We start from the raw sequence: 107,794 nt of genomic DNA on the forward strand, positions 1-107,794 counted from the left end.
CATATTATTTCAAAATATGTTTAAAATGGTCTTTATCATTTTTGAACACTCACATTTTAACTCGATTTTTTTAAAGAAGAAGAATATACAAAGACCATTCAGAGATCACTGAACAGTTTGTAACTTATATAGCCTAATATTTTCCATCCGATCAAATAAAAAAAGAAAAGGCTTTTCATCTTTTCATCAGACAAGATCTTCACGTACATTCCAGGGGAAGGCTTACAGCTAAGTAGGCTATTTCTTGATTGAAAAATATCAGTTTTCTTGTTTTAACTAAAATAAAGAGATTTGAGAAGTGACAGTGTTTCAATTAAAAACTGGGTAATTTCATCACTACAAGCTACTTCACACTCTTGTGTCATCACACATGTGTGTGTTTTTAATTAAATATTCAGTAGGAAAAAATAACTTGGACTGCAAATCATTTAGCTACGTACCCTTATGTCGTTTCAAACCTGTATGACTTTGTTTCTTCTGTGGAATATAAAATAATATATTTTGCTAAATGTTTTACTTTTTTAAATAATATAATATTAATAAAGTTAATAGTAACCAAAACTGTTTGGTTACCAACATTCTTCAGAATATCATGTTATATTCCACAGAAGAAACAAAATCATTGGCTATAGGGTTAAAACGAAATGAGGGGGAGTGTAAATGACACTTCATTTTTGGGTGAACTGTCGCTTTAAGCAAATCTTTCAAATCTATATTTCACGTCCATTCGTTTATTTAAGTAGCCGCATAATAAGCTTGCTATATTGCAGTGTATACTTCACTGGGGTCTTTCCCGATCCAGCCCTTTCCACAATCGTCACACATTTACTGAAATCACACGTCAGACCACACGCAGCGGAGTCCGGTAGGCAGGAAAAGCATTTAAACTTGGCTTGCGCATGAGGTGCACAGTTCATTGCGTGACAGCTGCGCTAACATCTGTATGATCCACAGCGGAATGAGAGAAATGCGTTTGTTAACTGCCTTATTCGCCGTTATATTTGTCCTGGAGGAGGCTGAAGCTTGGGGTTACAAGGATGGGATACTGCACAACTCTATCTGGCTGGGTAATTTCATTTCTGATGTGTTGATTCAAACTGTGTTAAGCAGAATCAGTGATACATGACTTATAAATATTTTAAAATTACTCATTTCTTTTTATTGTTGTTGTTTCTTTATGATTTGTCCCTCATAGACTGTATAATGGTTTTAACTGTTCAACAGGGTTTACATGTTATACTATTATATTGCATGTCATGATTGCATGTGTATTGTGTGCATTTCGCTTTGGACCCAAAGACAAGAGCGGCATATATATGGCTCTGTGAAGGCTGATGTGTGGCCAATCTCAAGGGACCTTGTAAACACAGGAAAATGACTTCATTCTGTTTCGGTGTACTGCAGCTTACCCCACGGCACCCCACAACCCTTTCAACCTGGTCCAAGAAACCCACGGGCATTTATCTGAAGAACTGGGCTGTTTGATAATAATAAGACACATGCAATATAAATATAAACTAAAAACAAAATCCTACAACAAAAAACATCTACAAAAAACATATACTAATCCTTCAGCTGTACCCTTCAAAACTCTTAAAAAAACATTAAAATAATTTATTAGTGTGCAAATTATAGGGCAAAATAATATGGTTTGAATGCCACAAAGAAAGTCAAAACAATGTTTCTAAGTACTGTATATTTAGTTTTCATTTCAGTAATGAATTTTTGAATTTTTATTCATATAGCAAAACCTATTGAATTCCAACATTTCCAATACTGTAAGCATTTTTTTTTATTCACTTATGGTAGCATAATGACTTGACCACCACTACACATCTGAAAACACTTAAGTGTTTATCTACATACATGCTTCAAATTATTCTCCCATTTAGAGTTTTTCTCAGAGACATGCTTGGAGCTCACTACAATCTTCTGATGTTTGAAGCCAAAACAGTAAAAGCATTGGCTTATAACTCATTTGAGACAGGATCCAACTTTAGTTGCTTTGGTGATCTTACCATCAGCAACTGGATGTACAGTTTATTGGTCCCTTATGTATTCAGGATGTCCTGTCCAGTAAAACATCTATGTTGGGTAAAACCTTCTAAAATAACTTTCCTGTTTTAGGTCTGACGTAATTTGAGTAGACAGGTAGAATTGTTGTTCGGAGACATTGAACAGACCCAGATAACGCCACATGAGTCCTCTAAGCTGATAGTGTGGCCAAATGAGACACATGTTCTCTCCTTACAGAGCAAGCAGCCGGAGTTTACCACCGTGAATCCCGCAAAGGAAGATATCAGCTGACGTATAAGGAAGCCAAGGCTGTGTGCCAGTTTGAGGGGGGTGCTCTTGCTACATATGATCAACTGGAGGCTGCTCGCCAAATTGGTTTGTATCACACTTACAAATCTCACTTAGATCAGATGCCAAAAGAAACAGTAATGGAGGGTCTGGCCTACAGCGAAAGTGTTGAAATCTGAACAAGTCATAACTTGGATCATACTGAATAGCCTTTATTATAACAGTTAACTGATATAAACTGATAAAATAATAATCAACATTCTCACAGATATATTAAATATTTGCACACATCATATAAACAAAGTTATAAACCATCCCCAGTGCCAACCGGTGTTCTGTTTAAACTGTAAAAGTCATTGTCTTGTGTTGCCTGAGCAGTAACACCTGTTTTCTTGTAAAATTACTTTTTTTTTTCTTTTTGCAGTAAGAGTAAATTTATTCCAGACATGAGCACTGATGTGTAATGCCAACATTTTGTGGTTAGTTCAGGCTTGTGGCACTCTATGTTGGAGGTCTGCTTGGCTTTCTTTTCATCATCTTTGTTTGCATCCTTCAAATGGTGCCCATGGCTCCTCAGAGCACAAGAGCCCTTTATTCATGATCCCCTTAAAAAAAAAAAAAAAAAAAATATATATATATATATATATATTATATATAGATATATATATATTATATTCATATATAAATATAGATTTTTTTTATGGAGAACATTTTATATTCAGCCTAAACAGATGCTGTTTGTGAAATACGGCGAGATAATGATATGAACACTGAGAAAAAAAAGAAATTAACTACTTTTTATAATTAATTAACCAACAGAAATTATATTTTGTATGCTTATATTTTTATAATTATAATGTATTATTTTTAAACATTATCGATCATTAGGTTAAAATAGTATTTTATAAATTATTCTATTTCAATTTCAAATTAATTTCATTTTAGATCAATTAACATTTATGCCAAAAGTTTTTGACAGAAGGATGCTTCACAATAACTGATATTGCACAATAGTACAGCAATTGTCATTCTCCCAAAGGGTTCCACGTGTGTGCAGCTGGATGGTTTGACAAGGGACGTGTGGGCTATCCGATTGTTAAACCTGGCGCCAACTGTGGTTTCGGAAAGGTTGGAATCATTGATTACGGATACCGGATCAACAAAAGTGAGAAGTGGGACGTCTACTGCTACAACCCTGAGGGTGAGTTTGAGAAAGGGCAGTTAGGCAATCCTGGGTGGATTTTAGTCATCTGTTGAGAGATTTGGAAAATTTGGACAAAATAGTTAAACAAATCATAGTTTTGTAGCATTTTCTTCGAAAGCTCTCCAGAGTGAGTTGAATAAATCAAACCAATTAATGTTGTAGAAAAGTATAAATCTCCATAGGTTAAAGACTTTATATCATAATTCAGGCACTCAGTGGTCTCTAAACTATAAGGGTGGGATAACTTGTATTCTGGACAAAGACAACCATGACTAAATGTTGGAGAAGAAAGTGATGGCTGTTTTATTACACACAATCACAGATGCACAGAAACAGAGGACAGTGAACCTCAGCGCAGGACATAATTCATATACATTACATGTAGGACAAATGTCTTAGACGTGGCGTAGTCAAAACAAATAAGCTGAAAACAAACACATAATACATTTCTTTGGAAATGTCTGCATGTTTTCTCTGACTGTTTTCTCTTGTATGAATATGGAAGAGTCTTATGAAAAATCCTTCACACCGTGAATAATCCAAACGAAGCCCCGTGAAAGTTTTACAAGGTTTGGTAATGCCCAGCTGAGTTTGTGACTGACTCTTTCCCCCTGAGCTAGTGAAAGAAATTCTCCCGATGGAGGACTTGAGTCAACAGTGACCTCAAAGAGAAGTCAAAGAGTAAATAGTGACAACAGACTTTCAGGTTGAGATGTCCTGTGAGAGATGTTGGTATGGGCATTTTCGTGTCTTACTTTTAAATAAGAAATGTGGTATGCAAAGTAAACTCATTATCACATATAAGCAGTCATTACGACCTGACTATCCTCTCATCTGATGAAACTGTTAATAGATCAACACACAAAGGAAAAGTTTATTTTGAATATTAGTTTGACAAAGCCTTGCCTCAAACAAGTAGATGGATGTTCAGTGCAATACGATGCAAAGAGGGTGGGGTGTATTTTTAATAATAATAATAAGAAGAATATTTTATAGTCTAAATTTAGTTTTCTACATTGTGGCCAGTCACTACCTCATTCAGGGCAGGGCACCAGTTGTGTGTGTCACTGAGCACCCACTCAAACCACAGACAGAGTTTGGATTTGTCATTGTCTGCATAGACATAGTGCTCATATTCCTATACTTCCTATATTCATATACTTCTGATATGCATGGAGAGATGAACAGATCAAACATGATTCAAACTGTATGGTGTAGTAGGACTGACCACTTTATCCGTTTGATTTTTAATTTATTATAATTTTTTTTGTGTGTGTGTGTGTGTGTGTGTGTGTGTGTGTGTATTAATTTGTACACGTTTTGTACTGTCTTTACAGCAAAGGAGTGTGGAGGAGTGCACACAGATCAGGAGAAGATTTTCGATTCTCCTGGTTATCCAGAGGACTACCAGGACGAGCAGATTTGCTACTGGCACATTCGTGTGCGCTACGGCCAACGAATCCGCCTGCACTTCCTAGACTTTGACCTAGAGGAGGACGCAGCTTGCCTCAGTGATTACCTGGAGATCTATGACAGCTATGATGATGTTTCAGGCTTTGTTGGGAGGTAAATAACAGACATTTTGGTTTATTTACCATTGACCTTTATGATCTATATTTTATTGCTGCTGAGAGTTTACAGTTCTGACATTATTTAAATTTGCTTCAAAAATAATAAAATAAATCTGTGTCTGTTCTGGAAAGATACTGTGGGGATGAACTTCCAGAGGACTTCATAAGTACAGGTATGTTGTTGCAGTCATTTTAATTTCAAAAGTTTATTTTTCTTGGAAAAGAAATTAGTTTGAATGTATTTCTTAAAAAGAATTTTAGAATATCTCCCTCTCTCTCTTTCTATGTATCTACATGATCTGTTGCACAGGAAATGTCATGACTCTGAAGTTCCTTTCTGATTCCTCGGTGACGGCTGGAGGTTTTCAGCTGCAGTACATCGCTGTGAACTCCTCTCGGCTCTTTGACAGTCACACTGATGCCTTCTCTTGACCAATGTTTAATGCCCCAAACCCACTCCTTTAATACACCCAAACCCACAACTGTATTTTTTTTTTAAATATTTTTATTTCTTTAACCAAGGGTGCAATATTAAAGGTACCAATAATCACAAATGTAGGCCTGTGAACATTTAAAAAAATAAACTTTCATAAAACAAAGTTGTCACTCTCTCACTAATTTATTCAACTTCTCTATTAATAATGTCCAACAGTGGATTTAATGTATTACAATGTTTTAATGAAACCATCTTACTACTAAAAGAAATTATCTGAAATCTGTTTTAATAACGCTGAACGCCCGGGATGTAAAAGTGTTAAACCAAAGTATACTTGATCCTAAAAGAAGTTGTTACTGTGTACATTCTTCATAACTTCAGAATTTCTTAATGCAATCCCCCTTAAATGTACATTCTTTGCAGACTGCAAAGCTAAACATTAAAAGCCTTTTCTCACAGTAAAGGTTTTTTTTCTTCACTATTTATTCTTAGGATATATTTGTAAATATTAGTTAATAAAAATGCAGTTGTTTATTGCTTGTACGTTAGTTCGTTAACAAATATTCACATATATAACTTTGATTTGATTTGCTGAAATTTTTATTCAAGATTTGGAAAAGCATCTTCATTCATTCAATTCATAATTTATGAGAGGGAGGAGATGACGTGGGGTTGAAGGTGACGTTTTCAACGCGTCATGTTTGGCGCCAGCATTTTCGCGGGGAGTGAGGACTGGACAGACGCTGCGTAGCCTTGATCATTTACAAACATTGTCGTATAAACGTCCCCGATTCCTCTGATAAAGCTCGTGAGTCGATGAGATCGCTTTCAGTGGTCGATAGCGTGTCCTCAGGCGCGAGGTGAGTTGTGTCTGTTGATGAGTGTGTTCAGGGGGTTGGGTGGGTAACATGATGAGGGTAACTAGCTTGCTAACTCTGCAGTCTTTGTAGGGGAAGTTACTGTTGGATTAGATTGAATACAGCAAACGCATACACGACGGATTAAAGGTTTCAATAAACGGCACATTTTGATCTGTGTTTGCTGCACGCGAGGTGCCCACAAGTTTTACGCTCAACGCACATGATAACACAATAGCTTTAAGAAACAAACGACAACATGGTCTAATATTTGCATTTCGGACAGCTCAACCAATTTGGGCACACCCACCAGTAAAAAAAAAATAGTATTTACAAGCAAATATATTGTGATATTTGGCAGAGTATTGGTAATAATGGATGATGTATTGCTATTAGCCTCGTGCACCTGGCTAAGTTAGCTAAACAATACATTTTAAGATCCGTGTGAGGTTTTATTCTCCCCAGATGTGTCAGTAAGTTGACATAAACGACTGAATTTACATCTCTTGCTGTTTATTTGAAGACATTATTGCCGTTTGTTCATCAGAGATCTCGTGTGCCTCGAGAAAACACGATGTTCTGCATGCATTGACTCCAGCTCACTAACAAAATAACATTAAATAGTTTAAATATTCACTTTTCACACGTTCACATTTATGCATAGTGTTTCATAATCGACTATTAATTGCAGACTATTAAATATGATGCACAACTGTGTTTAAGGGGGTGAAAGGTGGGACTAATTCTAATGTCCCACAGGTCCAAGGGGCAGAAGAGTTTCGAAATATATTTATAAAATTTTATTTAAAGCAACAAAGCTAATGAAGCCATTTAAAGCCCTGCTCCAATTAAACAACTGAACTTAACATTTTATTGCATTGTATTCGTTCTTGTAGTCAGTGCTGTATGCATGACTTTGATGTGCTTTCCTGTCTCTCAGGTTGTGAGGATGATGGCAGCAGTGCCTCTATCTAGTGCCAGCCTCCTTCCTCTTCTGGAGTGTCTGGAAGATGAAGCAGCCGGGCTGTCAGAGAAGACCGATGCCTACATCACCATCGCAAAGTAAGTGTTAACCTACAGTTCTGGTGTCTGTCTGTGTAGAAAGCTTTTAGTCAAATATATGGATGTCTCCTCATGATAAAAGCTTAAAAGTGTTGTAGTGATACAGTTCTGTCATTTTGTTTTGTATTGCAAGTATGTATCATTGCACATGTATAGAGTGTATTGATTATGCTAAGCGGAAGCTCAAATGTACTTGCTCAGTGCATTAGAACGTACCTTATTGGTTCTTGCGTGTTTGGTGGGCATGCAATTGAGCTTTAACTTTTAAAGGTATTTATAGATTAATTGTGGGATTTTTGTTGTTTTTTTTCTTTCTCTTAGCCGCCTAAATGGAGAAGAGGGGCGTCAGTTTCTGTCTGTAGTTGTAAAGCATTTTGCACGTCTAAGTAAAGTCCTTTTGGTAAGTTGGTCTCCTCTATGGATTACCAGACTCATTCACTGGAATGTTTTGAATGTAACTGAACGTTTGACACTTACATTTTTGTGGTGTTGTTTTGTTTGTTTGTTGTAAGTAAAATTAAGCAGAAGCTATTCATTCAGAAAGCTATGTCTTTGCTGTGTCATCAGCCCTGCAGATGAATTATGTTTTTCCTTTCAGGTTCATATCTCCAGTGAGAACGAGGAGCTGTGTCAGGCTGCATTGCAGGCTTTGGGATTCTGTGTCTTCCACTCACACATTGTTTCAGTCATACCAGGTATAGAAGTTGTTGAATTCTTCAGTATAATATACTTTTCTTTTTATTACTTTCCGTTAGGGCTGGGCGGTATGACGGTGTGTATATATATATCATTACTGCAGGATAAAGTGTTAGAGATCATTAGAGATTATGCTATATCGTGTATTCCGTGGAATGCAAATATATACGTAACATAGTACTAAAAAGTTATATACACGTTTGAGTGATAAGAAAACCTGCATGAATGAGAAAATAAAGAGTGGGACACATTCACGCTGACTGATACACACACTCAGAAAACGCCTTTTTTTAAGACAGCATGCAATCGGGAATTTGGGACTTGCATGATGTTTAATAAAGTTAAGCGCAATAAGCAGTGAAAAAGAACTCAGTCCACTTCTTGCGCTGACTGACACAGCTAAAGCACCTCTCTCAGACAGCATGTGATCACGAAAACAGTTCTCTTTCATGCTTGAGTGGTTAAATACGCACACAATTGTTAAAATACCCATTGTGTTGAGTTTTCCCGTAAACACAGTTGGTTATGTGTTAAATAAACACAAACAGTTGGGTGAAAACCAGATGTGTATCAGTATATTGGATCTGTGCAGTTGGTCTTATTAATGGTTTTCACTCACTGCACTTGACTGAATCACCTCTGGATCTTTAATTAGAATCAAGACTATGCATTGTTTTATTTATACACTTTATTCAATTTCTATAGTATTTCTTACTGCATGTTAAATAAACGTACTGTAGCTGAATAAGTTAAGTTTATTGTATATATATATATACATTCTATTGTGTTTGTAATTTCTTTTTATATATATTTAAAAAAAGGAAAAATAGCTATTTTGAGATATTGTTATCATGAATTAAAATTTCTCATACTGTGAAATAAGATTTTGGTCATATTGCCCACCCTTACTTTCAATAACAAGTAGCATCCATAATCTCTTTATCTTTCTTTGCTGCAGCAAATATTTCAGAAGATATACTGTCTACGCTCTGTAATGTTGTGGTAAAATCAAAAGAGAAGTTTACGTGCACTCGAGCATTATGGGTGATTTCAAAACAGAATTTCACGCCAGAGGTGGCATCCAAAAAGGTTTGTTTACCATGCATGGTCTGCTTGAAATAAACTATATATTTTTATAGTCCTTTTCCCCTCCATTTTCCTTTTTTTGTGGCTAAAAATGTTGCCTTTTACATTTCAGGTACCAGAGATTCTGAAGAGTCTAGAGGCCATGCGGAACAGAGAGGTTCAGTCCATCCTCATTGAACATGAATCACTTAATGTCGTCATAAGGTTTGTTGCAAATTCCCATACTTTTCACTTTCTTGGTAGTGCCATCTTGCAGTGCTCTTCATGCTGGAAGTACTTTGTAAATAAGATTTGATTTTGTGGTGAACATCAGGTTGCTGGAGCAGGCCCCGTCTCAGATGGCTGCTGGAGCCGTGTGCTGGGCCAATCTGGTTATTCCTCTGGTGGTTCACTCGGCCAATAAAGTGCGCTTGCGTGCGGCAGCAGCCCTGGAGCTGGGCATGCCTCTTCTTCTGGAGAAACAGCAGGAGGTGGCGGCCATTGTAGAGCCAATGATGTCTTCTGTAAGTGTATACAACAGTTGTTGTTTTTTTGTGCATATATAAATATAAATAACCATAGTGCTTCTCTAATTCTCTGCTGCATCTAGATGCTCATCCCTGAAATGCAGAAGCTGTTTGCCTCAAAAAATGAGACCAATATGCTGAAGCTGTGGCCCCTGTTTGTGAGACTTCTGGGGAAGGTAAAATACTTAGTCAACATGCGCTGCTCTTCGAGTCTCACTATTTCAGTTCTGAATCTTGAGATTGTCATTGTGGATAAGTATGTGTTTCTATTGTATATCTTTTTTTCAGTTGCTCCACAAAGGTGGTGCTTTCATTAACTCCTTGCTGTATTTAGAGGAGCTTGGTTTCCGCAACTCCTCCCCTAATATTAAGAAGATTGCCTTCATAGCTTGGAAGAGCCTCATTGACAACTTCGCCCTTAATTCAGGCAAGTTTATTTACTATTTACTTTGTGTACAGTCACAGAAAACTTTAGAGAATTACATGATTTTGCTTTGTGGAAAGTCAGGAAAGTATTTTTTTTATTTATCAAGTTATGCTTTAGCATTAGCTAAAGATGCATTTTGGAGTTAATGTTTAAAAATTCTTATTCAGTAACCTCAAATGAGATGGAAATTCATTGGTCAAAAGATGTGGGAACCTTTTGGACCCAGATAGCAACAGTTCATAGCTTTTCTATTATTATTATTATTATTATTATTATTTAATTTTTGTCAAACATCTTGCTTTTTCTCAGCTGTTGTTTTTTAAGTTGTAATGTTTTCTCTTGTGCAGAAATCCTGTGCAGCAGCAAGCGTCTGAAGCTCCTCATGCAGCCCCTCAGTTCCATCCAGGTCAGGACTGAAGCTCTTCTGCTCACCAAGCTGGAGGTGTGGTGGTACCTTGTGGTCAAGCTCGGACCCAACCTGTCCACTAACTTTGAGCAGGTAAAATTCATTGTGCTTAGATTGATGAATAATGCTTTTTGTTCCTTGCAGACAATTGTAACCGTTGTATGGCCATGGGCATATTAGTTACTGAGAACATTGTATATCTCTATCCCTTCTTTCCCTCACTCTCTCTTAAAGGTTGGTGTACCGCTACTGCACAGCGCACTTCCCTCTGATTCGCCACTGCAGTCCCCAGCTACACCTGCTAGAACCCCTAACCCAAGCAATGGCACCCCTAACACCCCTAAATCAGGTAAAGTGTTAAAGTGACAAGTACAGCACATTTCTTCTCATTGTGCCTTCAGCTTATGAAGGGGATAGAATGAGATTACATCAAGTTGGCATGAAGTGGCAATTCACCCCATATATTTTCTAAATGCATGTTTATAAATCTTACCCTCCAATGTTGTTGTTGTTGTTGTTGTTTTATTTTTTTTTTTAATGCTTCATCTTTCTGTTCTCCAGGCATTCCTTCCTGCAGCACGCCGAGCGCTACTCCTCGCATGAATCTGAACAGCAGTGTGCTGGTGGCTCAGTCCTACCGCTCCATTCAGCTCCTAGGACTAGAGATGCTCCTGCACTGGCTTGTGGGTCCAGAGGTTACAGACACAGCAGCTAGAGAAAATCTTCAGCTCAGCCTGGGTAATTATATGCATAGTATTGTCTGAGCTTTAAGGGTTGTTTTCTATCAGTGATGCTTTTGTGTTAAAGTGGACCCAACGTGACAGTTTGTACAAAGCTAATGTGAATGTCATTTGGTTAGTAATCTTGATGTTCATATCAGAGTCCGACTGATATATCGTTTTGCCGATATTATCGGCCGATATGAGCCTGTCGCCGATATATCGGTATCTGCTAATATGCCGCCGATGTGATTGTTTTTTTTGTTTTTTGTTTTTTTTTTGGCTCCACTCATGCACGATAATATCGTGCATCGTCGATCTCACGGGCTGACGATATGACAATTTGAAAAATGACCGTATCGCCCAACATTAGTTCACTTATGACGTTCTTGTGGTTTGTACATTCAAAAACTTATCAGTAAGTATCCATCATAAATGTTTGCCTCAAAAGCCATGGAAATGTATTGGTAAACATGAACCATTAATACAGCCTGGTATATTGAACCTTATTGTAATTACTATATGCTAGCAGTCAGTGTGCCATTTGTTTGTTTCCAGAGCCCCTGACGCATCCGCTCTTTACCAGCCCTTCCTCCTTCAGTAGACATGCCTCCACCCTCATATCAGCCGTCAAAGAAGGCTTCATTACTGTGGGAAAGCACGCTCCAGGTATTCAACATAATCTGCACAATGTAGCCTAGATTCATGATTTTAACTTCGATTTTATCTTAGCGGTTTCTTTTGTTGGCCTGCTTTGAAGCAAAGGTTTATTATTATTGAGTTCATCAGGAAATGAAAGCGATGCTGTCCATGTCCATCACCTGATATAAGTATTTATTTTCCACAGAAGCGCTTCTTAATCTCATTTGGAGCAACCTGATCTATTCTGTCAGCACAACAATAGAAGCTTGTATGTTAACATTTACATTATCTTGGAGTGTCAAAGATAATTTGCATAGATACTTTGTGTTGTGGATACTGGCTCATTGTAGTTTGTTAACAGGTAATAAGAAGGAACGGCAGGGGTCAGAGGTTCTCACGCTGCTTCTACAGGCTTTGCAGTCCATCCTGTCCTCAGATGTTCTGCCTGCTGAACGTGCCCTGGTAAGATCATGGTGAAAATGACCTGCTAAATGGCTTTAATGCTGAGTGTTACCCAACCCCACTGCAGTCTGGCATGCTGAACATATACTACCTTTTAAAAGGTGGGATTTAGTAAGATAACTTCCCATTCATCAAACATTCATCAAAAAAGTCATAATTTCCACAAAAACAGCATATTAGAATGATTTCTGAAAGATTGTGTAAGACCGAAGACTGGAGGAATGGCTGCTGAGAATTCAGCTTTGCCATCACAAGGATTTAATTAAATTTTAAAATATATGTAAATAAAACAAATTGTTTTTAATTATAAAGGTGTCATTACTACTGTTTTTACTGCATTTTTAATCAAAAATGCTGCCTTGGTGAGCATGAGACTTCAAAACCTTTGCCATTCAAATGTCTTTTCTTTTTTTTTTTTTTTTAATAGTGTATTCAAAGGTTATGTAGGTTGTTGGTTTGACCATGCTGTTTGAACACATTTTTGCATTGCTTCAATATTTGCTGCAGCTTTTGCTGGAGGCCACTGTTAATGGAATACCTCAGAAGGTGCTTGGTTCTGCTGCTTATCAAGTGGCAAACATGGATGTGTTAAATGTAAGTGCCTTTTTTTACCCCTTATTGTAAAGCCTTGATAAAGTAATTAATATTTTGATAAAATTTTCACCCTTTAATTTCATGCATGAATATAAATCATGAATGTAAAAAGATTCTCCACATCTTTTTCAGGGTACACCTGCACTTTTCCTAATACTGCTATTCTACAAGAGTAACCAGCTCTCCTCCTTTCTTGAAGATGAGAGGTAAGTGTAAATCCTTTAAAATAAGTCTTTTAATACCTAATATCGAAACCAAAACTTTTGTTCCAGAGATTTTTTTGCAATAAACCTTTTTTAAAAAAAGTAATACCTCTCATTTCTAGTTTGATTGTTCAACTGGGGCAATATTTTCTTGCATCTGGCAGGTTTTTTTCAAGCCTGGAGACCCTTGTGAGTTGTGGGTTTTGTGGACCTACATCTCCCCTGGCGTTTGGAGAGGCTGTTTTAGGAGCGATTAGTGGGAGTGTGGAGGCTGTTAAGATCAAGAAACAGCTCTGGAGGATGTGGAGTGTGGTTGTAAACCCTCTGACGGACACCATCACTCAGGTACTAAACTCAGATCATCAATGCTGTCTGCTGTTGAATGAATGTGCATTTCAGTGCTAGTCAAACCTTGTTTCACTACTAAGTGAAAAATCATTGTTCCAACACAGACCAATGAAGTGAATCAAGGGGATGCTCTGGAGCATAATTTCAGTGCCATTTACAGTGCCTTGATGTTCCCAGTTATTCACCTGCTGCCTGGTTTGCCCCTGCCCCAAGTAAGAGATCATTTTAGCTTTTGTGCAGATGCTTTCTTGCTGTATTATGCAAATACTTCATATGTTCTTATTTGACAATGACTTTTTTTAATAGACTACTCAGAAGGCCATGATCGGTACCTGGTCCAGGCTTTACAAGGCGTTTGCTCGCTGCTCAGCTTTGGTAGCCACAGCGGAGGAGAACACAAGCTGCGAAGAGCTGTGTGCCAAGATCTGTGGCTCTCTTGACAGTGAGGCTCTGAAAGTATGGAAGATTTATTCAGTTGTGCACCTAATTGGGATGTTGGGTCTATTGTAACTTCTCTTCCGTGTATGTGTTTATATGTATGTAGAAATTTAATTTTTTTTTTTTTTTTTTTTTTTTTTTTTTTTTTTTTTTTTTTTAAGTATGCCTATGCTAGATGCAATATCCAATATCTTGCTGGTAATCATTGAGAGTATGGACTTCTCTCCTTACACCCCACAATTCCAGCAGAAGATGAAATGTAAGGCTTTTGCTGCAGATCCATTACAAAGTTGTGTAATGGCACTGTGTCACCATGTTTTCATGTTAATCCGTAGCTCCTCATACACCCTTGAGTTGGGTGCGCAAGAGAAGTAGAGCCCTGGGGAATCTCTCGACCTTCCACACTCTCCTGGTGCAGACTCTCGAAGCATTCCTCTCTGTGGATTTCTCAGAAGCATCTGTAGAGTCCACCGGTGGAGTTGTAAATGGAATCGGCTTGACGTTGATCTCTAGCTTGTCAACTCTTTTCACTAATATCACACTGCCCACGTTTATACAAGAGGTGCTGTCCTCCCTCACCAAACCACTCTCACGCCTTTTTGAACTGGTCTCCAGGTGTGTGATGGTTTCTCATCTTTCATACTTGGAATGTTTTTTTGTTTTTTTCATCGTCCTTTAACACTGTTTTTCATTTATAAAACACGATGAACCATCAAAGCTCAGTACAACACTAGGACCCAAGGTAAGAATTTACCCAGCTTTGAAATCGAAATCTTTTATATGTAGGGTTTGGCTGGCTCTGTCGTATTTATTTATTTGCTGTTTTTCTCATAGCTGGAGAAACTGGCCACGGACCTGCTTGGCTGCCTTCAGACACAATCAACTCTCCATGACGATGAGATGCTTGCCATGTTGTCGCCTTTGCTCTGCGTGCTTTTTCTGCACAAGAGCAAGCAAATTCGCACTGTGGTCATGCAGTTCTGGAATGCCACTTTTGGAAATGCACTCACCTTGACTTACCCTGATCCTCTTAAGTATGTTTTCATGCCATTTTTGGGTATTTTGTGTAAAATGTCTTAAAATTTGTGTTTTAAATATATATTTATTTTTCCTCAGGTCTGTATTAAGTCAGGTTAAGCAAAAGACTCCATTGATTTTACCTGGTTTTGAAGCCGTTGATGCACCTGATGATTGTAGTGGACAGTATACGGTACAGTTCAATGTTTCATCCAGTGCAAATAATTGTCCCTGCAGTGATTATATTGTTAACACAGAGCTGTAAACAGTAAATTAGGGGTGGGCGATATGGAAAAAATATCATTTCACAGTTTCTATAAAAAACAACACAATACACTATCACAACACAGTTCTTTATCATGTTGGTTTTACTATTATGCAAGCTGTCTGAGCATTACAGCCTAACTAATTTTCCTATTATAAAGACAAAGGCTTTCAAGGTAAAAAAAAAAAAGAATGGCAGATATTTAGGCCAAAGAGGGTGAAGATAAAAATCTTTGTTCTTAATTTTTTAATAACAAAGATAAAAGAATGGCAAAGATACACATTACAACTACACATAATATACAAATAAAACAAACAGTGCTTTATTTTCAGGTACAATAGGTGTATTTAGCAGGCGCATTCAAGAAATTGAATGAACAAATATAAAAATAAAACAGTGTATAAACTGATTCCTAAAGCAACTGTATAAAATTTCTTCAGTGTACTTTCATTTTAGACATAACCAAACGCATCTACATGTAAACCTTGTGTGATTTGACAGTATTAGCACAAAAGATAACAGTTCAATAATCAGGCGCTGTTTGACACTTCAGGTGTATGCGGCGCTCAGAAAAAGCACAGGTCAGACCAGCGCGTGAATGAAACATTTAAAAGAATGTGCAAATAATGAGAGCGTAACTCCTGTTGAGAGTAACTCTACTGCTGAGTCAACACTGATGTGAATGCATGTGGCCTTGTACAGTATATGACGGAGGCGCCAAAACTGCAGCTGATAGAATGTATGTTGTAGCACGATACTACGATATTTCTTCAAAAGCTGATCATGGAGACATTTTTATCGTCCACTATCAAAAATAGTCATATCGCACACCCCTATAGTAAATTTAGCTCAGCCAAACATGTTGGGTTTTCTTTTATTCATAAGCATGTTTTGTTCTCTTATAAGGGTGAGAGTTCTCAGCTGGACCCTCAGATCAGCGGGGTAAAGATGTCCTCTGTGGGAAAGAGGGACTCCCTCCTGGCGAGGGCAGAAGAGCTAAAAGGAAGAGGATCTTTAACTGCTGCAAAGCCTGTGTCTGTGAGTATGAATGTGAAAATGCATCTAAACTTGAAAATTTAAATGGTGTCACTTAATTAGCATAAAGGTTCCTCAACAAATCACCTATTGACTCTCTAGGTAAAGCTGGATTTCGGATCACCCAAGCCATTGAGGCGGGAAGCTATTGAGGAGGAGGCATCAGTGGATTTTGTTTTTATTCCACCTGAGACAAAGGAGAGAGTGCTAACTGAGCACCAGAAAGAGGTCAAAAGAACTAAACGGTAAGTTTGGTTTAAGTTCTTTCACAGTTGTTTCATGCCATGGGAGATGTCTAAAATCTTAAGTCTGGTAGTTTAGATGTCACTGTTAAGATTCTCTAAGCATTTTGAAAATAAGAAATTGTCAGAACTGATGTTTTTCTGTTTCTGTTTGTTTTCTGCCTTGATTTTGTTGCATAAGGTTGACATTCCTGCTCTCTATAATAACCTGGATGCATCCCTGGACACTACAGTCTTCTCACAGTATACTCAGAGTCAAGAGGAGTCCATGTATGTATTGGAGTTATGGTTTTGTTTTTGTTTTATTAAATATGTGTATATATATTAACCACTGTAAACAATGTTTCTTTTTAGGGACAAATTAACAAAAGATGAAAAGCATCAACCAGAGGAAGAGTCTGATGTTCAGCTAAAGGTAAAACAGCTTTTTTTAACTCTGGCACTGCTGTTTTGGTTGTGAAGGATATGTATGCATGCTTTCTGTTAAGGGAATTAATTTGTTGTAATATTGTCCCCCCAAAGGAGGTTGCCGCAAGTGAGGAACCGATCACCGATGTTAAAGTAACCCAAGAAGGCACCAGATCAGCCGTAGAAACACCAGAGAAAGATACACAAAATAAAGATCAAATTTCAGAGAAAAATCAGTCACCATTGAGTGACATCTCAGTTGATGTGAGTGGGCATGAGAAAAGTGGAGTTGAGGGGACCAGCCCTAATGTTTCAAGTTCATCTGATATGATATCCGGTACACCACCTAAACCCAATAGCAGGCGTCAGTCATTTATAACCTTAGAGAAATATGATGAAAGGAAATCACCAAGTCCTGCAAGTGTAGCATTTGTTGGTCCACGCACCCGCAAATCGAGTAGGCTGGGTTCTTCAAAGGCATCAGAGTCTACTCCAAATGGTTCACAACTTCAGACTACAAAAGAGGACTCTGAGGAATCTCGTAAGAGGAGCAGCACTGACCCATCTGCTCAAAATGAGGAGGCAAAAGTGGAGGCAAAAGATGAGATGTTAACGGGAGGTCATCACATTGAAGGTACAGATGAAGAAGAGGATGATGTGGTCCCAGATACCCAGACCCAATTATCTGGTGAAGCGTCAGGTTTTCAGAACAGTCCTGTGTCTAAAGCCAATGCAGAGGAACAAGATTCTCCTGAAAAAGATTCACAGAGTGATTCTCAAGCTAATCAAGAACTAAGAAGATCAGGCAGACGGCGAAGTAAACCTTTACGCCCAGGGGAAGATTCAGGGGAGATGAAAAGCAAATGTCAAGAACAAATTGCAGACTCTGTGTTGACAAATACACAGAAGCCATTACTGTCTCCAACAAGTAACATTTTGACTGGAAGAAGGAGAAGTAAGGTTATTGAAGACAGTAAAGCTGAAGGAGATGAGCTGAACAAAATAATTAAAGGAGAGCCTTATCAAAGTAATTCACAGATTTCCTCTGCAGAATCTTCACAGGCAATAGGTTTGCCTGGTAATAAAGAGCTAAGCCAGTCTGAGCCCTCTTCCGAAACTTCTCCTGTAACTCAATCAGATAGCCAAAGCAAAGAGAGATTGCCAACTCTCAATGAGTCTGAGGGTCTGTCACTGGGTAGAACTACAAGGAAGACCAAAATGCACCTTGAGGAGTCAACAGACAAGGAGGTAGATGAAAACTCTCAAAATGATCCTCAAAATGTTGCATCCGCTTTGCCAAAGAAACATTCACAGACATCTCTTTCTGATTCTGAGGCTGATAGCCAGCAAACTGTCCGAACACGAAGAACAAGGAGATCTGAATCTCAATTACTGGAGCTGTCTGGTTCACAGACCAAAGATGACTCGAGTCAGACAGACTCTCAAACACTCACTATGGTGAAGGGGAGAGCTACGAGGAGGAGAGCTGCAGAAGAAGAGACAGACTCTACTAGAGATGCAACATCATCTGTAAATGCTGAGGACTTAAGCCAAGACTCCTCTGAAGGTCTTGGTAGATACAGAACTCGAAGATCTAAAGGTTTGTTGGCTTCTACTGACAATCCAGAGTCTGAAATCTCTGATAGCCGAGAAGACGGACCAAGGCCTAAAAAGAGACTGCGGAAACCATTATCCACAGAGGTGCTACCAGTTGCCACAGAACCGAAAGGTACTGAGATAGTGCCAGATATGGAGGGTGTTGATGTTTCAATAGAAATGTCACAGGATGAGGCAGATCATGAAACTAGTTTGAATGTTTCAGCTAGTGGGACCAAAGAAGAGGTCCCTTCCCCTGATGGTGCACCACATGAACAGATTACCTCTGAAAAAGGAGCAGAAGATGCCAAAATTGAAACTGATACAGATGAAAAGGAGACCATTACTGAGAAGGCGGAGGGTGAAGAATTGAATTCATCTTCACAGATTGGATCTGAAGATTTAACCCAGAAGACTGACATTTTGCGTAAATGCCCACATACCAGGGGACGGGGACGTGGACGTAGACGATCGAGAACCTGCAACTGCTTTTCAAACAACCGCGACGTGTTCTCACAGGACAGTGACTTCCAAGAATCGCAAGATCTGAAAAATGAGCAGGTTCCACTTGTCTCTGATGCCCTGAACTCTCAACCAGAGCAGTCAAGCTCAACATCTGTATCAGAGAAAAGCAAGAGCTCAGCAATTTCAGATGTCTCTGATTTTGATGTTCAGCCATTTTCAGCCTTGCCTGCACAGCTTCCATCTGAGGTTATGCCTTCCGAAAGTCCCATTGCAAAGCTTGGTGTAATTGTTTCTCAGCTGTCTGAAGCACAGGAAGGAGCACCGCTTAAATTGTCCAAACTGACAGATAAATCAAACAAGGAGCATGTAGAGGTCCCGGAGGCGGAGACAAATCAGTTAGAGAGTTCTGGGTGCGCAGGTAGTCAAAAGCACAAAGAGGAGGAAGATAGATTGGAAAACAGTTCAGTAAGTCAAGAACCCCTCCAGAGTTCAACACCTCAAGACACATCTCCAAGTCAAGGTCGCCCAGTGGAAGATGCACCTATATGCCAAGAGCAACTAGAGTCTTCCCATGTCCAGCAGGAGGATGCCGTTAACCCAGCAGTGACGGAATGTGAAGACCTAGCTGTTTCAGAGCCAAGTGGAGAAAAGGTGGTGTTGCCGGAAGAGTCAAATGGCAAAGAATTGCTTGACAAGGATGTTGCTCTTGTCGAGAAGGATGAAGACACTCCGGTAGACAACCGTGATCTTCCTGTGGACACACAAGAGTCGTCGTCGTCTGTGCCACCTCAGAGCAGTACATCTGAAGCCTGCTTAGATTCTCCACTCAAGCCTAAACCTTTGGACGCTCTCAGCGGAGAGCTAGAGCCTGGCCAGAGTCCGAGCAGAAACCGATCTCGTGTCTGGTCACCATCCGCTTCTCCATCTACCAGTATTCTAAAGAAGGGACAAAAGAGAACATGTGAAGAGGATACACCCTCCCCCCTTCAGAAGGTATTTGACTGTATACTTTAATATTTAGGAAAATGGACTTACAAACAAGTGTAATTTAAGCTTTTATATATAATTTATTATTATTATTATTATATATATTTTTATTTTTTGCAGTCTCGTCGAGTGTCTTTTGCAACTCCAATTTATCATCAAGAACTGGCTGATGATATTGATCGACGTAGTCCAGTTATTCGCACAAGCTCGCCTAGGTCAAAAGTCTTGAGTGGGCAGTCGAAGGTGTGTGTGTGTGATACTAGTTTTGAAATTTATTACATCTTGGATATAAAACACTGATTAGGTTTCAACTTTTCATGGGTTATTGTTAAATGTCTTCAATTTCATTACAGTATATCACTACACCCACAAAAGGCTATTCAAGTCTAAGTCCACGTAACCTCCGTAGCCCTGGATCCAAAAGCTCTAAAAAATGCCTGGTAATTATTTTCTTGCCTTGTAGTTCATTTGCTACTGTTTATATTACTCATGCAGTCTGCCTATTAATAATGTTTCATAAGTTCATAAAGATTTGTTATTTTCTTAATTGAGAAATTAAGACTGCTGAAGTTAATGTTTAATACTGTAATTCAGTTGCATCAGACTTTAGTTTATTTGAACAGTAGCTCCAAGCAGAAATGGTGTTAAAATGTTCCTCTTTCTATATCATAGATTTCAGAAATGAGCCAGGAGCCACGTCCTATTGCTAAAGATTGTGTTTATCCAGCACTCGTTGGCTGCTCTACCCCTATAGAGGCTGTTTTACCACAGATATCCTCCAACATGTGGTAAGCCAGATCACCCGTTTCCCCTCCAGTACAGATTGGGTTCAGTTCATTCCTCAGTTTTAATTTAAATCCTCGAAAAAACGTTCTGACCTTATGAACCAAATACATTTAAGTATTGAGTATAAGTGAAGTGTTAACCCTAATGTAATTAATTTGCATGCATTTTTATTCCGTTGTGTATTTAGGCCTCGTGGCTTTGGTCAGCTCGTTAGAGCTAGAAACATTAAAACGGTTGGAGACCTGAGTGCCCTTACCCCGAGTGAAATCAAGTCTCTTCCTATTCGTTCACCCAAGCTGTCCAATGTGAGGAAAGCACTTAAAACCTATCATGAACAACAGGTATTGTGCATTGTCTTTACATTAGTATTTTCTCCTTCATTATGGGAGATCATTCTTACACTTCACATTTGGCCATACAGAGAAAAGGGCGTTCTGATGACCTCAAAAGCTTTGACGAAATGGAGAAAATGACATCTGAGCCTGAAGAGATGGAGCTTCCTCAAAATCAAGATGAGGAGCAAACACCAGGAGAGGCTCAAGGTAAGCATTTTTTTTTTTTTCTGTAAAATCCATCATTGCTGATACAGTCAGCATAACTCATGACTCCCAACTTTTTGCAGATGACAAGCCATCAGAGGTGGGTGTAGATTCAGAACTGATGGCTGAGGAGAACAAATCTTGTGATTTGCCATCAGATGTTGTAGCCCTTAGTGGACGCCTAACTTCAGAGGAACTTGGTCGCTGCTCACCCGAACAGCTGGGCCTGATGCACGAACATCTGAGCGGAATGATGAGAAGCATTGTGACCCATATGCAGGCCCGCTTGCTGAGTAATCTTGATGAGAGCTTGCCATGAGGACATTTAGACATTTTCCTGATATCAGAATTCACTTTTAACTTGAAGATTAACAGTGGACTGCTCATTTCTCAAGTTTTAGCTTGAATTTTAGAGTAGATGAATTTCTAATTATGCTCTTTCAGAGAATAGACTTAAATGGCCAAAAGCCATTTCCATTGCTACTTAAGTGTCAATGTATTTTATGGAGTGCTTTTTAAGACTGTAAAATTGCGCTGAGATGCCAAGGAAACTTTTTTTTTTTTTTAATAAAGTTATAGTATTAATAAAATTTCATTTATCCCTGTTTTTTGTTTGTTTTTGGGGGCTTTTTTTTCTTTTCCAATGGATCTTTGAACAAACTACCAAATTACAAATTTGGTAATTTTTTTTATTGCTGCAAAAGACTATTATTAACAAAAATGTAAAATGTTCTTAAGGTGTTAACATTAAATGCTTTAGTTCAGTGGTTCTCAATACCATTTTGTATGTATTTGAGTCTTACCACTTCAGACATTTGTTCTATTCAACTGTAAGTGCCTCGCGAAGTGGACATCACAGAATATTCCCACCATGATTCCAGTTTGAAGGGAGTACGTTCCATTCAAAGGGCATTAAAGTGTGCGAGATGTGAGTTTAAATTGTATTTATTTACAGAGGTATATTATGACACTTCTCTAGTAAGTTTTTCGTGTGTGTGTGAAGACACTGCAGGCCGTGGCATAGTGCAAATCTGTGAATGAATGTTCTGAAGTAAACTTCAATGGATTGTTAATGCTAGCCAACGCATCAACTAAAGTTAACAAATGGGACCTTCATTGACCTGTGTTTAATTTCAGACAGAAGTACTCTTTGCAAAAACGGTTTCATCAAAATAATATTCTGGGTTAAACAGTATTAAAGGGATATTTGACTGAAAAATCTGTATTTTACTCACTTTTGTTGATCATCTTCGAAACATGAAGATTCTTTTTTTTTTTTTTTTTGTCCATCTCAAGAAAAAAAAAAATTGTTTCAAAAAAATACAAAAAGGCATTGTAAAAGTAATCACCATGAATTGAGTGCTTCAGCTATGATAAACGGAAGCCCAAATGTGTTTAATGCACATTTTATTGTATTTTTATATTTCTTTAAGACTGAAAATTTTGGCCAAGGTGACTTTCAAATGACAGACAAAAATTATTTTGTTTGAGAGATGAAAGTCAGAGGTTTGGAATGACATGAGGTTGAGTAAATGACAGAATTTTCATTTTTGGGTGAATTGTCTCCTTAAGAATCTTCAACCCTTTGTTGATCAATTAAGAAAACAAACTTCAAATCCACGACAGAAAACAGATTGACTGCAGAAGCGTGGTGTGCTTTATTAGCTACTGATTCAAGGTATACATCTTCCTCTAACCCCACACCTACAGAATCAAAGAAACAAAACACATGCAAATAGTGGCCAGCCTTCAGCGAGGGAGGGAGGAGGCTTCTTTTTAACATCAAGACTTTTTCACTTTAGAGGAACCGATGGCCCGTCCTCAACATTTTCAAGTTTTTTTTTTTCTTTCCTTTTTCATTTTCAGGTGGCAACCTTAGTGCAAATGTTTCAAAGTTAAAACTTCTTTGAATTTAGTGTGATTGCAATATACAAAAAATAATGGGCTCCAGTTACTTAACTGCTAGAATAGAACAACAAAGATAAATACAATTGTCTGTGACTGAAATAGGTATGTATAATTTGTCAGTTTCTCATGCCACAACCACAATAGACTTTGTGACATGGGCACAAAGGAAATTTCCTAAGAGTAATGAGGATAAAACAGAAGCATAACTACTTTGACTAACAGTACACATTAAATCGTTTTTTCCATTTGAGTGGATCTCAAGCTCCCTCATCCAAAGGGTGTTTGAGAGGACACTAGGTGTATTCAGATGGCTTCCACATAGTTGGCGGGCAGCATACCGGTCTTTCCAGTACGCTGCACAGTGCCATACATCCAACCCTCATCGATGGCCTGCACGTTCATAATGACGTCACCGTCCTTGAAGGACACCTCATCATTGTCTGCAGCAGAGTAGTCATACATGGCACGGACGGTTTTCTGTTGAAGACAGAGAACAATATTAAACAACCAACTTCACCATCAATTAAACAGTGAATATGCCATTACTTTTTGAACTAAGATATAATATGTACAGTAGAGCATATATGAATACACATATGATATTAGCATATTATACTACTATGATATTGAAATTGGCAGTGGTCTCTCAGTACTTACTCCAGTGGTTGAAGGATGCGAGGGGACAGACGAAACGGTGGTCTGTTGTGTTGCCACAGAGGAGGATCTCTGCTGAACCTCAATCGTCTTGGTCTGTGTGTAACCTATATGACACAACAGCACAGATTTATTGTTACATATTTCTCTGGCACTATTTAGCATTCAGTTTTTGCCCTTTTTAACTTCCTATAAGCCGTTTCTTGTCATTATTCGTAATACAGACACGGTAGGCCAGATTAAAAATTTTACATTCCACTTAAATAAAACAAGCTGAATTATTAGTTATTTGTTTATCTATTTTTGTCCATCTTTAATGTTGCAATGAAACTGAAGTACTGACAGATTCTTTCTCTTCCATATTGTGACACCTCTGTGTTCCTGTGGCTCAGTGGTAGAGCATTGCGTTAGCAGCGCAAACGGTTGTGGGTTCGATTCCCAGGGAACACGTTACTTAAAAAAATGTTAGCCTGAATGCACTGTAAGTCGCATCTGCTAAATGAATAAATGTAAATGAAGCCACCTCTGAATGAAATGAGTTATTGAAAAAGAAAAAAATGTAGGATGTGGACTTGGTTCTGGATTTTGAGATGTGGGCATTTCACTCAGTAATGAATGCAAGCTTGCAGTTGATTGCAAGAAAGGGGTGGAGTTTAAATGGAGTCTAGCGTGTCACCAGAGAGTCTAGCGTTTCACTAAAAGATCCAGTTACAATATTAGAATTAAAAATAAAAATAAAACACGGATGAATCATTTACAAAAAGGTCATTGTCATGCATTCAGAAAATGAATCACCGACTATTAAGCTAAACCTAGGGTGAAGGCAAACCAAGCGCTTTAAACATACCGTGTAAAGCGGAGACACCAAAGCCATTGCTGTAGAGGGATGCGTGGTGGTCCACATTCTCAGACACCTCTGACTTCTCATCGCCCACACCACTCATTGCGCTGGTGGAGCGGGAGTGCTCCTTACTGCGGCGCTGGGCTTGGACTGAACAATGGGACAAACATGTCAACGTTACCTCCTCTTTGACAGACTGTCTTCAGTCAAGAAAGGTGGCAGATAAATATACATCCACAGTAGTTTGGCGCAGAATGTCACAACTGCCCAATCAGAACCAAGTGTTCCAGAGAACTGTTCTAATAAGGCCTTTTAAGTCCAGTGACAGCAGAGGAGAGGCCTACCTGACATCATGTGAAGACTTCTGGACTGTATGTTGTCCTCAGCAGGGTCATAGTCAAAGACAGAGCCGGGGTTTGTGCGCCACACACGCAGGTCTTTGAGAAAAAGGAAACCCAGTTTTATTGAATGTTTCTATTCGAAACTCACTTAGTTCATGTGTATGATCTGTATATGTCATGTTTTTCTATATTTATAGGAAGTGTGTTTAGTGTGTACAGGACACAGTATGTGTCAGCTGACCAGTGGTGGTCTCCTGATCGTGCTCCTCTGCACGTCTCCTCTCCATCTCCACCACACGTCTCTGGATGCCGCGGTAGTTGATGTCACTGAAGTCCTGGGTGTTCCTCTTCACGCGCTCAGTGATGGGGTCTGAGATGGTGGGGGTGAAGCTGCCCTTGCTCTTCTCAAAGTCCTGGTGGTATCTGACCTGAGAAGACCAACAGACAGCAAAACATGAGGCAGCTACGGTTTTAGTGCTTCAAAGTGGACATGAAATGGAAGCTGAGTTTGTCTTCCGTTTTGGACATATATCAAAGTGAAATAAAACTGATTTTGTACATTGGGAATTAGCTATGATCTCGCTGGAGAGGACAAACTATTGTCCCGTCATCAGAGAAGAGATAGCATCACTAACGCAAGAAGAAGCTGATGTTTTGGATTAAAGATTAGCGAGCACATGAGTTAAAAAAATCAAGTGTACAGATAAATCATTTATAATAGCATGTAATATAAATGCAATATTCCATTAAAAAATAAGAATAGTCAAGTTTGATTTCATTGTGACATTAAGGCTTAAATAAACAACAAGACTTTTATCCCAATTTTGAATTTGGGGCTGTCACAGATTTCACAGAAAATCGCATTGTTTATAATGGGCACAGACTCAGATTATGATTTTATCCAGCTGGAGGAGATTAAACGTTTGATTTTTTGAGATGATTTTAGAACAAATGTTGTTCTCATTTGTCATTAGTCTCCTAGCAATGAGGCGCATGTTTCTGAGTGAGTGCAAAATGTTGTAAAATCTGTTCAGAATTTAAAAGTCGAGAAGTGTTTTCCAGTCATACTATAAATTAAATCCATACTGCTAATTATGGATATTAATTTTTATGACACTTCTGATGTTTTTGGGGTTTTTTTACATAAAAATTCTGTCCTTTGAATTTTTGTTCTCAAGACTACCGACAGTAGATAGTATTGCATTGTGTAATTTTTGTCCCAAATCCTTAAACTCGTTACATTCAACTCCCAAACATTTCTGAATGCAACTGTCCGACCTTCATAAAATACAGAAAAATCATTTCCCTCTATACTGCTTAAGGTCAAGATTTAAAAGTCATCTTACTCCAGAGATATTACGCTGAGTTTCTTTAACACGTCTCATCTCAGGGGTGTCCAGCACAAATGCGGCCTTACCCTGCACCTGCTTACGGAAGCTGTCCGAGTACAGAACCTGGACAAAAGACAACACAGCACATATATTAGAAACCATATCATTCTGGATTATGATTATGTGTCAAGCCCCTTTGGAAGACACACCAGGAAATCAGGACATTAGACAAAGGACATGAATATGACATCCATCAACACAACCCTGGGTGTTATTATGATTTCAGACAGATGAATTAGAAGGATCTTCAGAGGGCTGGATTAAAAGTAAATGGGTCCCGAGATGAAGGTTTGTAGTGATGATGATCAGTTACAGAATTAAATTCAACATATGGAAGAGTACAGTTAATATTATTAGCCTCCAAATGAAATGAAGGTATTAGAGTGGTTACATTTACACGTCACACACACACACACACACACACACACACACACACACACACACACACACACTCGTGTCCTGTGTCTGTGAGTACCGAGCTAATCTGCAATTGGTTCCGTTTGACCCTCTCCATCTCTGGAGTGAACACCACAGGCGTTCCCTTCACAGAAAGGTCCTTATACAAAACCTAGAGCAGAAAAGAACAGCGCCCCCCCAGAGGCCAGTCAGAAACTGAACACAATGATACGCAAGTCTTTGGAGAGCAGTCACATCAAACTTCACACACAACACACAATGAGCTTATATCCCAGATTTAAAAATAGTAACCTGGTTGGGAAGAGAAAACAACAAATGTGGGATACAAGAGCTCATCTGATATTGGATTAGCAACAATGTCTGGAGTTGAACAATCACATAAGTTTTTAAGAACTCACAGCAGAAAGGGGACCTCACTAGGGTGGGATATGATGTGGTCAATTACATTAGATGAAAATGGGGTTTAAGCATTACATTTCATATGCTTCAATTGTTTTGCATCAATGATGGTATTGTATAAGTTGGAAATTAAGAAGTATATTGGAAGCGTTAATGGGATCAGAGCCACTCTCAAGTAAACCCTGTAGAGCTTCCACTACCGAGCTGATGTGCTTCTGATTCTCTTTGACCCGCTTCATCTCGGGGAGGTCCGGTATGGCTGTGCCTCGACCCAGCGAATCCTTGTATTTTATCTACCCAAGGATTAATTTCGACATATCAAATAAACAGCACAAACATGAACCAAAACAGCAAAAGAACGAACATCCACAGAGATAACATACACAACAATATCAGCCCTGTTCCAAACCCTTAGATGCCTACATAGGCAGCTGCCTTCTAAAATTAGATTTTAAGTGCCCATAAGTAGCATATTTGTACATCTCTACATAAGCAACTGCTTCATGTTCATGATACAAAAGATAGCATAACATTACATAAAGGTGGCAAAACCAGAAGCGTGCTTATGATGCTTTAAAATGCTTCCTGCATAGGCAGCTTGTTAGGTTTTGGAGCAAAGCAATTGCATTGTTAAGGAATCGATAATGTTGTTGATAATACAAAATTAAAACAAGATATTAATTTATTTATTTTGTAAAATAAATAAATAAAAAACAATAAGTGAAGTAAAGTTTATGGTTTGGTACCTAATTATTACATGAAAGAATCAGTTGCTAATTATTAGCCTACATCTACATACAGTATATACCAAGTATTACTGAAAAAAAAGGGAAAACAGGATTTTGTCACATGAGCTAGATGAGAGTTACACATATTGTTATAAATGATGGATTTGATGCAGGGACGTATTTTTAGGGTCACTAGGGGGACTAGTATAATGATGGAGAGACGAGGAACAGGGAATGTTTTATGGGTGGGTCAGAGAGGGTCACACCGGAGTGTACCGTGCTAATATTTTGCTGATTGCGTTTAGCTCTCTCCATCTCTGGGGTTTCTGAAATAGCTGTTCCTACTCCCAAATCTTCCTTGTATTGGATCTTTAAGCATGAAGAGGCAATGGGGCAAAAAAAGTAAAAATGTCAATAAACTTTTGAATATTAATGTTTAAAACCAAAAGACAAACTTTGTTGAAATAAAACACAAAACACCTGAAAACAAAAGTGAACAAAATGTAAAATGTAAGAAAAAGAACATGGATCTTAAGCTAGAAAAAAATGTGGTGGAGTAATTAAGAGGGAAGAAGGGTGAAATGAGACTTTAAAGAACAAGAGTATAAATTTGTCTAAACAAGAAGTCTTCTTTAAAGAGAAAAACACACTACCGAGCTGATGTTCTTCTGAGTTTCCCGTACACGCTTCACCTCAGGAAGGTCGGCTATAGATATGCCTTGCTTTAGTGAATCCCTGTATTTAATCTAATACACATTTCAGTCCATTAGGAGCATGGAACAGTTGTGATAATGACACATATGCATAAGATTAAGAAGAAAAGAGAGGTTGAGTGTTTTAAACAGTGCAGCACTAGTCAAGTCTTGGGACCAGTGTCAAATGAAGATGGATAAATGTATGGGCCATGTTATTTTAAGTTGTTTAAAATGATGAGAGGAAGAGGCTATTATTTCAACTCAGTCAAACGTTAAAATTATAACTTATTAGGTGGTATATATTAAAATGATTGTTCGTGTCTGATATTAAATTTCTTAGGATGCTGACAGAATTTAGATTAAAATTAGGAGGCATTTATGGGGCACTCCAACAGGAAGCAGGGTGAATGATGGGGTCACACCGCAGTGTACCGTGCTAACAGCCTCCTGATTGCTTTAACCCTCTCCATCTCAGGGGTTTCTGATATGGCTGTTCCTTGCCCAAGCTCCTCCTTGTAATGGATCTTTGGGATTGTACAAGCATAAGGAGGCATTAACATTTGTTTTTGTTATCTTTTGGGATAAGTAGTTTTCATTTGTTTTGTCTGGGGACGCTTCAGAATGTTCTTTTGCAACATAAAAAAACAGACTAAACATTTGAGAAAAGGACAAACAAAGAAACAAAAACATTTCAGACACATCATTGAAGACAGCAACACAAGTAAGACATAAAATATTTAAATATTAAGCTTGTAAAATGGTTAGAGATATTATTTAAGATGAAGAAAGGTCAACATCATCAAATTTGATGATTACCGTTAGTGGCTTTGCTAGTTTATGACAACAAGTTAATGACTATATTAGACGACGGTCTGTTTAGGATATCTACATTTACATGATAAAAAAAAAATAGTTAACAAGAAATGTTAACTTGTTGTTTAAGTACAGAAAAAATTAAAAGGTGGTGTAAAGCAAGAAATGAGAACAGAAAAAGACCAACAAAAAAAAGGTTTGTGGTTAGAATGTAAAAAAAATAAAATAAAAAATACTCATAGGGCAGTAGGTACCGAGCTGAAATTCTTTGTATTTTCTTTAACACGAAGCATTTCAGGGGTGTCCTTTACTGCTGAAACTTTGCCCTTACTGTTTTTAAGGTCAATCTGGTACTGTAGCTAAAAAGAAAAGAGCACAAAAGCAGTCAAAAATGACACAAAAATGCAGCAAGAGAAAACAGTGCAACCAAAAATGTTCAAAATCATTCGAGAGAATTGCGATATAGATAACTACTGTAACTAAGCCAGCATAAGAAATGTGGAATCTGCCTACTCTTTTATTTTTATTTCTTAGACAAACAGGAAAGACAAGGACCAAAGACAACAAAGGGAACAAACATCACTTTTAAGCTAAGATGAATAAAACAGGAACATAATATGGACTGAACAGACATAAAATGGACTGGCACAAACCCTTGAAGAAACACTTACAGTGCTGAAGTTCTTCTGGTTCTCACGCACTCTTTGCATCTCAGGAGTGTCAAACACAGGCACATAGTGGGACATAGTCTTTTCAGCCTCCTCCTTGTACTTTTTCTATAAGATAAAGCACAAAACAGAGATTCTGAGTTGACAAAATTGAGTTGTTCATGAGATTACACTTAAATAATCAACAATATATTTCATAAAACAGCTATAAAACCAGTGGCACTGGATGATAGCTTAAAAAATGATCACTTTCCATTAATAAGGTAAAAAAAAAAACAGCCTAAAACGTTTTCAAATATCTAAAAGTCTTTTTGTTGAATTTATGGTGAATAACCTTCAGAAACTGTTTAATGTCTATCTCAAGAGGTCAAGCTGAAAAAATATGTGAACTGTTACCAAAACGTGTCTACTGTGTGAATCCCTGATTTTCTAACAACACACGTGCAATAAACATCAAAACGTACAAATTTGACAAAAAAAACAAAAACAAAAAACAGAGCATTTCTTAAAGAAGCAACCGTCATACCTGGCTCACAATGTTCCTGATCTGCTGAGCGTGGAGGATGTCTGGGGTGTCAATGACTGTGGTGTATGTGCTTCTGTCATGCTCAGCATTCTGCTTGTACTTGGTCTGAAAAAAAAATTTCAAAACAAATGTATCGGTCAGTGTTGAAATGTTGGTGCTGATAGTTAAGGGAATCAACTCTGAAATACTGGAATTATGGGGTGGAGATCATTTGTGTACCTGACTGAGAATATCTGTGGCATTCCTTGCCCTCAAGAAGTCTGGAGTGTCATTAGCCAAAGCCAACATGCCTTTTCCCTTGATCTCTTGCTCCAGTGATTTCTTGTACTCTCTCTGCAGGAATTAGGCAGACATCATCATACTCATGTGACCATGTACATACAGTATGTTTGTTTATCAGTGATCTTTACAATCACACCAAGTGAGCTACAAACACACACACACACACACAAACAAAAATCAGCATTATAACCACAAAGAATAAGAAGATATTAACATCGGAGCTGTAAATGAAAAATAAATAAATAAGGGAGTTCATTTAGAATGGAAAGACAAAATGACATTTAGGGGGAGTCTCAATGGGATGAGCTGACTTGATTTACCAAACCTAGTTAGATGGCGTATCACAAGAAAACTCCATTAGCTTGATTAGTTTTCTCATTAGCAAGAGGCAAAGGGAATCATTTCTGCCTGATTAGTGTGTTGAGGAGGAAGTGGCGCTGAGGCAGAGGACTGCAGGTAAGATAATTCAGCTGAGCTTTAGCCATCCTACCTCACAAAGGATCTGAGTAGCATTCTTTGCTCTCAGTAACTCAGGAGTTTCCTCCAGCACTGTAAGCCCTTTACCCTTCACCCCTTCCTCTAGATCCCTCCTGTACTCTTTCTACAAGGCGGAGAAGAACAGAAAGACTGCAGACACATAGCACACACATAGACATAGACACAGTACTTCTGCAGTACTGCTCTCACTGTCATTTCAACGTCACCAAGCATTTGCTCTGGGTATAAGTTCAAGTTTTATATCCATATAATCAAGGTGCATGATGTGTCCATACACCAATAAAGTAACTAAGCATAATCTGCTTAGAGCAAAGGCATTGCTGAGTTTGAAAACAACTTGATAAAGACATAAACAATGTTTATCAGAAATCTCACAGGCAAGAATATTGACAAAAAAACATTGTCAGAGACTCTTTAACATGTACATTCTTTTTGTAGCAACATTCATGTGATTTTGAAGCCAAACCAAGATCTAAAGAGGTTAAAATATAATAAAAACATGTATATAATAAGCTTAAATGTTTTCATGTACATGCTCAGGGTAACCAAGATCTAAAGAGGTTATTTTAAAACAAAATTTAAAATAAAATAAAATAAAATAAAATAAAATAACATGTTATTTTATGTGCATGCTCAGGATAACTGAAGTAGAGTGGAAGTACATAGGTTTAAAAAAATCCAAGATATATGACCATAAAAGATTTGAAAAACCTTAATAACAGGGTTCCCACACCTTTGGTTAAATTAATTTCAATGAATTTCTAAAAATAATTTTAAAGAGGCACAATGATACATTTTGGGCCAAGCATAACTTTTTAGAACTTTGTTAGTTTTCACAACTTTTCCTGGCCTGGAAATCCCTGCCTAAAACTAAATTTCCTATTTCCAATTTTCTATTACTGTGGGAACCTTGTGAAAAAAAAAGAGAGAGAGAAAAAAAACACACACATACACACACAGATGTTGGATGGGGAAGTGTATTACAGTGGAATGATGGTTCATGCATACTAACCAAAACCTACTTGGGTATAATGGAAACTTCAAAGACACTCATGTAAGGATTATTACGTGTATGTGGTCTTAGTATTATTACCAGGATGGAAGGAAGAGAATATAAGGGCTTCATGTTACCTCGCTAATAATTTTCGTGGCGTGTCTGACATGCATCATGGCAGGGGTGACCTCCAACCCAGAGAGGTTCTTTCCTTTCATTGTCATCTCAAAGTCCTTCTTATACTCTTTCTATCCACCACAAAGATAGAAGAGTGAGAGATACATGAAGCTTCTGGATTACTGGTCCAGTACACCATGGTCATAATGTTTTGAGTAGCTTGATCTTCACTTAAAGTGCTTTCTCCCATCAGTGTGTTGTAGGTACATTAAAACTATCAAAATGGTTATAAAATACATGAAACACATAAACGCCTACCATAAATTCATGGATCTTGGTTGGAAATTGTGGTGTCCCAATTACTTACCAGCATTACAATATTTGTATCCACATAAAAGCACAGTGTTTGAATTCCACTTAGCATTTCTCAGTCATTCACACTGGGTTACAAAGAATACTTGAACAATATATACATTGCCATTTGTTTTGCAGTGAATACAATAAGCTTGGGCAGCAGTATTTACCTCACTCTGGAGATGCTGAGCCTCCTTAGCAGTTACATAAGTAGGAGTCTCGAAGTCCAGCATGGCCTTGCCTCTTTCCTTCTCATATTTCTCCTTATACTTCACCTGTAGTCAGACAAAAGCCCAAAGGTGAGGAACATACAACTAAAAAAAAAAAAAAAAAAAACCCTAATTCATTTAATGGTTTACTAAATTATACTTGTTAAGCAAACACCAAAGCTTTGTTTGCATACTGAATATGTAGAGTCTGTGATGCTTTTATTTAAATTTTTTTTTATTGGTTGTCAGTTAATTTGCCATATATGTTCCTAAGCACTGAAACTGAAAACAGAGTTTACTATAGGATTTACAGTGTGTAAAATTCATTAAAAACACAATGGATGTTTATGGTGTTTTTACAATATAAAATGTCTGAGGTTTTAATGATGAAATGAGATGTTTTTACAGCTTTGTTTTTACATAATGTTGCAGTTCCTTGTAAAGCAGTTTTACAGGACAAACTAACCCAAACAAATAAAATGTAAATGATAATTAAATCTATTATAGCTGCATGAGTCATGAGAGAAATAAACAGGTCCAATATGTGTAGAATCAGTCTTCGTTTCACACACAGAAAAGCAGGTGACCGGCTACAGAAAGCTCCAGAACTGTATGTGACTTACTTGACTCTGCAGCTCTGAGGCCTCTTTGTGGTGAAGCTGCTCAGGTGTGTCGGGTATCATATGGTAGTGACCCCTACTCTCCTCAAACTTCTTCTTGTATTGGTACTAAAGAGGGACGGCCAATAAAGCAGCTCAATAAAACAAAAAGGAAATCCAGTGCTTCATCTCTCCCATGTTAAAAAGGCCAAAAATGACCAAAAAATGAAAAAAAAGTGGGGACCAAAAACAAAGAAATACTACTGACTGTCATGTTCACATTACATGAAGGAGGCTGTATATTGACAAAATGGCATTGATAATTGAAAGAAAAAGTTTTTTGTAAACTTCAAATAATCTAAAGTCAAATAATCTAATACTAAATATTATTATATTATATTATATTATATTATATTATATTATATTATATTATATTATATTATATTATATTGTAGTGTATTATATTATATTATATTATATTATATTATATTATATTATATTATATTATATTATATTATATTATATTATATTAAATATTCAAATATCAAAATTGCTATCCCAAGACTAAAATCTAACCCGAGAGTAAACCCACTCCTCCTAGAGCATTCAAACCACACCAGAACAAACCTACAGACCGTTGTTACTTAGTATTTTATATTGATTCTAATTCATCAGATCTACATTTTACCCATAGCGGGCCATAAAGTTACCCAAAATCTCTCAAGACTTCCTTTAATAATGCATTAAGTAATTCTTTCTAAAGCTTTCAAGCTGTGCCCACCAAACTTGACACCAGAGACCTGCGCGTGACGGATTTTTCAGTCCCGCTCCCGCAGAAATGTGTTATCTTGTCCAGCCCACAACATTCATGTTTTGTCCCGCATAAAAGTAGCCTATACAGATTTTTTCCCCCAGTACATCCATGAAATAGTAAGTTCCATGTCGCCTAGCTATAACATCCCAGCATAAACACTCCCGATAAAAAAATATTTGTTATTAAAGCATCAACATTCACAAACCAGTTATTTTTAACAGAAAAGCAAGAATGGGCTGCTGCGTGCATGGTTTGGCATGGCAGAATGCGAGCAAAGAGCGCTCCAATTATTATTGCTAAAAAGCTGACATCTCAGTTAATCACATTCTCACAAAACTCTGTTATAACACAATGAATATAAATGTTTATTAAACGCTTAACTGTTCAGGGACGAGCCACATTTGAGGTATGTCACCGAACATGGCTGCTTTTTGTTTTGGGGGAAAATATTCTCTGTTAAAGTGGATATTTTCTTTCTGCTATATCTATATCTTTGTGGTGGGGACTAGTGCATCAACACGGGTTCTCATTTTCTTTATCAAGCAGTTACAGCTCCTTTCTCTCAATTATTCCCTCACGTTAAGGGAATAATTGCTGTAAGAACCGATATCGAGATGCACGTTGTGTTGATCTTGTTAATGTCCGGTGTTCGCATCTTTGTTATGGCGACTGTGAATCCATCCAGTGGCACAGCGAAGGGGAAAGATCCCTCTCACCCATGTGCTCGCGGGTCCATGATTTCATCTAAAGACTCTCACCCTCTCTGCATAGCATGTTTGGGAGTTAGACATGCACAGGCTGTGCTCGCTAATCCTGAGTGCTGCCCGCACTGCTCTCAGTTCCCATTAAGGGTTTGGAGTGCAGAGTACGAGTCGCGGTCAAGAATAAAGGGGACCAGAGTCTGTCCGCTTCCCGCGGAAATGAACGAGGTTGCTCTGTAAGCCCGTTGCAGCTGGGGGGAGTCGATGGACGAGTGTGATGAGACAATTGCTAATCTTTTAGAGGAGGATTTGGAGGAAGAAGAAGAGGATGCTATCCTCCCTCCCTCTGGCAGGCAGCCCTATCATCCTCCTCGCTTGTGTGCAGGTTTATGAGGGGTGCGCGGCATCTGAACAGGGTTCCTCTCCTTCACTTCTGGGGTGGTCAGAGAGGTTGTCTGCTTCTCTTTTTCAAAAAAAAAATATCGGTCCTCTGCCTTGGCTGTCAGAGCCCTAAATGCCATAGTGTGGGGCATGCTCATAGTGTGGGGCATGAAACATTTTTATTCATTATAGGCAACTCATGTCCCGGAAATAATGAATGCCGGTGCAGATATCCTGTCCATGGGGAATCCTTTGTACAGGGAATGGACTCTGCACCCTCAGGTAGTGAACCAGTTGTGGGAGAGGTTCGGCCGAGCTGCCCTAGATCTCTTCGCCTCGCACAAAAATACTCATAAAATACTCAAAAATACTCATTATTTTCTCTGGCGAAAGATGGTCCACCTATGGGTGTCTCACCCGTGGCCAAGCGTACTGCTTTACACGTTTCCTCCACTGAGTCTGATCCTACCAACTCTAAAAAGAGTAAGAGAGTGCGATCATTCAGTAATACTGATTACTCCAAACTGGCCAGGGAAGTTGTATCTGACAGAGATAATCTAGCTCCTGCACGATCGGCCGTGGCCTCTCCCGTTGCACAGAGACCTCCTCTCACAAGCGCGCAGAGAGATTTTTCACCCGGCACCGGACAAAGTGACTCTTTGGGCCTGGCCCATGAGAGGTTGAATTTAAGTGTTACGGGTTTGCCTCCGAGGGTGACTGAAATGATTCAAAATGCGAGAGCGGCTTCTGCATGCCATGTAGGGATTGACATAAATGCAATAGGTCAGCACTCGCTTGTGTGCAGGTTTATGAGGGGTGCACGGCGTCTGAACAGGGTTTCAAAGCCGCTGATTCCACCGTGGGAGCTATCGGTGGTCCTTAACGCACTCTCTCAGTCTCCTTTTAAGCCAATAGACAATATTGATTTAAGGCTTCTTCTGCTAAAGATTGCTTTGTTATTGGCTCTTTCGACCGCGAAACGAGTTAGTGAACTTCATGCTTTGTCGGTTGATAACTCCTGTTTGCTATGGATTTCTCACGATAAATTAATCTCTCAATTTCTCTGATAACATAAGTGAGGTATCTCACCACACTTTCCTCCTTGCAGCAGCACAGAGAAGAGATATACTGGGAATGAAGTAGGGATCGCCAGCACTCCCGCAGGACTCCCGCATCACTGTCGTGATTGGTCTGTCAATCGACAGACATGGTGTAATTGGTGCTTCCAGGATTGGTCATGCCCAAGGTGATTCCCATAGTGAGAAACCTCACTCATGGTATCAGAGGACCGGGGTTAAGTGAGTAACCTAAAGTTTTGAGCATTGAGTGGATTCTAACTTAAACACTTTTGATTGGCCATTGCGTTCCAGAAATCAATAGATATGCGTGTGATTGGCTACATTGCTCAACGCTGCAAACACATCTTATAAATAGAAACTGCCTATGCTTCCACCTGTTAATCGTTTTTATTTTATATTAGTTGTTCTTGTTGCTTTTGTGCAACAGATGAATAACAATATATTTGTTTTTAGATATTTTATGATTAGATAATATTTATATTTTGCAGGAGTCCATCAAATCATTTTATTCTCCCGTGCACACACACACGATTGTCTAACTGCCAACACACGCACTCGCCCATTAAGTCTTGTCCTGCGCCACACTCTGTTGCATTGGGTCCCATGGGTTTCGCACTAGTCCAGTGGGAATACAGGTCTATACTTCTTTCAGCCTTTTTGTACTCCGCAGGCTTTGTAACCACCTATAATTACCCTAACAACCACTCAGAATGGCCTAACAACTGCCTACCAACCTCCCGTAATGCTCAAGCAGAACACATTAGCTATGGAAGTATATAAAGCATATGTAAAATTCAAACTTCAAAAATCTCTCTATCTCTGGGATAGTTTACACTCTCTTGAAGTGTCCAAGCATTCAATCTACATATCCTTAAAAATAAACCCTTTGCCATTTTTTTTTTAACTGTCCAATTATTAAGTCTACAAAAGACGTATAACTTGCAACTTCAAACAGCCCAATTGTCATCCATAACAATAAACTTTTTAAATGTTCAGATAAAACTATGTAAACATTCAAGGTTTGCATTGGTAGGCTTACCTTTTCTAGTTTATTATGCACACATTTGAATGGGAATTAAAAAGGTTGATAGAAAAAAGGGCATCCAGAGAAGAGAGATTAAGCAGGGAATATTGTTAAAGTAAAAAATGGAAAAAATTAGATGTTAGAGCACTTTTAGGCAGTAGGCGTGTTAATTAAAAAATAAGAAGGAGAAGAAGAAGAAAAGACTAGCACTAGAGTCACGTATGAGCAAAAATGGAGATTGTTAAAGTCTAATGCTAGTAGCAGTACATTTAAAATCGGATGAGGGTCACTACCAAATGATAGCCTGGAATGAGTAAATAGTTTAAATGAGGGCTTTCTATAAGGATGATAGATGGATCTTGCAATATTACATGATGATGTGATATTTCACTGTTGCAGTGTGTGAGATAAAGCAGTTTTGATGAGAGGGAAATGAAGCCATCTGTAGAGCTCTTACGTCACTGGACAGTTTGCTAGTGCTCAGGTTGTGCTGCATGGACAGAGACTCTGCCATGTCCGTAACAGGTTTGTGAATCTTCTTCAGGTCACCTTTGTACTTCACCTGCATAATATATACAAGCAAATATCCACCATGATATGAAACACTCTCAATGTGATATGTGACTGATAAAATACAATTCATAAATGTTTTTAAAAGATTAAAGCACCTCGCTTGCAAGTTCACTGGCATCCTTCAGAGTCTGATAAATCTTGCTGTTCTTCAAATCATACTGTGGTCTCTTTCCTTTCATCTCCTTGTCAAACTTCTCCTTGTACTTCAATTTTGACAAAAGACAGTGACATTGTTAATTGCTGGTAGTGTTTTGATCTATGTCACATGGTGCCAAAATGCTTGCTTGGTTTCATGCAATCATCAGGGGAAAGAAAGTGACACTGAAGAGTCACGTTACAACAGGGTTTCAGTTGGGTCTAATACAGTATGATTCAATCAGATCATGTTCACACTGTTCTAGTCCCAAATAGGAAGACCAACATAAATATCGGAGCATTCAAACATTCAATCATCGCATCGCATCACATCAACATATACTTTTTTTTGGTATTAAACCTGAAGTGTGTGATTTCTGTGCCACTAGCATCATCGAACCAATAGAGTGCAATAGTCCACCTGTCAGCAGCCTTGGTGCTGGGAAGTATTTTTCACATATTATTTTTCCCATAGGGATTTAGGTGTTAAAGAGTTATTCAAGGTGAATCACAACATGAATCTTCAACATGAATTTGAAGCAAAAAAGTAAAAATGGACAAAGGTACAATACTGTGTACTTTTTATTATTGCAGTGCTTCATGGGTGTGGGGTGCTAAACCGATTGTGCTCAAAAAAGTTTATGAATATTTTGTTTGTCTGCCATTGGTCGAACAAACAGAAAATCCTGCCCCAAACTAACACAAAATATCTTTTTGCGGCTTTAAATTGCCTGATTGTTTCATTTTTTTGCAGAATAGTCGTTAATGTAATTTTTTCACAAGGAATTTCGATGTTAAATATTATTATTTAAAAATAAATTGAAATCTGCTGATGGCTTTAGCAGATGCACATACCACCAGTTTACAACCTCGTAGCTCACAGTGGGTCTGTCTGTATAAAAATCAATTCCCCTATGGAGAAAATGAATGGGATTTTTACTACCGGAAATTGACTGTTGCACTCTATTATTAAAGTAGTTTTTGTGCTCAAAAAGGTTAATGAAAATCTTGGTCGAACGACAGAAAATCCCAACCCAAACTAACACAAAATATATTTTTGTTTCAAATATGAACAAAAGTCTTACGGAAATGAGGGTGAGTAAATTATTACAAATTATTATATTTTTTTTTTTTTGGGGGGGGGGGGGGGGGGGGCTACTTAAAATAAAAATGACACACTTGAGCTTTAACTGACAGAAAGGTGGTAGAGAGGTTGAATCTTTTCTCAGAGATTCAGAAAAATCTCTAGATCTGTGGAGGAATCAAATGTTTGACATCAAGCAAAGAGAATCACGAGGAGTGTGTAGACCAAATGGTTGCTTTAAATACAGCATAAAATAAAATCAATCATCAGTCGTGTCAAGTGTGTTTTTGTGACATGAGTGATTTAATATTTATTTCTGTACATCTCATAGCTAATGAATAATATAGTTGCTTATCGAATCTGCACACTCCTCAATACAACAGCATGCCAAAGGAATGCAACAGAAAACCGGACACCAGTTCTAAAAATTTGAAAGATAAGAGATTAAACAATTTGCATGCCAGGCAAATAAATGGGGGCAAAAAATCTACTGATGAGAAAAAAAAACTGTGACAGAGTGCTAACCTATAACCCGATGCTTGGCAACAAGGCAAAAGCTTGCATGACAAACACAAATAGAGACAAAATCAGAGACAAAAAAAAAAAAAAAAAAAGGACCTGGGTGGGATTGTAAAGTTGAGTGGGCAAAACCACTGAAAACCAACAAAAACATTTCAACGTCTGCAGGACCCAGAAATCTTCATGATATCCTATCAAATTGAGTGCCACTGGAGTTCAACAACTAGGTGAGTCAGAGGAAAAGAGAACAGACACCAGACAGAGTGCAAATGAAGTGCAAATGTTGCCCCCAGGGGCCAGGGACTCTTCTTACATCACTAGTCAGGGCACTCATTTTCTTAATGTGCCGCATCTGAGGAGTGTCAAAGGAGGCAGCACCATGGAGGGATGATTTTTCCTCCACCTAAAAAGCGCAGTGACATGGCAGGGTAACATCAATGAGATGGGACAGAACAGTGAAAATGAATTTATGAATGAGCAGATGGATGGATTATAGAGAAAGGAAAGATGATTAAATACAGGCAGTGAGCAGATGGGGGTGGTACAGATTACAAGAGACACTCTGGGCTCACATAGACAATGATGGTATTAATGCTGATGGGCATGAGAAGCACTGCTGAGGCATTTGAATCTACTTCTACAGTTATCTTTGAGTATTACTGCATAATGATGACATGCAGCTGGCATGATGGTGATGGTTTAAGGAAATTATTGTCAAAATACATATCCAGTGGCTTCAAACTAAACCCCTGTGGTCCTTGTGGATAAATACAATGAAAGTCTATGGGCATTGTGTCTTGTGTATAGTTGCGAACGATGTTACCTGACTATTCAGTTTGGACACCTCGGTGGCCAGGATGATATCAGGACGGCCGAGCAGCGTTCCACCACGGCTGGCCTCCTGGCGAGCCTTATCACGGTATCCAATCTACAAGAACAGTTTTTGCAACCATTACTTACTATAACAACAATGCAAGCTTTTTTGTCAAGACTTTAATACAGAGGATTGCACACTAAAAGGGATAGTTCACCCAAAAATGAAAAGTCGGTCATTATTTGCTCACCCATAAGACTTTTGTTCATCTTTAAAACACAAATATTTTTAAGAAAACCTGAGAGATTTCTGACCCTCCACTGAAAGTCCATTCCCCCCAAAACATTTAGAAAATGTTAAAAAGTAAATAAAGATTGTAAAAGAAATCAATAGGAATTGCGCTTTTTAATTCAAGACTTTAGAAGAGAAACAAAAGTTTTATATAATAAACATTAAATATATGCTTTTACTCACATATAAACTTTGATCAATGCACATCCACAGAGCATATCAAATATGGTAAACACGGAAGCTCAAATGTGTTGCTTAATGTGTGAGAACCAATAAGGTTTGTTGTAGCCATTTAAGAAAATACATTTTTGTTTTATATTTGTTTAAATGTTATAATATTATTTTTTTTGTTTTAATTTAATCTGTTAATTATGAAAGAAAACTGTGTAATTTGTAAATGTCATAAAGGGCGTGGTAATGAATTGGACGGCGATACATTGGGATATGAAGTGGGTCACACACAATTTTTCATTTTAAATTTTAATCGATGTTTTGTTGATCAATTATTAAATCAAATAAATAAGAACAAGACAAGAACGCATGGTGGAATGAAGTGCGTGACAAAATGCAAACCCACTGCCATGCTTCCACGAGGTTTGTGGTTTCCAAAAACAAGGTTTGTTTTGGGCGTCAAGCACTGCTGCCGACGTTAACCATATATGAGTGTTCTATATATACAAACGAAAGTCTTGTGTGTTTGGAATGACATAAGGGTGAGTAAGTGAACAGAATTTGAATCTCCCTTTAAAGTGACCCTCACCTCACTGACAAGCTTAGCAGTTTGAGTGGCTTTCCTGATGTCTGGGCGGTCAGCAACCGAAGTGTACGTCAACTTGGCTTTAGCCTCCTGCTTATAGGCGATCTATACAAAGAGAGACGTGGGATTAAAAATAAACTCTGAGACTATTATTTGAGGCAGATACATGTTAGTTCCTTACATTGCTTTGGTTCTTGGCCACTTCCATGGCATGTTGCACATCAGGAGGAGCAATCATTTGGTTGTAATTAGACTTGCCTTTCTCCTTCTCAAACTTCTGCTTGTACAATTTCTGTGAAAAGTTCACGTGAGATTATGATTGGCAATCACAATAAAACCACTACAAATGAAGTTTCTTTTAATAAAGGGTGAAAAAAAAGTGTATTTAGACTTACAGCACTTGTGATTTTGGAAACCTCTTTGCTGTGAGCAGTGTCGCGGGTTTCAGCGAGAGTGGTGAAGCCGCCTGACTGGAGATCCTTTTTGCTGGCCTCCTTGTATCTGGTCTGCAGAAAAAGTTGCAAAACATGAATTTTCAAAATATTTTACGATGCTTTAATGAATCTGCACACATAACAACATTGCATTGTGCCATACCTCAGACACAAGTTTAGCCACTGATTTAGCATGAAGGATTTGAGGAGTGTCATGGACAGCAATGTACTGCCCCCTGGCCTTCTCATACTTCTCCTTGTATTTCACCTGAAGAACCATGACATTTTCCGTTAGTTCAAGTAGTCAGATGTTGTATGTATGTTGATTCTCAAAAACTGAAAATGTATATGGAAAATGTCACTCACTTCGCTGGCAAGCTCAGTGTTCTGCTTAGCCAGAATGGTGTATTTATCATCAGTAACAGACATTACACAGCCCTTCAACATTTCCTTATCGTACTTGTACTCAACCTGTGAATTACAAACAAATCAATTCATTAATCTGGAATTATTTTCTCTATAATTGAAACTGTTGTAGAAAATTGAGCACGAACATCACTCTGCTGGAAGCTGTTCTTAGCTGCATGAACGAAATCAGGTCTGTCCACAGTCCAGATCCATTTGTTCTTGGTGGCCTCATACTTCTTCTTGTAGTCAAGCTACAAGGAGGAAAATCACAAATAATAAGATGCATAATGAGACGCTGACTTGCGATTCAGTTTCATAGATGCTCAGTGCAGATCAATGCAGACTTACATTGCTGATGTTCTTGTAGGCTTCCTTGGCGGCACGAATGTCATGAGCGTCAGGTGCTATGTTGATGTGAGCCTTGTTTCTTTCATACAGTTCCTTGTATTTCAGCTGTAAAAAAAAAAAACAACAGAAGTCTGAAATTAAGTATATACTGACATAAAAAGAAACTGGTTCCTTTCTGTAAATGTAAATAAGGGTAAACCTACATTGCTGGTGAGCTCCTTGACCTTCTTCATGTGCTGGCTCATGGGAGTGTCATGTCCAAGAGTGTAACTTGTCGCTTTGGTCTTGTTGTATTCCTTCCTATAAATGATCTAAAAAGGAGAACAGGGATGCCACTTGAATGCATTTACATAAAATTGGAGTAATTCTCAAGTGACACTGAATATTAGGAACGTCTACTATATGTATGTATAAATGCTTTCCACATTATGGAAGGCAGATGGTGATGATACTCACATCGCTGATCTGCTTGCTGCGCTTGGCAACTAGATAATTAGGGGTATCCAGCACTGCGGTGTACTTCGACTTGGCACGTTCATAATGCTCTCTGTACTTCCACTGCAGGAAGTGATGGACATAAAATGATTGTCAGGGAAAGCACATTTCCGAATCTTAATTAAGTTATTAAAAAGTTACGGCAAGTAGTATAATAACTGGCAAAATCATGCATTAAAAGGGAAGGGTTAATCATGACAGACTTTAGCTAAAATGAAATTTGCCTTCCACAAAATTCATCCAGTGGAAAGCATGCAAATAATGGCTTATGGATACTAGGATATTCAGCAGTCCATAAAGATGCACACATACAGTACATACATGCAATATGCAGTGAGCCAAAAGATGGAAGTGAAAAGCAGCTTCAGGCAACAGTATTCAGAAAGACACTGACAAGTTACTGCTAACGTATAATGTCTTCATCTCTATGCTCATTCTTCTGCAAACTTTTGAACATGGCATATCATCTCTGAATGTATTTTTTATTTAAAAAATTAATAATTAAATTAATTATTTTAATTAATTTAAATGATGCATCGTTTCTTTGTTCATTGTAAAATAATAATCTAATTCAAAGAAACTAAAGGAAAACCTCACCATGACACCCTAAAGTAGGGGAGATTGGATAGCTGTCACACCTGTTACTCCAGTGAATATGGTTCAGGGTAAAACATGTGACATCTTGCCCCCACAAATTGTAACGACATGCCTTGACCTGACATTTATGAAAACATCCTTATCCTAACATAGTTTAACTTTCAGTTAAACTCTACCTTTGCTATATAGCTGACTTGCATTAATGATGTTAGCATGGTAATACTGTGTCATAGTGCCAGTCTCTCCTACATACGATCTGTATACCTGTTTCCTAGCAAACTCAAGGGAGTTATGGACAGTCATCAGTAGATATGTTTTAAAAGCAGGGTATGGTAGAAAATCAAAAGTAGTGACAGTAAATGTCTGCATATGACCATTAAAGGTGAAGTTAGGGGTGCATTGATGAAGAGATGAGATTTCTATGGGGCTTGGAGGACTACCAGTGGGCAGATGGTTACCTTACTCCACATGCCAGAGTTGTACATGGCTACGAGAATGTCAGGACGGCGCAGCTCATTGCAGCCGCTCTTGAGTAACTCCTTGGCCTTGAATTTATATTTTCCCTGTCCATTGAGAAAACACACAGATGCACAAATCATGCCACAAATAAAGACAGAGACGGAAAGTGGCTCCAGGTAGAGTCCAGGTAGAGTTGCTCTACCAAACTGTGTACTCCAGATAAGAGATTTCAAAAGAGTGAGCTTAACCTTATCCCTTAACTCATAACCCAACCACCAAACTGTTCAGATGAAGCGGTATCTGGAGCACACAGATTTAGTTCAAGCTGTGCACACTCAAAAAAGTCCTGTTTGGGTTTTGGAACACTAGCAGACACCTAAATCAGAGGAGAGAAAGAGACACGATCGAGTGACATTGTAGCCATGCGACAGAGCCATCCAGTGGATCGGAGACGATCTCATGCTCGGGCCCATGTGGCAGGCGATGGACCCGTAGGGAGCGGCTGGAGCTGGTGGCTTTACCTGACTCATCTTGCTGACCTCCTTAGCCAAGATGTTTCTAGGGTCATCTACAACTATGGTGTACTTATCCTTATTCTTCTCATAGCTGGCACGATAGGACCTCTGCTCAGGATTTCAAAACAGGAGTTAAAGACAACTGCCTCGACAGCAGTGAAGATGAGCACTCATTCAGGGGAGAAAAATGTTGTAACAGGTAAACTCAAAGTGAAATCTTAGTAAAGAAAAAACATGACATAAAAGTAATAGACATCAATTTGAGCTGGTAATAGGCATGTTGTAATAGTTTACCTCTAAAGCTGTACCCATTACAGAAGCAGTGGAAGAGAAACAGGTTATGTAAGCATACATTTTGTATTTTCTTTTTGTAAGCTTCTCCAACACTCGCATTGTATTTAGCCATTAATATACCAAAGTATTATGAAACAAAGTCATGCTTTCATTGACCTACATCATTGATCAAAAGTGAAGCATTCTTGACAGCCTCAAAGAATGGTGTGTCACATGTGTACTTGAAGTTGGCTCTGTTCTTCTCGAACGATGCTTTGTAGAGTCTCTGTTATCAAAAACAGATAGAAGAGAGCAAGAGGAGGCTTTGTTGTATACCATAGAACAAATGAGCTGAAATTAGTAGAAATTAATAAAATTGTGGTTTCTCATTACTTCACTGTAGAGGGCCTTGTTGTGTTCAGCATGCACCATAGCAGGTGTGTCCCACACGTAGCAACCGATGCCCTTGATCCAGTCAAGATCTTCTTTGTACTTGATCTAAATTGGATAAGAACATGTGAGAGAGGTTAAACAGCAATATGAGTTTCTGTCAATGACTCTGCGAACTGTCAAGTTGCAGAAACAAGAGGGACGCTTTATAGTTATACTCACGTCACTGATGCAGTCCCTCACAATCTTACTGTGGAAGAACTCAGGGCGGTCAGGGATAGACTTCCAGGTGCCCAATGTGCTGATGTACTTCTCCCTGTATTTGACCTGTAAAAGGAGAGAGTGACTGACAGAATTCCTCACTAAATCACATTCATGTTTAAAGCAAACTAAAAGTCTCTTAGTTTACTGACCTCACTGATGTCATCTCTGACCCTCTTGGCGCAAAGAATATCCAGGGCGTCTTTGTCAGCGTGGTAGTGTCCCTTAGCCAGCTCAAAGGTCTCCTTGTAGCGCAGCTGGAGAGGAATGATGTAGATTGTTAGAAGGGCTTTTTATCTGATATTGAACAGGCCAATAAAGGAAGAAATAAGGCATCTGGTTGACTTACATCGCTGGCATTGAGGTAGGCTTTCTTGGAACGAACCAGGATTGGTGTGTCATGGATGGGAGTATACTTGTGCTTCATCTTCTCATACTGCTCCTTGTACTTTTTCTGAAGATGATACAAAAGATGAATTACACGCTTGTCTGCAAACACATGTTATTTAGTGGTAAAAAGATATTAGTGTTGTGAAAAAAAAAACTCTAATTACCTCACTGTACACCACTTTCATGGAACGGGCGTGATTCAAGATGGGAGTGTGTGATTCTGGGGTGAAGAAGGCCCTCTCCTTGGATGCCAGATCAATGTACTGGAACTGTGAAGTCACAATAATTTTATGGTGAATATCTACTTTTCTCCAGTGTATTGAGAAAATTTACCAGGTAGGTAATTTAAATATTTCTTACTAGCCATGAAATGCTGTTTTGCATTTTTTTTTATGTTAAAAAAATATTTTTGTGACCACGAAAACAGGATTATTTTACAGTAGCTCCTTTTTCCTTTTATATTAAGTGACTGTGTTACTCAAAGCATCATATTAGCCAGTTTCATTCTCTGATGGAAACTTGTCACAAAAATGAGGAAACGTCATTTTGTTCTTCATATGACCAGCTAATCCGAAGAATATTGCACATACAGTATGTGTCAGGATATGAACCGGAACTAGTCAAACTTCTAGTGTTATTTTTTTTTTATAAAAGTAAAGGTTGGTAAAAGACACAAAGGCTGAAATACCCTACATAACTTAAAAATCTGAACAGATTTTAAAATACTAGGCATCATACACTTTTCAACTTTGTAAATGGTTACAGAGAAAAAACTGGGCATCACACACTAAACGAATAAGGATCACAATATCAGACTTTGAAGTTGTTCTGAACACAACAAATACGTGCTTGTTGTTAGGAGATGCATGGCAAATTAAAACAATACAATGGTATACATTCTAAAATCAGCTCGAAATATCAAATGTGTTTTATATCCTCAGACTGGATGAAATCATAGTCTGAAGTTAAAAAAATGAGTCTCTGCCCATTATACACTATGCAATTTTCTATGAAATCTGTCAATTCCGACAGCCCAATATCTGTTGCTGACCCATCAAGACTGCAAATCTGTGAAAAAGTCATGTAGTGTATTCCAGCCTTAAGTTGTGAGAGATGTTTTCTTCAATTAATGTTTTGGATATCATTGAGTGGAAACTGCATTTGTTAGTTATATCAGCGAGGGTCATACTGTCATTTCTAAAACCTGACCCATTTAATTCTGAACTCCGAGCATGATCTCTTAATTTGACACATTATAACAAGTCATTATTTAGATTTAATAAGGGTTAGGGCTAAAAGTGATTTACCTTGTTGGTCAGACTCTGTGCCCACTTGGCTCTCTTAATTTCCAGGCCATCCACAGTAGTGGTACATTTTGTCTTTTCCTTATTGCCCTCAGCTCGGTACACAATCTGTGGATAGAAACAGATGAAGAGACATTTAAGAATGTGGACAGGCTTTAAAACAGGAATGATGGAATCTAGAAGTGAGATGTCAGGCCTGAGGATGATATAAAATCACTCACATTACTCATGTGGGTCTTGAGTTCAGTCACACGCTTGTACTCTGGTGTGTCCAGGACTACACTGAAGTTGGAATAGTTCTTCTTGGCGTCAATGTCATATGATTTCTAGCAAATAGGTTTAAAAAAAATCCTGATTAGTACCAAAAATAATCAAAACGAACCATTGTGAGTGAAACATGACATGCATGATAATAAGTGAATAAATAATTACTCTAAACTTGGTGATCTCACGGATTCGGACCAACTCAGGGGAGTCCACCATAAAGCAGCCAATACCTCTCAGCCAATGCAGATCCTCTTTATATTTCAGCTGCAGAAGATATAAACACAGTTAACATACCTGCAAATGTCAAGGTGGGAAATACTGTGTGTGCATCGCTTGCAGTATGCCGTAGTAAATTTAGGTGCATATATGAGGGACACCTACATCACTGTTGATCTCGTTGACGTGGAAGCAGTGCATCAGCTGTGGGGTGATGGGCATGGGCAGAAGAGTTCCTCTGCTGTTGAAGTACTTCTCCTTATAGCACAGCTGTAGGTGGAAAATTATTAGAGCATCTAATCATTTTGGTGGAATAACATGCAAGACAGAACTCATGTATTCATAATAAAGAAATACTTACATCACTGATTGCTTGTTGAGTGGCCTTAACCTGTCGGATCTCAGGTGTGTCATACTCAGAGTGGATCTTGTCCTTTTCCTTCTCATATTTCTCCCGATACAGTCGCTATGACAAAATTAAACCTTGTTAACATCCTCGTTTGTGACAAAGTTTACATTTCCAAAGTGAAAAGCTTTATATTTCTCTTGGACTTACTTGGTTGGTGACCTTGTTAGCCTTCCTGATGGTGACAAAGTTTACACCTTCAGGATCTAATTTGTAGTTCCTGGCTTTCATCAGCTCATAGGCTTCCTTGTACTTCATCTACAGACATTGGAACATCAGATGAGATGTATTCATAACATTAAATCACTATTTTATTTTGAAAACTGAGGTGTTCTCGTACATTGCTGGTGATTATGCTGTTGGCCTTGGCCTGTTTGTTTAGGGGAGTGTCATAGGGCAGAGTGTAACCGGTGGGCATAAATATCTTATTGGCCTCTTTGTAGAAGTTCTGAAAGAAAGAAAGAAAGTGATATGAAGCATACATCAACGGAGAGATCAGCAAACATTTTTATGTACTGGTAATAGGCATCATACGTCGCTCTGGATGTAGTTGGCTTGACGGGCCCTTTCTGTATCGACGGTCACAGAGGGAGCGGTGTTTTTACCCATGACGTTTGTGGTGTAGTCATGACGGTAGTTAAGCTGTAGACAGGAAGTATACGAGTTAGAAGGTTCTGCTTCAATTAAATTGAAGGCACTTTAATGTAAGTTGATACATGTTTTTCAGGAGATACCTCGCTCAAGTTCTTAGCACTCTGCTTGCATGTTTCATAGACAGGGGTGTCCGTGACCACAGTGTAGTCCTTTAAGTGCTCGATTCCCTTAGCTCTGTAAAGATTCTGAAAGAGGACAGCACACAGGAGATGACGGCAACTTGTGAGCTGATGGAAAAGGAAGAATAAACTGAAAGAAATTTAAATTAAACTTACTTCGCTCTGCAGTTTCATAGATTGCTTACAACGAAGAATCTCAGGAGTGTCCCAAGCATAGCAGCCAATACCCTTCAGCCAGTTGAGGTCATCTTTGTAGAAGATCTGAAATGAGATCAATGTGAAGGTTACAGCTTCAAAAAGACCCCAAACCAGTTCGAAATCTCATTTAAACCAGTGGAACATAACTTGCATTTGCATATGACAGTACATGAAAATATGAAGCATGTTTGGATTTACAGGTATAACTCACGTCGCTCAGTTGCTCGTTGACCTTCCGGGCATGCACGTACACCTGCATGTCAGGGAGGCAGATCCACTGGTGCAGATATTTACGGTAGTCAACCCCACTGACAGTCTTCTGAGTACTGCGTGCGGATACAATGTCAAGCATGTCGGGAGGTATGTGGACCTTTGCCTTGGTCTTCTCATATTTGTCTTTGTACAGGCGCTAGAGGAAAAAGCATTACAAAGTTTGAATTATTTTGACATTTAGTAAGTTACGAAACTTGACCTCAGATGACGCTTTACTCACATCCAGAACCAGTTTTCCAGCTTTGATACATCTTGCAGTAGCAGGGTCATCCTCCAGACACTTAGGCAGGCTGTACAGGGTCTTGAACTTCTCATAATCTTCCTTGTATTTAATCTATAGAGTCAAACGAAGATTTAATGTTAGTATGTTTAGGACCATCAGACAGTTCTCTTTCTATGAAGGCATTAGTAAGAACTGGAAAAGGGACTCACGTTGCTCAGAATGACCTTCTGTTGTTTGGCATGGGCTAAGGCATGGGAATCGTGAGGGATGCTGTAGCTCTTGGCCTTGATCTTGTCCCAAGCTGCAGAATAGGCTTTCTGAATGTACACAAAGATATTTCAGAAACTGCGACAACAAATAAAACCAGTAACTCAGCATTTTAGAGCTTTTCTCTCAGGCTTACGGTGCTGTAGATCTCCTTCAGGTTAAAGCATCTTGCGTAGTCACAGGTGTCCAGAACAGTGGTGTAAATGTGTTTGTCCTTATGATATGCCTCTCTGTAGTTCAGCTGTGGACAAAACACAAAATATGCAGCACATTAACAAGAAACTCAAAAGTAATGTGCTCTTTATAATACTCGAGTACTTCAGTGAGCAATTAAATAGAGATTAATGGGATTACTAACCTCACTGGCCCAAGTGTGGCCCAGGACAGCAGTCACATATACAGGTGTGTCTGTCACAATGGAGTAGTTGTTCCACTCCTTTTTACCTTCTGCCTTATATTTAATCTGTGTGGAAACAAACATTAAACCTTCAACCAGGTGAAAAAATAATGTCTCCTCTTTGTCAACAGCTAGATGAGACTCAATAATGTTACTCACATCACTCTGCAGCTCGTATGACTTCTTGGCACGTACAATCTCAGGAGTGTCCCAGGCATAACAGCCAACACCCTTCATCCAGCTCAGGTCCTCTCTGTAGAACACCTGTCAGGGAGAAATTAGTCAAATGAAGCCATCCAACAAACCTGACCTAGTCTAAATATCACTGTAATCATAACCTACATCACTCAAGATCTCATTGGCCTTGCGTGCACGGATGGCATCGTTCTGATCAGGGTGGCATGTCCACTGGTGCAGGTATGTACGGTATAGAACATCACTCAGGATTTCCTGGCATTTCTTGGCAACCACATGGCTGACCATATCAGCAGGAATGTGGAGCTTAGTTTTGGTTTCATTGTAAGCTTTGTGGTAGTCTCTCTGTTGGACAGATCAAAAAAGTCTGGTTAACGAGGAATTAAAATATAAATGTTAACAAGTGAATATCAAAGAACAGTGACCTTAGAACTCAGGCATAGTAATAATAAAAACAACTCACCAGATTTTTCATTTTCTCAATTTGGCCAAAGCGAATCACCTCAGGGAAGTCAGCCAGTGTTGAAGCCATGTAGTGGCCTTTGGCTTTCTCATGAGAATCAAGGTACTTATTCTGCAGTATTTCAATACAAGAAACAATTAACAATTGTACACATAACTTCTAAATCAGTTTTTAACAGTGTTTGAAGCAAAAAAAACATCAACAGGGGTAACATATTAAAAAGACTTTATTAAAAATATGTGGTACTGCCCTGTCATCGATCTGTGGCAATACGTAAAGGGTCTGTTCTATTTAATATTTATTCATTTTTGATCCTTACATTACTGATTATGTCTCTGGTCCTCTTGGCTTGTTGTACTGGTATATATTCATGGTCCAGCTGGTAGCCAGTGGCTTTGCTCTCATCCCAGCTAACTTTGTACAATTTCTAGAACAACAACAACAAAACATTCTGAATGTAATAAATCACATAAATATAATGCATATATATACAAATAAGTCTGGAATAGGCATTGTTACCTCACTGATCATCTTTGCAACCTCTCTAGAGTGAGCCAGCTGTGGTGTATCATCAGATCCAATGTAGTGGCCCTTCTCCAGGTTAAATGATTCTTTGTACTTCAGCTGAGTAACAACAGAAAGATCGACGTGGTAGATAAGTTAACCTCTCCACACCAGTTTTTGCCTATGAAGATGAAATTGCCCAAATCTGAGACACACTTACATCACTGAGGTTAAAGGCGTTAACCTTTGCAAGAACAACCTCAGGGCGATCCACAATGTGAGTAAATTTGCTAAAGTTTTCCTTAGCATCCTTCTTGTAAAGTCTCTGCATGGGGAAAAGAAACAGTCATTGTTATAATTCAACAGAGGTTTGCATTATAACTGAGACTTTGCGCAAAAAAACTGTTTGGTCAAACTTACATCATTCAGAACCTGTTGGGCTTTTCGGACTTTGACATGATCCACACAATCAGCAGCCACCCATCCACAACCACGTAACCATTCCAGATCTGCTTTGTAGATATTCTGGAGGAAAAGTATTTTATATTATATTAAATTATAAAAAAAAAATTACTTAAAACAAAACTTTATTTTCATTCTCATATTTAAATAAACAAGAAAAAATATTTTGATTTAAAAACCTTTTCACCCAATACTTACATCACTGGCTAAATCATATGCTTTACGGGCCTGAATGACGTCATTTTGATCAGGCAAGCATGTCCACTGGTGCAAGCGAGTTCTGTAGTTGTCATCATTGACTTGGATCTGGCATTTCTTTGCATGTTCAAATGCCAGCATGTCCACTGGGAGGTTGAACTTGGTCTTGGACTTGTTGAAGTCTTTCTTGTAGAGAGCATCACTAGCAATCCTGGCTGAATTCAAGGCCAGCATGAGCAGAGGATCATCTTGGACGCTGAGGGCTCCAATGTGATGACCAACTTGCTTACGGTAGCCCTCTTTGTACTTGTACTAAGTAAAAAAGAGGTGAATTTATTTGTGTGCATGATTAAAATTAAGGTGAAATGGTTTTAGGTATAGTTTTATTTATTTACTTACATTACTCTGTACTTTTGTGGTCTGAATGCATTGTTTAATCGGAACCGCATCTCCGGGCATGAAGTATGATGTGGACTTGGTCTTGTCCCAGTTTTTGGTGTAGAAATGCTAAGAGTGATGTTTAAAATAACATTTTTGTTACTACTCAACTTTAAGCAATCATTACAAGACAGCATTTATTTCTCAAAAAGAAAAATGCATTACCGGGTGGTACATTTTGGCCACTTCCCTGGCTGTAGCCAGAACTGGAGAGTCTGTCAACGTGTATTTAATCTTGTCCTGGTGCCAGGCCTCACGATACTTAGCCTGAGAACAAAAAAAAAGGATACTTAGAGAACAGTCACATCTGAAAGCCATATGTGAAACTAATGTCTTGGGGATGACAGCATTTCAGTGGAAAGAACATGATTTTGTTAAATAAATATACTGCAATAGTTCTGTTGTTTGAGTAACTATGACAAAACAATGCTTATTATACTCACTTTTATTTTTCCAACTTTAAAATAAATGTTTATTTCTTCATTCAGTTTTATTTCTTCTTGTTTTTTTATTTTCTTATTCATTTTTATATTCTTAAATCATTTAAAATTGGCCGTTAAAATGTTTTTTTTCTCACACCCCTGCTTTATTTTGTATATATTATTCTATTATTAATTAAAATATGTATTTATTATGTTGGAATGTTTAGACTAATGAATCAAGCATTTAAATGTACATTTATTCACTTAAACTATGTTTATATCCAATGCAACAGAGAAACATATGTAATTCATCACAGAGCTAACAATATTCGTAGTACACAATGTAGGGTTTTTTAGAAAGCTAGATTAGGTAACAAATTTCTTGGTTTAAGGTTGTATTTATTCACATGTTTGAAGTGTGCCCTGAATATTTCACACCATCCATTAATTGAATAATATGGCTTATAAATTGAAGTTATATATATTTTTTTTTTTACATATATGGAAATAAGAAAATAATGATTTCCTTTTTATGACTGAATAATTGTATAATATATATCTTACTACATACCTCATTGAGCACATCAGCAGCATTTTTGGAGCACACAAAGTCAACTCTTTCAATGGGTGTTGTATATTTCTGCTCATCCAGTTTCACACGGTAGCCTCTCTGTGAATCAGACAAAAAAAAAAAAAAACAGCAATTCATTACATTTCTCTATTGCATAATTTAAAAAGAAAATCAAGAAAAACTCCCTGGTAGAAATAATTACAGTTTATAGAGCCAAAGGACTTACGTCAGCCAGAATCTTTTGGGCATTCCTCACTTTGACAACATCAACAGACTCATGGGGAATCCATCCACATCCCCTGAGCCACTCCAGGTCAGCCTTGTACACAGCCTAAATATCACAAACAATGAAATGAAACAATGTATAACACTGTACTTTATAGATTTTTAACACAATCAAAGCTCAGCTTACATCACTGCGCAGATCATAGACTTTTCTGGCCTGGACAACATCATTGGAGTCAGGCAGGCAGGTCCAGTTGTGCAGGTAGGTTCTGTAGTTGGCATCATTGACCTGGATCTGACATTTCTTGGCTAGCTCAAGAGACAGCAGATCCGCTGGGAGGTGGAACTTGGTCTTGGACTTGTTGAAGTCTTTCTTGTAGAGAGCGTCACTGGCAATCCTAGCTGAGTTCAAAGCCAGCATGATCAGAGGATCATCTTGGACACTGCGGGCTCCAATGTGATGACCAACTTGCTTACGATAACCAGTCTTGTACTTGTACTGTATTTGAAAGATGATCAAATAATTTATAAGCATCCATATTTATATTACTCTTAAATAACAGAAAGGGGATTTAAAGACAAAATTTAAGATACCTAATCAAGATATTTCTCAATATAAGAGAAAACACTAGCAAATTCAGAAAACAGACAGAAAAAACATGTCTTTGTGATATCTTACGTCACTGGCTATATCTCTAGAGGCTTTAGCTTTGATCACAGATACAGCATCCTCTTTGATGTGGTATCCCTTTGCTTTCGTAGCATCCCAGTCTTTGGTATACATTTTCTGCAACAGGACAAAAGAAAATGGAATTTCATAACACAATAATTTACTAGCATAATACGCTCAAAAAGTAGAGTTCATTTCAACACTCAGCAGTCCTGCATGTGAGTTTGCTTACATTGCTGACGGCAATAGCATTGGCTCTGGACAACTCAATGGCAGGTGTATCTGGCATAATGTGGATAGATATCTTATCTTTTTCCCACGCTTCTCTGTATTTCCTCTGAGAACAAAATAATTCAAATAAAAAAGGTTAAATGCCTTATTTGCCACATAATGATGCAAAAATAGAAAAGACACATCTATTACATTCATTCAGCGAATTCATTATTAAATGCATTTTTAAAGGCAATTAAAGAAAAGAATCTTACATCGCTGAGGATGTCAGCATTTTGCTTGGAAAGAACAATAGCAGGCAGGTCCACAGCACTTGTGAACTTGACAGTGCTGGGAGGCTGGCGGTATAGTCTCTCATTAAGGATAGCCTGAGCATTCTTGGCTTTGAGCACGTCAACAGATCCTTGTGGCATCCAGCCACATCCACGGATCCACTCAAGATCTGCTTTGTATACAGCCTAGTTTGAAAGTTTACAACAATTAAGTTAAAGTAGCAATATAACAAACCACTGTAAACAGCACAGTGGATGAAACAAAGCATATACGTACATCACTGCGCAGATCGTAGACCTTCCTGGCCTGTACGACATCATTGGAGTCGGGCAGGCAGGTCCAGTTGTGCAGGTAGGTTCTGTAGTTGGCATCATTGACCTGGATCTGACATTTCTTGGCCAGTTCAAGAGACAGCAGATCCGCTGGGAGGTTGTATTTAGTCTTGGATTTGTTGAAATCTTTCTTGTACAGAAGATCACTAGAAATCTTGCCTGAGTTAAAGGCCAGCATGATCAAGGGATCATCATGGATGCTAAGGGCTCCAATGTGGTGCCCTTGCTGCTTCCTGTATCCAGCTTTGTACTTGTACTGGAAGGTTTTAATACATAAAAGAAATTTGAGCACTATCATTTAACAGTATGTGTTTAAAGTGTTAGATAAGATCCACAATAAGACTTACATCACTAATGATGTCTCTGGAAGCCTTGGCAGATTTCACTGCGACAGCATCCTTAGGCAGGAAGTAGCCCTTCTTAAGGCTGTTCTCATAGTCTTGACGGTAATATTTCTGCAAAGAACATGATAAAGCAAAACATACTGATTTAACGGGATTTAAAAGTAAACCAGTGTGCATTTATTTCTGATTTATTGGTCGCTACAAAACAGAGCTGCTGTACTTACAATGCTTGTGTTGAGTTTGTTTTGTTTTCCAAGAATGATCTCAGGTGTGTCTGGCATGACATGGATATTGATCTTTTCCTTATTCCAGGCATCAACATATGCATTCTGCAATGCAATAATAATGAAGACAGAAAGTTAGACACGTTCACCTATGGTGTACAAATCTCAGCCTACAACAGTAATTTCAACTTTTACACAGATTAGTAAAATTGTCTAGGACAATAATACCTTGTCCATGACTTTGGCATTAGCCTGGGCAAGAGCAAAAGGTATGGCATCTGTCTTGCTTGTATACTTGAAATTGCTTGGATGCTGTCGGTACTTCCTTTCGCTCAGAATCTCAGCAGCCTTTTTAGCCTTCTCTACATCGATTGAGCCTATCGGAACCCATCCTGTACCTCTGATCCATTCCATATCAGCCTTATACACAGCCTGATGGCAGAAAATCCATGAGAAATGGTAAAAAGACAATGCTGGTAGTATACAGTAGGTCTCTTTATTATGGTTACAAGTTAAAATTCCACTGAAACTTACATCACTCTGAAGATCGTAGACCTTCCTGGCCTGGACAACATCATTGGAGTCGGGCAGGCAGGTCCAGTTGTGCAGGTAGGTTCTGTAGTTGGCATCGTTGACCTGGATCTGACATTTCTTGGCCAGCTCAAGAGACAGCAGGTCCACTGGGAGGTGGAACTTGGTCTTGGATTTGTTAAAGTCTTTCTTGTAGAGAGCGTCACTGGCAATCTTAGCTGAGTTCAAGGCCAGCACGAGCAGAGGATCATCCTGGATGCTGCGGGCTCCAATGTGATGACCAACTTGCTTACGATAACCGGTCTTGTACTTGTACTGTGAAAAGTCCATTAAAACATCCATTACATTCAAGTAAGTACACAGTAATTGCATGTTGGGTCCAATAAGAAAGAAAAACATACATTACTAGCAATGGCACATGATGCTTTAGCTTTAAAGATGGCTCCTATTTATATTTATGTGACAGGACAACAAAATAGAAAATGTATCAATCAGCTTGTTATATAAGCAAATGTTAAGAAGGTATATACTCACATCACTAATAATGTCTCTGGATGCTTTAGCAGCTTTGATGGCGACAGCATCAGGTTTGAGGTCATAGCCTTTCCTGAAGCTGTCCTCAACTGCTTGTCTGTACAGTTTCTGCAAGAAAAAAAAATGTATTCAGGTTTTTTTTTTGAGTAATACAATGAATAGGACTAATTTTGGAAATCAAACGGAATGCATGAATTTGAGATGTTTATTTTAACAACTAAAACAAATATATAATGAAGAAAGAACAATCATTCAGAAGTAATACCTACCCTACTATTGTTAATTGCATTAGCACTTGAGAGGACAATCTCTGGAGTATCAGGAGGGATATGGATATTGATCTTGTCACGCTCCCATGCTGCATGATACTGATGCTAAAATGGGGGGGAAATGTTTTTATTGACAAATGTAATGTATGAGAGTTATGGTGGAAATTAAAACATCCTGCAGTGAAACAAAAATAAAAGAGATGAATAATTTATACAAACTATTAATATATGTTGACTAAATTGCTTTCCAGAGAATTTTGCTGACATAGTTTATTTGGATTCCAATCATATGATTTTTTTATTCTACTAACCTGATCTATAACTTGGGCATTTGCCTTGGCAAGCACCAATGGCATGGACTGCATGTCTTGTGTATATTTAAATGTGTCTGGTTTCTGTCTGTAAAGTCGCTCGCTGAGAATCTCAGCTGCTTTCTTTGCTTTCAGGACATCAAGCGAGCCAATCGGGACCCATCCTACACCAGTCATAAACTCCATGTCTGCTTTGTACACAGCCTGAGGTGGAGACGAAATGTGACTTTGCAGAACTATACAATTCATATTTAATTAAAAACTATCTGTACAAACATTTGAATGACATTTTAGTTTGACAAACGTACATCGCTACGGAGGTCATAGACTTTTCTGGCCTGGACAACATCATTGGAGTCGGGCAGGCAGGTCCAGTTGTGCAGGTAGGTTCTGTAGTTGGCATCGTTGACCTGGATCTGACATTTCTTGGCCAACTCAAGAGTCAACATGTCCACTGGGAGGTGGAACTTGGTCTTGGACTTGTTAAAGTCTTTCTTGTAAAGAGCGTCACTGGCAATCCTAGCTGAGTTCAAGGCCAGCATGATCAGAGGATCATCGTGGATGCTGCGGGCTCCAATGTGATGACCAACTTGCTTACGATAACCAGTCTTGTACTTGTACTGAAAAGATTAGTGATGTGATTATACACCTTCTTAACATTTGCTTAGAAGATAATTGTGTACAGTAAAGTTTGTTTACAAAAAGTATGTTCTAATGGGTACTCACATCACTAATGATATCCCTGGATGCCTTAGCTGCTTTGATAGCAACAGCATCACTGCGCAAATCATAGCCTTTCTTCTTAGATTCTTCGTTGGCAAGTTTATACCTTTTCTAAAATTGGAAAATATTTTACAGAGTGTCATTACTACAGGTTTAAAAAGTTTTTATGGGAAAAAAATGTACATTTTTAAGACATATACATACCTCACTGTAATTTATATTGTTCTGTTTTGCCAACAGAACGTCCATGCAGTCAGGCATAACATGGATTTTGGTTTTGTCATTGTCCCAGGCTTCAGTGTAAAGTTTCTATAAGAGTTAAATTAAATTAGATGTCAGACATTTAAACTTTTAAGTTATTTGTTAGGGTTCCTGTGTTGAGAAACCTACTGAGCAGATGTACCTTATTAATATTAGTAGCACTATTTTTAGCTAAAACTAGTGGCATGTCTTCAGTTGTAAGTGTGAACTTGAAGTTGCTTGGGTGTTGGCGGTACTTCCTTTCACTCAGGATTTCTCCAGCCTTTTTCACTTTCTCAACATCAATTGAACCAATGGGGACCCATCCGAGACCTTGAAGCCATTTCAGATCAGCCTTATACACCGCCTAAATGGTCACACAAAAAAGAATGAAAAGTTTGACATGACTAAAAAGAAATGTCAAATAAATTAAAGAGGACTTTCATAAGACTTACGTCACTCTGGAGGTCATAGACTTTTCTGGCCTGGACAACATCATTGGAGTCAGGCAGGCAGGTCCAGTTGTGCAGGTATGTTCTGTAGTTGGCATCATTGACCTGGATCTGGTTCTTCTTCGCCAACTCAAAAGCTATCATGTCCACTGGGAGGTTGAACTTGGTCTTGGACCTGTTGAAGTCTTTCTTGTAGAGAGCATCACTAGCAATCCTGGCTGAGTTCAAGGCCAGCATGAGCAGAGGATCATCCTGGACGCTGAGGGCTCCAATGTGATGACCAACTTGCTTACGATAACCAGTCTTGTACTTGTACTATAGTTCAAGGATTAAAGAACAGTAAAAACAATAAAAAATCAAAATGAACATTTTTATACATTCTGGACCATAAATTATAAGACTATGAATGAAGAACAAAGGAAGAGAGCGCTCACATCACTGATGATATCCCTAGAGGCTTTAGCTGCTTTTATAGAAATGGCATCACCACGCATGTCATAGCCTTTCTTTTTGGCCTCCTCATTGGCAAGCTTATATTGTTTCTGGAATAGGATTAGGTAGAAAAGGAAATATGAGGAAAATCAAACATATCTTCTCATCTTCAATTCAAGAATCGAAATGAATGACTCACCACACTGTAGTTAATTTTGTTCTGTTTAGCGAGCACAATCTCCATTGTATCTGGCATGACGTGGATCTTGGTCTTATCGTTTTCCCAAGCTTCCACATAGCTTTTCTATAGTGTAAGGAAAAATAAAAAAACATAAATGCAAAGTATCTTTATATATTACATTGGAAAATAGAAGAAAACTATGCTGCCGATCAAAGCAGGCTACCTTGTTCATGACGCTTGCATTGTTTTTCGCCAAAACCAGAGGCATGTCGTCAGTTGAGCAAGTGAACTTGAAGTTGCTTGGGTGCTGACGGTACTTCCTTTCACTCAGGATTTCTCCAGCCTTTTTCACTTTCTCAACATCAATCGAACCAATGGGAACCCATCCGAGACCTTGAAGCCATTTCAGATCAGCCTTATACACCGCCTGAGAACAAACATAGCATAAAAATTAGCATTAAGTAGTGAAACAATATGCCTCCATAAATTGGGTATTTGAAAATCTTTGAGAGTTTGAAAATCTTTCTTCTCAAATCCTGAATATGGCATGTTTACATGTAGCATACTTACGTCACTCTGGAGGTCATAGACTTGTCTGGCCTGGACAACATCATTGGAGTCAGGCAGGCAGGTCCAGTTGTGCAGGTAGGTTCTGTAGTTGGCATCATTGACCTGAATCTGACATTTCTTGGCCAGTTCAAGAGTCAACATGTCCACTGGGAGGTGGAACTTGGTCTTGGACTTGTTGAAGTCTTTCTTGTAGAGAGCGTCACTGGCAATCTTAGCTGAGTTCAAGGCCAGCATGAGCAGAGGATCATCCTGGATGCTGCGGGCTCCAATGTGATGACCAACTTGCTTACGATAACCAGTCTTGTACTTGTACTGTTTAAAAGAAAGAGCGGTTTAAGGTATGACTTAGTTCTATGGAATGTTTTGTTCACTTATAGATGCTATAATTCAATGTACTCACATCACTGGCAATATCCCTGGAGGCCTTGGCTGCTTTGATGGGGATGGCATCATTTCGCATGTCATAGCCCTTCTTTTTTGCTTCCTCGTTTGCAAGCTTGTATAATTTCTTAGAAAAAGATTCAAGCAAACAGTTATTTTATTTTAAAAAAGTAGAAAATAATGCATTAATTATTAATCAAGAACATCCATTATGCACAACAAAGAGGCCAATGTTGTGTCATACTTACCAGACTGTAGTTGGCCTTGTTTTGTTTTGCGAGTACAATGTCCATAGCATCTGGCATAATATGGATCTTTGACTTGTCTTTGTTCCATGCATCAACATATTGTTGCTGTCAGATATGAAATTAAATATATCAACAAAAACATTTAACACACACACATTAACTGTCTAAAATAAATTAGAAAATTACATATGCATATGTTTTATCAGTTCAGAAGTTACCTTGTTCATGACATCATTGTTGGCTTTAGCCAAGGCCATCGGCATGTCTTCAGTTGTAAGTGTGAACTTAAAGTTGCTTGGGTGTTGGCGGTACTTCCTTTCACTCAGAATTTCTCCAGCCTTTTTTACTTTCTCAACATCAATTGAACCAATGGGAACCCATCCGAGACCTTGAAGCCATTTCAGATCAGCCTTGTAAACAGCCTAAGAGCAGACACATATATGGAAAGAATACCTGTTAGTGACTCCACATAGTTTATTCATCAGTATCTCTGTAGCTTTATTTCTTTTTCAACATCAAGAAGACAACAGAGACCAATGCAAGTCCTCTTTCCAATACAAACTAGCTACAAACTAAAGTATAAAACAGAAAGTCAATTCCATGAATAAATAATTATTGCTTAATAGAAGCTGGATATTACGTACGTCACTTTGGAGGTCATAGACTTGTCTGGCCTGGACAACATCATTGGAGTCAGGCAGGCAGGTCCAGTTGTGCAGGTAGGTTCTGTAGTTGGCATCGTTGACCTGGATCTGACATTTCTTGGCCAGCTCAAGAGACAGCAGATCCGCTGGGAGGTGGAACTTGGTCTTGGACTTGTTGAAGTCTTTCTTGTAGAGAGCGTCACTGGCAATCTTAGCTGAGTTCAAGGCCAGCATGAGCAGAGGATCATCCTGGATGCTGCGGGCTCCAATGTGATGACCAACTTGCTTACGATAACCAGTCTTGTACTTGTACTAAAAAGAAAGAAAATTTCCTTAGTGTAGCAAATGGCAGCATATGCTCAATGTGTCACATATTGCCTTATGAGTTTGTTGTACTTACGTCACTAGCAATGTCCCTGGAGGCTTTGGCTGCGATGATAGATATGGCATCACTGCGCAAATCATAACCCTTCTTCTTGGCCAGTTCATTGGCAAGTTTATATTGTTTCTGCAGAGCAAATCAGACAAAATATTTGAACAAACTTGAAAACTGCAGAATATTATTTATCTTTTGTTGTCTTAAAACCAGTGCTCATTGATCTTAATCTATACAGTATATGACTCATGGTTAATATTTTGAATATTTGCTTAAATGTAAAAAAAAATACTCATTTACAACTGAATACTCAACTCTAAATTTGAAATACTGACCTCACTATAGTTGACTTTGTTTTGCTTTGCAAGAACCACATCCATTGCATCCGGCATGATGTGAATCTTTGTTTTATCATTGTTCCAAGCTTCAGTATATTTTGACTGCAAGAATGAAGAGGGAATTAAGCACCGAAATTGATGTCATAAACAGTAATTTAGATATTTTCCATATGGGTCTAGATATCAAATGTAAAGATACCTTGTTCATAATTTCATTATTGGCTTTGGCCAAGACCAGTGGCATGTCTTCAGCTGTGCAAGTGAACTTGAAGTTGCTTGGGTGCTGACGATACTTCTTTTCGCTTAGTATTTCTCCAGCCTTTTTCACTTTCTCAACATCAAGTGAACCAATGGGGACCCATCCGAGACCTTTTAGCCACTTCAGATCTGCCTTGTACACCGCCTAAGAGCAGACATGTGTGAAAAGAGTGCTTACAAGCCTCATAAGGATGAGCCATCAGCTTTATTTATATATGTACAAAAATGCAGTAAAATCAGACTTACGTCACTCTGGATGTCATAGACTTGTTTGGCCTGGACAACATCATTGGAGTCAGGCAGGCAGGTCCAGTTGTGCAGGTAGGTTCTGTAATTGGCATCATTGACCTGGATCTGGTTCTTCTTGGCCAACTCAAAAGATATCATGTCCACTGGGAGGTTGAACTTGGTCTTGGACTTGTTGAAGTCTTTCTTGTAGAGAGCGTCACTGGCAATCCTTGCTGAGTTCAAGGCTAGCATGAGCAGAGGATCATCCTGGATGCTGAGGGCTCCAATGTGATGACCAACTTGCTTACGATAACCAGTCTTGTACTTGTACTGTGAAAAGTCCATTACATTCTGTTAAGTACACAGTAATCAAATGCTGGGTCCAATAATAATAACAATAATAATAAAACTTACATTACTAGCAATTGCACATGATGCTTTTGCAGCTTGAATTGGGATGGCGTCAGCACGTAGATCGTAACCCTTTTTCTTTGCTTGTTCATTGGCAAGTTTGTATAGTTTCTAAAGAAGAACATGAAAAGATTATTTAAATACTGTGACTTAATGAAAGTTACTGTTTGCAATCAGTCAACAATTATGAACCTGGCGACATCACTAACCTCACTGTAGTTCAGTTTATTTTGACGAGCAAGAGCCACTTCCATCGAATCTGGCATAATGTGAATCTTGGTTTTGTCCTGTTCCCAGGCTGCAATATACTTTTGCTGAAGGAAGAGTAAATGGGTCCATTTTAAATTATTCTGAAACATACTGGCTATCATTAATTATGTGTCTCTAAAAAGAAAGTCAATTGACTAAACCTAACAGTCAATATAATCAAAAGCAAAGCAGCATGTCAAGTCAAATGGTTTCTTTTACCTTGTTTTTGATTTCATTGTTGGCCGTAGCTAGGACCAGATCCATTGAATCCATGTCTTTAGTGAACTTGAAGTTACTAGGATGTGTGCGGTACAGTTTCTCACTGCCTATCCGGCCAGCAGTCTTCGCTTTCTCCACATCCAGAGATCCAATGGGAATCCATCCAACTCCTTTGATGTAATTGTTATACTCAGATTTGTAGATGTTCTGCAGAATCAGAGAGAATGCCATCAAATCGAGCATGAAAAATCAAAATGAAAAAGAATAGCATTTTATGGAAATCCACATATATTAAACATTTAAAATACAATGACACAATCCCGACTCACATCACTTGCGATCGCCTGCATGTTGCGGGCTAGCTCTAGGTTCATGGCATCAGACAAAACTTTATAATGTGTAATGATCTGCCTGTATCCAGCAAACGTTTGAGCAGCCGTAGCCTGCTTAGCATGAACAACACTCAGCATGTCCACAGGTGTATGGTACTTCAGCTTGGCTTTGTGGTAATCCTTCTTGTACAGTTTATCACTTTGTATCTTAGCCACCTCCATGTAGTGCACCAGCAAGGGGTCATCCTGGAGGCTACGGAAGCCAACATGGTGTCCTTTTGCTTTATTGTACTCCTTTTTGTACTTGTACTATAATGAGAAGTATTTGTAGAGGTCAGAAAGGGTCATATTTGGATAACAATAGTGACGGAAACATTTGATTATCTATCTGAGTAACTCACATCACTGGCAATGTTTGTGGATGTCCGAGCTGCAACCACTGATACAGCATCTGCCTTGAGGTCATGACCTTTCTTCTTTAGGGCTTCCAGTCCTGCTTTGTAGGCTTTCTATAGTCAAAACATGTTATTATTGCTTTTATAAAATGGCTACAGGGAACAGGGGATTTGTCAGTGACTCTTTCAAATAGTTACACTGTTACATCACAAGTCATGAAATGTGAGAGTTTTTATAAATTACTGATACAATCACTCAAATGATTCATTCAAATAGACTGTTTCATTCAGAAAGGAAACACTTCTACAGTACTGTGTGTTGTTCAGACACATGCAACAAGTTCTCACTGGTGAAGAAAAAGATGGGTATATTTTGTCTAAAATGTATGTTACTCAATAAGTACTTCTTGTTAAAATATGCTCGTAAAGATAAATTGTAAAGATTCTGCAAATACACAGAGTACACCTACCTCACTGATGTTGATTGCATTAGCCTTTGCAAGAAGAATTTCAGGACTGTCAGGCATGACATGGACCTTGATCTTGTCCTTGTTCCAAGCATCTGTGTATGCTTGCTATAACAAAACACATTCAAAATATTATTTATTGATCAGACAAGCTAAATAATCCACAAAAAAATTCCATCAATTAGATTAGATGAACATAAATCTCAGAAATGATGAATCATTACTATATAATCTACCTTGTCCATGATCTTATTATTGGCGGTAGCCAATGCGAGGTCCATAGAATCCATGAGTTTGTGGAACTTGTAGTTAGAGGGGTGAGTGCGATAGTTGTAATCACTCAGGATCTTTCCCCCAACCTTTGCAGTCTCTACAGCCAGTGAACCAATGGGCACCCAACCCAGACCCTTTATGGTGGCGTTGTACTCACTCTTGTACTCAAACTGGGAGACAACAAACAAAATGTTGAATCCTTTGTTAATCCCATGGTACTCCCCTCCATATGAGATGTGTGGATCTTAAATAAGATAGACTTACATCACTGGAGCTGATGTTCATGGAGCGAGCTAACGCCAGGTTCATGGCATCAGGCAGCAGGGAGTAATGATGGAAATGCTGCTTGTATCCTGCATATGTCTGAACCTTTGAGGCGTTTTTGGCCTGCACAACACTCAACATGTCCACAGGTGTATGGTACTTCAGCTTGGCCTTGTGGTAATCTTTCTTGTAGTTCCTTTCGCTCTGCATCTTAGCCACCTCCATGTAGTGCACAAGCAAGGGGTCATCCTGGAGGCTACGGAAGCCAACATGGTGGCCTTTTGCTTTCTCATATGCAAGCTTATACTTGTACTGTCATGACAGAAACATGGATTTATCAGAAAAGTTATCAGCATCATACCAAAACATTAATAATTTTGCAGACATTTAACAGAAAGTACTAAGACAACAATAGATAGGATGATATGCCATTTACATTGCTAGCAATATTCCTGCTGGCTTTGGCAGCCACAATTGAAATAGCGTCTGGTTTGAGGTCATAGCCCTTCTTATTCATTTCCTCAAGGCCAGCTTTGTAGAGTTTCTGAAAATACACAGAAAAGGCAATGGAATATACTGCACTGGAAGTATTTTTTTTTTTTTTTTTTTTTTTTTTGCCTTGGTTATTAATGAGAATCTTTTGAATAAATGCATTAGTCAGTCTTACCTGACTCATGTTCAATGCATTGGCCTTGGCCAGAATGATTTCAGGACAGTCAGGCATCACATGAATCTTGAGCTTGTCCTTTTCCCAGGCAGCATGATAGGACTTCTGCAACCAAAAGCATTAAAATTTTCATAGATTGACCATTAATTTTACACCAGACAAACCAATGAAAATAAACTGAATCCAGACTTGCCTTGTCCATGATCTTATTATTTGCGGTAGCCAATGCGAGGTCCATAGAATCCATGAGTTTGTGGAACTTGTAGTTAGAGGGGTGAGTGCGATAGTTGTAATCACTCAGGATCTTTCCCCCAACCTTTGCAGTCTCTACACCAAGTGAACCAATGGGCACCCAACCCAGACCCTTTATGGTGGCATTGTAATCACTCTTGTACTCAAACTGGGAGACAACAAACATAATGTTAAATTCTTTGTTAATCCCATGGTACTCCCCTCCATATGAGATGTGTGGATCTAAAATAAGATGGACTTACATCACTGGAGCTGATGTTCATGGAGCGAGCTAATGCCAGGTTCATGGCATCGGGCAGCAGGGTGTAATGATGGAAATGCTGCTTGTATCCTGCATATGTCTGAACCTTAGAAGCATTTTTGGCCTGCACAACACTCAACATGTCCACAGGTGTATGGTACTTCAGCTTAGCCTTGTGGTAATCCTTTTTGTAGTTCCTTTCGCTCTGCATCTTAGCCACCTCCATGTAGTGCACCAGTAAGGGGTCATCCTGGAGGTTACGGAAGCCAACGTGGTGGCCTTTTGCTTTCTCATATGCTTTTTTGTACTGATACTGTGATCAAAGAACAGTGGATGCTAATCAGTCCAGTACATTCATCATGTAATTGCAATTTTTTTTTTTGATATTGTTGAACAAGTCCTTCAGCATTTTAATGCAAGATGCATTTTGCACTTACATTGCTGGCAATGTGTCTTCCTTGTTTAGCAGCAACAATGGGAATAGCATCAGCTTTCATGTCGTAGCCTTTGGCAATGTCCACAAGCCACTGTGCCTTGTAGCGTGACTATAAAATAAGTTTTTTAACATCTAAATTATTTTAGTCTTTCATTGATGATAATAATAACGACATTACATACAGTTTTATAAATAAAATGCAATTAACTGATCAAATCAACATATAAAAAAAAATAAATAAAAAGAAATTACATGAGGAAAAAAACAAAACCTGCAAGACACTTTAACAGTAACACAATTAGACTACATATGCTGAAACTGGTTAATGCAATAGTTAACATGAACTAACAATTAACTAATGTTAACACATAGAACCCTATTGAAAAGTGTTTCTCTTTTTTAAAATTGATTTTATATGCTATTGTACTCACCTCACTCACTGTCTGGGCATTATATTTGGCCTGCAGGAACTCTGGAGCATCAGGTGGTAGATTGTAGGTGTGCATAAATTTCTCTCCAGAGGCTTTGTATGCAGCCTAAAATGGAATAAAAAGCAAACAAGAACCCATAAGTTAGTTCTAGATCATCATTCTGGTTATCATTCACAATAAATTATCGGAAGTTCACTTACTTTATTTTGTAGTTTTGTGTTGCTCATGGCCAAAGCCATGTTCATCTGATCTGTTAGACTGGTAAATTTTAGCGTACTGGGGTGAATTCTGTATGACCTCTCATCAAGGGCTTTATTGGCAGCCTTGGCCTTCTCAACATCTATAGAACCTATGGGAACCCAACCTGCTCCTTTGAAGATGCAGTTGTAATCTGATTTGTACAAATTCTGAAGAGATAAAAAGTGATCTGTTAATCATTTTGACAAAACAATATTCATTCTAGGTTTATGTATCGTCATATCCTTATTCAGTTGTTCTTACATCACTCTGGATCTCCATCATGTTGCGAGCCAATCCAATGTGCATGGCATCGGGCAGCAGGGTGTAATGATGGAAATGCTGCTTGTATCCTGCATATGTCTGAACCTTGGAAGCGTTTTTGGCCTGCACAACACTCAACATGTCCACAGGTGTATGGTACTTCAGCTTAGCCTTGTGGTAATCTTTCTTGTAGTTCCTCTCACTCTGTATCTTAGCCACCTCCATGTAGTGCACAAGCAAGGGGTCGTCCTGGAGGCTACGGAAGCCAACATGGTGACCTCTAGCCTTCTGATATGCAAGCTTATACTTGTACTATTAAAAAACAACATAACACAGTTGCATGTAAGTCAACAATGCACTCAAACAAATTAACCTGTTAACTGTCACCCCGTCCCGTATACGGGACGCCTACGTTTACTTCACTAAATCCTTATCTAATCATGACAAACTATATATCGTTGGAAAGGTCTATGATTCCTAAATAGATATTTTTACCAATGTCTTTTTGTTAGAAATTATGTAGGAAAAGTAATAGATTAATTTATGACAAGAGTGCACCCCTCAAAAATCTAAATCATAACAGGAGTTCTGACCTTGTCAAAAAAAAAGTCTTCTTCGCTGCCTTTTTCTCAATCACACTTTAGAAATAATCAGAAATGATATATCAACTGAAAACTTAAAATCTCAAAATTCATCCTTTAAAACCCATTTTAAAATCAGACATTGCATTACCACCGAAAATGGTACATCAATATCATGTTATAAAATGTTTTTGTTCATGAATTATAAAAATTTTAGTTTGGAAAGTGCATTTTCAAGTCTATGTTCAAAAACGTGAGTGACAGTTAAGGGGTTAAATATACGTAAACTAAATGTATGCTTGCTTACATCACTGGCAATATCCCTAGAGGATTTTGCAGCAACAACAGGAATGGCATCATGCTTCATATGATGTCCTTTCAGAAGATCCTGCTTGTGTGCGTAGGTATAGTAGGTCTGCAAAGGCAAAAGAAAACACAAGCTGTCAGCTGAACTTGATACCATTAACCATCTCATTGTCATAAACAGTATAAGATATGCAGCATTCTTACCTTGCTGACATTGACAGCATTGTATTTGGCTTGCAGAAGCTCTGGTGTATCAGTAGGGAGATGGTAAGTGTGCATGAACTTCTCACCACTGGCTTTGTATAGCCTCTGGAAAACAAAATTGACATGATTCAGAGAGTAAAACATAAATTTTACATATTTAACCATATGGCATTGTTAAACATTTTTAACATTGTGGACACTTACTATGGGCACCAAAACAACAGCATGCATTTGTCACTCACATCGCTTAGCTGCTTTGCGTTCAGTTTGGCTTGTTCCATGACTGGGGTGTCCAGAACGCTGGTGAACTTGATAGTGTCTGGGTGCTGCCTGTACTTCTTCTCATTGAGAGCTGCACCAGCAACCTTCGCTTTTTCAACATCCAGAGAACCAATGGGGATCCAGCCAGTGCCTTTTACATAGTTCTCATAATCCTGTTTATATTGGATCTATTGGAATTAAACAGCACATATTACTTAAAACATTCACAGAAATATAAACTTTAACATGCTTAGTTTCTCACGCCTTTTATACTATATTATTATCTAGATTTGAAAATAATCAAAAGCATAATGACTTCCTTATGATTTTTAATATGTACAATTATTATTAATTTAATAATCATCATAACTGTCATCACCACAATTATAAATTATTTTTATTACACTACCATTCAAAAGTTTGAGGTCTATAATATTTTATGAAAGAAGTATCTTATGCCCACCCAGGTTACATTCATTCAATCAAAAACACAATAAAAACAGTAATATTGTGGAATACGATTACAGTTTAAAATAATTGTTTTATATTTAATACATTTTAAAATGTAATTTATTCCTGTGATGGATAAGCTGAATTTTCAGCAGCCATTACTCCAGCCTTCAGTGTCACATGATCTTTCAGAAATTGCTCTAATAAGCTGATTTGGTGCTCATGAAAATGTCTTATTATTACCAATGTTGAAAACGATACTCCTGCTCAACATTTTTGTGGACAGTGTGAGACGTTGTTTTCTGGAAACTTTGATGACTAGGCAGTTCAAAAGAACAGCTTTTGTAACATTATAACACGTCTTTACTTTCTCTTTTTATCCATATAATGTATCCTTGCTGAATAAAAATACTAATTTCTTTCTTTCTTAATTTTCTTACAAACCCCAAACTGTTGAACTGTATTGTTTATGATCTGTATTATTAGTGTTAAGGAAAAAGTATGATGCTATTGACTTGATGCTATCTAGATAAGAGAGTCACACAAAGAGTTTAAGATTATGAAATGCTTACATCACTGGAGCTGATGTTCATGGAGCGAGCTAACTCCAGGTTCATGGCATCAGGCAGCAGGGTGTAATGATGGAAATGCTGCTTGTATCCTGTGTATGTCTGAACCTTTGAGGCATGTTTGGCATGTGCGACACTCATCATGTCCACAGGTGTATGGTACTTCAGCTTGGCCTTGTGGTAATCCTTCTTGTACAGTTTATCACTTTGTATCTTAGCCACCGCCATGTAGTGCACCAGCAACGGGTCGTCCTGGAGGCTACGGAAGCCAACATGGTGGCCTCTGTCCTTCATATACTTCTTCTTATACTGAACCTGAAAGACATTGTAAATCAAACAGTGTATTTAATATTCTGTTCCACACTGCAGTTTCCCATCCACTGTTCTCCTGTATGGAGTTATGAAGGGATCTCTTACATCACTAGCAGCATGTCTTGCTGCCTTCGCAGCTTGTACAGGGATGGCATCAGGTTTCAAATCATACCCCTTTGCAATAGTCTTCAGCCATTCAAGCTTATAGCATTTCTGAAAATAAGAGATGCAATAGATATACAGAGTCATCAACTTTGCAAAAAACAACATGCCAAATACTATACATCATTAGGGCATTTTCACTTACATCGCTTATGTTGTAGGCATTACACCTGGCCTGAAGGAACTGTGGGACATCAGGAGGCAGGGAGTATTTCTGAAGGACTTCATCCAGACCTTTCTTATAGTGCAGCTATAGTGGGGAAAATATGCACAGATCACATAAATGTGCTGCTTTAGCATTTATTCAGAGCAACGTGTTTATTTTTTGTTTCTGCTTACATCACTTCTTATCAACTGGTTGACTTTAGCCTGCAGCTGGAGAGGGTGGTCATCTATAGCAGTAAAGGGTATGGTGTCTGGATGCTGCCTGTATTTTTTCTAAGTAAGAGAAAGAAAGAAAGAAATATTAAAGTTACATTACTGATAACAATAGTAATTAATTCTTTAAACGGGAAAACTTTAAGTGTCATACCTCACATAAGATATCCCCTGCTTTCTTGGATTTCTCAACTTCCATGGAGCCATAAGGCACCCAAGGTGTTCCTTTGACATAGTTATTGTAGTCGGACTTGTATTCATTCTGTGATTAAAAATGACAGAAAAATCAGTAATGCAAAAACTTAAAGGTATGATTGATCAACTTTTGATACATAGACTTGGTTCATGTTCATAAACATAACTAAAATTCATAACTAAAAAATACCCGTTTAGTTTAGAAAATGGCTTCAAATGCATTTAAAATAGAAATAAGCTTTACTAGTCTTGTACATAAAGACCTCATCAAACTAAACTTGTATTTGTGGCTAAAGTCCATGTCTTTTAGAATAGGGAGGCCATCTATATCCTGGAGTACTCCTAAAAATAACCTTTTAGAAGATATATGCATGCATCTTTTTATTTCAGGACCAAAATGGGGAAAAAATATTGATGACTTATCCTGCACTCTAAAATGTTGTATACTCAAGTTCTTAAATATTCTAGAATAAAAATATCTCCTCACTCTGATACAACCCACATCTGACTAGAATTTATTTATTACATTATAAAAGAACATCAGGCAGTCAGCCAAGGGGAAAGACGGCTAAATGCATAAATCTAAATGTAATCTAAGATTAAAATAGCATGGTTTGCATGGTTCACAGTTGTGATGTTAGGTTATTGGCTATTTTTTTTAAAAAGACAATCTTTTCAATAAGCCTTTCTCACCCAACTTCATGTTTTAATAGGAAATACTTCAGTGTAGGAATGACAACTGCACTTGTCAACACAGAACTTGTCAATCTATGCTCATTCTAGTGTGTCTAGAGCAGCAGGGATCCTTACATCACTCTGAAGAGCATTGGATTTCTTTGCCAGGACCAGTGGTATGCTGTCGTAAGGGAGGAGGTAACGGTTTGGGATATTCTTATAGCCAGTCATGCTGGCAATGGCCTGCGATTTCTTAACAAGAGTCACAAGCATCATGTCCAGTGGAGAATGGTACTTGGTCTTCATCTTCTCATAGTCTTTCTTGTACTCACGCTATTTCAGAGGATCAAAAAATGACTGTTAGTACAGAAAAAACTTCAGGATTGCATATACAAGTTATCAGTAATGCACTAACTAACTAACCGTACCTCACTTTGGATCTTAGCAACATGTACTGAATGCATGATCTTGGGGTCATCGTTAATGCTGAGGGCCCCAATCATGTGTCCTCTGTTCTTCTCATATTCCTTCTTGTATTTCACCTAAAATTAAAGACCATATCAGTGTCACAATTACCTGAAATATTTTCCATTGTTTTGTTACACAATGTCAGGTAAACAACCCAAATATCCCATTTACTTACATCGCTGGCAATGTTAGTGTGGGCTCGGGCTGCAAGGATCGAAATTGCATCTCCTTTCACCTCAAATTTCTTTGCTTTTTCTTTTTCCCATTCAAACTTGTAACACGTCTGTGAACATGAAATAGAGAAAACAGTGCATTATGATCAGGTTTCAGTTCAATGCACTGCTATGAATGAAGATCGAATGAACTTACATCACTAAGGTTATACGCATTAACTCTAGACTGAATAAAGAAAGGGTAATCAGGAGGGAGGTAACACTTAAACTTCTCCTTCTCATACTTTTCCTTGTAGTTGAGCTGTAAAAGAAGAAAAAAGTGTCAATGATAACATATTCTACACCAAATGTATAATTATAATGGCTAATAAAAATCTAATCTTACATATCAAATTCATACACAATCATATACATATACATATATCATATTGCCCTAGTAAATTTCCCCATATTTCCCTAGTGCTCCATGATTGTAAAGCAGGATGAGCTCGATGAATACCACTAGATGGCTCCTCGGTCTCAAAAGGATTGGTTAGTTGTTTATTAGGCTTTGATTGCCTGTGATTTACCACTTAAACTCAAAATAGCACAACCAACAGCTCTAATAATATGTTTAGGGATTCAATCTATTGTCAGCAGCATTGAGATGACAACTGTGCTCTAATAATGAATGAGGGGATTTTTCTAGGGCAACATTTGACAAGGTCCACAAACCACCTGATAAACTTTTACTGTTTCTTTTGTTTTATTTAGTCATAATAATTAAAGCTTTTTACGTACATCACTCAGCTGTTTGGCGTTGATGGCAGCTTGGACAAGAACAGGCGAGTCTGTCACCTGTGTGAACTTCACCTTGTCTGGATGTTGACGATAAACTTTCTGCAAACACACACACAAAAATCACCTAATGTCATGTTCTGTACCCATCCCATTAAAGTAGGTATATATATACACCTTATATATACTTACATCTTGACATTGTTCAAGCTTCTTACTGGCTTCATATTCAGGTGTCATAGTTTGAGGGAAGAAACATCTCGCCTTCATGTCCTCATAATCAGCTTTGTAGATTTGTTTTAAAAGACAAAGAAAGCAAGTGTGAATACACACATACATATTATTATTTTTTTATCAAGAAGATGAAAATATATGCACAAGTACATTAGGGTAACTTACATCATTCTTTAATTCTTCCATCTTCTGGCAGTGAACTGTAAATATATCTTCATAGCTGCCAACATAATGACCCTTCACCTCATTTTCATACTTTTCTTTATAACGGACCTGAGGAAAAAGAAACACAATAAACTTGAGATATGAGGAAATATCAGATGTTTGCAACAAATTATGAAATAGTCACTCACATCACTGAACTTCTTCAATACACTGTCCATCTTGAATTTGGGAGTGTCACAGTAATTGATGCTGAATCCCCTTGCTTTCTCATAATTTGCTTTATATACATTCTAGAAAAGGCAAAAGAAAGGCATGTCAGTAATAAGTCAACAATTTGAGATATGAACTACATTTATTTCAATACAGGTTTGTTTAAATTCTCAAAATAACGCAAATGATGAGACGACACGCTTTATAATAGTCATTTTAAAATCTTTAAGATTGTTTTGGTTTAATGTATGTGCCAAACAGTGGCCACACAGATAGAATCCCATTCAATTATCAGGAATAATTAGATCTGGTCATTTTAAATGAGCTGCATATTCACACTAACTGAATTATAAAGACATAACCCACACAATTATTTAATCATTAACACTATGACACGAGCATTGCTAAACATCTTTCGTTTTTAGAGAAGAACTCACTGTAAGATCTTTGGTTTTGTCAATGTTATCAGTATTTGTATTTCGCTAAATAATTGATTTCAGCTGCCTTATAGCAATATTTATTATGCAAAACCTTAGAAAAACCTCTTAGACCATAAACATTTCCTGACAAAGCAGACCACTTTAATTATTAAAATCTGGATTGATATACATACATCACTCAAGATGGTGCCTGCGTATCTCAGCTGTCTGAGAAGGGGGTTCTCTGTAGCAGGGAGAACGTTGTAATCGGACACTGCTTTTGTCTTTTCATAGTCCTTCTTATATTTGACCTGTTGAGGTGGAAAAATGCATATATTGAATGACAAACGGTTGTGAAACTGATATGACTCCTGGGTTCTTCTTGCAATGTTTAGAGATTATTAAGGACTTTTCTTTTTTAAGTCAACATCAAACATTCATGACAAGTCCAGTAAATAAAATCTGATACTCATCCCTGGTTTCTTTTATAGCTACCATGCAAAAAATACCCGGGATCTAATCCTCTTTGTTTTTTCATGTCCTCTCTTGTGATGCAGGCAATGAGAATTAGTAAGCAGGGATCAACAGAGATAACCAGATCAGACGTGTGAATCTCTGGATTGACTCATGATCTGTTTAAAGAGTCATCACGGGAAGGTTGTTTCCATATAATGAGAAAAGATGTCTAAAAAAGTATGTCTATCATCAGTAAGTACTACCTCAGTTTTATTTTTCATTAGGAGTCATTGCACAGATTACATGATAATGACATTTAAAGCTTTTTACATTTGTTTTACATTTTCTAAAAACTATAAACATTCTGCTTATGTCCAAGTTTAAATGACAGAAAATACCAGCTTTTCGTGTGTTATCAGATTTACAGACTCCGTTATATGCAGTGAAGAATAAAAGAGTGTAAATAAATTCTTAAAAAAAACTTACCGTACTTGCAGCTTCACGAGCCTTTTTATTAGAAGCGTATGTTGGTGTGTCTGTTTGCATGAAATAAATTTGGTCTTTCATATCTTCAAAATCAGATGTATACTTTTTCTGGAAAGAAATCAAAGTGACACTCAGCTTTTTTAAAATGATTTTAATATTAATATTTTGTATTATTAATAATGTGCATGTTTTTCTTGCATTTATTTGAACTATTCTAACAGAATATGTTTTTGAAGCATGTTGGGTTTCTTGCACTTACGTCGCTGATGTTGTCCATAGCCATTCTAGCAACAGCAATGTCAAAGTAAGGGGTTTCACACCATTTGCCCTTGACATTCTTGTTGTAATCCTCATGATATTTAAGCTGTGAAGAATTAAAGTGTTTTTCATTATTTTTATAGTTTACATGTCATTCCCAGAGACTATTTTGGCAATCCCAATCTATTCTTGCAGGAACAGAACATATTTACATGATTTTCAGACCCTGATGTTAACATTGTAAAACTACAAAATTAAAATAAATACAAATAAAATGTAATACTGTAGACCAAACCACTCAACTTGTGTAAGTTAGATAGATGGAAGCTAAAAAAAGGACCCTTTATAAACACGTCAGGAAAATTGAAATTGATTCAGAAAGCACAAAAACCAGGGAAGTCATACATTACTAAGATTGGTGAAGTTTTTCTTGGCCAGTTCCACCTCTGGGGGATCAGCCAGAGACGTGTACTTTGCCTTGCGCTCATCATGGCCCTTCTTGTAAACAATCTGAACAGGTGAAGCACAACAGTTTTTTGAAACAAGGGCAGTTCTAAGAGTAATAAGAGTAATATGCAATAGTATTTTTAACAGAAATAATAAAAAAAATAAAAATAAATACATTTAGTTTAGAGATAAAAAGCGTGTTTCCCCAAATTTTTTCAGTGGATGCCAAAACTATTTAAAAATAATTGTTTTAGCATTTTTTAAAGTAAAACAGTAAAATATGACTCACATCACTGAGGACTTGTTGGGCCTTGGCCACCCTGCGCAGCTCTGGGCTATCACTGTATGGATAGTACATGGTTTTTTCATCATCCCATGCCTCCGTGTACAGTTTCTGGTAGGGATATTCAATCATTGTAGAGGGTAAATCAGCCAGTAATGACAGTATAAATATCACTTTAGTGCTTATCTACTACTAAGACAGGAATCAGAGGTCTACCTTGCTGTAATTTGCTGCATTCTTCACAGCAAGAACCAACTCAGGGGCATCGGGAGGGAGCAAGTACTTATCCTTGGTCTCATCCCATTTTTGCCTGTACAGAACCTGGAAAAAGCATACAGTATGTAAAGAACTTATGTTATGACATTATGATAATAAAAAACACGAGGAAAGGAATCAGGATTTCACTAGTTGTTGGGTAGTCACTGTCTTGACACAAGCACTTACTTTGCTGATGAGCTCAGTGGCGTGCTTCACATGGGCAATCTCACGAGCCTCGCCATCATAAAGGCTGCCGGTTTTGGCCTTCAGTCCTTCCATACGGTATTTCACCTGGGTTACCAAAAAACTTCATGGTCAGTTAAGATTACAACATCTGCTAGAATTAAGAAGTGTCTGATTGTGGTTTATTAGGAGATCTAAACTAAGGAGGTTTCAAAAAAGCATCAGTTAAAACACCCCATGCAAACTTTTAGATCTTGCAAACTATATTCTGACAGATTGAAAAGCATAGAAATTGTCCATCAAGGGTACATACCTCACTGAGCTGCTCCTGGGCCCTTTTGATGCGAATCATCTCAGGAGTCTCAGCCGAAATGGCATAGGGCTGCCCCTTTGATTTTTCATATGCCTCCCTGTATTTATTCTTTAAAAAAACATACAAATTCAGTTTGCATTATAAAGGAGTTAAGATAATACAGTTAGAGTGTTTTTTTTTTTCAGGATTCCGTCACTTTTTATTAATTTAATGCATTCTAGCTGAATAAAATTATTAATTTAATTTATTTTTATTAATTTACTGGCTCAAAACTTTTGAATGATCGTTTTAATCAAACCCCTACTGACTCTAATTCTTCCTAATATCTTTTTTTTTAATCCAACGGTTCTCAAACTGTGGCCTGCAGACATGATGTGGTAACATTCATTTTATGAGAAATTGTTTCTGTTGTCTCACTTCAATAATTCAGTTCACAGTATCATTTGGGATCATTAACAGTGGTGGTCTAATTAATTTCACTGAAATAAGAACAAAACAGCAGTCTAGGAAACTAATGGATTAATAGCACAAAATATTTTCTTTGTCATTTGCTTACATGGCTGTACTGGTCAAGCATCTTCTGACTGTGTGCCAGGTAAGGAGTCATGAACTTGGAGGTGTCCACCTTCACCTTCTTCCTAACTACGCGTTTGGGAAGGCCACCAGGTCCAAGTTAAAAAATAGCAATCAGCATTTAAGACAGATGCTCATGGTTAAGAGCAACATCAATTTATTAACAGACAGCAACAGAATTTCATCACTTTATGGGGGACAGTTCTGTGGGACAAAAACATCTCATTTTCAAATATTACATTCAACTTTCCAACACTTACCTTCAATGTCCTCTGCAAACACTAATTAGTTTGTTTACCATGCAAATTAGTATGAGTGAAAAGGTTATACAGAATTTAGAAAATGTGATATTTCACTGACAGGTCAGTAAATTAGTATTGGCTAAACAGATATTTCATTAACATGTATTTAAAAGAAACATGCAGAGAAACTACAGAAAATGCACTTTTGGGACAGACAAACCAAGTGCATTAAGCATAGGTTTTACCACATACTACTACAGCTTTAGACAGACATAAACTAAAGTGAACATCACATTAACTCACATACAGAAAGCTCTATTAACACAACCTCACTGTCATCACTGGCATTTGCATGGCTCTGAATCATGGGGGCTATTTTTTTTTTGTAAATGTGCTACTCTCACAACTTAAAAAACTTAGTCTGTTTTCATTGACTCATGAATTGTTAAACAAGGGAGTTTGTTTAATAATCCACTCTTTATGTCAGTATACCATTTGGATAGATCTTACTAATAAAAACTAAACTAGTACTGTATGTGAAAGGAATATGGAATAGCCCCCATGGCATGTGGAAGGGACACAGATCTGTTTCACCAGGGTAGATGATTTACCTCAGCACCATGAGACATTGAGGTGGTCGAGGTGGTGATTGTTGGACCCTCCTCATAGTAGTACTATAAATATAGGAAAAACTCTGGGCTTTCAAAATGATGGTCACACACTTCTGGAAAACACTAGAATCTAGGAAAGTGACTTTTTCCTGCTCTGGTTGTCGTAAGCTGTTTAAAACAATCATTGGGAATAGAAATACTCACACACCCATACAAGTAACATTTTAAGCTTAACATATCAAAAATAAATTTGCAGCTATGTACTATAGATTGCAAAACAACTTTGCATAAACATTATTACAATAATAATGATAATAATAATAAAAAGCAGAATAAATAAATAAATATTTTTGGTTTTGTACATAGTCCTGCACATGACATGCAGAGGAAAAAAAAAAGATACTGTGGCTTTGAATTAATTTACAATTATTATTTCCCATAATTAACAAATTTGTGGCCACATAGTACCAGTTTGATCCCTTATTCCTATGATTGGGAACTATTTCTTAATTCGTGGCCATGATATCCTATTTTTTCCCCCCATATGTTCTCTTCTTAGTAATTTGGGACATTAAAACCTAAAAATAATCTGTGGTATGTGTCTTTCTAAACAAAACTATATTGATCTATAAACATGTTGTTACTTAAATATTAAACGTTTTTCCCACAGAATGTTGTTTCTTCCTCTTCACTTGCTGTAAATTGAATATCTCAGCAGTTGTTAAAGGAATAAAAATATAGTAATGCTGTCGTTTTCCCAGCAGACCTCTGACTATGACTGACAGAGCCGAATGACTGGCAGGTGCTAAGAACATTTTAGCAGCCTAATGACCTCACCACTATTATTATTTGCAGCTAAAGTTATTGTCATGGTAGTAAATAGAAACAGCAGGTCAAGGAACAAATTCCAACACAAACACTCACATGCATGACTGAAAGCAGTGTATCACATTCAGCCATACACGTGATTCCTGAACTGTCTAGAGAATAAACTATCCCTACTGGCATTAAATCAGATATCATGACAGAATCTTTCAAACAGTAATTGGCTGCCACATCACAGATGGCTTCAAATAGTGTGAAACCAGAGCAGGAAAAAACACCCTAAAACTATGAATTTATAGGAGCTAGATGCTTCTTTATTTGGACCAGTGGATAGCCAAAATACATATGTTTTAAGATCCTGTGATTTGTTTATACTTTTTCACTTAACAGACAAGATACAGGAGATGGAAAGTGGTGAATATTCTATAAAATACGTGGTAAATCAAAATCTCTCTCTCTCTCTCTCTCCACCACTTACACGTTTTTTCCACAGGTCCTCCCCCAAAAGCATTTTAACTGCATGACGTTAACGGCAAGAGGAGTGTTATTTACAACACGGCTCATTTGCCTCTCTGCGAGTCTGCTATGGATGTCCACTTCTAAATTTGTATCTCTGGAAAGAACAACTCAGCCAAAGCTGAAGGCTGCTTTTCCATTAATGGGGAGAAAAGCATATAAAAAAAAAATCACAAAACTTTGCCTAAATTTGAGATACTCTTTTTTTTTTATTAGTGCTACATTATTTCTATAAAACACGATAACCTGTAAATAATAACTTCTGAAAATATTAAATAAATAAATAGTTTCCCATTATCAACAACTGTATTTGAAAAATCAACAAAATATTAAATAACAAAATGTGAATCTCTGCTTTCCACAGATCCAATGAAAGAAGCCAACTGAATTAAAACCCGATGTCTTTCAGCTCCTATTCTAAGTGTAGATGAAAGTAGTAGTGAAATCAGAGCGTATATATTCCAAAATATTCGGTTGAGATTCCCATCTTCTCAAAATGCAAGATGGCGAATTTCCATTTCCTGGATATGTTAAAGGGGGATACAAAAGCATTTGTTCAAAAAGCTCTTTCAAAAGTACCTAATTAATGAGACGCCATGTTAATGAAATAGTTTGGTAAACCCCTATAAGATATCTACAACAGAAATGGACACGAAAGTATACAAGGTCTACTTTAACTCTATTTCTCTTGGAAATACTGAATTAAAGTATCAACCTTCTGCTTTCACTCTTCCATTGAACACTCAGACAGACACATTTACCATTCATACAGACAGTATTTCAAGGAATAACATGACAGAAACACATTGAAGTAAACAAAACTGCGGCAAGCTTCAAGAGGAGCTTGTGGTTAAATATTGTCGTATTTCTTCAAAATACTACAAAACATGGAATATATGCAAAAGTATGCTTATTAAGTAATTGTGATTAAATTTACTACAGTACATATTTGCTTTGAAATAACTACATTTTTCTGCTCATAATGAAGCTTGCAGTTGATTTAGTTGCTCTGAACAGAACATAATCCCACTGTTAGTATAAAAGTTGAGAGTATTATATCTAACAATGGTTATTTCCATTCAGGCTTGTTTGGTGTGATCAGGAAAAAATTACATTAACATGTTCATAATAACATCTTATCAGATTATAACAAACTGCTGCAGGGGTCATTACATAACTGTCATTTGAATGACGGTTTGCCACATATGTAACTGACATCTCGTTATGGTATTAAATGTATTACATCTATCGAAAAGACTGCATTGATACATTGATCACTAGGAATAAAACATGCATTGATGGGAATTTACTGCAACAGAGCCTCCAAGGAAGAGGTCATTTGAAATGGGATCCAATGCTAATCATATACAACATGGCAGCTTCTACTGAACTGTTGATGAAGGTGGTATCGTAGATCACTATTCATAGGGTTTGCCACTATACTGTACCTATAGGATTGAGTTCTGTGGGGCGTTAAATTGAAAAACCGATATATATGCTATTCAAGGGGCAAAGCAAAATAATGTAGAGCAGCATTAGTGTTATTCTTTCAATAAATGAGGGCACAACCTCTAAACAGATGATAAAATATGGATTGCAATGAATCAAATTTGTATCTTACCTCCTCCACGATCTCTTCTTCATACTCTTCGTCTGATGACATCTTCACACAGATTTAGTGAGTCTACACAAGCAAATTAAAAATGGTCAGACACTAGCAAGGCTAATCTGTATAGTACATATGTAACTAAATACTAACAGCATTAAAACATAGAAAGTTAAAGTGACCCTCACTGAAGGATTTGAATTTCACTATCACTTGAAGGACACTCACAATGTTCACAGTACACCAGGAATGATCTGTTAAGTTAAAGAACTAAATACAAAGTACTAAAAAGTGTAGAAGCTGACATACCTTTACTATAGAAGGTTACAGTAGAATTTCAGCAACCCTACAGTAAAGAAAGGTGTTCGCTTTCCATCCACTCGTGTCCCAATCTGCTATTCCACTTTATGTATTCCTGCAAACTTAAACAAAGACAAAAACGTGTCAGTTTTTTTCTGACTGAGCTGATGCTTTAGTGTGGGTGGAGCAACAAAAGCAAAAATCCTAATTTTGTGCTGAAATCTTTCTGCAGGCCTTGGTAGGTGAGAGGGTTTGACACCTAAGACCCCCCAAAACGCTGCGCCTCCTGGCTGAAGCCTTGCGACAGCTGTTCTGAATCACTCTAGCTATTTGTCATGTAAGCCAATGCTGTAGGGTGATTGGCTGGCTTTGTTTAGCTAGTGGAGCTCCAATGCCTTCTGAGGCTGCAGGTTAAATTTAGGTCTGACCACTAACTACCCTTTTTTAGGACCCAACTCCCAGAAAATAACATCAAATGATGGTTTTCTATGCATTTTCATCAGAAAGATTGAGAGGAACGTGGATGGGACTTTAACCAACTCCTGCCCATGAGGTGAGGTGCTTCAGATAGTCTTCCAGGAAGAACAAAGTCCAGGAATAAGTTGAATAAGCTTTGAGTAACTGGTCAATTGTTTGTTCCTGCGATGATGGCCAATAAAGTCAGACGATTCTTATCAGGCCGTGGTCAGCATCACCCTGAGCATCACTTCCTTCTACCAATAGGCTGTAGAAGATGGTCAACCCAGCTGAGCAGGTCATGCAAAGAGTGCTAGAGAGTGAAATCTGGTGTGCGGTTTGATTTTGTTTTTTCCTTTGCTTACCGGTGACTTTAAAGTTAAAACGTTTCCCAAGCTGCCAGAGCCTCCCCAACTCTTCCCTCCTGAGAAACGCTGGGCAACAGCTCACAGCTGCAACGGTACTCTGGTTATCATGTGCTCCTATTCACCAATCAGTGGCCAGTATTCTCAGGTTTCAAAAGCTAAATATACAATAGTGACCCTTTAGAAAAGTGCACCTGTTCAGCAAATCACCAGCCATACAACTATGAGGAACAGAAAAGACAACACTGTAAAATAATGCATGGATGTAGAATTCTCAAAGATGGAGTTCTATGGAGGTATGTATCACTATCAGGAGTAGTAGAGCTCCTGGGGCAAAATGAGGTTTTCTCTCTGATGACATCCAGAGAAACTTCTTGAGGTCACTGGTTTGCATCCAAGTGTACATGGAACCCAGAGGCTAAAATCAGGTCAAGGCTGGGGGCAAGAGGGAAATAAACTGTCGTCTTGTCCATCCAATCACAAACATCTAGAGTGACAGAGGATAAGAATTTGATTCTCAGTCAGTATTCTAACTATAGTCACTATACTCAATGTTTGTGCACATTCCATCAAACACATTACATAGCTCAGTACAATATAAATCTTATATACACATTACCTTTGTATTATTTTTTGGATTTTGGCTAAATGTTCTTTGACTGTATTCTTGACCAGACGTGTCTGTAATAAGTCCTATTTAGTAAAGTATTCTCATACAATTTGTAGCAATTGACTTGTTTTGTGTTTGTTAACAATAGAGTGGGAATTAGGGTCTGACCACCCTAATTGAGGGTTTAAGTCTGGTAAAAGTAGTTTTTGAGTAAGTATACGTTTCAATAGGGGTTTTAAACGTTTTATTAACGTTAAAAGTTAGATTACAAGTTAGAACACGAACCCCAATGAAATACTGATGTGCCCCAGTAAAATATCACTGCTAAATCCATGTCTGATGATTGAGATCACTGCACAGACTTGTGAATCGTTTTCCTTGGCAATATTTCAGAATTTTTTTTTTTTTAGCTGTTTACGGAATAAGACAGAAACCAAAAAAGAGTGCCGAGGTGAATATTTACCTAACGTTACAATCCATTGTAGGCAACAAAAAAGTTGCAATAGTCACTTTCTTGGAGGAAGCAGTTCTTTATTGCGCGTGCATATTTTGCAGATTCTGACTCTCTACTGCAGGGAAAGAATTTATGACGGTATATCCATAATAGTATTAAAATACGTGCACACTTTTTTTTTATGACGGCTGTGAAAGTTTACAACGCCCCTAGTATGTGGGTGACAGCAAATAAGTGACAAATTGGCGGAAACCATAGGAACAGTAAGCCGCTCTCTTGCTTTTCCATTGGGATCAGTTTTAGGAAATCATGATAAAGCAAGACAAGTACTCAGTTTATGCAGTACTTTACTAAATTCACATAACACAAATTGTTTAAAAGGGTTTTATTTAATATGATTATTTTTTAGATAATTAAACTTTAGCTAACAACCAAAATTAAAATAAAATTGCTGGAACAGACTGCTCCTGAAAATTAAAATAACCCTTTAAAAGCCCAGTTCTTTTAAAACCCCTTGAAAATCATTATAATTCACAACACTCTTTTAAGATTATATAAGTGTGTCTCATTAAAAAATTGCTTTAGAAATTTAGAAAGTGCCTCTACAGATGTCTGCAATACATCTCAGTGCTTCTGCAGACAGACAGCTGCTGTCTCACCCTTCTGTGCTTTTTGGTGTCTAATCTAATCCTGACGAGCATGTTGTAGTATTAAAACTATTCAGGGACATAAAAATACAGCTGACGCTATTTTTGAAGCAACCTGAGTGGAAGCAAGGGTATAATGATGTTCAGACACAGAGGCCATAAGCCTGTTTCCTATAGCCCATCATATTACTGTGTTTCAGGAACAATTTGAACAATACACTGTTCTTATACACCTCCAGACACATGAGTTAGCCTACAACGATTTTATTGTGATGTCCTCCAGCCATTCCCCCTCAGAAGTCCCGCTGTTCTCCACATCTCCATTGTGGGGCAGCTTGACCAAGCTGAATGACAGAAGCAGCTGTGACTGTGTGTCAGCTCAGTGTTTCCCACTGTCCTCATACTCTAAAACAATGATGGACAAGCTTAATGTTCATCTCAAGACCTATCTGGACACTGATCACATCAATGCTCAAATGTACTTGTTTATATGCAGTGCACATTTGCAAAAAAACAAAACCTTACCTTCGGTCTATAATTTTTAAAATTAAATTCTAATAATTTATTCTAATCATTTAAAACTTTTTAACCAGTTTGCAGAATTTTCACAATGTATTTTATGTATGTGGCATAACTGGGTTAACAAATGCCAGGAGATTCACAAACCAGGGTTATTATAGTAAAAAACGTTTAAAAACATCACCTTAAAATAAAATGTGTGTGTGTGTATATATATATATATATATATATATATATATATATATATATATATATATATATATATATATAATACACACATACGGTGGGTACGGAAAGTATTCAGACCCCCTTAAATTTTGCACTCTGTTATATTGCAGCCATTTGCTAAAATCAAAAAGTTTTTTTTTTTTTCCATTAATGTACACACAGCACCCCATATTGACAGAAAAACACAGAATTGTTGACATTTTTGCACATTTATTAAAAAAAAGAAAAACCGAAATATCACATGGTCCTAAGTATTCAGACCCTTTGCTCAGTATTTAGTAGAAGCACCCTTTTGATCTAATACAGCCATGAGTCTTTTTGGGAAAGATGCAACAAGTTTTTCACACCTTGATTTGGGGATCCTCTGCCATTCCTCCTTGCAGATCCTCTCCAGTTCTGTCAGGTTGGATGGTAAACGTTGTTGAACAGCCATTTTCAGGTCTCTCCAGAGATGCTCGATTGTGTTTAAGTGAGGGCTTTGGCTGGGCCATTCAAGAACAGTCACGGAGTTGTTGTGAAGCCACTTCTTCATTATTTTAGCTGTGTGCTTAGGGTCATTGTCTTGTTGGAAGGTGAACCTTCGGCCCAGTCTGAGGTCCTGAGCACTCTGGAGAAGGCTTTCGTCCGGGATATCCCTGTACTTGGCCGCATTCATCTTTCCCTCGATTGCAACCAGTCGTCCTGTCCCTGCAGCTGAAAAACACCCCCACAGCATGATGCTGCCACCACCATGCTTCACTGTTAGGACTGTATTGGACAGGGGATGAGCAGTGCCTGGTTTTCTCCACACATAACGCTTAGAATTAAGGCCAAAAAGTTCTATCTTGGTCTCATCAGACCAGAGAATCTTATTTCTCACCATCTTGGAGTCCTTCAGGTGTGTTTTTTCATGTGTCTTGCACAGAGGAGAGGCTTCCGTCGGGCCACTCTGCCATAAAGCCCCGACTGGTGGAGGGCTGCAGTGATGGTTGACTTTCTACAATTTTCTCCCATCTCCCGACTGCATCTCTGGAGCTCAGCCACAGTGATCTTTGGGTTCTTCTTTACCTCTCTCACCAAGGCTCCTCTCCCCCGATACCTCAGTTTGGCCAGACGGCCAGCTCTAGGAAGGGTTCTGGTCATCCCAAACGTCTTCCATTTAAGGATTATGGAGGCCACTGTGCTCTTAGGAACCTTAAGTCCAGCAGAATTTTTTTGTAACCATGGCCAGATCTGTGCCTTGCCACAATTCTGTCTCTGAGCTCTTCAGGCAGTTCCTTTGACCTCATGATTCTCATTTGCTCTGACATTCACTGTGAGCTGTAAGATCTTATATAGACAGGTGTGTGGCTTTTCTAATCAAGTCCAATCAGTATAATAAAACACAGCTGGACTCAAATGAAGGTGTAGAACCATCTCAAGGATTATCAGAAGAAATGGACAGCACCCGAGTTAAATATATGAGTGTCACAGCAAAGGGTCTGAATACTTAGGACCATGTGATATTTCAGTTTTTCTTTTTTAATAAATGTGCAAAAATGTCAACAATTCTGTGTTTTTCTGTCAATATGGGGTGCTGTGGGTATGAGGGGAAAAAAAGAACCTAAATGCTTTTAGCAAATGGCTGCAATATAACAAAGAGTGAAAAATTTAAGGGGGTCTGAATACTTTCCGTACCCACTGTATATATAAAATCCAGGTAGTTGCAAAATTTGTCATTTTCATTTATGTATTATGCATTTATGTATTAATGTACTAAAATAACGACAACAAATTAAATTAATAAAAGTAATATATAAATATATTTAAATAATAATAATAATAATAATAATAAAACAAAATAAAATGAAAACAGAAAATATAAAAAATAAAAAAATATTTTAAAATATTAATAGAAACTATAATAGTACCTCAATGATTAAAAAAAGAAGACAAGCCAGCATTAATAATAAAACAAGAAAATATATGGAGAGAAGTACTGAGACTTTTTAAGTTTTAGCATAAACTGCCCCTATTATGGGTAATGAAAGGTTCATATTTTGGTTTTGGGAGTCTCCAACAACAGATTGACATGCATGCAAGGTCAAAAAACACTTTCATTGTCTTATAATATGCATTTTCTTTTTTTACCTTATTTGCTTAACGATTCCCAAACAATTTGTTTAATGATTCATTTTTCCAAACCCCTCCTTTGCGTGATGCTAATCTGAGGTGATTGGTCCGATTGGTCTCATTTTAATGTCATCATGCCTGTAATGCCTGATAAAGCAGTGTTCTGTTTCAATCCTCCTGACCGCCAAAGGCAGTGCTTAAGCTGTGCCAGCTAGACAGGTCGAGATAATATACCAAAATGGTCACATGGTGACATAGGCGGAGCCTCAAAGACATGAGCTGTTGCAGCTCAGTATTCGGCCTCTTTCGCTTTATCGCTTAACTTAGGTCGTTCTTCAGTGATCTCGTGCTGTCAAGTGCAGCTTACCAGAGCAGCAAATTCTCGTCCTTTCAAAGCAGTTACATCTTTGGATTGGATTTCTTCAACATTGGTGAGTTTTTTGCCCTGTTATTTTAGGTAATTTCGGTTCTGTTATTTCGGTTCTATCTGGTGGCTAGTGTTTTTTTTACCGAGCTAACATTATATTGGTGGTTCCTGCTGATTCGATGCATACTATTCAAATGCTATTGGGTTGCATTAATACTTTGACTGTTCTCCTTCGCAATTGTGTTACTGAACACTCAGAGCTTCTTGGTGCTGCCCGGTGTTTAGTGTTCTTTTCGCACTGATACTTTTACGGTCCTCCGTTTATTGTATCACGTGTATAGGATTTTGTGGAACACTCTGTGCTTCTCATTGCTATCTGGTTGCTATCGTTCCCTTTTCACACAGATACGCTGAAGGCTCTTCGTTGATTGGATAATTTTTTGGAGGTTTTGCAAACACTTGTGCGTCTCGGTGCTGTCCAGTGGCTAATGTTTTCTCTGCGTGTACGCTGATGATCCCCGTTTATTTTTGAAGTGACCATGGCACAGAGTTCTATTGTTACTGGGTTTCCCTTGACATGTAAATTGTGTCCTTGCACTCTCCTTCCTGACGACGGCCATGACATGTGTCCATCCTGTTTGGGGATTCAGCATTTAAAGGAAGCCCTTACAGATCCGTGCTTGCACTGTAGTCTTCTAGCCATGTCTGAGAGACTTTGTCTCACGGAATTGGATTCCATATCTGCAGTAGGACTTGGGGATGCAGACTTACAATCTACCACTCGTACTCAGAAGCGTGGTGCATCTGCGGCCACTGGGGCTCCCAATTCAAAGAAAAAAGCGTATTCACGTAAAGATTATATGGAAGAAACTTCACTTTCTAAAACTGTGGTGGTTCTTTAATCGGAGATGTCAGAGTTGAAACGCCTCCTTCAGACACTTCAGCCGGTGGTTCCTATCTCACCTGCATCTTTTTCACAGGAGGATGAAGAGAGATCAAGCAGGAGAATGGAGGAAGATCCCCTTAGCTCTTCTTCTCCTTCGTGTCATACTGAATTTGATGTGCTTTCTACAAGTGCTTTTGACTCTTTTTTTTCCAGGATCATCTGAACGTTGGTGTACAGTCTTTCCCTCAGGAGACATAGACTGGTTTGTCAAAAGCTGGGGGCTCAAGTGAGGATTCAGTCCAATGCGGGCTTAAACCCATCTTCAGTGGATGACACCTTGTCTGTGCTTCAGATGGCAATTGCTCACTTAGGGTTGGACAGCTCGCCTACACAACCAGCTTAGTCTAATGTTTTCTTTAGGCAGGCATCAGCTGGATCTTCCTTTTTTATGCCACCATGTAAGGATTTTGTGGCGGAATTTTCTAATGCTTTGACGGGAGCTGGGGTACCTAAAAGGCGATCAAGGACTGCTTGTACACTAGCATCAATGGCGGATGCAGACGCTATTGGTGCGGGCCGTGCTCCAGAAATTGAGCAGCCTGTTGCTGCCCTGATCATGCTGAGAACACATTGTGTCAATTGCTTCTCGACCCTACCAGTACACTTGAATCAGCGAGTGTTGACCCCTCAGCTTCTCAATTCCTCCAAACTTCTCTTTTGACCATGGGCCATGTTACACATGAACTGGGTACCCTTACGGCCACACTTCTGGCAGCCTGTCGCCAGGTGTGGATTGCACAGGCTAAGCTGCCTGAGGATTGCAAGAAGACTTAAAGGGATCTTTCGATCATTCCTGGACACCTCTTTGGACCTAATGTCTCTGAACTTCTGAACAAAAGAGTAAAGTTGTCCAAGACAACTCGTCAGTTGACCAAGACTCACCGAGGTCCTGTTTTCAAGGTGCCGCCGACTTCGTCATCGTTCGTCATCGCTTGGCAAGGCCAGAGCAACAATTTTGTCAACACTCTAACCCACAGTCTCAGTGTCCACAGAGACCTTGTGTCGCTAAGGAAACACAAGGTTTTCGAACACAACAGCGGCAAGTGCCAGGGGCCCCACGTCAGCAACCCCCCATTGCCGCTAAAGGCCGCACACACAAGGCATAATCTGATTGGGCAGGCAGTCAATCATTTTTCAAGTGTACACCTGCAGTACTAGAGGCAAACAACAGTAGATCCTTGGGTTTGGACTACTTTGAACAAGGGTTATACCCTGCAGTTTCGATTCCGGCCACCAAAGTTCTCAAGGATTTTTCCCACAGTAATCGGGGATGCAGTTCATCTACCGGTTCTGGCAGGTCGCCATGTGCTCATCCAATCAGACAACAACTCGATGGTGTTTCATCTGAATCTTCAAGGTGGCACAAGGTCACTCAGGTCTCTGCATCTCACTTGCAAGATCCTCATGTGGTCTCTTCCTCGTCTAGCATCGCTAAGGGCAGTTCACCTCTCAGGGTCAAGAAACCAAGTAGCAGACGCTCTGTCCAGGAATCTTCTGCACCCGGGAGAATGGAGGCTTCCCACGGATGTGGTGCAGAGGATATGGCAACAGTTTAGGAGAGCAGAAATAGACCTCTTTGTGACAGAGGTAACCACTCACTGCCGCTTGTGGTTTGCGAGAATCGAGACATCGAGTCCGTTGGGGCTGGGCGCTCTGTCGCACGAATGGCCAGACTGCCTTCTTTATGTGTTCCCCTTCTCTTCCGCTGTTGTGGGAAACTTTGCACAGGATAGCACAGTGCAATCACAGAGTCTTACTTGTCTCACCTTGATGGCCAGCCAGGCCATGGTTTCCCATGCATTTGAGTCTTCTGGAGGGCAGGCCATGGCAACTTCCACCTTGGAAGGATCTGTTGTCACAGGTGGATGGTGCTGTCTGGCACCCGGACCCAGCTCGTCAGCAACTTTAGGTTTGGCCGCTGGGTCCAACCCTCTTTTGAATGATTGTGAGCCTGTAGTTGTTCATACCATAGCTAGTGCTAGAGCACATGTCAGCTCTATGCACCACGTTGGAGTTTTTTCTCTTTGTGGTGTAAGAGCCAGCTTTTGAGCCTTTACAGGCAGCTGACCTTAGATGGACGTCTTTGATGGCTGTTTTTTTGTTGGCCCTTGCTTCCGCAAAGCATGTTAACGAGCTGTATGCCTTGTCCGTTAGTGAGTTATGTATCCGTTGGCTGCCGGATGATTCCAGGGTTGTTCTTCGACCAAACCCATCTTTTCTCCCCAAAGTTCTGCTTCCTCTGTTTATATTTCAGACAATTAATTTGGCTGCTTTTCTGTCTGGATCCCAATCTGACCAGTTAAGGGATCACCTTTTGTGTCCTGTGCGAGCCTTGAGGTGTTATGTGGCTGCAACCACTCATCTTAGAAAAACAGATCAGCTTTTTGTGTATTATGGTGCTGCTCGGAGGGGCACTGCTGTTTCAAAGCAGAGATTGTCAAATTGGGTGGTGAAGTAATCACTATGGCATATAAGAAAGCTCAAAAGCCTCTACCAGGGAGTGTTTCTTGTCATTCCACTAGGTCTGTGTTGTCATCCTGCGTTGCTTTTAGAGGAGTCTCTATGACAGATATCTGTGCGGCTGCTACCTGGGCTTCTCCCTGTACCTTTGTCTGGTTTTACCAGCTCAACATTGCTACCCTGCATACTGTCAGTTCAACGATTCTTCGGGAGCAGTCTAGAATTTACTTGGGTGAGTGCCATTCCTCATGACTGTGTTGGTACGAGTCATCCTCTAGTTCTTAAGCACCACCTCTGGCAGTCAGGAGGAATGAAACAGAATGCTAGTTACGTATGTAACTGTGGTTCTGTGAATTCCGGATTAGTCATTCGGAATGCAGGACAAATACGCGAGAAAGGCGTGTTGAGGCCGAATACTGAGCTGCAACAGCTCATGTCTTCGAGGCTCCGCCCATGTCACCATTTGGGCATATTATCTCAACCTGTCTAGCTGGCGCAGTGATAATCCACTAGTGCTTAAGCACCGCCTCTGACTGTCATCCGGAATTTCTCAGAACCACAGTTACATACGTAACTAGCGTTTATGAGCAGTGCTGCTTTGTATACAGCGTTACTGGGGAAACAGCTATTCTACTGCTCCAAAAGCGGCACCTAGTGGCAACGAATGAATTTCCATTTTCATTCAGACCAACAAAAGACCAATGAATGGGCATGCAATATGCTAATATTTCATGTTGACTTCAACATTAAACGGCTTGGGATTTGTTTTAAAAATTACTTGTTTCAATGATTCAGTGTTGACTCTTTCTTTTGAGAGACAATAACTTTATACACGGTGCACTTTCAGATTTAAAACTTTGCAGGATGTTTCCATTAACCTAGAGCTGTGTTAAACACTCCATGCAAGTTAATTTTCAAAAATCCATAATAGAGGCACTTATATTTAAATTAAGCTATATTCAGTCACACCAGAACAGTCTTCATATTAGTTGAGATAATATCTTAATAATATCAAAGATTGGGCTAATAAGTACACTGAAAAGAAAAGGTAACATCTAAATTAACTGGTTTAATAAATAAATAAATTAGCTCCGCTGAATCAACATAAATACATCTATTTATATCAACAAAACTAAAAGCAGATAAAAATAACTCAGTAACACTTTAGTTTAGGGACAGATTCTCCTATTAACTAGTTGCTTATTAGCTTGCATATTACTAGCATACTGGCTGTTTATTAGTACTTACAAAACACATATTAATGCCTTATTCTGCACAACCATATTTTAGATCTTAATCCTACCCAATACCTAAACTTAACAACTACCTTACTAACTATTTATAAGCAGCAAATCAGGAGTTTGACAAAAGTTGTAGTTAAGAGTTAGTTAATAATGAGTATTTTTCCCCAAACTGAAGTATGACCATTAGCACTTTAAGGTAACAATTGCAGGTTACCACTTTTTAGTCTACATACTAACAGGATGGAAAGCAATACTGGGAACATGTATACACTGTTGACTGAGTTTATGCACAATTTTTCAGTACAGTGGTATGACGCTTTAAAGCTTAGTCACTGGAAAAAAACAAGTAGGTAATAAGGGTCGGGGGAGGGGTCTGAACAGCTGAGGATGAATATTTAAGCACCTTCTATGACTCCTCGTTTAAATAAAACCACATCTCTCATTCTAGAAAACAAAACACTGGCTCACAGATGCAGCTACTGTGCCAGAGAAAACCTGTATACCATGACTCATGAAATTAAACTTAATATATAATTACCTATGTCTGCACAAATATCATTTGCTACATCAAATGCCAGAAAGTAGTTGAGTTTATAGGAATAGCATTCTGTCATGGTAGTGGAAATGTCTTTGCGCAGTGTGTTCTTTTAAATTTTATATAACAAGTACACTGAGAGTTTGAGTATTAACAGCCTCATCCATATGTTGTCCTGCTTCAGACAGATACAAAAATAACTATCAGGCTAATGGTATCTCACATTATTAGGCTCTGATGTTCTGCATGAGATCATCTTTTGGAGAGTCTGTCGAGGGTCAAGGACTCTTCATTGTGGAGAGGAGCAGCATAACAACTCAATAATACCAATTAATGGCTTATATAAAGAACATTTACCACTAAATAAGATAACAAGGTTAGAGAAACATTTTTTCTAAAACCTGCTCTAAAATATCCTGAACAGTGGTACCTGCCATTTATTTATATTCCATTTATTTACATATTCCTTGATCAAATTTCAAGCAACAGGTTTTACGTTTTAAAGTCCATTGTTTGCTACCAGTGACACCAAATTTAATTACAAAAATAATCTATTCACATTAAAAAGATTTTAAATAATTATAATAAAAAAAACACTTTCTCTTTACATTTAAATTTAACTACACTCTTAAAAATAAAGATTCTTTATTGGCATTGATGGTTCAATGAAGAACATTTAACATCCATAGATCCTTTCCATTGCACAAAAGGTTCTTTATAGTGTAATTTTTTTTTATGTGTATGGGCTGTGGTATGTACTGAAGAACTAAGATTTTTTTCTTTTAAGTTAAACAATTAAACAAATTAAATTCCTTTTTAACAATTAAAATGAGAAGTTTACTTTTAAACCATGTGTCGCCCCCTAGAGGTAGCAAAGGAGCTGTGACAAATAACCTAATAGTTCAAAATTGTCAATTTTGACAGTGCTTAAAACTCTGTGGGGGGAAATCTGTAGAGAATTAAAATGTGAAACGTCTGTCATGACAGATAAAAACACTTTATTTAGTTGTATTTTACATGAGTGCAGTCTCCTGTTGCATGGTAATGTGTCTCTTCGGTCCAGAGGTAACAGAGAGTCAGGTGCAGGCACAAGGTTAATGAAAATACTGGACTGTACACACTGGGAAACACCATGTCAGCTAGCTGGGCAAAGCAGTGAGGCCACTCCAGGTAAGGTTCCGCTCAGCTAGGGACAAGTCCTCTTAGTCCAAGGTCTATACCACCCTATTACTCTTTCAATGGCCATTCGTGAAGAAAAACACTGGGTGTATGCTGTCTCGCAAGTCCTGACTTTTTTTAGTTAGTTAGCTGCAAATTGTCTGTTCACAGTTCTCAATAATTTGTAATAAATAATCAGACAAGTTCTGGTGACGTCCCTGGGTCACCTTCACAGTGAGCGACAACCGGCCTCCACGTCCGGTGGGAAAGACAGAGAGAGCACACTGCTATCTGAGGTCAAAGGTCATCTTACTCGCAGCCGTGACATCATCCATTCTAGACCCTGGCAGAGCCTGCAGACAGGAAAGAGACATTCAGCTCAGCCAGTTAACAATGCTCCTTTTTTCTTTCTTTCTGTAAATCGGCCAAATAAAGACATTGTGCTTTCTGTCTGTTAGTCAGAGAACAGAACTAATGACCTAGGCCATAAAATGAGGTGCATTTGAGTCTTTTCAGCAAACATCCATGTCCACTCATACTTTCCATTACTGCTTTAAACATATTTTCGACATCATTTTCTGTGCATTCTGGTATCTGTATGCATCCACAGAGCAGTCAGAATGGAGTTGGAAAGCTACAATTTGTATTTGCTTTGATACATTTTGTGAAATTTTGCTTTGGCCAGGGTTGTCTGCGAAAGCTCATTTCCACCAAATAAGAAATAAAAGCCATGCTTTGGCAAATCATAATTATGACACAAAATTATGAGATAGCATATTGTCTACTTTTTATATCAAAAATGTCCACTTTTTGTCATCATTTTAAATTTTGTCAACAATGTTTTATCCCATTTTAACTTTTTGTCATCATTTAGACTGCCATAATGACTTCTCAATTTCAAATTGTTGTCATAATTAGGACATAAAAAAGACAATTTCTCAGATATTTGTTCTCATAATTTTGAATTTTGTTATATTACCTATAAGTCAAACTGACAAAAAGTAAAAATTTCAAGATAAAAAGCAATAATTATAACCCCAAAATTAAAAAATTATTAAATTATGAGAGTCAAAATTATGAGATAAAAGTCGATGACAACTTTTTTAAAATCTTTATTTAAATCTTTTGTCATAATTATGATTTACCAAAGCATGATTTTTTTTTTCTTATATGGCAGAAATGGCCATAGTTCCACAGTTATAGTTCCAAAGTTCTTGTTTTTTTAATAAAAACAAGCATGGACTGGAAACACAAGGACATGTCTGCATTTGTCTGATGGCAATTACTGTCTATGCAGCTATTAGATATCTAATACTGATTCATAACTTCTATCGATGCTAGTCCTATTTTCAGCCAAAATGACTAGAACAGCAGACTTTTACACAATCTGTGACTCATTACATCTTCTCTACTAATGGAGAAAAAAAAAGAAAAGAAAAAAAAAAACACATTTAAGTGGATCTTTGTACTGCATGTTTTTCATGTGGCTCTATAGGTTTCTGTGGCCTTACCCTTCTCCAGTGAGGGCACAGCAGGCCTGGATGTGCCACTGGTGGTCTTTGACAGAGGTAAGCTGAAGACTCTGGGAAATCTCAGCAACAGTCATACAACCCTTCACATCTTGCTTGTTGGCGAAAATCAACAAACCAGCTTTTTTCAGATCCTAATAAAGAGAAAAGTGGAATTGAAATCATGTAGTGTGATGACACAGAAGAGAAAACCAGAGATTCTCAAAACAGTCCTTTCAGCAAAGATGTGTGTATGAACACTCGTGCAGTACCAGCTCTCATAGTGACATACATATACTCGCCTCATGGGCTAACATTCTGTAGAGCTCCTCTCTGGTCACTGAGATCCTCTCTCTGTCTGTGCTGTCCACGACCATGATCACAAACTACACAGGAGAAACATGTTGATGAGACATTCTCTTTATAATTCCTGATAACTTCACAGCTGTCTCAGAGCGTCTACCTCTGTGTTAGTGTAGTAAGTGTTCCAAGAGGAGCGTAGGGATTCCTGTCCTCCAATGTCCCACATAAGGAAATGTGTGTTATTGACCACAATCTCTTCCACATTGCTGCCTATGGTGGGTGAAGTGTGCACCACCTCATTCATAGAGCTGGAGAATACAAAAATGACATGAGCATCAAAAGAACAAATAGTGTTGTCAAATATGAAAACACTGCAAATTAGGCTGTAATTTGCATGATACAATCATATCGTGTAAACGTGTGTATATGTTTGGTGTCAGTTTGTTTTTTTTAAAGAAATTAATACTTCTATTCAACAAGCAAACAATAAAATTACAAAAATTTACAATACAAAAAAATATAATGTTACAAAAGATTTCTATTTTAAATAAATGCTGTTCTTTTGAACTTCTATTCATCAAAGAAACATGAAACAAGTATCTCAGTTTCCACAAAAATATTAAGAAGCACAAGCGTTTTCAATATCAGCATTTTAGAATGATTTCTGAAGGATCATGTGACGCTGAAGACTGGAGTAATGGCTGCTGGAAATTCAGCTGTGTCATCACAGAAATAAATTATGCATTAAAATATATTAAAATAAAACAGTTATTCTAAATTGTAATAATATTACTGTTTTTAACTGCTTAAATCAAGAATGGACTGCTAGATGTATAACTTAGTGCAATACTTACAACTGATAAAGTATGGTGGTCTTTCCTGCATTGTCCAGCCCAACAATAATGACTTTGTGCTCTGGCAGAAAAACAGGAAGACAATTACATGTTTTAGAAAACACTTTAGATCATACCCAGCATTGCAGCCACATCTTTTTAACTGATGTAAAATTAGCTAGAATCTTTAATACACAAACATTTGTATTGTTATTGTGCAATGTGTCATCCTATACAGTAACTCAAAGTATAATGGGTGGAGACAAAGTCTTCTCACAATAGCAAGGAACTGATCAGATCTCAAGAACTGAATAATGGCCAAACCCACACAGAAAAACATGCTGCATGTCTCAAACATGTTTTAGGCTTGAGACCAATAGATCCAGCCCAGTTCCTGCCCTTAAAAGGAAATGTTTAATAGCTACATAAAGCATGATTTGATAAAGTATTGACGTTAATTAGACTCATTTTAGCCAGCTGTATAATCAGGATGTAAATTTCAGGTCAGCTGAAACACCACAGATTTTAAAAATGGACACCTGGCCAGCATCTTGGTGATGTTTCTCAATTTGAATATTACTATGATTATTACGCTGTGCAGCACCACTATTAAGCACACTGCAACCAATTACATCTCAAATTCTATGTGACTCCAGATACAGTTGTTTGCACCTGCAAAAGCATCAAAGACATTAGAGACAAGGTGATGTGGGAACTTTGAGTGCGTGTGAAGGTAGCTGAATAGTTTCCACAAGAGAAAATAATGCTTAGTTGCAACAGAACTCTGCATACCACGGTTTATCAAGCACATGTAGAGCTAATGCAAATATCTTAATCTAATTTAACTGACTGCCACATTCAACATAGTCAGCACTTTTTTCTGCTCTACTATCTACAAAACAGGCCTGTTAGAGGATAGGTTTCATACACATCAGTCACATGTATCAGTACAGTAAAAATGTATGTGAAAACTCATTTGGCTGGAAATAAACTCTAGATATCTAATGCAATTAGAATTTGGATAAAACCACTAAATAGAAAAAGGGAAATGAAATCAGCATCCACAAACAGGATGTGGGGAAACATTTGAAGACTTGCTGTGATTACTATCTACTGCAACTAACGTGACAAAAATACAACCAAACGATTGATAAATTTGTCATATGTGATGCCTGAATATGACTGAGCTATAACCGCAATAGTCTGAAAACTGAATGAAGCAGTTTAGAAATATTCGGAATTCTCATTAAAGGTCATCAATTACAAGACGCCCTGAACCTAACTGACAGAAAATATGAATTGGAGAATAAAGAGAAAGAAACTAAACAGGAAAGACTACCTATTATCTGAGTCAACACCATGAATAGACGTAAAAAAAAAAAAACACACAAAAAAACAAAACAAAACTCAGCATTCCACCTCACTTCTACACACCTGCTTTTCGTATTTAAGCATATTCAGACACACCCATTCAGACGTTTACACGACAAAGGTGTAGTCAAAAACGGAAAAGTTTTTCCCTTGCATTTTTTAAAAGTTTCACGTATACACAACGTTTTCAAAATGATTCGCGTTTACACATATCTGCGAAAACAGCCAAAAACACTGTATTATGTATGCCAGGCCAGTAGTTAGCACTGTCACCTTGTTAGTAAGCAGTACCTGTAGAGAAGTGACAATTATATCCTGTATATGATGCATCTCCGCTGTTGGTTGTAATATTGCTGAAGTAAATCCACACTTTGCTAAAGTGAAAGTAAGTGAAAAAGTGACGTGACATACAGCCAAGTATGGTGACCCATACTCAGTATTCGAGCTCTGTATTTAACCCATCCAAAGTGCGCACACACACACAGCAGTGAACACACACACACCGTGAACACACACCCAGAGCAGTGGGCAGCCATTTATGCTGCGGCGCCCGGGGAGCAGTTGGGGGTTCGGTGCCTTGATCAAGCGCACCTCATTTGTGGTATTGCCAGCCCGAGACTCAAACCCACAACCTTAGGGTTAGGAGTCAAACTCTCTAACCATTAGGCCACGACTTCCCCTGAAGAAGCGTTAGCAAACTCTTTAGCAGGAACAATAGTATCATATACTCCGCCATTGTTGTGTATGTTTGTTTGTGCTTGCCTTTAAAATCGACATGTACTGTGCATGTCTACATGCCTAACATGTTCTACACACGTGCATGACGTCACTGTTTTCAAAGATTCCTGTATTGGGTGTTTACAGGAAACAATAATGGTGCTGTTTTCAAAAACTTTCAAAAGCATTTTCAGATGCAATTTCAGTCCCTTAAACACCGTTGTCATGTAAACGAACAGTCAAAATGCATAAAACGTTTCCCGTTTTTGGCTGAAAACATTGTCGTGTAAACAGCCCCTGAGTCACATGCATGCACACTAGATAGACAAAAGTCCTTTTTCAGGACACTGACACTTGTTTAGTCTGAAAAAAAGGAGCTCTCAAAATACCATTCTGTAGATATAATCTCAGTCTTGCTCTTGTTAAATTGGGCCATTTAATTTGAAAATAACAAACAAACGAGGAAAAGCTCAAATAAAAGCATTCCTAAGAGATACTTTTAACAAGACACTGAAACTGATGACACTCAGAATTTAAAGCTGATATAATCATATCAGCTAAACATTCATATGCCAAAGAGGGTCCAAAGGTTTGGGTGTATTGTAAATTATGTGCTTTAATACTTCAATGAAATGTTTTGTAGTAAAAAAAGATCATGGCTAAATGGGATAAACATGAGATGTGTATCACATTCAAATATACAACTATATTGACATTTAGATTTAAAAAGGTGGGTGGAATCACACGGCCCTGGGTCTCTCTTTCTATCTGAGCTTGACAAGGTCTCAAAAAACAAAACATAAAACAACAACAATGATATCTGTAAATTATCCAGCTTTAATATAAGCTTTTACTTTCTTTTGGAAAACTGTGAAATATGGTTTGCGTAATTTTCAAACCATTCTAGTTTATGCTCCCAAGACATTTGCGCAATTTCAACAAGTAATAATCTATGCAACCAGCCAGACAGACAACCTCAGTCTGTGACATCAGTTAGATTATTTGTGGAGGTCACAGCAACAATTTTCAATACCTCAAAGAAAAATGTTTCATTTGTAAGGCATTAACACTCCATAAACATACAAAAGTAATGCACAAAGCAGAAAACTAAAACAAAAAGACAAAACTAGCTGATTCGTCATAGTGTAGGGTTTCATTTTCAGTGCCAACATTACGACATCTAAACTAAAGACTGATAAACATTTTAAAGAAACCTTACTCTCACATTCTAAACGTTTGTTCCTGGAAAGTTTCATACTAACCTGAACAAGAACAGACATGAAGGAATAAGCAAAGAAAAATCAAAGGGTTACAAAGCATGCAAGAAGGGCTTAGAATCTACCTGTTCACAGGCTCTGATTATATCATCTTATCACTTCTGTCTATTGCATAAAATGTTAAGAAAGAATTTGAGCTGTTGTGTGTGTCAGTGCTGCTGTTTGATGCAGAAACAACAAAGCATTTTTAAGCAGGCTTTTATTTAGGAAGGATGCTTTAAAGGGGTGCTATTATGCTTTTTCACTTTTTCATCTTTAGTTAGTCTGTAATGTTGCTGTTTGAGCATAAAAAGCTCTGCAAAGTTACAAAGCTCAAAGTCCAATTCAAAAGGAGATATTTTATTTAACTTTTCAAAAACCACAACGAACGACTCGTTTGGACTACAATGCATATATTTGTGATATCACAAAGACCGATGAATGGGACGAGACCTGGTTGAGCTGCACTAGAGAAGGCAGCGAGTGTTATCAGTGTCAAAGACACGCTAGTGTCCCCAAGGCAGACGAGCTTAGAGTGGTTGCAATCATCCGGGTTTAACTTGTGCTCAAATTGATTTGATTTTGACGCAATATTTACACTGAAGCTTACAGCTTACTATGATAAGAGGCAGGACATTTCCCGACCAGGCGCCGAGTGCTGTCTATCACAACACACACTGGCGCAGCTAACCAATCACAGCGCATTTCGTATTTCAGAAGGCGGACCTTCATTTGATACAGGAACTATTAAAGTTGTTCATGCCAGACTGGGGAGAGGGGTGTTGTAATAATGTAAAATTTGTGAAAAATATATGTTTTTCGAACAACCTAGTATGACAGCCTGGTCTAGTACACCCCCAAAACAAAATCAAGACCTTGTAAAAGAGCATAATAGGACCCCTTTAAATTGATCACATGTGACAGTGAAGAGATTTTATTTTACAAAAGATTTCTATTTCACATAAATGCTATTCTTTTGAATTATATATTCATCAAAGAACCCTGAAAAAATATCACAGTTTTCACAAAAATATTCAGCAGCACAATGGTTTTTCAACACTGATAATAATAGGACTTTTTCTTTAGCAAATCAGCATATTAGAATGATTTCTGAAGGATAAAGACACTGAAGACTGGATTGCTGGCCCTCAGACACGATTCTAATATGCTCAAGAAACATCTCATATTATTATTAATGTTATATAATTGTTAATATATTAATAATATATTATTATATATAATATAATATATTAATAATAGTCTTTTTCTTCAGGATTTTTTGATAGAAAGTTCAAAAGAAAGCATTTTTTTGAAATAGATTTTTTGTAACAATGTCCCTTTTTATTGCATGCATTCTTGCTAAATAAAAGTATTCTTACTGACCCGAAGATATTCTTCTGTATACCTTACTGACCTTAAGATATTTAACAGATTATGCATGATATAAATGATGTACAATATACAGTTTTAAAAGGAATACTTAAACCCTATTACCAAATGAACAGCAATTTAGTTTTTTAATTATATTTCACAATATTATTGTTTTTACTGTATTTTTGACCAAATAAATGCAGCCTTGTTGAGCCATTCAAGACTTTCAAAAACATGAAAAAATATTACAGACCCCAAACTTCAGAACAATAGTAAGCTGTCTTTAATGTCACTGCATCTGACCGTAGGCAACAGTCTCCAGCTCTCATGTTACAAAGCTCACCTACATCACAATGATCTGATCAGCTAATGAGTAAGGTGAGAACCGAGGAGAAATGTTCCACTGGGTTATGTTACAATTTGCACATGCTCAATGGCCCATACACTGGTGTGCAAATCTTTCAACAAGATTACGCTTTATGGATATCCCACATCATTTATAATAAATGAGAGACCACCGGCTATCACATGGACTTGTGCTGACACAAACCCAAGTGCTTTGAGGATTACACCACTGTCAGAGACACACAGGCTGACCTGTACTGCAAAATGCCCAGCATGCACTATCACAGAGGATGATCTGGCTTAAAAAAAGCAAAGAGTGCTGCAATGGGTGTTTCACTTTTTGATTCATAGGCTACCTCCTGGTAAATAAGCAGGTTAATCTATTCTCAGTGCTGACAACTTGCTTTCACATTAACTTTATAATGATATGACCACAACTGTATGAGTTGCTTGGTTTTTACGTTTTATTAATACCAGACCAAATACAGTACATAAAACCATATGTCACTGTATAGGGGAATTTAATACCCATATTTAACGCAAAACGCTAACAAATATATTCACCACCACATTATTCTTACATGAACATAGCATAAGCGCGTCACAAAAGAAGAAGAAAAAAATTAAGAAAAACATATCAGGGCTCCAACCTCCATATAAACAGAGACTGAACCTGTCAACAGCCAGCCCTGAACCATCTTAGCCAGGTTTATTGAAGCCTTATCGACTGTTTTAATGTAATGACATACGTTCACAGAATATTTCTGTATTTACACTGTATTTACGCATATAAGCACCAGCATCTCTGTTTTAAAACGAAACCACAGCAGCAGGTTAGCAAACACTTCCTAGCTAGTAAAAATCCACATAGCCAGTCAATATTTGAATTGAATATGATCATATTATACTTATGAATATACTATTTTACGTACCTTGGTGGTTAAAAAGCCTCCATAATTTTGTGAAAATGATCCCCATCGCTGATGTCCGGCCTCGGGCTACACCAGCCAGCAGCAGCAGAAACTGAAAATCTATCTGCTGTTAGCCCGCTAAGCTAACGATCCGGATCAGTATAAAACAGTGCTCTCGATAACAGTTACTCACTCCTTTAACATTCTCCTGTGAGTGGTCTCCATGTCTCGTAAGGACGGGATTTCTAAATACTGGATCATTTCAGTGCTGTCATGTCTGGAAGAAAGTGAAATGAGGGCGTTCATCTGATTCTGCGGCAGTGAGACGAGTCCATTCGCAGCCGCAAGAAGCCGAACACAATCAGAGCTGCTGACGACGGTTACGGCTAGCTGGCAAAACTACTGGGCATGCGCACATCAATATAGCGTAATTTTTCTCACACTGTAAATCAATAATTACTATTTTTGCGTTATTGTAAGCGGTAGGTTTAGGGTTGGGGTGTATGTGTAGACGTTAATAAAACACCATCTAATATGTAGAAATTTCAATTTATTGTTAGCTTCCGGTTTTTGCTGTATCCCTTGCCACAACCGCGGACAATTAGCAATACTCTTGCACTCACCGGAAGTCAAGTCACTCTCGCGGCTTGTCTCAAATCATAGTGCGCAGTCTACCAAGACAGCATAGCAGGGCATTTAAAACGCTTCTGGAAAGTGGCATGTTTGTGATGTAGGAAATGCGGTCTAGCAGCTCATTAGGTTTTGCGATACAGCCACACTCTCACTGACCGCACAGAGTGATAGCCTACTAGAGATAGTATTTCTCCGAACATGTATAATAAATATGTGACAAGTGTCTAGCAGACAGATGATCTCTTTAAAAAAGACATATGCAGTGCATAAAAGCGAGGAATAAAATATATGTCCTAAGTCTGTACATGTTCTTGATAAATAAGTGTGTTATTATAAAAGCAGTTGTGCAACTCATTAGGCCTGCATTTGTAAAATGAACGAACGAATGAATAAATTAATAAATAAGACCTTTCAAAAGTTCTCTCTCTCTCTCTCTCTCTCTCTCTCTCTCTCTCTCTCTCTCTCTCTCTCTCTCTCTCTAATTAAGACCATATTTATTTTATTATTATTATTATTATTATTATTATTATTATTATTATTATTATTATTATTAGCCTATTATTATTATTTTTATTTTTTATTTTTTGCTGCTGACAGTTCTGAGTATGCATTAGTGATATTCATTAGTGATTTATCTTGAAGTAAAAAGAATGAGCATTTCTTTATCTCTCATCGGCTTGCAATTACTGTGGGCTAAAAAACACGTACAATACACACTGTTTATACTTTAACATATCCTGCAGCTTTCTTGTAAAATTGCATCTATATAACTGTTATTTTGTACACACTTATTTTTATGTATTACTACTATTATTATTATTATATGGTTTAATTTTCCAAATGATTGAACATCTTGAAGGTTGTGTGGGAAAATAATAAAAAGATAAGACCACAGATAGAACAGCTATATATAAATCAACATTGTAAAAAACTCATATATATTTTACTTAGATAACCTGTCAAGAGCTTAGTATTTATAACGCATTCTTCTTTTTTTCAGCTTTGGCAGCTCAGCTCAGATTTATTTATTTATTTATTTTCCTTTTTTCTTAATGAGTAAAAAGCAACTGAATAAAAATGACTTTGAGCAGAGACGGTAGAGGGCGTATGAATGATTACCAGCAACATGAAGAGAGACTATCATTACATCATTATAATGAGACAAACTGAGCAGGGACAGACACGTGAGCATGTGCTTTTAATGAGTTTGGCGTATGAAAGGGAAAGGCGTCAGATGTTCCAAGAACTGAAACTGATGGGAATTATTATATCTCTAAAGACACTTTTAGGTGATGGGGTAATGCAGTCAAGAATATATGGAGAATTGTTTAAGTATTTAAAAAAGACAAGATTCATGGAAAGAGCTTGAAGCTTTGAATTTTTGAATTTTGTATATATATATATATATATATATATATATATATATATATATATATATATATATATATATATATATATATATATATACATATTAGTTAAGTTTTAATACCCCCATCTATAATAGTTGAATAATTCATAGCTGAACCGTGTACGTTTCACACTCCCGACCAGTAGGTGGCGGACATGCGCCTTAACGTTTGTTTGCCAATCCGCCAAAAACTAGAGAGAAGAAGAAGGGGCAGATGTGGTTGATGCAGGGGGCAAGGAAGTCGACCGGAAGTTGAAGTCGGCCGCGTGCCGCCATCTTGTAGCAGAACTTCACTTGCGTTAGCATCCCATTGACTCCCATTCATTTTTGCGTCACTTTGACAGCGAATAACTTTACATCTGAGGCGTTTAAAGACTCCATTTGTCCATTATTTATTTCTAAAGATACACGACAATGTATAAAGAGCTCCATTACCTTCTATGTTACATTATGGCCCCGTAGAAACAGTTTTTGTAAAAATAGGCTAACGATTGCGTCATAACCACTCGACTCTCTGTCGCACAGTAGAGAAATTACCGTACAGACAGGAGGAGAAGCTCGCAGGCAATCGGGGAGACGTCAAGAGATATGGCGTACTGGCGTTACATTTTAAAATACTATACAAAATAATTAATCAGAATACTTTCTCCTGCTCACTCACGCCAAAGAACTCCCCGCTCAAACTCGCCGTCTCTGCAAGATTAACGATGGCAGTTTTCACGCACAGCTACTAGAAGGTTTACATCTGTCAGACAGGTTGCTGACGTCATCAAGCTTAGTTTGAGTCTGCGCGTCAGAAACGGAAGTTCTAAAAAATCGCTAAAAACGGGCTTCACTTGTCTCAATTGAGTTCCAATGGGGTCGCTGTGTCCATTTCTTTTACTGTCTATGGGTTGATGGAGCCTGTGAGCTCGGTGCAGCTGCTTCCGGAATCTACGTTTGCAGTGACGGAAGTTGAGTCTTGAACTTGAAGCGCTAACACCGACTACACGGCACGGAACTGAGTTGGCGGGAAGAGGAGAAACCGAGAGAAAATCGAGTGATTGGGCGGATTTAAATGCCGATTGCATGATCGAAACGGACTGGAGCAAAACAGCAAGACGATCGAGCGTGACAAAGAAGCATTGATCAGAACAAGAGCGAGATCGAAGAATGGCAGGGAAAGAGACTGATAGTGAGAGTAGCAGTATGGTTTGTAGTGAGGAAGATGAGTCGGGGATTAATGAGTGGGAAAGTGTAGGAAAGGGAAAGAATGCAAAAAGCCGGAAAAGAAAGAAAAAAGAAACATCCAGCATTGAAGAATCAGAAAGTGAAGAAAGGGAAAAAAGAATGAGACAGGAAATAATGAATGTAGTCTGGGGCGCTGTAAAGGGGGGGTAGACGATGACGATTCTTGGGGCCCATGACTAAGAGGGGGCCCAGTGAAGCCCCCAATAAAATTGTGGTGCTAAAAAAAAATATTTGATAGTAAAAATTATCAACTTTAAATAATTCTATTTGCTGTTTCCTGGTGTCAAAATTTTTTATTTGTTTAGGAAACACAAACGTCCGTGGGCCCCTCTCCCCCTCTCGATTATCATAAAATGGTTCAGTCCGCCCAAATTGTATCCAGTAACCAAGGCAACACAAACAGCTTGACTTCACTTATAGCGCCGGCAGATTCAACTTGACAGAGGATGTGAAAATGCCTCAAAAATCTGGAAGTCAAAAACGGAAAGAGAAAATAATAAGAGAAGTGAAAGAGGCAAAGGGTCGACAGTATGTTACCGAATATTTCACAACAAAAGGTGGGTTTGTAAGTAGGCCTAAATTGTTAGTGGACCGCCCGTGACAATGATCGTAGCCTACGGCACTTTTCTGTGCGTACGCACGCTTTGTACATGAGGCCCTAGGTCTCTACAGTAGGATTTTTCGATAAGTTAGAAAGTTTCGATTGAGCAGGGTGCAGCGGGTGCACGGCTTTGCCTCACATGCAGCCGGTGTAGTGTCCGAAATTTGCACCCTGCCAGATTATGCACCCCCTGGTATTGGTAGGTTTAGGAGTAGGTGTGGGGGAGGGGTTAGGATTAGGGGTGGGGGTGGGGATTAGGCAATCAGGTAGCGACTTCAACGAGGGGATGCATAATCCTCCACTCACTAAGAATTCGGCACAACACCGGTGTCAGCATCTTTGTACGAGGCGGCGCCCACTTTCAGCACCCTGCTGCGGTCCACGCTGTTGCACCTGTCTTGCAAGCAGTCTAACTTCATGAACTCTGATAAAAATCCTCTGCCAGCTACTGTACAAACTACTATCAGCTGTTTGTGAGGTTTCAGTGCATCTCTTGAAGATGATGTGGAGTTGTATTACTACAATGTCCCCCTATATTATCAAATACAGCATGATTCATCTCTGCCAACCATCTTCACATAATACTTTCACATTATCTGATCCAGACCGTCGGCAAAACTGAATTTAAAAAGCGCAAAATGACTGCCTGTGGACGTTATAGGTAGAAATTATTATATTTCTGTTTTTATTCACACAATAAATATTTAAACTAGTTTTAATGAAAATTCATGTAGTTTTAGGAAAAGTCAGGCAGCAGCAAGGATTTGTGATTTATTTAGACAAAGTTATTGACTATGCAAATTTCAAAACTGTCAAAATGATGCCTTGTTCATTCTAGTGTTAAAGATAATTACCATAAGTTTAAATGTTGCGGTTAAAATGACTGCTGGTGGCCGTTCTAGTGTTAAAAGTGCATGATAAGGGAACTCAATTTTCTCCCCATGTTAGGTCAAGAAAACGCTGGAAAAAATAACAATACACAGTTTTAGTTAAACGTTCAATGCAGTCAAACGCACTTTGTCAAAATCATGCCTCGTTCCAAACAGAGTCAAATGAACCAGCAGCAGCAACTGGTCCGGCTGTCTCCCAACCCCTAACTCCAGCATCCCCTGAATCAGCCTCAT

General features: G+C 38.2%; 4 protein-coding genes across 4 annotated transcripts; 2 read left to right on the forward strand and 2 right to left on the reverse strand.

The window, feature by feature from the left end:
- Window positions 1-628: 628 nt before the first annotated feature.
- Window positions 629-5,568, forward strand: LOC109095711 (tumor necrosis factor-inducible gene 6 protein-like). The gene is made up of 6 exons (XM_042763591.1): window positions 629-1,067; window positions 2,254-2,391; window positions 3,344-3,505; window positions 4,846-5,074; window positions 5,212-5,252; window positions 5,390-5,568. Exons 1-6 carry the CDS (start codon window positions 944-946, stop codon window positions 5,509-5,511), a joined length of 816 nt encoding a protein of 271 aa, XP_042619525.1. The 5' UTR covers window positions 629-943; the 3' UTR covers window positions 5,512-5,568.
- A 615-nt stretch (window positions 5,569-6,183) lies between these two features.
- On the forward strand, window positions 6,184-21,891 carry LOC109095936 (telomere-associated protein RIF1-like). The gene is made up of 36 exons (XM_042763592.1): window positions 6,184-6,375; window positions 7,313-7,434; window positions 7,756-7,834; window positions 8,033-8,129; window positions 9,089-9,219; window positions 9,329-9,420; window positions 9,530-9,719; window positions 9,806-9,898; window positions 10,011-10,149; window positions 10,497-10,648; window positions 10,790-10,904; window positions 11,117-11,293; window positions 11,833-11,943; window positions 12,122-12,184; window positions 12,278-12,378; window positions 12,886-12,972; window positions 13,105-13,178; window positions 13,340-13,520; window positions 13,628-13,735; window positions 13,830-13,978; window positions 14,120-14,220; window positions 14,297-14,576; window positions 14,661-14,703; window positions 14,796-14,995; window positions 15,078-15,171; window positions 16,150-16,281; window positions 16,381-16,523; window positions 16,701-16,790; window positions 16,875-16,935; window positions 17,043-19,982; window positions 20,097-20,219; window positions 20,330-20,416; window positions 20,649-20,764; window positions 20,950-21,103; window positions 21,184-21,304; window positions 21,385-21,891. Exons 2-36 carry the CDS (start codon window positions 7,322-7,324, stop codon window positions 21,618-21,620), a joined length of 7,173 nt encoding a protein of 2,390 aa, XP_042619526.1. The 5' UTR covers window positions 6,184-6,375; window positions 7,313-7,321; the 3' UTR covers window positions 21,621-21,891.
- A 1,044-nt stretch (window positions 21,892-22,935) lies between these two features.
- Window positions 22,936-83,031, reverse strand: neb (nebulin). The gene is given in 141 exon segments (XM_042763593.1): window positions 22,936-23,686; window positions 23,867-23,970; window positions 24,711-24,854; window positions 25,049-25,141; window positions 25,287-25,473; window positions 26,392-26,499; window positions 26,912-27,004; window positions 27,453-27,545; window positions 28,257-28,349; window positions 28,634-28,726; window positions 29,108-29,130; window positions 29,133-29,199; window positions 29,743-29,847; window positions 30,160-30,264; window positions 30,683-30,787; window positions 30,902-31,015; window positions 31,455-31,565; window positions 32,594-32,704; window positions 33,098-33,202; window positions 33,760-33,864; window positions 38,192-38,296; window positions 38,403-38,516; window positions 40,359-40,448; window positions 40,869-40,973; window positions 41,911-42,012; window positions 42,089-42,199; window positions 42,303-42,413; window positions 42,505-42,609; window positions 42,708-42,812; window positions 42,896-43,000; window positions 43,098-43,202; window positions 43,301-43,408; window positions 43,554-43,655; window positions 45,170-45,271; window positions 45,618-45,722; window positions 45,830-45,934; window positions 46,049-46,153; window positions 46,240-46,344; window positions 46,437-46,541; window positions 46,642-46,746; window positions 47,785-47,889; window positions 48,003-48,107; window positions 48,214-48,312; window positions 48,430-48,534; window positions 48,626-48,730; window positions 48,821-48,928; window positions 49,011-49,118; window positions 49,205-49,312; window positions 49,405-49,509; window positions 49,600-49,704; window positions 49,853-50,050; window positions 50,135-50,248; window positions 50,347-50,454; window positions 50,541-50,645; window positions 50,763-50,867; window positions 50,961-51,065; window positions 51,144-51,341; window positions 51,460-51,570; window positions 51,779-51,886; window positions 51,979-52,083; window positions 52,184-52,288; window positions 52,384-52,488; window positions 52,624-52,935; window positions 53,023-53,130; window positions 53,227-53,328; window positions 54,055-54,153; window positions 54,281-54,385; window positions 54,467-54,778; window positions 54,959-55,066; window positions 55,182-55,286; window positions 55,435-55,638; window positions 55,730-56,041; window positions 56,133-56,240; window positions 56,354-56,458; window positions 56,582-56,785; window positions 56,888-57,199; window positions 57,419-57,526; window positions 57,688-57,792; window positions 57,999-58,202; window positions 58,307-58,618; window positions 58,725-58,832; window positions 58,926-59,030; window positions 59,125-59,328; window positions 59,417-59,728; window positions 59,848-59,955; window positions 60,045-60,149; window positions 60,250-60,453; window positions 60,597-60,908; window positions 60,997-61,104; window positions 61,226-61,330; window positions 61,444-61,647; window positions 61,870-62,181; window positions 62,270-62,377; window positions 62,581-62,685; window positions 62,783-62,986; window positions 63,088-63,399; window positions 63,484-63,591; window positions 63,690-63,794; window positions 63,949-64,155; window positions 64,278-64,589; window positions 64,682-64,789; window positions 65,146-65,250; window positions 65,379-65,585; window positions 65,680-65,991; window positions 66,116-66,223; window positions 66,347-66,451; window positions 66,540-66,746; window positions 66,841-67,152; window positions 67,277-67,384; window positions 67,707-67,811; window positions 67,907-68,113; window positions 68,208-68,519; window positions 69,096-69,203; window positions 69,299-69,403; window positions 69,541-69,747; window positions 70,582-70,893; window positions 70,996-71,103; window positions 71,198-71,302; window positions 71,392-71,490; window positions 71,585-71,692; window positions 72,436-72,633; window positions 72,729-72,842; window positions 72,944-73,051; window positions 73,138-73,242; window positions 73,722-73,820; window positions 73,911-74,015; window positions 74,118-74,225; window positions 74,306-74,407; window positions 74,941-75,057; window positions 75,689-75,796; window positions 75,948-76,052; window positions 76,352-76,456; window positions 76,683-76,787; window positions 76,893-76,997; window positions 77,121-77,225; window positions 77,431-77,538; window positions 77,987-78,103; window positions 78,857-78,919; window positions 81,819-81,881; window positions 82,113-82,225; window positions 82,925-83,031. Coding segments are annotated over 139 exon segments (18,993 nt in total). The 5' UTR covers window positions 81,861-81,881; window positions 82,113-82,225; window positions 82,925-83,031; the 3' UTR covers window positions 22,936-23,512.
- A 10,972-nt stretch (window positions 83,032-94,003) lies between these two features.
- On the reverse strand, window positions 94,004-103,214 carry LOC109069700 (ADP-ribosylation factor-like protein 5A). Its single transcript, XM_019086325.2, has 7 exons — window positions 102,992-103,214; window positions 102,820-102,910; window positions 96,849-96,909; window positions 96,155-96,302; window positions 95,994-96,077; window positions 95,695-95,846; window positions 94,004-94,536 (listed from the first exon to the last, which is right to left on the reverse strand). Exons 2-7 carry the CDS (start codon window positions 102,863-102,865, stop codon window positions 94,488-94,490), a joined length of 540 nt encoding a protein of 179 aa, XP_018941870.1. The 5' UTR covers window positions 102,866-102,910; window positions 102,992-103,214; the 3' UTR covers window positions 94,004-94,487.
- Window positions 103,215-107,794: the final 4,580 nt, after the last annotated feature.

The sequence above is a fragment of the Cyprinus carpio genome, chromosome A9 (assembly GCF_018340385.1).
Source record: "Cyprinus carpio isolate SPL01 chromosome A9, ASM1834038v1, whole genome shotgun sequence".
NCBI classification, from domain to species: domain Eukaryota; kingdom Metazoa; phylum Chordata; class Actinopteri; order Cypriniformes; family Cyprinidae; genus Cyprinus; species Cyprinus carpio.

Excerpts from the sequence above, each read along its gene's own strand:
- LOC109095711 (XM_042763591.1), top strand. The coding sequence starts at position 944 with ATGATCCACAGCGGAATGAGAGAAATGCGTTTGTTAACTGCCTTATTC. Across the intron at positions 5,075-5,211 it reads GTTTCAGGCTTTGTTGGGAG|ATACTGTGGGGATGAACTTC; the intron begins GTAAATAACAGA and ends TGTTCTGGAAAG. Across the intron at positions 5,253-5,389 it reads AGAGGACTTCATAAGTACAG|GAAATGTCATGACTCTGAAG; the intron begins GTATGTTGTTGC and ends TCTGTTGCACAG.
- LOC109095936 (XM_042763592.1), top strand. The coding sequence starts at position 7,322 with ATGATGGCAGCAGTGCCTCTATCTAGTGCCAGCCTCCTTCCTCTTCTG. Across the intron at positions 12,973-13,104 it reads CAAACATGGATGTGTTAAAT|GGTACACCTGCACTTTTCCT; the intron begins GTAAGTGCCTTT and ends CATCTTTTTCAG. Across the intron at positions 21,104-21,183 it reads AAACCTATCATGAACAACAG|AGAAAAGGGCGTTCTGATGA; the intron begins GTATTGTGCATT and ends TTGGCCATACAG.
- LOC109069700 (XM_019086325.2), bottom strand. The coding sequence starts at position 102,865 with ATGGGGATCATTTTCACAAAATTATGGAGGCTTTTTAACCACCAAG. Across the intron at positions 96,303-96,848 it reads ACCACCATACTTTATCAGTT|CTCTATGAATGAGGTGGTGC; the intron begins GTAAGTATTGCA and ends TGTATTCTCCAG. Across the intron at positions 96,078-96,154 it reads CTTACTACACTAACACAGAG|TTTGTGATCATGGTCGTGGA; the intron begins GTAGACGCTCTG and ends TCTCCTGTGTAG.